This window comes from Heterodontus francisci, chromosome 49, assembly GCF_036365525.1.
Source record: "Heterodontus francisci isolate sHetFra1 chromosome 49, sHetFra1.hap1, whole genome shotgun sequence".
Lineage (NCBI taxonomy): Eukaryota > Metazoa > Chordata > Chondrichthyes > Heterodontiformes > Heterodontidae > Heterodontus > Heterodontus francisci.
The window spans coordinates 13,781,146-13,925,324 of record NC_090419.1 but is presented as its reverse complement, the minus strand read 5'-3'; the positions used below and the strand labels follow the sequence as shown (position 1 = coordinate 13,925,324).

Sequence of the window (144,179 nt, the reverse complement as noted above, 5' to 3'; positions counted from 1 at the left end):
GTTACACAGCTTTTCAAGAAAGGAGGGAGAGAAAAAACAGGAAACTACAAGCCGGTCAGCCTAACATCAGTTGTTGGAAAAACGCTGGAATCTATTATCGAGGAAGTCTCAACATTGCAGTTATAAAAGCACAGCATTATTAGAACAGGTCAACATGGTTTTTACTAAAGGGAAATCCTGTTTGACAAATTTAGTAGTGTTTTTCGAGGATGTAACCAGTTGGGCAGATAAAGGGGAACCAGTAGATGTAATGTACCTAGATTTTCGAAAGGCATTCAATAAGGTGCCACACAAAAGGTTAATAGGCAAGATGAGGGCTCCGGGTGCTGGGGGGTAATGTATTAGCGTGGATAGAGGATTGGTTAACGGACAGGAAGCAAAGTGTGGGGATAAACAGGGCATTTTCAAGTCGGCAGGCAGTGAATAGTGGAGTGTCACCACATCTGGAATATTGTGTGCAGTTTTGATCACCACATTTAAGAAAGGATATACTTGCACTGGAGGCAGTGCAGCGAAGGATTAGTAAATTGGTCCCTGGGATGAGGGGTTTGTCCTATGATGAGAGGCTGAGTAAATTGGGCCGATATTCTCTGGAGTTTAGAAGAATGAGAGGTGATCTCATTGAGACATAAAAGATTCTGAAAGGGCTGGACAGGGTAGAAGCCGAGAGGTTGTTCCCACTGGTCGGGGAGTCTAGGACACGGGGGCACAGTCTCGGGATAAGGGGCCGATCATTCAGGACTGAGATGAGGAGAAGTTACTTCACTCGGAGGGTTCTGAATCTTTGGAAGTCTCGACCCCAGAGGGTTGTGGATGCCCCATCACTGAATACATTTAAGGCCGGGATAGATAGATTGCTGGTCTCGGGGAAATCAAAGGGATATGGGGCGCAGGCGGGAAAGTGGAGTTGAATCCTAAGACCAGCCATGACTGGACTTAATGGCGGGGCAGGCTTGCTGGGCCACATGGTCTACTCCTGCTCCTATTTCTTGGATTCATGGCCCTTGGTTTTGGACTCCCTACAAGTGGAAACATCCTCTCTACGTCTACCCTGGGAAACTCCTTCATAGGTTTAAAAGACCCTTGATAAGGTCACACCTCAGCCTTCCCTAGAAAAAACAGCCCCAGCCTGTTTAGCCTTTTCTGATCAGTTCTGACATCATCCTTGTAATCATTCCTCAGGGATAGGGGATTATTTATTTATTTGCGACGTGTAATATCTGTAGTTACCCGAGTCATTTTTGGTCTCCTCTTTCTCTTGCGGTTGAGGCACTCGCAGGCCAGGAGGCTGAGTTGCACTGGGATATGCCCCTTGCAGCCACCTGCTTCCCTGTCCAGGTGTTTCTGGCAGATCCTGGCGGCAACATGCTGCTGGCTTTGCCGCCCGATGGACGCCGTCCGCCCCGTGATCTCCTCATCGGCGTCGCCATCTTCCTCCTTGACGATATCTTTCTGTTTGCAACGACAAAGAACCGCAGCGTGGGCTTATGGCACTAACGCACATGGCCAGAGACGGAATACCGAGCTTGGCAGGGGCGCAGTCGTCCTTCCCACGAAACGGGGTAGCTCGAAAGCTCCCCGGGGAGAGGGGGGGGGGGGGGGCGCCCCGCCTGTATACGCACAAATCTGGCCGCAACGTTGTAGGCGGTCCGCGCTGAGCGCGACCTCCTAGTCCCGCATCATACCCTGCCCCAGAGCCCACTCAACCGCATCCAATCGAAGCTAAGCTGAAATTCACCACTTAATATGAAACATCAAAGGGATATGGGGAGCAGGCGGGGAAGTGGAGCTGAATCCGAAGATCAGCCATGACTGGACTGAATGGCGGAGCAGGCTCGATGGGCCGAATGGTCTACTCCCGCTCCCTACTTTTTGTGATCTCAGGAATGGGAAAACTCCGCATGTCCGACCTCAAGCGCACCCCAGGTAAGGTCACTCAAGCCAGAGGTGTCTTTCTCCTCCTCTGCCCCAACATGATGCTTTAACCCATCAGCCCGCGCGTTGCTCTTCCCCACCCCACCCTACCCCTGCCTTAGGCCTGTTCTGAGTGGCACTGCCATAGACCTCTCCAACACTCTATCGAGTTGCAGCAGGAGAGAAGGACCGGATGGCAAAGCGAGCGGACAGCATCGCATGCCAAACGGTGCCGCCCATTCGGCTGTTCCCAACTCCAGATGGGAAGGAGACCGGGAGAAACTGCAGACGTCGGAAAGGAAGCTCACCAGGTATTTAGACTGTGCTGATCCTTTGGTTTCCAGGGCTTTCCGTCCGGTCAGAAGCTCCAACAAAACCTGGGGAGGGAGACAGAGAGACAGACAGACAAAGGGAGAGAGCGAGAGCGCGACAGACAAGAGGGAGAGCGCGAGAGAGGCAGACAAGAGGGAGAGCGCGAGAGAGGCAGACAAGAGGGAGAGCGCGAGAGAGGCAGACAAGAGGGAGAGCGCGAGAGAGGCAGACAAGAGGGAGAGCGCGAGAGAGGCAGACAAGAGGGAGAGCGCGAGAGAGGCAGACAAGAGGGAGAGCGCGAGAGAGGCAGACAAGAGGGAGAGCGCGAGAGAGGCAGACAAGAGGGAGAGCGCGAGAGAGGCAGACAAGAGGGAGAGCGCGAGAGAGGCAGACAAGAGGGAGAGCGCGAGAGAGGCAGACAAGAGGGAGAGCGCGAGAGAGGCAGACAAGAGGGAGAGCGCGAGAGAGGCAGACAAGAGGGAGAGCGCGAGAGAGGCAGACAAGAGGGAGAGCGCGAGAGAGGCAGACAAGAGGGAGAGCGCGAGAGAGGCAGACAAGAGGGAGAGCGCGAGAGAGGCAGACAAGAGGGAGAGCGCGAGAGAGGCAGACAAGAGGGAGAGCGCGAGAGAGACAGACAAGAGGGAGAGAGCGAGAGAGACAGACAAGAGGGAGAGAGCGAGAGAGACAGACAAGAGGGAGAGAGCGAGAGAGACAGACAAGAGGGAGAGAGCGAGAGAGACAGACAAGAGGGAGAGAGCGAGAGACAGACAGACACAGGGAGAGAGCGAGAGACAGACAGACACAGGGAGAGAGCGAGAGACAGACACAGGGAGAGAGCGAGAGACAGACACAGGGAGAGAGCGAGAGAGAGAGAAAGAAAAAAAAAAGTCCATTGAAAGGAATCGCTTAGTAAAGCAAAAACTTGCATTTCTGCAGCGCCTATCACAACCTCAGGAGGTTTCCACAGCGTTTTACAGCCGAGGGAGCACTTTTGAGGTGTCGTCACTGGCGCAGTGCAGGAAATGCAGCAGCCCGGTGTGCGCACAGCAAGCTCCCACAAACAGCAATGATATAAATCACTAGACAATCTGCCTTAGTGACAGGGACTGAGGGACGAACGCTTCCGCGGGACTTGGGAGGAAGGAGAGAAGTCCCCTCGCACTCGCCATCCCCCGGCTCTCCTTTGAAATGGTGACCGTGGGATCTTCCTCGTCCACCCGAGGGGGCGGGCATCACCTTGGGAGTGAGACCGCACCTCGCCCACCCACCCACACAACCCTGATGCCTGTCACCATATTGTGTGTGTAAAGCTCTGCATTACTCCCAGCCATCACCTCAACCCTTTTTGCCTCCCCTCTTTATCGATATTGGGGTGGTCGCTGCTCCTTGGAATATTCCAGTTCCAGCTATGGAATACTCCATATCAAATACTATCAAATACTCCACCCAACACAGTCCCCGTCCTCCTTCTACCCTCACAGTATTAAAGCCAAAACTGCAACACATCTCCAGTCGACATCTGCAGCATTTAAACCTTTCACCTTCAGGGGCTGCTCAAATTAAGCCTCGCTGGTCACACACAAAGTTTATATCAATGTTCACGCCAATTTGAAAACATCACAAGCCACCAACATCAAACACTCCCAGGACAGGTACAGCACAGGGTTAGATAGAGTAAAGCTCCCTCTACACTGTCCCCATCAAACACTCCCAGGACAGGTACAGCACAGGGTTAGATACAGAGTAAAGCTCTCTCTACACTGTCTCCATCAAACACTCCCAGGACAGGTACAGTACGGGGGTTAGATACAGAGTAAAGCTCTCCCTACACTGTCCCATCAAACACTCCCAGGACAGGTACAGTACGGGGGTTAGATACAGAGTAAAGCTCTCCCTACACTGTCCCCATCAAACACTCCCCAGGACGGGTACAGCACGGGGGTTAGATACAGAGTAAAGCTCTCCCTACACTGTCCCCATCAAACACTCCCCAGGACGGGTACAGTACGGGGGTTAGATACAGAGTAAAGCTCTCCCTACACTGTCCCCATCAAACACTCCCCAGGACGGGTACAGCACGGGGTTAGATACAGAGTAAAGCTCCCTCTACACTGTCCCATCAAACACTCCCAGGACAGATACAGCACGGGGGGGTTAGATACAGAGTAAAGCTCTCTCTACACTGTCCCCATCAAACACTCCCAGGACAGGTACAGCACGGGGGTTAGATACAGAGTAAAGCTCCCTCTACACTGACCCATCAAACACTCCCCAGGACAGGTACAGCACGGGGGTTAGATACAGAGTAAAGCTCTCTCTACACTGTCCCCCATCAAACACTCCCAGGACAGGTACAGCACAGGGATTGGCTCCTCTCTGATTGGGAATACTGAGTGCTGAGTGCCTCAACAAGGTGCAGCTGACAGTGCTGCAGTCAGTTGCTGGAGGTGCTGCTGAGGAGGGAACTGCAAAAACTTTTCAACAACTTTTGCTGCAGAGGAGGAAAGACTTTGAAAAAGGCTGTATTTCGAGGTGGGTGTCGAGCACCAAGCTTTCATTTCATTTGGACTGTTGTGGGAGGTGAAAGAGGCCAGAAGAACAAGGGGTGGGGGCTATACAATTCTGTAGGGAGCTGTGCAGTTGCATTAAAGTTGCAGGGAAGCTCCCTCCCCACCCCAGTTGCCCAGCCTGAGTCAGCTGAAGCTGCCTGGCTAATAGAGACATCAGGATCGAACGAGAGCCTGGGCAGCTTTCGGCTGACCCAGGTGAAGACCCCTCCCACAACCAGAAGACCGGAAGACCAGAAGTGTTTACAGTGCTCTGAGTACCACCCTTTAAGGGGAAAAAAAAGCAAAGTCATCGCTTGCAGCCTGTCTTTCCCATTTCCTGTATACCCTCAGCCTCTCCCCAAACCTCCTAGTTAGTTTCTTTGTTTGTTTGCTTACCTGCAATTTGGGGGTGGGTTTGGCTCTTGAGCCATGGCAAGCCCATCATCACCGGTGGCGGGGCCTTCTCATACCTATGCGGCTGTAGCCTCTGTGGCCACCCGTGTGACCCCGTCACCTTTTAAATTAATTACTTCAAGCCATGGGGTAAAGAGCTATCCCCACCCCAATATGTCTATAGAGGCCTGTGTAAAGGCAATGGCCGAGGTTGTCGGCCCCTCGGCCATTGTGGCAGCCTCAAAAATGTACGGGAAGGCTGTGTTCTTCCTGAAGACCGAGCGGGCCGTGTCCCTGGCCCTGAGTAAAGGGCTCACTGTGGGTGGGACTTTCCTGCCGGTGGACCCTCTAGGGGCCACTGCTCAGCGGATAATGTTATCAAACGTCCCGCCCTTTATTCCCAGTGAGCTCCTCCTCCCCCACCTGCACCATCTGGGGGAGGTGAGGTCGGGGATCACCCCAGTCCGGCTTGGTCTTCGGGAGCACAGCCTCCAACATGTCTACTCCTTCAGCCGCCAGTTATTTATGCAGCTGGCGCGGGAGGAGGACACGGAGGGCCAATTTAATGTGGAGTTCCAGGGGACGGCCTACCGCGTCTTTTGGACCTCGGACGGGGCGCGGTGCCACGTCTGCAAGGGGGTGGGGCATGTTCGTAAGAACTGCCCCAACCTCCCGGCCGCCAGCTCCACCTCGGCGGCCCAGAGTGGTTCCACAGCACCTCCTCCCACTCCCCCAACACATCCAATAGACACCGCTCAGTCGGTTCCGGAGGCTGTGGTTTTCACAGCCTCCGGCGGGGAGGGGAGCGTCCGTCCGAGTGGAAGGAAGACGCGGGGAAAAAAGAAACATCATGAGGCGCGTCCCCTGGACACTTTGACTCAACCCGAGCCTGAGCTCAGCCCAAAGCCCATTCCCATGGAATCCACCTGTCCCAGGGCTGGGCTCAGGCCGAGGGTGACAAGAAAGGGAAAAAAGGGTGTGGAGGCGGAGGCCTCTGATGACATGGAGGTCTCTGAGTCTCCGCGCCCAAGTGCGAAAAAGAGGAGAAGGCACCCCTCCACAGAAATAACACAGGGCACTGAGGTGCAGGACCCATCTGTTGGAGGGGAGCTGCCTCCTGTTTCTGGTCCTCAGGTTCCCCCTGCCGCCACCACCAAGGCTACAAAGTCCGGGCAGGTGCTCCCTATTCCTCAGGATGGAGGGGAGGGGATGGCCCCGCACATGAGGCCCCTCCTGAAGGAGTAAGTGGGGCCCTGCTTGTGGTGGGGGAGCCTGGGGACGCCACCCATTCTGCCACTGCTACTGGGTCGGGTGCCCTGAATGAAGGGGAGGGCGAGGCCCCAGAGGGTCGGGCCTCCCAACCGGAGTCCACCACCAACCAGGAGACACCCGACCCAGTTATAACTGAGAATGCTGCCCCATCTGCTGGGCCTATGGGTGCTGGCGGAGCGGGAGATAGCCTCCTCCCTCCGCCTCCAGTCTCGGCTCCGGCTGGTTTCCCGGAGTCGGGAACTTCTGTCTCCCCTGGACCACTCATTGCCCTGGGGACGGAGGTGGAGGGGGGTCCCGAACCGCTGGTGCCTACAGGCTCCAGTTTCACAATAGAACCCAGAGAGGACTCCTCCGCCATCAATCCTGGGGGTGGGATCGTGACGGAGGCGGGACCAGCTGGCGCGGCCGGGACGTCCGCCCCACAGTGTGTGGTAGATGTGTCGGCCGCTGGCGGTGACGACCCGGAGGAGGATGGGGATTCGGTGCGGGGCACGGAGGATGATCTTGATTCCATCGCCAGTGAGGTGGTGGAGTCCCTCGTGCCTCCCACCGAATCTCCTCTCATCCCCACGGCGGAACTCCGGGATTTCCTTGCGGCTTGCAGGGGTTGCCGCAATAAAGTTCAGCTGGCCCTCGACCGTTGGTCGAATCTGGCGCTGATCATACAGTCCGTCCGTGCCGCCCTTTTAATGTGTTCCTCAATGGGTTGCTGGGGGAGTGGAGGGCCAGGTGCACTTCCACTCCCTCCTCACAGTGAGGTGTTGGTGACGGGTTTTAATTACCTTTGACATGAAGATAACCATAGCCAGCCTCAACATCAACGGCAGCAGAGGGGCTCACCGCAGATTTCACAATCTCTCAGTCCTCAGGGAAGGGAGATACGCGGTGAGCTTTCAGCAGGAAACCCACACCGTTCCGGGAGACGAAGCCACCTGGCTCCTGGAGTGGCAGGGTGGGGTCTACATGAGTCACCTCACCCCTATTTCTAGTGGGGTGGCTATCTTGTTGGCCCCGACTTTTCAGCCGGAGATCTTGGGGGTCAAGGAGCTAGTGCCGGGCCGCTTGCTCCACCTCGCCGTTCGCCTGGGTAGCGTGCCGCTCCACTTTGTGAACGTGTACGCGCCCAGGCCCGGCGCGTTGCAAGCGCGCTTCTTTGAAGTGTCCGCTCTCCTGAGCTCCATCAATAGCGGCGAGTGCATCATCCTCGGGGGGGATTTTAACTGCACCCTCGAGGTGGGGGATCGCTCCGGTCCCCAGCGCGGCCAAGCATCAGTGGAGAAGTTGAGGGGACTGATCAGCTCCCTTAACTTGGTGGACGTCTGGCGGAATCTCCATCCCGACTCCAGCGCCTTCACGTGGAGGTCTGGAGGAGGGGGGTCGCGATCTCCGCCTGCTTAAAAACTGGCGTCCGGTCTCCCTCCTCAGCACGGATTATAAGATCTTTGCCCGGGCTATGTCTACCCGCCTGTGCTCCGTGCTGGCCCACATGATCCACCCCGACCAGTCCTACACGGTCCCGGGCCGGTCCATCCAGGACAACATCCACCTGGTCCGGGACCTGATCCATCTTTCCCGGAGGACTGGTCAGTCGGTCGCCTTTCTCTCCCTCGATCAGGAGAAGGCGTTCGACAGGGTGGATCACGATTACCTTTTCGGGACTCTGCGCGCTTTCGGACTCGGGCCGCATTTTGTGGCCCGGGTCCGACTTTTATACACCGCCGCAGAGTGTCTAGTCAAAGTTAACGGGTCCTTGATGGCGCCCCTTCGATTTGGGAGAGGAGTGCGTCAGGGGTGCCCCATGTCCGGCCAATTGTATACCATCTGCGTGGAGCCCTTCCTGTGCCTGCTTCGCAGGAGGTTGACGGGATTGGCTCTGCGCGAGCCGGCCATGCGGGTCGTCCTCTCGGCTTACGCCAACGACGTGCTCCTCGCAATCACAGATCCCGTTGACTTGCGGAGGATGCGCGACTGCCAGCAGACCTTTTCTGCCGCGTCCTCCGCGAGGATCAATTGGGAGAAATGTTCCGGACTCCTGGTTGGTCAGTGGCGGGTGGACTCCCTGCCGGAGGAGATGACACCTTTTGCGTGGAGCACCACGCACCTCCTCTATCTGGGAGTCCACCTTAGCCCCGCTGAGGAAGCCTGGCCGGCAAACTGGCAGGAGTTGGAGGCGAAAGTCACCGCTCGGCTGGGGCGCTGGACAGGACTGCTCCGAGTGCTTTCCTACAGGGGCCGAGCGTTGGTCATAAACCAACTGGTGGCCTCCATGCTGTGGTACCGGTTGGTCACTTTGGCCCCGCCCCCTGTATTTGCCACCAAGATCCAGAAGAAACTCGTCGATTTCTTCTGGGGCAAGAGGAAACACTGGGTCTCTGCCGCGGTCCTGGGTCTCCCGATCGAGGAGGGCGGTCAGTCGCTGGTGTGCGTCCGCACCCAGGCTGCAACTCTCCGCCTTCGGACCCTGCAGAGATACCTGTACGTCGAGCGTCCTCCCAGATGGTGTGCGCTGGCGACGTATTTTTTCCGCCAGCGTCACTGCCTTCAAGACGACACGCAGCTCCCTGTGGAGTCCGTTAGCCGCGCCTCTCTGAGGGAGTTGCCTGTCTTTTACCGGGATCTTTTCAGAGTCTGGAACATGGTCGCCTCCAGTCAGGGCGCTCCCCCGCCGGCGGAGGAGAGCGCCTCAGCTGTCCGGGCGGCCGACTCCGGGGACGGTCCGGCGGGCGGAGGAGTAGCCGAAACCCCCGGGACGTCCCTCACTGCGGGTGGCGAGGGGACTCGGGAGTGCGGAGCGATCCCGGCCGAGCTGACCTCCGCTCGGCCGGAACTGCTCATCGGACCCAGGCCCCGAAACCCTCCTCGGGAGCCGGTCCCGCACAACCCGAGCCGCCTCTCGGAAATGCCCTCCGTGCCATTCCAATCGGCGCGGAGGGGCTTCCTGTACGGGCTGCTCCTGCACACTCTCCACTTCCTCGCCCTCGTCAGCCGGCCGGACACGCCCTGGCGGTCCGCGTTGCCATCTGGCGGTGAGGGGAAAACCCGATGGAGGTCTCTCCACGCGGGAGTCTTCCCCCTTTACATCGGGGACCTGGGGTGGAGGGTGCTGCACAGAGCAGTCCCGTGCAATAGACTTTTAAGTAGGTTCACGGACTCCCAGGCCAGCTGTACTTTCTGCGGCCTGGACGAGTCCGTGTTCCACATTTATACGGAGTGTGCGAGGTTGCAGCCCCTATTTGAGTATCTGAAGGGGCTGCTCCTCAAATTCTGGCTGCACTTCAGTCCCACGCTCCTGATCTTTGGGCACCCGGTGCGGAGGGGCTTGGGCCGGGAGGAGGATCTCCTCGTCGGTCTGCTCCTGGGCCTGGCCAAGGTGGCAATTCACAGGTCCAGGTTGCGGGCCGTCGGGGGGTCCGTCCTCCCCGATTGCCTGCCCCTCTTCCGCGGTTACGTTCGCGCCCGGGTGTCCCTGGAAAAGGAGCATGCGGTGTCCGCCGGTACGCTTGAGGCCTTCCGCGACCGGTGGGCACCGCAGGGACTGGAGTGCATCGTCGACGCCGAGAATGGCATTTTAATTTGAGTTTTTTGTTTATTTATCTGGTTTTAATAAAGTTATTTTTTTAAAAAATGGGGGGGTTAGATACAGAGTAAAGCTCCCTCTACACTGTCCCCCATCAAACACTACCAGGACAGGTACAGCACGGGGGTTAGATACAGAGTAAAGCTCCCTCTACACTGTCCCCCGTCAAACACTCCCAGGACAGGCACTGCGCTAGTAAGTCTGCACTTACCACCCCAAAGCTGTAGGTGTCCAGTTCCACAGTCAGCTGCCCACTCTGGATGTACTCATCGGGAAGGTACGCCAGCGTTCCCCGCAGCGTCTGTGTCCGAGCCACCGTGCAGCTTTTACCGGAGTTGCTGGAGTATCGGCTGAACTGCGCCAGTCCAAAGTCTCCCAGCTTCGGCACAAAATTCTCATCCAGGAGAATGTTGGAACTAGAATTTAGAGGCACATTGAGAATGACTCACGAGAGCCAGTAACGAAGCAGGTCGAACTCGCCCAGCGATAGTTGTAACACACATTACTGAGTACAAGTGGAAGCCCTCATCATTTTGACACATGCATTAACCTGTTTATTTGAACAAAGGGATTAGGATAGCGCACAGTGAGATTTTATCCAAACTCAACATTATGGTCAGTATATCCATCACTAAGAGTAATTTCAATCAGAGTAAGTCTAATTTAAAAAAAAAAAAATCACTCGGGATATGCGCTTTGCAGGCGAGTCTGACATTTGTGGCGTGTCCTTAGTTACCCCTCGAGAAGGTGGTGGGTGAGCTGCCTTCTTGAACCGCTGCAGTCCATGTGGGGTAGGTACACCCACATCGCTGTTAGGAAGGGAGTTCCAGGATTTTGACCCAGTGACAGTGAAGGAACGGCCGATCTAGTTCCAAGTCAGGACAGTGTGTGACTTGGAGGTGGTAGTGTTCCCACGCGCCTGCTGCCCTTGTCCTTCGAGGTGGTAGAGGGCGCGGGTTTGGGCGGCGCTGTCTAAGGAGCCTTGGTGCGTTGCTGCAGTGCATCTTGTAGATGGTACGCACTGCTGCCACTGTGCGTCGGTGGTGGAGGGAGTGAACGTTTGTAGATGGGGTGCCAATCAAGCGGGCTGCTTTGTCCCGGATGGTGTCGAGCTTCTCGAGTGTTGTTGGAGCTGCACCCATCCAGGCAAGTGGAGAGTATTCCATCACACTCCTGACTTGTACATGGTGGAAAGGCCTCTGGAATTATGGAAACCGAAACAGCTAATATTCTTGAGATGTTCTGAGTGACACCGACCGGTGTTAAGAATGGCTGGAGATTAGCGTCGATTTAGAAATATATTTGAAAATTTAGTACCAACGTCTCCAATTTTGACCTAAAGTTTCCTTCCACTGTGATGCGGTGCTACCAGTTTCTTCTGAGTTATGTCCTCACCACCCAACATTGCTGACTAGTTCAGCCTACGTTACAGGGACGTACGGTACCTCAGCCCAACCCAGCAGATGATCTTTCAGAGGTCAGCCTGAAGAAAAATTCTCACTCTTCCATTAAAAAAATAATCTTAATATCACCCTCCTCTCCCCTGACTGACATTTTCATATTACAAAGTATCTACAAACCAAAAACAAGTCATTCGGCCCAGCAAGTCCGTACTGTTTTTTTCTGCTCCACCGCCCCCCCTTCTTCATCCCACCCCTTCACTCTATCCTTCTATTCTTTTCTCCCTCGTGTGTTTATCCAGCTTCCCCCTTAAATGCATCGATACTATTCACCTCAGTGATACACCTCACTGGATACTATCCGACAGCGCGGCCCTCCCTCAGTCCTGACCCTCCGACAGCGCGGCGCTCCCTCAGTACTGACCCTCCGACAGCGCAGGCATCCCTCAGTCCTAACCCTCCGACAGCGCGGCCCTCCCTCATTAAAAGGGGAATGGCAGATTAACGCACTGGGATTCAGAACTTGCCTCTTCACATCTCCATGTATTACGCTGGGGTTGTTGGAGTGCAGGAACTGTATCGCACAAGCAGCTCCTAACGCGACATCGAGACGTCTCGGCCACGAAAGCGGAGAGGTGTTATTCTGCAGGATGGAGGGAGAGAGAAACGTACATTAAAAATGCAGCGAGGAAACGTCTTCAATTACTGACCTGCTTACTGTAGTAAAGCTGTCCCAATGTGCTTCACAATGGAGATGGGGAGAGAACAACACAGGAACAGGGGAGGAGAGATGGGATGGTGAGACTGAAGGGATGGTTGGTACTGTCGGTTTCGAAGGTGTGGCGGGGAAGGAGCAAGGCAAAGGAGTTTAGTGACCCCAATAAAAATAGCCTCTGGCTCTGAGCCACACAGACCAGCAGAAGCCTTGGCGGCTTTTCCTCTCTCCAATCCAGGAGTGCTGGTCCCGACTACAGTGCTGACACATCCACCCATTCTCTGAAAAATTGGATGACAGATCAGTGACACAGGGCTCCGCTGGACTGCTCTGTTAACTTTCAGCAGTTCACAGGGAGGCGTCTCCGGACCTGAACCCAATCTGCATGAACTAGGTTGCCTTTCCCTCGCCAACTTGCCCGATAGGGAGATCCCCAGGTCGCTCCACTGCAGCGGGCACTGCAGCCAAGACCCGATGCCGACGTCCACCCCACTAACCCAGGTGGCAGGGAGGGAGAAAGTCAAACTGTTGCAAGCCTGTTCACTGTATAGTAACTGTGTTTAATTGTAGGCAGGCGGTGGCATTGTGGCAATGTCACTAGGCTAGTAATTCAGAACCCAGATTACTGGGTTCGAATCCCACCACGGAAGACGGTGAAATTTGAATTCAATTAATAAATCTGGAATTAAAAGCTAGTCTAACAGCGACCATGAAAGCATTGTCGATTGTTGTAAAAACCCATCTGGTTCACTAATGGCCTTTAGGGAAGGAAATCGGCCGTCCTTACCTGGTCTGGCCTACATGGAGTTGACTCTTCAATGTCCTCTGAAATGGCCGAGCAAGCCACTCAGTTCAAGTGAAATTAGGAATGGGCAACAAATGCTGGCCTAGCCAGTGACACCCACATCCAACAAACAAATACAAGAAAAGGTGGTGGGCATTAACCAGAGATTCACATGAGCCCCGATGAAGAGGCAGACTGAAACTGTGGTTGTTGGGTCAGGAGGTGTATGCTTGTAATGTATAACTCTGTAAATAAATATAAAAAAGTGTAAAGGTTGGCTCCAGTTCTATCCCTCGCCAACTGGCTTTTAGTTTAGTTTAGTTTAGAGATACAGCACTGTAACAGGCCCTTCGGCCCACCGAGTCTGTGCTGACCATCAACCACCCATTTATACTAATCCTACACTAATTCAATATTCCTACCACATCCCCACCTGTCCCCTATATTTCCCTACCACCTACCTATACTAGGGGCAATTTATAATGGCCAATTTACCTATCAACCTGCAAGTCTTTGGCATGTGGGAGAAAACCGGAGCACCCGGGAGGAAACCCACGCAGACACAGTGAGAACTTGCAAACTCCACACAGGCAGTACCCAGAATTGAACCCGGGTCGCTGGAGCTGTGAGGCTGGAATAGAACAAAGCCTACCCTGCTGCGGCAACAGCTAGCTCGGCTTACACTAGGGATGCTAAACCTCCATTACCTCATCTGCTTTCTACCCACTCTTCCACACGCTGTACTGACTCAGTACTAGGGCAACAATGCACGGTTTGGGGGGGGGGGGGGGGGGGTGCCAAGGAAGCTCTCTGGCACCAGTCCCGCCCCTCTCCCGAGTGGCCATTCTTCACCAATGAGCCCAGGCAGCGAGTGCTGGCGATGCTATTCGACGTAGGGAAGCATCGCAACCAAATCCAATCCCCGTCGTCACCACCACCTGCCACCCACACGCGCACTTTTCCAGCATGGGATCTTGGCAGTGGTCAGCAGCGGAGACCCTGCGTTACGCCTTCTGCTGATCCAGGGGTGCCGAAACATATAGGCAGTGCCCTGACCAGGATCGGCCAACTCTGCACAGACCAGGCTGTGGCCTTGAGCGTTACTGGCCTCGATATTCACCGGATAAACTCACTGAGGTAATACTTTTAATACAAGATGCATCTAAAACAGGAAGCAGCAACATTAGGAAGGCAGTGAAGAAAACGTAAGGACTGGATAGGAAGGGTGGGGGGGGGCGGAATCATTCCACCAAAAGTGCCTATGCATGGAATGAAGGTGGCCACTTGGCCCAGCGTACCTACGCCAGCTCTTTGAATTAGCCCCGAACTTCTCCAGTCCCTCCTCCCCAGCACCATTCTATGAAACCTCCTCTGCCCCCTCGCCAACTCAAGTGCAGTACCCAGAACTGACCAAAAGACGCCAGCTGGGGCCCAACCAGCGTTTCATAAGAAGTCTAGCATTAATCTCTTTAACACTCGGCAAGTTTCCACTTGCAAAATCATTTGCACACAATACCTGACACTGAAGCCGGTCTTGCAGGGAACCATTTGGCATGTACATGTACACCAGGCAGTACACACCATCCTCCACGCAGCAACCAGCCAAGCCCACGATGTTCGGGTGTCGGTACCTCAACAATAGAGAAAAAGCAAGAAGGTCCAGGTCTAAACATCACTGAGAGCAAAGACGGTAAGTGGAAAAATCGCAGACTAGCCCTCGTACAAATTGCACACTCACTGATAAAGCTTCTCCAGCTCGGTTTGAAAACTCCTTCGCACAGTTTTCCAGTCCAAATCAGAATCCTACAGAGAGAGAGAGAGAAGAGAGAGGAAAAGATAAAAATTAGCCTGCACTGGACGTCCCCCGATGCACAGAACATGGGTCCACGTCGGCCCACTTTACACAGCAACCGACTGCCTCACCGTTAGAATCACAGAATGGCCACAGCACAAAAAGAAGCCGTCGTGTCTGCACCGGCCGACAAGGAGTCACCCAACCTCATCCCATTTCCCGCCTCTTGGCCCTCGTAGGTTGCGGCACACCGCAAAGTGCACACCCAAGCGAGTTCCAGACCCCCCACTGCTCTCTGGGTGAAAAGAAATACCGTCTAAACCCTCTACCCCCTACCCTCAATCCACAAATCGTTTGCTGCACAGAAAAGCTTTTCCCCGCGCGCCACCTTTGGCTCCTTTGCCTCCTCTGGATCTCGACCCTTCCACCCCACGTGGCCGAGGCCCCTCGTGACTTTGAACCAGCACGACCAACTCCCTCAACTTTCTCTTCTCTGGGGAGAACAACCTCAGCCTCTCCCGGCTTTTAGGGAGGGTCTCGGCTTTTCCACTCGGGGCCCATCTAACGCTAACAAACGCGGGGGGGGGGCTTCCCCTCTCCCTGGCGAGGGTGCAATAAGCATTACTGCGACAAGAAAGCTCCTTAGTTTCAGGCTGCTCGATCACAAGGGGCCATACACAGAAGAAGAGTGGGACCCAGGACGTGCCCAGGCGTTTCAGAGCCAATGGGGTACTTTCGAAGCGCAGTTCAACTTTGATCGAGTGATAAGTAGTGACCAGGACACCGGGGGTCTTGTAGAATCTTACAGCGCAGGAGGCCGCCATTCGTCCCATCGTGCCTGGGCTGGCTCTTTGAAAAAGGAGATATCCAAATTGGTCCCGCACCCCAGCTTTCTCTCCATAATCCTGCAAAAATAGTCCAATTGCCTTTTCAGAGTTCCGACGGAAATCTGATTCACAACCCCCACCCCCCCTCGCCACTTCCAGATTGGGAGGAAATTCTTCCTCCTTGCCCCTCCAGCTCTTTTGCCAATTAATTTAAATCTACGACCTCTGGTTATTCTTCCGCCACGTTGCACAAGTAGCTCGGAGATAACGGCGGAGAGTACAAAGGCCCTCTCCGCATTAGCAACAGCCTACAACTGCAGCGTGACCAAAACTGGCTTACATAGGAAATTCCCCACTATGATTGATAACTAGCCAGAAAAAAAACATCTGTGGTCAGATTGCTGCAACGGTACTTCTTCAAATACACGACTGCCGGTTAATTTTTTTTTTCCACCAAAGGCTTGAGCAGAATCAAAACTTCTCACTTCGGGAAAAGCGAGAGAGAAAGCTGCCCAGGTGTAAAAACAGGCCTCGGAATATAGATGCAAATTTGGGCAGCGGCCTGGCCTTCTGACTCATTTATAGCTAACGGGATATGGAAGTCTACTTGGGAATGGTTTGCTCCCGCGTTGTAAAGGCAGGCTTACAACTGACCGGCTCAGTATTATTCGAGGAATCAACATGCCATTTCCCTTGAAATTTGCCTGCTATAATTTCAGCAACCTTTGTCGCTGTTACAGGCATAAGGGTTTTTCAACATCGACTGAAAACGCAACCCACCACAAACGCCCACAATCAAAGACACCCGCAAGAGTGAAACTGGAAAAACACGCTTGCCTCTTTCAACCTTTTCACAGCAAACTTGGTGTGGCGCATCAGCGCACGGTAAACACAGCCGAAGCCCCCTTCGCCAATCTTCTGCCTCTCTGCGAAATTGTTTGTGCCCTTTTTGAGCTCGTGTAGTGGCCAATATAACAGGTACTTCTCCATCGACGGTGAGGACACTGGATGTGGTGAAGCAGGGGGCTGGGAGAGAGGGGATAAACCAAATTAAAAGGAGGAAATGTACACAGTGTACACAAATGCACAGTGAAAGTTTAGTTTATGATAGAAGACAAAATATTTGTTTTGCAAAGGTAGATCATCCTCCAGGAGACTTTCTGTTCTCCCCCTTTCAATTAAAAAGTTCTCGTTACCTTCCTTAAACTGTCCATGCTACTGAAGCTCATGTTGCAGAGATCTGTAATCCTGCTGTCAGGAGGAGTGGGCGGACGTGGTAACACAGGCTTCGGCACTGAAATCAAGGGGATGATGAAAAAAGATGCAAGAGGTCAGTTGTGCGGCATTTCCATCTCCCTATAGTTTAATCCTCCATGGCTCATTCTGAGACGGACAAGTACCACTCCCCAGGTTAAAAAGTAGGCAGCGGCTCTATTCTTGGGGGGCGCGAGGCGGGACGCCAGCATCGGCGGGTTACTCGGGTGGCGAGGGCACCTTAAAAGGATCACTGGACATCGATCAGAAGCGGGGCAGCCGGGATCAGTTTCCCCTCCGAGTCCAACTTGCGCTGCCTCCACCCGCGTCCCCCCACAACCTCCATCGCCTCCGCCCGCCACCACCCTCACCGAGATCGGGGATATCAACCTGGGACCTTCCTGATCGGTGTGGCATAGAAGCACGCCGTGCGGTCAATTCTAACCGGCGGAGGCTTCGGGGAGCGTACCCAAATTTAAAAATAAAAACCCACAACCACCGCGCCCGTCCTCCTTCACGTTCTGTACTTACGAGGAGAGTCGAAGGTCACCGTTGCCTGCTCACTCGGCTTGCCGTTACGGCTTTTCCCAGGGCTCGACCAGGCGGACGATGGGTTCGGCCCCGGCAGGGGCGCCGGAGGTGGCACGTAGACCGGCACCATGTTGGGGGGCGGCGCATGAACTGCAGGCCTCCCTGGAGCACACAGAACAAAAAAAAGGAGAGCCCGTCACGATAGCAAGGTGGTCGGAGGGGAGAGCGTGTTCTGGTTTCCGCTACCCTTTGTGTGAAGTGGCATCAGTCACTGAATGCTTTTCATAATGGAGGAACGAAGTCCCTTTTTTTATAAATACAAATACAGGTTCTGCAAAAAAAACAGGCGGCTACTTGTGTAAACCTGCGTGACAGGATCTCGGGAACTTCAGCAGCAACTCTCTCCGTGCTGTTTCACCCAGCACGATGCCTACAAAAAAACAGGAGTGCGGACACGGAAGGTCATTTGACCCACGCTAGCTCACTCCCGCTCCGTCTATCCCGCGCCACTAACACAGATGACCTAGATACTGGCATTACTGCTCTTTATAGCTCATTGCTATGCACAAACTGGCTGCCGCATTTTCCTGCGTAACAGCGATTCCATCCACAGTGAAACAATTGGGCCAGCCCCAGGAAGTGAAAAGCACATTCTAAATGCAATAGGCAGGAACACAGGACGGGATTTTAAAAAGAGCCGTAAAGCTGTCATCTCTCTCTCTCTGTGTGCTCCAAGCTGAAACTGCTGCGGTCGAGAGCGAGAGAGAGAGAAAGAGAGAGAGAGAGAGAGCGATTTAAAACTTGCAACACCGTCAGTGACCTGCGAGTGGCAACAGGGACGTGAGAGCACATCCACAGGGGCAAGTGTACAGCTGCTATGGAAGGGAAAGAAACTGTATTTGACGCAGTTTGACCAGGAGAAAAAAGGCTGCTCGTCACAATGGCTGCTGTTACAGCCACAAAGTACAAATGGGAGGCAGGAACGTTAATGCAGCTCTTGGCCCTGACCGGTTGACCAGGAAATCTACTCAACGTTGAAACGTTAACCTATATGTTATAATGCTCGAGCCTGTGCTCTGTACTATTGTAGAGGTCAAGTGTAGAGTGTAGAGCACTCTGACTATCCTGGACCCTTTCACCTGACTATGTCACCCCTCCCCCACCCACCACCCCCACTCCCACTCCCCCTCCCCTGCCCAAACCAGAGATGAACGCCAGCGGTGGCCTCGATTGCCCGTTCAAGCTTTGCGCACCCCTCCCACCTCCAAGCTGCATATTCCCCAATGCAACCTGGCCCAGAGTCACAGTGGGGGGGGGGGGGGGGGCGGGGGAGCTACTGGCGAGGGGGACTGCTGCTCAAGGTGGCCGTAGACAGTTCACATTGGGAGGGTCCTGATTCAGTAACAGCAGCTGCCAAAAAAGGTTAAACACGCCCCTCACAAGACTGGCGAACTGCGCTCGCGACAGAAAGCCAGGTTCCGCGAGCGGACCGAGGCGTAAAGATTTTCAACCTACTGCCCCAGCGTAAACCCAGCAGTGTGGGTCCGCTGCTCGTTATGGAAACTGCCAGACTTTCATTCCAACGGAACAGAAATGGGCCGAATTCTACAGCGTGCGCTGATCTGCAACACGGACGGCAAATTACACTGAGCGTTAAGTGGAACGCCTACCGCATTCGTTCCGAGAAAGGTGGTAAATACTGCATGATTAGACCATGACATCCAGGCTAAAATTAACTAGCTCTACTTATTTACGAATAGGATGATTACACAGAAGCAGAAATGCACAGCAAGTCGCTGAAACTGCACAAGATAGTTGTCGTGTGTTATTTCTTACACAGCCCAATAACCCACGAGACATGTGAAGGAATCCACCTTTATATACTGCTGCTGGCATGGTATCTCCCAATAAAACACGCAACACGGGCAAGGAGGAGAGAGTAACTGGGGTGCACACCAGTGGCTCAGTTGGAAACGGACGACCCAGCATGGCATGAGCCACTTGAAACGAGACAGGCACGGGGTTCAACCCCTGATCTTGGTTGGGTTAACTTACCAAAACGTCAGTTGAGGCACCGTCCAACCCCAAGTCAGTCCACAACAATGACTCCATGCTGCAGCATACTTCCACAGAACCGTAGACGCTTCCAGGATGGGAGGAGGCCACTCGGCCCACTCTGTGCTGGCTTTTTGCTAGAGCAATCCAAAACTAACTGCACTGCCCCACCCCTCACTCCATAGCACTGCATCTCCCCCCTCCTCGAAACGTTTATTCACTTTTCCCTTCAAGTATGCCACAGGCCCTGCCTCATCCGCTCTACGGAAAACCATTCTGCGCTCCAATAACTCTGCAAAAAAAAATAATAAAATTCTCTTCACCTCTCTCCTCACTCTCAGTTGTTAAACTGATCATTCCCCCATCTTTGACTCCCTAACCAGAGGGGCTAGTTTTTCCCCCCAACTCATTCCTTCACGAATTTTAAACCCTCAATTACATTTTCTCTCTTCCTTCTCTGCTCCAGTGGGAATAGTCCTTGTATTCATAGTTTCCTGTCACTGGCATCACCCTGGCGAATCCGTGCTGTGATCAGTCTTTGGGTTTTTACCTCCTTTCTGTAGGCGGCAGGGCCCAAAACTGTATTTTAATAGTGGTCTCAAAGTGTTGCATAAACTTATTAATTTTGTATTCTTTGCTCCCATTTATAATGCCCAAAAACTGCTCCAGGAGGATGGTGAATTTTCCAAAATGACAATTCGTTACGTGAGCCAGGCGTCAGTGTGGAGGACACTCTCCTCCTCACCTGACACACTCACATTTCGAGCAGGGGCTCACCAGATGGGGGAAACGGGAACAGAAACAGGAACTCCATCAGAGTTCCTCTACGCCAACCCAAATACCGTGCCCCTGCTGCTGCCCAGGCAAGCCGGGCCTCTCACTCCTGATCCGCAATACGCAGCAGCTGGGGAGCGGACCCGGCCGGGAACGGGGACCAACTGTGCCCCTTCGACCTGCCGCCCGCGGACGGGGATCAGCCTCAGCTGCAAACGCTGCCGCAGTCGATGAGCCTTTCTACGTTCAGCAGCAGGGTCTCGAAGAAGCAGACTAGGTGCCAGCAGTTTGGCGACAGGCGAGTTCGCCTGGTGACGCGAGGACGCCGAGCAAGTTAAAATTAGATAATCGCTGAAGCAGCCTGAGGTCCCAGGATGACTGTGCTGCCACTGCTGGTAACTTCCCTTCAGCTCTGCAGAACTGCAGGAAGTTAGTAACCCAACTGGCAATTCTGTCAATTCAACTCTTGTACAAATTCACGTGCGCAAATCGGGAACAGCTGTTAATTCCCCACCGTCACCAGTCAGTTCTACCCCCCACCCCCCCCATCATTATACCGTCAAAGCTTGCTGGTCTGTTCCTCATACCAGCTTTTACTTCCCGGCTCCTCCGAAGATGCCGACTCATGCGGATGTACGTCTTCACCACTAATGGGCCCCTTCCAAGAAAGGGAGGCAAACGTGCCCTCACGCAGCACTTCCGCATGCTAAAAGGACATCGCAAAGCGTTCCACGCCCAGCGAAGAGCAGCCACCCATGCGGCGGCCAACCTGTGCATACTGCAAGTGGCCGTTTACCAGGCGCGGCCTCTGGCGGCGAGCTAGCTGACCACGGGAGGCATCACAGCAGAGTGCAGTCCCGTCCCTGGGCACGCTTTTCCAGCAGGACGCAGCGGATATCGATCAGGAGCCGGGAATTCCAGCTGCCGTCCCTTCTCTGAGCCACAAAAGGTGGCATCAGGTCAAAAGCTTGGTCAGATAGGGAAGGGTGAGGCCATGGAGGGATTTGAAAACGAGGATGAGAATTTTAAACTCAAGACATTGCTTGACTGGAAGCCAATGTAGGTCAGCGAGCACAGGGGGTGTTAGGGGCAAGGGGAAGATGAGGTTTGGATGACCTGAAGTTTACGGACAGTAGAATGCGGGAGACCGGCCTGGAGTGTGTTGGAATAGTCAAGTCTAGAAGTAACAAAGGCATGAATGAGGGCTTCAGCAGCAGATGAGCTGAGACAGAGGCGAAGTCGGGCGACGTTCTGGAGGTGGAAATAGGCGGACTTAGTGATGGTGCGGATATGGGGTCCGGAGTTCATCTCGGGGTCAAATGTGACACCACATTTGCCAACAGACTGGCTTAATCTCAGACTGTTGCCAGGGAGAGGAATGGAGTCAGTAGCTAGGGAACGGAGTTTGTAGCAGGGACCAAAAACAATGGCTTCAGTCTTCCCGATATTTAATTGGGGGAAATTTCTGCTCATCCAGTACTGGATGTTGGATAAGCAGTCTGAGAATTCAGCGACAGTGGAGGTGTCGAAAGAGGTGGAGGTGCAGCTGGATGTTATCAGGGTACATGTGAAAACTAACATTGTGCTCTCGGATGATGTTGCCGAGGGGCAGCATGTAGATGAGAAATAGGAGGGGGCCCCCAAGGAGAGATCCTCGGGGGACACCAGAGGTAACGGTGCGGGAGCAGGAAGAGAAGCCATTGCAGGTGATTCTCCGGCTACGATTAGATAGATAAGAGTGGAACCAGGTGAGTGCAGTCGCACCCGGCTGGATGACAGCGGAGAGGCGGTGGAGGAGGAATGGTGTGGTCAGCCGTGTCAAAGGGTGCAGACAGGTTCGAGAAGGGAAAGTTTATCTTTATCAGAGTCACACAGGATGTCATTTGTGACTTTGATAAGAGCTGTCTCGGTACTGTGGCAGGAAACCTGATTGGAGGATCAACGTGGCATTCCGGGAAAGACGAGAACGGATTCGGGAGGCGACAACACAATCAAGGACTTGGGAGAGGAAAGGGAGGTTGGAGATGGGACAGTTATTTACAAGGGCGGTGGGGACAAGGATTTTTTTTTTTGAGAGGGTTGACGACGGCCAATTTAAAAAGAAGATGGGGGCAACACCTGAAGAAAGAGAACAGTTTACAATAACAGCTCACATGGGGACCAGGAGGGGAAGGTGGTGATCAGCAGTTTGATGAGAATAGGATCAAGGAACCAAAATTATAAATCACTATTCCAACGTATGTTGGCTCCCTCTTTCACCGGCAAAGAACGGAATAGATGTAGATTCATCAAATGATCACTAGAATCACTGCCCGTCTGATCGACAATCCACTCGACCTCGTCAAACATTTTTTTTTTTATAAAGAGATACAGCACTGAAACAAGCCCTTCGGCCCACCGAGTCTGTGCCGACCATCAACCACCCCTTTATACTAATCCTACACTAATTCCATATTCCTACCACATCCCCACCTGTCCCTATATTTCCCTACCACCTACCTATCCTAGGGGCAATTTATAATGGCCAATTTACCTATCAACCTACAAGTCTTTGGCATGTGGGAGGAAACCGGAGCACCCGGAGGAAACCCACGCAGACACAGGGGGAACTTGCAAACTCCACACAGGCAGTACCTGGAATTGAACCCAGGTCGCTGGAGCTGTGTGGCTGCAGTGCTAACCACTGCGCCGCCCCAAACATTGTTCATGACCACTGTTTGGCACAACTTTCTGACCAACCAGCACTCTTGAAAGGAGAAATATCTGATTAAGCTGCCCGTCAGTCAGTCAGAATTGGTTCACACCCAGTTCATGCGCTGAAAGCCAGCAAATGCAGGACAACCCAACTTTTAAAATCCCCACACTCTTCACTGAAGCAGATGTCTTTCTAACAATTCTGCAGGGAGTCCAAAATGCAAATGTGGACCAGAATAAGCTCAGCACCAAAGCTGTGTCACTGAGCAAGCAGCAACAGTGAGCGGGAGGCGGCCGTGTGAAACACATAGCCAATTGACAGGAAGAGGGTGACAACGGGCGAGGCCACATTTACTGCCCTCTCCTAGCTGGCCCGGGAAGGCAATTATGGGCCTTCTCCTCGTGGTGACAGCACTCCCACAATGGTCTTGGGTCAGGGAGGTTGTGGGTTCAATCCCCACCCCAGAGACTCCAGCACGTAGTACAGGCTGACACCCCAGTGCAGTACTGAGGCACAGTTCAGAGGGGCTACCTTTGAGATGAGAGGCTAAACCTAGGCCCTGTTTGCCCAAGGAGCTGTAAAAGATCCCATGGCACTGGCATCCTGGCCAAAAGTTCCTCCCTCAACCAGCTAAATGGTGATTCATTGAATTCCTAGATGTGGGATCTTGCTGTCTACAAAATGGCTGCTATTTTGACGAAGAACAGTAGAATTACGCCTGGTGTCGTGAAAAATATTTATCCCCAATCACGAAAATAAAATTCTGGTCATTATAAGGTTGCTGTGCGTGGGAGCTTGCAGTGCAACAATTGGCTGTCGCATTTCCTACATTACAACAATTCAATTGGCTCTCTTGCGACTTCTTAGCTTGGGTCCACAGCTGAAAGGCAGTTCTCACAACCCATCTCTCGCTCGCTCACTCCAATAAACTTGAAGCACGTTTTTTTTTTAAGGCATAATATGGATAAAATATCGCAGGACTAATAACCAGCCTTTTACCTCGGTGGCACGGACCAAAGACTCACTTTGCCCACTCCGAAAGGCGCAAAGTACCTCACCCCGACCGTAACGTTCAGGCTAAAACTGAAGGTCGAATTTATCCGCACGCAACACCATTACACAGAAGCGCAAGAATAGGGCAAGCAAGTAGCAATACCGGGCAGGGCCTGCACAATATATGACACTTTTCAGAACAGCTCAGAGTCTAAAATCTTTTCTTGATGGTAGGTCAGATAGCAGAAGGCAGAAGCCCTACCACCCCACCCCCCCCCCCCCCACCACCACCTCAATGTGAAACTAGAGAACATGAGTTAAAGGGAAATCCCCTACCCATTACCACCCCGCAGCACCCCCCCTCCCCCACCGCCGACCTATTTTACTCGTCTTCTGGCCCTTCAAAGGCCACCTTCGACACCAGATTAAAAGAGGTTATCGCTCAAGAGATTTATGTATTCTAACACCAAACGGGATAAGGTTTAAACAGCACCCCATGGACTGTCTGATGACTCAACAGTTGATGACACTTCAACATGACCTAAAAACATTGAGTTTTTCAACTTGCGAAACTCCCTCGATGTCTTATGAAAGAGGAGGTGGTGGTTCATTTTCTCCAGTTGGCAACCTTGCAGGTTAACACATCAAGGGCATGAGGTAATTTCCAATGCTATCATGTGACTACAGATAGCAACGTCCGTCCGAGGAGATACAGACATGTCCAGACACGACGGCGTGTTTGGCTTTCTCGTCACAAAAGACAGGAGGGCAAGAATGCAGCTAACCAGAGTCAACTTTAAAACGCATATCATCTAAACAAAAAAAAAATCTACAAATATTACCAAGCACAAATGAGGAACAGTGCCCCCAGTGCCTCCCCCCCACCCATCCCCTCGCCCTGCAATTTGTTATTCTGTATTGCAGTGGTTTATACACAACTACGGTTGGGGAGGCGGTCACTGGACTTAGTAGTCCAGAGGCCCCGGTTAATTCTCTGGGGACATGGGTTCGATTCCCACTATGGCAGATGGCGAAATCCAAATTCAATTAATAAATCTGGAATTAAAAGCTAGTCTAACGGTGACCATGAAACCAATGTCGATTGTTGTAAAAAAAAAAACCCATCTGGTTCACTAATGTCCTTCAGGGAAGGAAATCTGCCGCCCTTACCTGGTCTGGCCTACATGTAACTCCAGACCCACAGCAATGTGATCCACTCACAAATACCCTCCAAAACGGACTAGCAAGCCGCTCAGTTGAATCAAACTGCTACGATGTCTAAGGAATGAAACCGGACGGAGCACCTGGCTTTGACCTAGGCACTGGAAACAACAATGGCAAACCCAGCCCTGTCCACCCTGCACAGGACTCCTTACTAACATCTGGGGGCTGCTGTCAAAATTGGGAGAGCAACAGCCTGTCATAGTCATAGTCACTGAATCATACCTTACAGGCAATGTCCCAGACACCACCATCAGCATACCTGGCTATGTCCTGTCCCACCAGCGAGCCAGACCCACCAGCGGCACAGTGGTATACAGTCGGGAGTGAGTTGCCCCGACGCACAGTGGCAGCAGTGTGTACCATCTACAAGATGCACTGCAGCAACTCACCAAGGCTCCTTCGACAGCACCTTCCAAACCCGCGACCTCTACCACCTAGAAGGACAAGGGCAGCAAGACACATGGGAACACCACCGCCTGCAGGTTCCCCTCCAAGCCACACACCATCCTGACTATATCGCCGTTCCTTCACTGTCGCTGGGCCAAAGTCCTGGAGCTCCCTTCCTAACAGCATTGTTGGTGCACTTACACCACACGGACTGCAGCGGTTCAAGAAGGCAACTCACCACCACCTTCTCAAGGGGCAATTAGGGATGGGCAATAACTGCTGGCCTAGCCAGCTTAGCAAGCACCTGCTATGTAGAACTAAAGTGTCTAGCACACTGCCCACATGCTCCTGGCCTGCGACTTCCTTCGCAGTTGTGCCCAACGACAACTTCTGCTTTTACACAGACTTAACTCGAAGCTTCCTGGCCCTGCTGGATCAGAAAAGAGTACTTCGTAAGCGGTGGGTTTAGAGCAAGAAGGGCCAGGAAGCTTTGTAAAAAGAAAAGAGACAAAGGCTAGTGTTTCCAATCATTCAAGTGTCATTGGGAGGTGGGGGGTGCTCTGGCAGGAGAGGAAAAGTGAGCAACAGGCAAGAGCTTATGATGATAGACCCTCCCAAGTCAAGCAGTTGAAAAACGCAGATCAGGTCAGGCAGTTAAAGACAGCAGGGGCGGGGGGAGGGGGAGCAAGCAAGATTAGGTCTTGAAGTGAAGAGAAGTGTAAAGTGGCACACAGACAGAGAGCCAATTTATTGCAGGGTAGTCGCAGGTTTTCCTACATTAAAGGGAGGGGGGTTATGCTGGGGAAAGAGAGTGTTTACTTTTGCAAATCTATGGGCTCTTGCATTCTGCCTCGCTCCACAGCGTTTGGACCCATGGACCTGGCTCCACCGCCATAGGAGTGGGATTTGCACTGGCATGGCTACGCAACCACCATTGTTAGGCAAGTTACCATGTAATTCACGGAATGATGGTGCCAAGCCTTTGCCACGTGGAAAATGAAACACATCCTCCACGTGGGCTAGCAATCGAACGCTTCTCCTTCCTGCTGCTTTTCTTTGAGCTCGGTAACCCAAGCCTCCGTGAACCGAAACTTCTCTCAGCAATCAGACTCCGATTGACCTTAGGCAGTGTCTGTTCAGACCACATTCCCTCACGTACCTAGCAATTATTAGAAAAACTCACCAACGGCTCCCCTTACATGAGGGGAGCGGGAGAATAAAGTCAGCCAGCACTCTTGCTCCGGTTCGAGGACCCTCTGTCCAGCAAGAGGCGGTAACTCCATAAAATACTGGTTCGGCCTCAACTGGAGTGTTGCGTCCAATTCTGGGCACCGCCTTTTAGGAAGGGTCTGAAGGCCTTAAAGAGGGTGCGGATGAGATTTACTGGAATGGTTCCAGGGATGAGGGATTACAGCTATGTGGAGAGACTGGAGAGGCTGGGATTGTTATCCTTCCAAGAAGGAAAGGTTAAGAGGAGATTCGACCGAGACGTTCAAAGTTATGAGGAGTCTAGACAGAGTAGATGGGGAGAAACTGTTCCCGTTAACAGAAGGGTCGAGAGCCAAAGGACATAGATTTAAAAGGTGACTGGCATGAGAACCAAAGATGACACGAGGAAAAACCTGGTTACCCAGCGAGTGGTTCGGATCTGGAGTGCACGCGGTGGAGGCAGATTCGATCGGGGCTTTCTAAAGGGAATTGGATAAGCACGTGAAGGAAAAAGAATTGCAGGGCTATGGGGAAAAGGCAGAGGCCAAATGGCCTCCTCCTGTGCTGTAACGATTCTACGATTCCAAGAAGGTGGTTATAGCAACTTCAGGTTGGAAGATATGGAAATCTAACAGCGAGGAGGATGCCTGGGAGAAATTTATACTGGGAACTGGCGGAGCACTACTCCTCACCGAACCTCCTCCAGGCCTACACCCCTGCTTATTCCTTCAGCCCTCCCTAGATTCCGTCCTATTTGGCAACGGTGGGAGCACCACATTACACCTTTCCTTTCTTAAGGACTGTGCAGAAGTCATTTTTAAACCACGTTATTGCGGTTACTCCCTCACGTTGGCTCTATCACGACCTGGAGCAGGCCCAGTCTGACTGGGGTTGTCCTTCAGGGCTCAGTCGGTCGTGGTATGACCGAGTTGCTCATGGCGACGGAGATTAACATTCTGTGCCTTTGCTCCCCGGCAAAGCTTCCTCCTCTTTCCACCCCACTCCCCTAGCCTCTTGGCAGAGTCATAGAGTCATACAGCACAGAAACAGGCCCTTCGGCCCATCGCGTCTGTGCCAGCCATCAAGCAACTAACTATTCTAACCCCATTTTCCAGCACTTGGCCCGTAGCCTTGTATGTTATGGTGTTTCAAGTGCTCATCTAAATACTTCTTAAATGCTGTGAGGGTTCCTGTCTCTACCACCTCTTCAGGCAGTGCGTTCCAGATTCCAACCACCCTCTGGGTGAAAAAACCTTTCCTCAAATCCCCTCTAAATCTCCTGCCCCTTACCTTAAATCTATGCCCTCTGGTTATTGACTCTAATGCTGGGAATTTCCTGAGGGGACAGCTTTCTCCTGTTCAGGCAGCATAACTTCTTGCCCCAGCTCACGGTTTTTTGCCAAACTTCTGCTGACATCACACCAGCCGACGGGAGAACACCCCCCCCACCCACCCACTCCACCGAGGAAATTCCCGGTGTTTCTTCATCCAGCTAGGCTGGACTCAGTCGCCATTCTTGTGATTTCACGGTTCCGGTGGCGGACCGATCCCAAAGGAAGGTCTGTCGCTGGCCAGCGGGGGTCAGGAATTCCATCGTGGGCCTGCGCCCGCCAGGCCGAGAGCTTCAACCCACAGCCAGAATACGACAGCAGCTCCTCCAGCAGCAAGCAACACTGGTGAAAGATGTCTCGCAGCCACGACCTGGGTCCCCAGAGGAAGGAAGCGATGCCACCTCGTGAGCAGGAGTCCCCTAATCCCAGTATGAAGTCGGCCATCTCATCTGTAGAGTGCTCGCGAGTGAAACAGGGAAATTTGTGGCCAACCACAAGGTTATGAAGGGGTATTCCTGGTTCCCCCACCACACTCACAGCAGCATTTTGAGAACGGCCCACCAGTACCAGCCTCCTGTTGTGCCCGCTCATTTTTGCCAGGTTTAATTCCATCATTCTAAACACAGCTGAAAAATCTCCAGGGCATCACTCCTTGCTCTCACTTTGATTCAACGGTTGCGGAGACTCGTGCAAGTGCTCGGGGAGAGCGCAGAGAACAGCGGCAGGACCGACGTTAAGAGTCAAGCTTGTGAGCTTGAGCCGCACAATCCCGAGCAGGAGTGCCCAAGCTTATTGGCGTCATGGGCTGCGGAGCTGCGGCACTGAGGGCGGCAAATAAAACTTCAAAGCCAAGCTCTCAATAGCTCTCACAGGTTGTGGATTCTGTACACTGAAGAGGGGCGATAACCCAGCTACGAGAACAGGACAGAGGCGGTGTACTCTGGGCGGAGTGGCACACCCCCTGACCCCTCAAACCCTCTGCACCGTCTAAGAGGGCTCGAGAGAGGGCTCGAGAGAGAGAGATCGAGAGAGGGCTCGAGAGAGACAGAGAGAGACAGAGAGAGAGAGAGAGAGAGAGAGAGAGAGAGAGAGAGAGAGAGAACACCCAATGGATGGCTGTAGATGCTCAGCACCAATCCAGGAAAGGGCAGTTTGCTCGATTGGCGCCCCTGCAACTGGACTAGGTGCCCCAACCACCAGCGAGACTCTGACCGCCACCGTATTCAAGGTCTACTGGATGCATGGGAGCAACTCATCAAGGTGACTTCAACAGCACCGAACCTGCCCTCTGAGGACAGGGTCAGCAATGCTGTGCGAACCCCACCACCTCCAAGTTCCCCTCCAAAAAACATGCACTGGGACACAAACTGTCGCTCCGCCATTGTCGATGGGTCTATGTCCTGCAATCCGCTACCCAATGCCACCAGCTCAAGAACTGCAGCTGTTGAGGAAGGCCCACCTCCACGTTCCCAGGTCAACTGAGGATAGGAATTAAATGTGGGCCTCGCCAGCCTCCATTCCACCCCTTGATAAAGAATCTCTTGCTGAATATTCACTAATTGAGGATTCGAGCTTCAGTGAGGCAATATCTCCAATAAGGATCCCTTCCAAACCAGCCATTCAAATAGGACAGGTGGAACAACGGAGAGCGAGAGTGCACAAGAGCAAGAGCGCTTAGCTTCCCCCCTCCCACAAACAGGCATATCTGATACAATCACCTCCACAAAGATGTCACATCTCTGTTAGACCAGAAAGTACAGACTTCAAGAAAGCATTCCCTCCCTCGTCAGCAGACAAATTTTTTTAATTTATTTATTAATTTTTTTTTTAAACGGCGGGATTGTAACACCACCTTCCCCTGCCAAATCATGTGAGCCATAATCAGATGAGGAGGAGAAGCTCAGCAAGCACACAACAGCTACAAGGAGCCGGTGCCTGCAATTACTGCCCCAAACTAATGCCATTGCTGCCGGTACCTCACTCCCATGTTCACTGCTGGGAGCTTCAGTACAGCCATAGCTGGTCAGTAAATAATAATGAGAAATTCTGTTCCGCCCGGGAGTGAGGTGAGGTCGGGGGGGGCGGGGAATAAACAGCGAAGGAGGGTTCTGCCTGTACACCTCCCAGCAGCTATATGCACAGTGACTATTGTGCACGGTTCGGGTCACGGTGGCATTAAAAGGGATGTCTTTGCGCGAGAGGCGAGTGCAGCGAAGAGCAACAGGAATGATTCCAAAATGTGAGGGGGAAAGGTGAACACTGAGCATAAGTGAAGGAATTTGGGGCCGCAGCTTTACCAGCAGGTCCCGTGCTATACCAGTCCTCAACTGTGTACACTGACCCTCGCCCACCTGAATGAACAGGGACAGTGTACACTGACCTTCACCCAGCTGAATGAACAGGGACAGTGTACACTGACCCTCACCCAGCTGAATAAACAGGGACAGTGTACACTGACCCTCACCCAGCTGAATGAACAGGGACAGTGTACACTGACCCTCACCCAGCTGAATAAACAGGGACAGTGTACACTGACCCTCGCCCACCTGAATGAACAGGGACAGTGTACACTGACCTTCACCCAGCTGAATGAACAGGGACAGTGTACACTGACCTTCACCCAGCTGAATGAACAGGGACAGTGTACACTGACCCTCACCCAGCTGAATGAACAGGAACAGTGTACACTGACCTTCACCCAGCTGAATGAACAGGAACAGTGTACACTGACCCTCACCCAGCTGAATGAACAGGGACAGTGTACACTGACCTTCACCCAGCTGAATGAACAGGGACAGTGTACACTGACCTTCACCCAGCTGAATGAACAGGAACAGTGTACACTGACCTTCACCCAGCTGAATGAACAGGAACAGTGTACACTGACCCTCACCCAGCTGAATGAACAGGAACAGTGTACACTGACCGTCACCCAGCCAAACAGCTCCTGACCTCATTACAGCCTCGGTTCAAACATGGACTAAAGAGCTGAACTCAAGAGGTGAGGTGAGAGTGACTGCCCTCGACATCAAGGCAGCATTTGACCGAGTATGGCATCAAGGAGCCCTAGCAAAACTGGAGTCAATGGGAATCAGGGGGAAAACTCGCTGCTGGTTAGAGTCATACCTAGCGCAAAGGAAGATGGCTGTGGTTGTTGGAGGTCAATCATCTCAGCTCCAGGACATCACTGCAGGAGTTCCTCAGGGTAGTGTCCTAGGCCCAACCATCTTCAGCTGCTTCATCAATGACCTTCCTTCAATCATAAGGTCAGAAGTGGGGATGTTCGCTGATGATTGTACAATGTTCAGCACCATTCACGACTCCTCAAATACTGAAGCAGTCTGTGTAGAAATGCAGCAACACCTGGACAATATCCAGGCTTGGGCTGATAAGTGACAAGTAACATTTGCGCCACACAAGTGCCAGGCAATGACTGTGGAAGTGAGCAGAAAGGCATGGCACTATGCTTAATGGGAAATATAGCCAAGTTAGGAATAGTAGCTTTGCTGAGCTTTGATTTTAAGTGGCAGAAACCACAATGAAATAGTTAAAAGTAAAGGCAGAGCGTGAGACTGTAAAGACTAGCCGACACTGGTAATTGCAAGGACATCTGTTCTTTATGGCCTGAGTATATGACTCCCTCTGGTTTGGAACAAATGGACTCCTGTGAATCAAATGATGTCCATCCCTGTGTGAGTGATAAGGAGTGCTAGGCCCCTCTTATCTTCGTGAACTGCCACTACTTGATGTTGCTGCAGACTGCAAGAAACACTCAGGAATGTAAACTTAATAGAGATAGTAGGATGCGCCGCAATTACTTGTCACAAGGTAGAGACAGACTCATGATCCATGTAGGGAGTGAGACCAGCATGGTTATTGATGATTCCTATGCTCTTGCTAATTAGCTTGCTTATCCGCTTTGTTTTATCTTGCTGGTACAAAACAATATTTTATTAGTAGCAAGTATGTATTGAGAATGGAGTGTATTGTAACCTCAGTAACAGATGTACTGCATGTCACCACGTGGGTGAAGTCGAATTGTACCGCACTGATTGGTTAAACAAGGAGGTGTAGCATGAATCTTAATGTAGTACCTGTATCACAAACTTCACTTACTCTGGGGGGGGGACCCGACAGACTCTGGTGGAGTCAGTGTTGTTGCAATAGAGTAAGTCAGCCGGCTAAATGCGCAAATAAAGTAATTGATTTTACCTACACATCCGACTCGGTATATTTACTGAACCAGGCTGAAGGCAAAAAGAACTCAGATTCACATGACCATCTCCAACAAGAGAGAATCTAACCATCTCCCCTTGACATTCAATGGCATTACCATCGCTGAATCCCCCACAATCAATATCTTAAGGGCTACCATTGACCAAAAACTGAATTGGAGTAGCCATATAAATACCGCGGCTACAAGAGCAGGTCAGAGGTTAGGAATCCTGCAGCGAGTAACTCACCTCCTGACTCCCCAAAGCCTGTCCACCATCTATAAGGCACAAGTCAGGAGTGTGATGGAATACTCTCCACTTGCCTGGTTGGGTGCAGTTCCAACAACATTCAAGAAGCTTGACACCATCCAGGACAAAGCAGCCCGCTTGATTGGCACCCCATCCACAAACATTCACTCCCTCCACCACTGACACACATTGGCAGCAGTGTGTACCATCTACAAGATGCACTGCAGCAATGCACCGAGGCTCCTTAGACAGCACCTTCCAAACCCGCGACCTCTACCAACTAGAAGGACCAGGGCAGCAGATGCATGGGATCACCACCTGCAAGTTCCCCTCCATGTCACACACCATCCTAAATTGGAACTACATCACCGTTCCTTCACTGCCGCTGGGTCAAAATCCTGGAACGCCCTGCCTAACAGCACTGTGGGTGTACCTACCCCAAATGGACTGCAGCGGTTCGAGAAGGCGGCTGAACACCACCTTCTCAAGGGCAATTAGGGATGGGCAATAAATGCTGGCCTAGCCAGCGATGCCCACATCCATGAATGAATAAAAAAAAGCTGAACAAATGGGGACCGTGTACAGCGACCCTCACCCTGAATAAACAGGGACCGTGTACAGTAACCTCTACCCTGCTGAATAATCAGGGACTACATGCCACGAACAGTGGGATTGAAATGTCAATTCTCACTCACCCTGCTAAATGACCACTATAACAATGAGCAATTGTGAATAATGGCTGGATGGGGGGGTAATGAGAGTTGGATGGAATGTAACTCACATGACAGAATGATGTCCCTGGCTCTCCACAGGTTGAGCCTGTTGAGGATGTGTAGCAGCTGTCCCACAGTCCCATTGCGCTGCATCCAGTACCACATAACGTTCTTTGTCCGACCGGGATCCCTCGGTTCTCCAGCAATTGAAGTTCAGTCATGTCGCTGACAATGGACGAAGCTGAAAAATCATTTATTAAAAAAAGTAAACCCCCTTTTAGACCTTAACTGCATACCGCACGGTTCCCCTCTCAGAGTCCAAACGATCAATCCCTGTCCCCTCATCCTGCTCTGTAGCCAGATGCACTGAGAAGGAGTCATTCATCCATATGACTGGCACCTTTAATTGGTGGGCGGGAAAATACATTTCAAATACATTTTTCTTTTTAAAAGACAGAGCCTATAAGGGAAATCACTAAGCGGGTAACTCTTTGAGAGAGAGTCAGCAGTGGCAGGATGGGCTGACACAAGGCGTGTTCCCCACGCTGTTTTAACGACCTGGGGGAAAAGCCGAGAGAGAGAGGGGGGGGGAAGAAAGCCGAGAGAGAGAGGGGGGGGGGGGGAGAAAGCCGAGAGAGAGAGGGGGGGGGGGAGAAAGCCGAGAGAGGGGGGGGGGGGGGGGGGAGAAAGCCGAGAGAGGGGGGGGGGAGAAAGCGAGAGAGAGAGAGGGGGGGGAAACCGAGAGAGAGAGAGGGGGGGGGAAACCGAGAGAGAGAGAGGGGGGGGGAAACCGAGAGAGAGAGAGGGGGGGGGAACCGAGAGAGAGAGAGGGGGGGGGAAACCGAGAGAGAGAGAGGGGGGGGAAACCGAGAGAGAGAGAGGGGGGGGAAACCGAGAGAGAGAGAGGGGGGGGAAACCGAGAGAGAGAGAGGGGGGGGAAACCGAGAGAGAGAGAGGGGGGGGAAACCGAGAGAGAGAGAGGGGGGGGAAACCGAGAGAGAGAGAGGGGGGGGGAAACCGAGAGAGAGAGAGGGGGGGGGAAACCGAGAGAGAGAGAGGGGGGGAAAACCGAGAGAGAGAGAGGGGGGGGAAACCGAGAGAGAGAGAGGGGGGGGAAACCGAGAGAGAGAGAGGGGGGGGAAACCGAGAGAGAGAGAGGGGGGGGAAACCGAGAGAGGGGGGGGGGGGGGGGGGAAACCGAGAGAGAGGGAAAGAGAGAGAAAGAAACAGAGAGCGAGGATGAAACTGAATGATACAAAAGTCGGTCTCCTGTGGCAGTGCTCAAGATGTGGAAACACAGATCATCTGTCAATTTATCTCATCACAGTTTGAGGGAGCTTGCTTTGGGCTAATTGACTGCCACTTTACAACGGTGACTACACTTCACACAATACTTCAATGGCATGTTGCGAAAGGCCCAACATAAATGCAAGCTTGTTTGCTTGATTTATATTCCATTTTCAGCCACTCGCTGCAGTGTTAACAGATTGACACAGCATTCTCAATAGGAAGTCCAGGTATTTTACCAGCTCTGCTGCAGGACCAGATCAACGTCGCGATACTACAGATTTGTCAGCAGGCACCGATAAACTACTGAAAGAAACCAGCACGCTGACGCCAACAGGCTTCAGTGGCGCGCATCGTGCTTCTCCTGCAACTGGGCTCGAAGCTGCATTTACACAGTGAGAGAGTCAACCAAGTGAACCATTGCGCTGCATTTACTTTCGCCAAGGTGTATCCTGTCCTCTGGTGAAAGCTGCTGCTTGTCGGGGCTCCCCCCCACTCCCCCCACCGAGAGCCAGCCATTGTTCTGAGACACTCTGGCCAGCGTGGTGCAGCGCTGCTGTTATCGCGATGCCACCACGTCCAGCGGGCAGCGGAGTACGCTATTACATCACCACCAAAGCTCTGGAGAATGAGGAGGCCCCAGCCTCAAGAAATTAACTGCGGATATTCCGTGAGAGCGCGCCGGGCGGCCAAAGACCCACATAAAAAGCAGCTCCGATTCAGCCCCCCCCCCCCCTCCCCCTCCAACTCTGCAATAACGAGCCCAGGTACCTGGCGATCGCCATCACCGCCCTGCAAGGTGCTTTCTCACAGTGGGGGGAAAAAAGCACCACCTCCTAATTTAATTTCTTGATGGCGAAGCTGGTTCACACACTTCAAGAGGCAGCAGTTAAGTCATGGGAGAAAGCGGTAGCTTCTCAGTGATTTTCGAAACGAAAAAGCCTTCTGGGCAGAACACACCCACACACAACAGAACAAAGCTGTTACTCAAATATAACACTACAATCAGCCAGCAAGAACAACATCAACCGCGTCAGCACAGGCAAGCCACTGACTCACTTTATCAATGGGCCAATGCCGTTTGTTTCTGGTTTACCCCGAATTTTGACACAGCACATTTAATCGCACTTCACATTGCTTCACAGTTTGCTGGGTGAGTCACTGGCGACGTCTTGTCATCTGATCCGTTGGGGGCATGTCGTCGGGCAATAAAACGTGGCCCAACATTTTCGCCCCCTTCGTGCCCTGGAAGGGTATGCCAACGCGAATGAGGTGCTAACGTTAAAACGTCTGAAGGCAGGGGGAACAAAAAGGAGAGAGAGAATTGGTGTTGCCAATTGCACCCTTGGTGCTCCGTGCAACCCATGGCCCAGGGCGGGCCCGCCTCCAAGACTGCCCAATTCCATCCACACCCTACTCCAACAGAGTTGAATGCTTCTCGGCCTTCTAGATATATTTCTTCAACTATACAACGGGCCCACACGCGTTCTTTCCGCTCTCTAGTACCCATTTCAAGCAGCGCTCTGGTACATGAATTACGTTAGAGACGCAGTACGCAGGTGCAAGGTGTCACTGGCCTGGAACATTTGCACCAGCCTGCCCGTCGTGTTATTTTATTCATTCGTGGGATGTGGGCATCACTGGCAAGGGCAGCGGTTATTGCCCGTTCCTCGTGATGGCGGTGCCAACCGTTGCAGTCCGCCGTGACGGCTTCGGATGCAACGGAGTGGCTTGCTGGGCCATTTCGGAGGCAAGTTGAGGATCAGCCACGCTCCTGTGGGTCTGGAGTCACATGTAGGCCAGACTGGGCAAGGGCATTAGTGGGCCAGCTGGGTTCTTACGGCAATCCGGTGGTTTCACGGTCACCATTACTGCTTTTTATTCCGGATTTATTTAGTTAGCTGCTGTGGTGGGATTTGAACGCCGAGCCTCTGGACCATTCGTGCAGGCCTCCAGTCCAGTAACATAACCATTCTGCTGCCGTAGCCCTGCAGCTCATTTCCTCAAATCTTGGGATAAGTGTACCTCAGCAGAGATATCCCAGGGACATTAGTGTAAATCACAGTACCAATGTTCTGCCCGACCAGTATAAACCCGGGTGTTGGTCATCTGCTTGAAACAAGATACGAAACCCACTCAAGGCCCAAACTGGGAGCTGAGAAAGAAAAGGGGTGGAGGCCAGAGTAGAGTTTTCATATAATCCAAGGTGTATTTTTCTTTCCCCTCGAAGTGTGTATATTCATAACCTGCTCTTCGAACAAGTGGAAGGGAGCCAACAGCAGAAAAATTCAACCCCTGACGTGAAACAACCAATCTGGGGTGGGGGTTTTGGGGGAAAGAGAGGAGAACTGAAGAGCAGCTTTCACAGAACCGGCTCCCTCCCAGAATGTTCCCGTTGCTCATTGCTTCCTTTAGCCCTGCCACACTCCAAGTCGGCAAAAGGCTGAAAAAGGGGAAGGCAATCACGTTTAGGGCTTTGATGATTTTATTGTGAATCCCAGCTAACGCAAACACTGTAAATGATTCTGCTTTGAATTCTCCTAAATATTTGACATCTTTACTAAAAATCCATGCATACTTCCAGTCTACAACACCTTCCTTCCGGGTGTTATGCTTTTGGGCCAGCTTTTTCCATTCAAAATTCTTATGTATAGATTTATAATGGAAACTTTCTATGTAAACATGTCACACTGTAGTTGCACCCTCCCTCCAGTGGTCACTACCATGCCACAGTTTTGTCCCTTCCCCAGCAACTGAGGCTTGTACTGCAGAGAAATATCCGACTGAGAATCTCCATCTGCTCGTCCTGCTCCAGTTATGGCAGTCCTCGAGCCCTATTTCGAGCAAAGACTGCACACGGGGACAACAGTTTGTGTAAAACACCACAGGAGAACAGGAAGGGTACGTGCGCCTTGCTCAGCAAACAGCAGAAAGTCTGCACCTCAAAGTTGCACGTTGTGAAGCCGATCAAACTCCAGCGCTACAGCGTGCGGAAACACCAGGAGTCCCCAAGGCCTGGCTCTTGCCAACTTACGCAAGTGCGTGCGCGCTCTGTGACTCAGGCAGAAGGGACTGCAGGTGTCGAATCCTAGTTAGTGTAGCACAGAGACCCTTAGAAACCCATTGTCACGTTTGATCAGAAACCCAAGGTGCTGGAGCAGGAGTAGGCGATGCAGTCTCTCGAGCCTGCTCTGCCACTCAATAGGGATCGCGGCTGATCTTTTACCTCAACTATCCGGCACTATCCCCATATCAGTTAGTCCCAAGTCCAAAAATCTTGAATATACTCAACAAATGAGCATCCACAGCCTAGCGGAGTGGAGATTTAACGGAGGTACATAAAGTTAGGAGGGGCCTTAGACCGAGTGGATATGAAGGAACTATTTCCTTTCGCAGTGAGGTCTATAACCAGGGGCGTGAGTTAAAGTCATTAGTAGAAGGATTAGGGGGGGAAGTGGAGAAGAATTTCTTTCACCCAGAGGGTGGTGGGGATCTGGAACTCACTGCTTCAAAGCATGGTAGAGGCAGAAACCCTCATCGCATTTAAAAAGAATACTTGGATTTGCACTCCGAGTGTTGTAACCTAGCAGGCTACGGACCAAGAGCTGGAAGGTGGGATTAGGTCAGATTGCTTGGTCGGTCGGCGCAGACACGATGGGCCGAACAGCCTCCGTCTGTGCTGTAAATTTTACACAATTCTACGTTACCTGTTGGCTAACCAGCTGACTAAAGAAAGACAAAGCTGCGCTTGCAGTACAATTACGACCCAATTTCTCAGGCGGTAATCTTAACGTTTTGCCCTAGATTGCTCCCACGATCAGACCCAAACTCGCTCCATCATCAGACACCTCCCAAAGGGGATTTTCTTTAATACTAGGTCACGCATGAAGCCATCTTGATGAGTTCCATGGGAATAAAAAAAAAAGCAGAGTCAGTAAACACGGCTATGTGAAAATTAGGTGTCCCCCGCAAGTAGAGTAATGTGACCCAGATTAAGTCATTTATGAGTGCAGTTGATGGGTCAGGGAACCACATCTCTGCCGTTAACTGACAGACTGGCTGCCCAGTCTCAAAGATGATCTTGCTCTCCAAGGTAGCATTCAGAGCATTTTATGTTAAACTGCCTCCCCCCTTCTCCCACCTGTATCGCTCAACTGTTTCAATAGAGGGGAACGGAACATAGAAGAAAATAATACTGAATTTGTACGATTAGCATGTCGATTGTCATTTTAGACTGCCCTATTATAACAGCACTGGAAAGTTACAAAGAGAGGCTCCAAAAAAATGGCAGCAGCAAATTGCTGTGGCTACTGGAAATCAGAAGTAGAAAACAGAAAGTGTCGGAAACACTCAGCAGGTCCGGCAGCGTCTGGGGCGGGAGAAACAGAGTTCAACAAATTCAGATCATACCCTCTGCCCCCATGTTTTTTTTCCTGGATGGGAGGTGGAAATAGACAGCCTTAGTGATGACGTGGGCGTGTTGCCGATGTCCCTGCGACTCCCATTTGCACGCCCTCTAGAACCATCCTTTTGTCCCATTATCGTCGTCTTCGCCCCTGCACCATCGTCCCTTTGGTCATTTAATCTCTCCTGCCTGCACCTCCACCCTATCACAGACCTTCCCCCTCACCCCACCGCCCCTTTCCCTGCCTCTGTACTTGTTTAAAACCTGTCACATCTTTAACCTTGTCCTGCTCGATAAATTGCAGCCTTTTTTTTTTCCCCCAAGGAAACAGAGACAGTTAAGGAGCGTCTCATGGATGTTTCGAGCGGGTACACAGTGATAGATTGCTGTCACTGGTTGGGCACAGACTGAGGAACATTAGAAAAACAAGAGGGGGAAGTTGGAAGTTATGTTTTACATACAGGGTCTATTAAACAGAATGCTTTACAATAGAGGGGGGGGGCGGGGGAGGCTACTGAGGCAGAGAGCAGAGCATCAGTTAAAAAGGAAATGGGGAATATATTTGAAAAAGGAACAACGTAAAAAGATATGTGGAAAGAGCAGAGAAATAGGTTTACTCTGCACTCTTGCGCACACCCCATCCCTGTTGGCTCCCCGACTGACAGCCGTGCCTTCAGCCGTCTGGGCCTTGAGCTCAGGAATCCCGTCCTTAGACCTCCCCACCTGAAAAGCTACGCCACTAACCACCACCCCCCCACCCCCCAGATCTCCAGGCACATAAAACTCAAACAGCACAGACCAGCAAGTAAGCATTACAAACGCAAGTAAAACGGAGTTGTCAGGGTCGGGCTGCACTGGACTAGCAGGGATCAGCAATGGGAGTTTGGATGCAATCGTCTTGAGGCTGAACCAGGCTCCGCGCAACCTTGGTGCCGTAACTGACCCCCGATACGAGCTTCCGCACACACACCCATGTCGTCACTAAGATCGCCCGTTTCCACCTCTGTATCACCGTGAGAGACCACCATGCCTTAACTCATCTGCTGCTGAACCACCCCCATCCCCATCCAGGCCTTTGTTACCTCTAGACTTGACTATTCCAATGCACTCCTAGCCGGTCTCCCACGTTCTACCTCTTGTAAACTTAAAGTCATCCAAAACTCCTAACTCACACCTATCACTAGTTTCTTTCACCCATCACCCTGTGCTCACAGACCTACAGTGGCTCCTGGTTAGGCAACATCTCAATTTTAAAATTCTCATCCCAGTTTTCAAACCCCTCCGAGGCCTCGCCTCTCCCTATCTTGGTCACCTCCTCCAGCCCCTACAACCCTCAGAGATCTCTGCGCTCCTCCAATTCTCACCGCTTGAACATCCCCCGATTCCCATCGCTCCCAGCTGCCTGGGGCCCCAAGCCCTGGAATTCCCTCCCTAAACCTCTCCGCCTCTCTACTGTTCCTTCCTCCTCAAAACCTCTCTCTTTGGCCAAGCTTTTGGACATCTGTCCTAATAACTCCTCACATGGCTTGGTGCCAAATTTTGATTGATAGTGCACCACATTAAAAGGTGCTATCTAAATACAAGTTGTTGTCACATCGCATCCAGCTGGATCCTGAACACAGCCTACTAGCTAACTTCGCCATCAGATTGTTCCAAAACGCATGTCATCCTTTTCCAATAAAGAAATACGAGCACACCTCCCACGATGTTGCACAAGATAAGCTTGAGGACGTACAATTCATCAAGAACAGATGCATCGTACCACGACATTCACCATGCGTTAGACTGCGGCTGAGGTGCCATTATACGCAACACGCCAGGTCCCTTTAAGGCTGCTGCAGTTGCTGCAACATATACAGCTCAATTAGCAGCTGATTGCTTTTGGCACACAAAGTGTCACGTCTGATATGCAATAGAGTGAGAGAACCGCAGAGACAGAATAATATCTGTGCTAAATTTACTTTTCATTCACTTAAACTCCTTGATCCTGACAGCCAGACAAATGCTGTTGTCATATTTAGGTTAATCTTACGTGCACCATTTAATATTTTATACCCCTTGCTGAGGATTCCCCATTTCCAACCTCCTCCTCTCTTGAACGGTTGAGCTTTAGTTTCTGGGTTTTTTTTCCCCCCCCACAGTTAATCGGTTTCACACTGGGAATCAGTCTCACTGCTCTCCGCCCACTCTATGTATGCAAGCCATTGTCTTCATCCCCCACAAATTCTGTTCCCTAACCACTGACTCCATCCCTCTCCCTGGCAAGTCACTGAGGCTGAACCAGACTGTTTGCTGTTAGGATCCAATAACCTCTGTTTACAGATGTTAAATACCTTGTAGTTGAAGGCAATAGGGCGAACAGGTACTGGTTAGTTAATTATACTCAAATGTATATATAAAGAGCCAGCCAGCCAGCACTGGCTGGGTGTTGTTTGGAGTGGAGATGTAAACTCTGTGGCAAGCAATAAACAGTCTCCACCAAAGCCTCCTAGTCTCAGTATCTTCGTCACAAACAGGCTTGGAAGTTTCTCCAACATTTGCAACTTTGGTGCCATATTTCACCCCAACATGAGCTTCTGACCACATAGCAACACCATCACTCGGGCCTCCTATTTCCACCTCGGTAACACCGCTCGATTCTGGACCAAGGGACTGATTAATAAGGGGGAAAATAGAGTACGAGAGCACGCTTGCGGGGAACATAAAAACTGACTGTAAAAGTTTCTAAAGGTATGTGAAGAGAAAAAGATTGGGGAAGACAAATGTAGGTCCCTTACAGTCAGAAACAGGGGAATTTATTATGGGGAATAAAGAAATGGCTGACCAACTAAATGCATATTTTGGTTCTGTCTTCACAAAGGAGGACACAAATATCATACCAGAAATGTTGGGGAACACAGGGCTTAGTGAGAGAGAGGAACTGAAAGAAATCAGTATTGGTAGAGAAATGGTGTTGGGGAAATTGATGGGATTGAAGGCCAATAAATCCCTAGGGCCTGATGGTCTGCATCCCAGAGTACCTAGGGAAGTGGCCCTAGAAATAGTGGATGCATTGGTGGTCATCTTCTAAGATTCTAACAGGACTCGACAGGGTAGATGCAGGAAAGATGTTCCCGATGGTGGGGGAGTCCAGAACCAGGGGTCACAGTCTAAGGATGCGGGGTAAACCTTTCAGGACTGAGATGAGGAGAAATTTCTTCACCCAGAGAGTGGTGAGTCTGGGGAATTTGCTACCACAGAAAGCAGTTGAGACCAAAGCATTGTATGTTTTCAAGAAGGAGTTAGATATAGCTCTTGGGTCTAAAGGGATCAAAGGGTATGGGGCGAAAGCAGGAACAGGTTACTGAGTTGGATGATCAGGCATGATCATAATGAATGGCGGAGCAGGCTCGAAGGGCCGAATGGCCTCCTCCTGCTCCTATTTTCTATGTTTCTATGGCCCTGCCTCAGCTCATCTGTGCCTTTATTACCTCTAGACTTGACTATTTTAATGCACTCCTGGCCAGCCTCCCACATTCTACCCTCCATAAACATAAGGCCATCCCAATGTCTGCTGCCCGTGTCCTTACTCGCACCAAGTCTCGTTCGCTGTGCTCTCTGACCTATACCGGCTCCCGGTCCAGCAAAAGCCTCGATTTTTAAATTCACATCCTCGTTTTCAAATCCCTCCACCTATCTCCTCCAGACCCTACAACCCGCTGAGATCTCTGCCCTCCTCCAATTCCGGCCTCGAGCATCCCCCGATTTCCCATCGCTCCACCATTGGCGGCCGTGCCTTCAGCCGCCTGGGGGCCCTAAGCTCTGGAATTCCCTCCCTAAACCTCTCCACCTCTCTCTCTCTCTCCCCTCAAGACGCTCCTGAAACCCAACCTCTTTGACTGAGCTTTCGGCCATCTGTCAAATCTTGCGTTAAAGCGTGTTTATGAAGTGCCTGGAGACATTTTATTACATTAAAAGCATTGTATAAACATGTTACTGTTGTTCTCTTTGTAAATGTGGTGCCCAAAATGGAGATGAGGTCTAACCTGTGCATATCCTCTGCTAGTTTTTCACGACTCTCCTGGCTTTATATCTTAATGGTTTTTTGTTTTAATTACTTCACCAGACGAATTGAAAGCCCAGTGTTTGTTCTGGCCCTTTGGTTAATCACCTCCACGCTATTTCAACGCCATTACAGTCATCGAATATGTACATTGCATCTCTGTTCCCCCGCCGGGCTTCGCAAACGGAAACACGGCCTCAGTGTCAAGTTGTGTCCTGTTCTTGCTCAATATACACACAAGCACACTTTCTCCAGCAGAAACCCCTGGAAGATGATCACTTGAGCGGAATTCCTGTCTGCCTGTCCCACTCCCTGACCCCGGGGTGATGGGAGGAGGCACTGATGCCGAAGGCAGCAGACTGGAAAATCTCGACTCAGCTACTCCCTGGGTAAACTTGTCAAGCTATCAGGTTTGGGACAGCTGCTGTTAGTTGTGCCAGTTTTCAATGAATGGCTCTTTGTGAAAACTCGACCAGACAGCGTCAGCAGTCAAACGAGGGCTACTCCATGCTGGTGATGAAAATTTCACCGGCATCAAACTTTGCCACGCCTCCCCTGAACGCACCGAGTCAGTGGGGCGAGATTCTCCAGGCTCAACAGCCTCAGGCGATTGCCAGTTCTTCATCCGAGAGCTGGACAGTGACTGCCGGTGGGCTGTTCGACCGCAGGGACTTCACAGCTCAGCTGAATCCTCTTGTCAACCTAATGCCCCCCCCCCCCCCCCAAACAAGTGCACAAGTTTCTAACTCGGGTCACTGAAGAGAGATCAACAGCCCCGATTTCCACCACTTCTAACCCACCCCCTGCCCCCAACCCAGAGATTCTGAAGCCAATTCTGCTCATTGCCAGGTAACAGTGTAGATTAGAGACTGAAGCAGGGGGCCTCCTGCTTAGCGTAACGCAGTGCAGTCTGCTTACTAAATGAGTCACCGGGGAAATCTAAGAGATAACAGATCGACAGATAAGATCCCTATCACCACCGTGGCAGCTCTGCCAAACTCTCATTACAAAACAACCACGAGGTTTACCAGCTTCGCCTCGAGGCCTCCAGCACTGAACAACCTTACCACATACCCAACCACCCGAGTCAGTCACTCACTGAACCCCCCCCCCCACCCCGCCACACATTCAAAAAGTGAGTCACTGCTTCAAATTGTCAACGACGCAGTGTAATTCTGCCCTGGGAATAGATCCATCCGACTCTGGAGCTGCAGCCTCCGCTGCTCCCCCCCCCCCACCGCTGTCGGCACCCTCCTGGAAGGTTGGCTCAACAGCGTCACGGGGTATTTCCACCACGTCTGCTGTAGGGCGGGTGAAACTCGAGATGTCCAGATCGCGGTCTGGTTCCCGAGTCTCCGGCACCTCATCCACGTGAGCATTCAGCGCAATTTTTTAAACAAATCGGGCCAACAAACAGAGCATAATGCCGGCTTCGGGACTACACGGCCTGTTTTTTGAAAACTCGGATCCAGACTTCATCCACCACGCTGGTGAATGCCGAGACATCTCACCGGTGGAAGAAATCATTTGAGGGAATGAATTGAGACATCCACAGGCAGCGCCACGCGCTATGTTGAAGCTTCTAACGGCTTGTAAATAAACCTGGCGATGAGACGCACTTTTTCATCCCTTACAAGCTAACCTAGCACTGAAAACCAAGTAACTACACTGCACTGTACAAGACACCCTTCCCTCTCCTGCACCAAAACCCGAACCAATGGCTTTAAGGCCACATATGGCTCAATTCTGACTCATACAAAGTGCTCGTCACAGTCCACTGCCTCCCCATAGACCAGTGAACTGACATCAAGGGCCTTGCCTGGGCTTTCAGGCCCCTCCCTGGCCTCACTCCACCCGACCTGAAACAAAGTCCCCACAACGTGCGCCCCTCTGCCTTCAGAAGCCAAATGAAAAGCCCAGCCTCCTAACCGTGCTATCACTTCCACGCCAGCCTTGTCCTCTTCCTGCTTTGCCCCCTCCTTCCTGTGCTGTGAAGTAACTTCTTATATGCGAGGAGCACTGCAGAAATGCAGTCTAAAGTTGCTGACTTTTTCCCAGTAATTTCGGTGTTTGAAATAATCTGATGTGCTGTACTTTCACAGACTGAATTGCAATCAGGAGTGGGAACCTCAAACCAAGGCCTCCTCCCTAGCTTTGTTACAGTCCCCACCTCAGCCAGATTCCTTTGAAACAAAAGGAGGCTGAGAGGAGAATTTATTGTCATAGAGTTATACAGCACAGAAACAGGCCCTTCGGCCCATCGAGTCCGTGCCAGCCATCAAGCACCTAACTATGCGAATCCCATTTTCCAGAACTTGGCCCGTAGCCTTGTATGCTACGGCGTTTCAAGTGCTCATCTAAATACTTCTTAAATGTTGTGAGGGTTCCTGCCTCGACCACCTCTTCAGGCAGTGCGTTCCAGATTCCAACCACCCTCTGGGTGAAAATAATTTTTCCTCAAATCCCCGCTAAACCTCCTGCCCTTTACCTTAAATCTATGCCCCCGGGTTATTGACCCCTCCGCTAAGGGAAAAAGTTTCTGCCTATCTAACCTATCTATGCCCCTCATAATTTTGTACACTTCAACCATGTCTCCCCTCAGCCTTCTCTGCTCTAAGGAAAACAACCCTAGCCTGTCCAGTCTCTCTTCATAGCTGAAATGCTCCAGCCCAGGCAACATCCTGGTGAATCTCCTCTGCATCCTATAGTGTGGTGCCCAGAACTGTACACAGTACTCCAGCTAGCATTTTATACAGCTCCATCATCACCTCCCTGCTCTTATATTCTAAGACCCGGCTAATAAAGGCAAGTATCCCATATGCCTTCCTAACCATCTTATCTACCTGTGCTACTGCCTTCAGTGATCTATGGACAAGTACACCAAGGTCCCTCTGTACTTCCCAGGGTCCCACGATCCATTGTATATTCCCTTGCTTTGTTAGTCCTCCCTTGTTGAAGTGCATAAAACTATGAGGGAGCCTTAGACAGAGTGGCTAGGAAGGACCTACTTCCTTCGGCAGTGCGTTCAATAACCAGGGGGCCATCAATTTAAAGTAACTGGCAGAAGGATTAGAGGGGAGTTGAGGGGAAATTTTTTCACCCAAAGGGTGATGGGGATCTGGAACTCACTGCCTGAAAGGGTGGCAGAGGCAGAAACCCTCAGCGTATTTTAAAAAAAGACTTTGATATGTACTCGAAGGGCCGTAACCTACAGGGCTACGGGACCAAGAGCTGGAAAGTGGGATCAGGCTGGATAGCTTTTACGGTCGGCACAGACGCGATGGGCGAGTGCCCTCCTCCCATGCCGTATGTTTTCCACGCTTCTACGATCAACAAACTCAACACGCATCCAGGGAATCGAATGTAATGCATGCCAAAGTGAAATGGAGTAGGAACAAAGCACAAATGGAACACTGGAGTACTTTAGCAGCTCAGTGGGGTGCAAACTGAAAGAATGACACGCTGAAAGTGCACAGTGCTGGGTCAGGGGACAACCTGCGGGATTAAGCTCAGCTTTGTTTAGCCAAACAACATGCCGGCGCACGGGAGGGAGGCGTCGATGAGGCTCACGAGACAGGTCCGTCAGAGAGGAAGAGTTATGAGAAAAGGCTGAAGAAGCTACTCGAAGGTTTGGCCAAAAGAGCAGAATAGGGGGACAGTGTTCAGCTGTAAAGTGGGGCAGACGGTTAGATTACAGGAGATGAAGAGCAGGCAGCCAGGAGGCTACCTGACAGGACTCAGGTAAGTCATGGGGGTGGGGGGGGGGGGGGGAAAGAGGATTGGGGGGGGGGAAGGGGGGTGGGTTTGGCAGTGTCTCACAGGCGAGAAAGGGAGGGGGAAGCCTGGGGCGGCAGAGCCTCAGACGTTCATTGTGGGGTTCGGGAGCCATCCTGTGCCCCTTCACCTCGACTTCTTCCAGACCAGGTTACATCAAAGGACCCCGATTTTCCCGGTTAAGATGGCTGGAGGGTGGGGAATTGAGAAGGAGTGGGACAATATATTTTTGGAGGCAATGTCGTCTGTCCGCCCATCCCTGTTCCCACCCAGGCTGCGTGGGTTAAAATCAACACACCACCCACCCCCCTAATCTACCTTTTCTCCCACTAATTTCAGAGGGATGCAAAGCGATCGACAGGTGGAATGAGCTTCAAACAGAATAGTGAAAGCAAATACCCACCAATATTCAGTTCACTGGTGTGACAGGGCTCTCAACCTGCAGCGAAGTGGCAGAGAGACATGGTAAGAAACTGATCAGTAGTTTTTAAAATGTGCGAAAAGACAGACAATCTCATCATTCACTCGTTGTGGGACCTTGTTGGCCGTTATTTTCGTTCATCGATTTATAAAAGGACAAGCCCCCAGGGCGCGATAAGGCACTATTCAAATGCGGCTCCACTGGGGCCAGCCAGATGGACTGTAATGGCCCCCACCCCCCGCACATTCCTATGTCTCGAGTTTTTTTTTTAACTCCCTAACTTTTTCACACTTCTGCTGGGCTGGGCAGTTACAAAACTTTCAATACACAGCTTATACTGCAAAATGGAATCAACGGTTTTACATCACCATTTATTGGGGTTACGCTGTCAGCAGGTGAGATGTTAAACCTGAGGCCCTGTCTGTTCCCTCTCGGGCTGGAGTGAAAGATCCCATAGCACTATTTCAAAGCAGAGCAGGGGAGTTGTCCCCGGTGTCCTGGGCCGCTGCTTATCCCTCGACCGACATGGTTAAAACATTTACCACATTGCTGTTTTTGGGAGCTTGCCGTGCGCAAGTTGGCTGCCGTGTTTTCTACATTGCAACAGTGAGTGCATTTCAAAAGCCCTGGGCTGTGAAGCACTTTGGGACAGTGTGCACAATGCTTTCAGAAAGTCTTGTCCCCGACAAAACTAGGAATTTGTCTGTAAAGCGTGCGCAGGTTTGTAATTCAGATGTTTTAACGTTTTTTTCCCTCTTACTCCCGCTCACTGGAATACCCTCCCCAGACCCCTCCACCTCTCCCGCTGACCACTCTTTAAGGCCGTCCAGCTAACACATCTCTGACCAAACTCTCAGTCACTTCTCCTTTGACTCAGCATTCCTTTAAGCTCTCGAGTTGGGGAACACCATGAGAGGTCTCTTTAAAAGCAGTACAGAGTAGGCATACAAGCTGTCACACTAAAATACCTGATATTAAACGACAAATTTATCAAAACAATTTTTTAAATAAAAAAAAACTTACTTTGTCAGATGCTAAATACCAGCAAAACTTAAGCATCTTTTAACGACACATGTATTTTATATTAGATGACATCAGGATCAAACATATACTTAAAGAAATCTTGAGAGATTTTTTTTACATGCTCATTATGTACATATTTCAACTTATTATTAATAAAAGTCTGAATCATGTAGTAAAAATATTCAAACTAATCAGGCAGCCTGCTTTATTGAGGACATATAAGATCAATGGTTACTTTTCAACAACTGCAAGACACAAGATGATTATTTTTGGCATATAAATTGCAATGTATAATTTGAGATCATTTCACGCACAAACTGCGATGCACAATTTTAAAAGAATTGTACAGAACTGCAAGGGCGAAGGCAACTCTGCACATCAGTTCAGACTGCAATATAAATTGCAGGGTTATAATTTTAGATCATTTGGCGCACAAAGTGCAATGCATAATTTTTTTTTTTTTTAAAAAAAAGGTTTTTTGCACAGAATTGCAATGGCAAAGGTTATTCTGCACATCAGCTTGGATTGCAAGTGGCAATCTGTGGCAATGTTAAAAGATTATTTTGGCACACAACTGCAGTATATAAAAGGAGCACTTTGACAATTGCAATATATATATATCATTTTACTTGACTTGCATGGAAATTGCTATATATATATATATATATATATATAAATTTGCATGGATTTCTATTATCAAAAATGCAATAAGTGAAAAATACTTGACTTTTGTTTTTATTAAACTGAAGCAAGTTAAGTTGAAGAACTTTGTAATGTGTTGGGTTTATATGAATTTCTTTATTACCACTGGGACGTGGGTGATTATTATATTATATATTAAGGCTATATGAGTAAAGGATGCGCTCACCGAAGCGGCCCCAGTCGGCGTTGCCCAGTGAGTCCATCACCTTGTAGAATTCGCACATGATGCTGGCGGGCAGATTGTAGATAAATTCGGCGCCCTGGCTCCACTCGGACATTTTCCGTCCGCCGATTCACATTGACCTCAGGCCCGGCCGACCTAGGCCCAGCCGACCGCAGTTCCTATGGCAACCGACCTCCTCGCCAACCGGCGACCGCGCTCACTCTGGCGTCGCCGGGGCCCGGCGGCCCGAAGCCGTCCGCCTTCTCCGCTCCCATTGGCCGGCCGCGCCGTCGGTCACCGCCTCCCCCTCGCTTTCATTGGTCGGCCGCAGCCGGAGCGTGCGTACTCGCCCTTCTGCCCGCCTTCGGTCCCACCACCCCCCCTACGCTCAACCACCAGCCGCCGCCTTCTGATTGGTCGAGCGCGCTGTCGCCACGTCATCCCGCCGATTTCCCCCCCCTTCCCCCCCCATTGGCCAATCCCTTCAACCCACGCCGCGCTCTGATGGGCCGGATTGTGAGGGGGCGGGGGGGCGGGAGGAACCGTCAATCCAAACCTCGTGGTTCAGCCTCCCGGTGGAACCCGCCCCCTCATTGGTCCCGCCCACTGCCCTTGTGAGCGAGGGACTGGACCTATTTCGTGATTGGACAGGCGGCTTATCAATCAAATTCGGTTGACACCCAGGAGTTGGTAGCCCAGATGAACTGGCTCTTGGACTTGCTACTTGCTGTTCCCCTTTCTGTAAAGTGAAAGTCAACAAAATTATAGGAACTTATTTTCACTGTGTTAATATTAGATTGAGACATGCACCCAAACTAATTTCACATTGCATTCTATTCTTAAAGCCACATTGCAATCCCATTTTAAAGACTCTTGGTCATAACCCTATTTGGACCCTTGGATGTTCTGGGCACCAAACTTCAGGAAGGATATATTAGCCTTGGAGTGAGGGGGGAAACATTTACCAGCGTTTAAAGACAAGAATGAAAAGGTTTGCATTTATAGAAAGCAACTTGGAAAGCATTGTGAACTGCGAGGAGGAATAGTGCGGAGCTTCAAAAGGACGTAGACAAGTTGGCGGAATGGGCAGACCGGCAGCAGATGCAGTTCAATGGGGAGAACCACCCTCTGGATGAATTTTTTTTCCCCTCAATTCCCCTCTAAACCTCCTGCCCTTTACCTTAAATCTATGTCCCCTGGTTATTGACCCCTCCACTAAGGGAAAAAGTTTCTTCCTATCTAACCTATCAATTCCCCTCATAATTTTGTATACCTCAATCAGGTCCCCCCTCAGCCTTCTCTGCTCTAAGGAAAACAACCCTAGCCCATCCAGTCTCTCTTCACAGCTGAAATGCTCCAGCCCAGGCGACATCCTGGTGAATCTCCTCTGCACCCCCTCCAGTGCAATCACATCCTTCCTATAGTGTGGCGACCAGAACTGTACACAGTACTCCAGCTGTGGCCTAACTAGTGTTCTATATGGAGTACAAGAGCAAGGAGGTTATGCTGAATTTGTATAAGACACTAGTTTGGCCTCAGCGTCCAGTTCTGGGCGCAGCACTTTAGGAAAGTTGTGAAGGCATTGGAGAGAGTGCAGAAAAGATTCACGAGAATGGGTTCCGGGGGTGAGGAATTTCAGTTATGAAGATAGATTGGAGAAGTTAGGACTGTTTTCCTTAGAGGAGGCTGAGAGGTGATTTGATAGAGGTATTCAAAATCAAGTGGTCTGGACAGAGTGGATAGGGAGAAACTGTTCCCATTCGTGAAAGGATCGGGAACGAGAGGGCACGGATTTAAAGTCGTTGGGAAAAGACCTGAGGAAAAACCTTTCCACGCAGTGAGTGGTTAAGGTCTGAAATGTGCTGCCTGAGAGTGTGGTGGAGGCAGGTTCGATTGAGGCCTTCAAGAGGGAATTAGACTGTTATATGGACAGGAAGAAAGCGCAGGGCTGTGGGGAGAAGGCGGGGGAGCGGCACAAGGCGAATCGCTCATTCGGCGAGCCGGTGCAGACACGATGGGCCGAATGGCCTCCTTCTGTGCTGTCAGGACGTCACAGAGCACTTTACAGCGTGTCCAAGCACTCCCTCCAGTACTGCACTGGAGTGTCAGCCGAGATTGTGGCGTTCGAGTCTGTGGAGCGGGACTGGAACGGACAACTTTCTGACTTAGCAGCTCCAGGTCGATAGCTATTTGCTAGGTAAGGGTATTGAGGGATTTGCAGCGGAGGGATATGCTTCATCAATGACCTTCCCTCCATCACACGATCAGAAGTGGGGATGTTCGCTGCTGATTGCACAATGCTCAGTTCCATTCACGACTCCTCAGACACTGAAGCAGCCCGTGCCCACATGCAGCAAGACCTGGACAACATCCAGGCTTGGGCTGATAAGTGGAAGGTAACGTACACACCACACAAGTGCCAGGCGAAGAAAACCTCCAACAAGAGAGGATGCAACCACCTCCCCTTGACATTCAATGACATTGCTGAATTCCCCCACTCCCAACATCCTGAGTGTCACCATTGACCCGGAGTTCAACTGCACCAGCCACATAAATAAATGCTGTGGTGTCAAGAGCAGCACAGAGGCTATGTATTCTGTGGTGAGTGACTCACCTCTTGACTCTGCAAAGTCTTTCCCCCACCCACAAGGCACAGCTCAAGAGGTGAGCCACTCATTGCAGGATGCCCCACCTCCCAGCATGTGGAGAGCACTCCCATTGCTTCAGGCAGCTGAAAGGCACAGCCGCCAATGGTTCAGCGATGGAAATCAGGGATGCGGAAGAGGAGCGCAGAGTTCTCACGAGAACACAAGAAATAGGAGCAGGAGTAGACCCATCGAGCCTGCACCACCATTCAATACGATCATGGCTGATCTTGGGCTTCAATTCCACTTTCCTGCCCGCTCCCCATACCCCTTGATTCCCTGAGAGACCAAAAATCCATCAATCATAGGACAACCCCCTCATCCCAGGGACCAATTTAGTAAATCTTCACTGCACTGCCTCCAGTGCAAGTATATCCTTTCTTAAATGTGGAGACCAAAACTGCACACAGTATTCCAGGTGCGGTCGCACCAAAGCCCTGAACAATTTCAGTAAGACTTCTTTATTCCTGTACTCCAATCCCCTTGCAGTCAATTTGGGCACAGCAAGCTCCCACACACATCAATGTGATATTTTGTTTTTTTGTGATGTTGATAGAGGGTTAAATATTGGCCAGGATAGCAGGGGGGCACTGCCCTGTTGTCTTTCGAAGTTGTGCCATGGGGTCTTTCACATCCACCTCAGAGGGCGGGTCTCGCCGCTTGACGTCTTGATCTGAAAGACAGCGCGCCTGGCAGTGCAGCACTCCCTCGGTACTGCACTGGGAGCGTCGGCCCCAGACTGCTGTACTCACGTCCTGGAGCGGAGCTTCAGGCCAGAATCCAGTCCAGAGGTAGCAAAGGCGTGGACGAGGTGGCGGGTTCGAGCCCCACTCCACCCACTTAGGCACAGAGATCTTAGGCAGACGCTCCAGTTCAGTACAGAGGAATCAGAAAATAAACTGTTAAGAGCTGAGGAGGGGGCTGCGGGAAGTCTGATTTCGCAGACTGGCAAAAGGCAGGCGGTCGACTTAATTGTGGAATCACACAGCGCCGAGGGCCATTTGGCCCCTTTGTGCCTGTGATGCCCCTTTTGAAGAGTTAACCCATCAGTCCCACTCCCCTGCTCTTGCCCCCGCCGCCCTGCCAGTCTGTCTCAAGAAACTAGGTGAGAGCACGAGAGAAAAGGCAATTGAAAAATACGCTGAAAGGCTGAGATAAGTTACTAATGAATTTGCTTTCAGGCAGTGCATTCCAGAGCGCAACTACTGGCTGTGCAGAGAACATTTCTCGACTGGCTCTTCAGCCAATTAATTACTCCGGACAGTTAACAGCTTCTCCTGACCGACTCTATCAAAACCCCGTGTAATTCTGAGCACCTCTATTAAATTCCCCTTTTAACATTTTCTGCTCTATGGAGATCGAGGCACTCTTTCGAGTGGCCGTGCAGCGATTGTTGGTGTGGATCTGCCTCGGTAAATTACACAGACGGAGAAAGCTACAGACGGGACGTTGCTCTTCTCCTGGCCCCTCATTCAGGCTCTGCTCACTGCCGACCCGTGAATCAGGCTGAATGAATGCTGGCCGCCTGCCAGCCAAAACAGATTGTTTACTCCTGAAGCCCTCATGGGAGCCCCCAAACGTATCCCCCCCCCCTCCCCCTCACCATCTGCTGACTCATTTGCAGGAGCAGGGAACAGAACCTTCCGGCATCGCAAGCTTACTTAAAGGGGCGGCGTAACCTTCTCCACAACGCATCTGGGGGTGGCGGTGGGGGGGGGGGGTGCCCTTCTCCTGAAGCGGCTAGCTCGGGCTGGACCGCAGGATGATCCCCGCTTCAGTCAGCTGCTCTTCAAGCGTCACGCTCGGCCGTGCAAGCAGGCAGCGTATTCGACTATGGGAGGCTTCGCAGTTGCGCCCCATGATCCTCGCGTTGCCACTCTCCGTTCACCAAATGGCAACCTGGCTCAGGAATCCGGGGCTGATTATCATTCGCCAGGGGCAGCCGGGTCAGGTGTAGTGCCCCTAATGCTTTGCCAGTAGGAGCCCAGGAATGGAAGCTGGGCCACTCTGCTCTGCAGGAGGCTCAGTGCCACTGCGGGTGAGACCATCCGACTCAGCAAACCTCTCTTGCTAACGTCTCCCAATTGACGTCAGGATCCATATTTACACTGAGCAGATTTCCTACCAGTGCCTCAGTTCACCTGCTTCTGAAACCCTCGTCCGTGCCTGCGTTACCTCTAGACTTGGCTATTCCACCAGTCTCCTGGCCGGCCTCCAACCTTGGACCCTCCGCAGACCCCAAACGCTGCTAACCCCGCGCCAAGTTGGCTTCGTCCACTGGCCCTGTGCTCGCTGTCCCACGCTGGCAAAAAATTCTCATCCTTTCAAGACCCTCCACGGCCTCACCCTCCCTCCCTATCTCTGTCGCCTCCTCCAGCCCCTACAACCCTCTGAGATCTCTGCGCTCCTCCAATTCCGGCCTCTGGCGCATCTCCCTCCGATTCCCATCGCTCCGCCATTGGCGGCCGTGCCTTCAGCAGCCTGGGGCCCCTAAGCTCTGGAATTCCCTCCCTAAACCTATGGGCAGCGCAGTGGTTAACACCGCAGCCTCACAGCTCCAGGGACCTGGGTTTGATTCTGGGTACTGCCTGTGCGGAGTTTGCAAGTTCTCCCTGTGTCTGCGTGGGTTTTTGCCGGGCGCTCCCGTTTCCTCCCACATGCCAAAGACTTGCAGGTGATAGGTAAATTGGCCGTTGTAAATTGCCCCTAGTGTGGGGAGGTGATCGGGAATATGGGATTACTGTAGGGTTAGTATAAAATGGATGGTTGTTGGTCGGCACAGACTCAGTGGGCCGAAGGGCCTGTTTCAGTGCTGTATCTCTAAATAAAAATAAATAAAAAACCTCTCTGCCCCTCATTCCAGATGCTCCTTAAGATCTACACCTTTGACCAAGTTTTTGGTCGTCTGTCATTAATATCTCTTTAGGTGGTTCGGGTTTTGTAATGCTCCTGCGAAGCGTTCTGGGGCATTACGTTAAAGGCGCTATACAAATGCAAGCTGTTGTCGTGACCTTTTACAGGGCGAGGTCAGGTTTAACACGGATCCACCCAGGCAGCAGCAGGATATCACGCCGAGCACCACGCGGTGTTAACGCTCCGGGGTCTTTGCGGCCACCGATGTCCCAGGGGGTTCTGCTGCCGGTGAACTGAAACGCGAGCTCCCGCCATGGGAAGTGCAGGATGAAGCGTCAGCCTGCGATAACGCTGAGACGGAGTTTATTCCGTGTACCGCGCTCGCAGTTGTTCCTCACACCTATTCTGTGAAATCACTACCACAGTTCATTAAAGCCTCAATTGTTTCCTGCAATTACAGTCACACTTAATTAAGGCAGGCCACAAGGGACCTGTAATGTTATGCACACGTGTGTGTGTGTGTGTATGCGTATTATCTGAAAAGGTTGCTAAACCCCATTTCATAAGGTAGTAGAGAATGAGGCCATTTGGCCCATCAACTCCGCACCAGCTCTTTTGAAAAGCAATCCAGTTAGTCCCCCTCCCTTGCCTCCTTCCTCATTATCCTTACTTCAGTTTAGCTGAAACCAAATTTTCTAATCTCCCACCTTTATCCCCTCCTGCTCCATTGCGTACCAGCACCCCTCGGTATCTGGCCTTGGTAGCCACTCTTTCTTGGCCGCAGCCGGGACTGTAAATGGAAGCAGGCTGCTCCACCTTGAGGGGCATTACCTTGTCACCGGGCGTTCTCGCTTTCCCGCGTTTGATTCCCCGTGGCCGAGGTCACCCAAGCTAGGATCAGCTCCTTCAGGCGCGGCCGCCCGTGCAAGGGAAAGCCGAAATGGCAGCTGCGAGCTTGCCGCGGACGGTGTCAATCTCGCCTCGGAGTCAGAAAGTCGCGAGTCCCGCTCCCGAGAACTCGAGCACAAAAAAAAAAATCCACGCGGACACTCACAATGCAATGCTGAGGTAGCGCCGCACTGTCGGAGGGGCAGTACCGAGGGAGTGCTGCACTGCCAGGAAAAGACGTACTGTGGGAGGATAAAGTTGCATTTATATTGCGTCTCTTTAGCAGTAAAACGTCCCAAGTCACTTCACAAGGTCATCCAAACAAAATCTGACACGGAGCCACATCAGGGGCTATTAGGGCAGCTGACCAGAAGCTTGGTCAAAGAGGTGGGTTTTGAGGAGCGTCTTAAAGGAGGAAAGAGAGGCAGAGAGGTTTAGGGATGGGAATTCGATAGCTTAGGGCCCAGGCGTTTTAAGATTCAGGCGTCGTTTAACCGGAGGTCAGTGAGCACAGGGGATGGTGGGCGAACAGGACTTGACACAAGACAGGGGAAGCAGAGTTTCGGATGACGTCAAGTTTATGGAGGTAAATGAGATAATGACCCAGATCATCTGTTTTGCTAACGTTGGCAGAGCAATAATCATTGGCCACGACACTGGGGAGAAGTCCCTGCTCTTCTTTGACGGCCTTTACCTCCAGCTGAGGGAGCAGACAGCAGGCAATGTCTCATTCGAAAGACGGCAGCTGTGACAGTGCAGGGCTCCTTCAGTGTTGCACCGGTCAGCTCAGCGCTATGTGCTCGAGTCTCTGGCCTCAGGGGCGACAGTGTGGCCACTGTGCCAAGGCTGACAGTTAAAGGCAATTTATCTTTCTGGTTGGGAAGACACCAGTGGTACACTGGCTGGGGCCATCAGGGGGAGCTCTGCTTAAACTAATCAGAATCCAAAAAAAAAAGTATAGCTGGCGCAACTCAATAAGTGTCAAGCCTAGTGCAAGCACAGCACGACTGGGATAAAGCGTGATTGCCAACTTTGGTTGGATGGATTTCAGAAGGCTTCATCGAATGGCCTCCCACTGCCAAACACCTCAACCCACTGGTCACCCGACATGCCCGTCCTCAAGGCAACCGTTCCCATGCCAATTGGAAAACAAACAGGCTATTCATCACCCAAAGAAAGACTTGCATTTATCTAGCGCCTTTCGTGACTATCGGAGCGCTTTACAGCCAACGAAGTACTTAAAAAAAAAGTTGTCATTGTTGTAATGCAGGAAACGCGGCAGCCAGCATGCGCGTAGAAAACCCCCCCAAACAGCAACGCAATAATAACCAGACAATCCGTTTCTTTGTGACGTTGAGTGGGGGATAAATATTGGCCAGGACACTGGGGATAACTTCCCCTGCTCTTATAAATAGTGCCAGGGGATCTTTGACATCACCCTGCGCAGGCAGACGGGGCATCAGTTTAGCGCCTCATCCGAAAGACTATAAAACTGGTGTATTCTCCATGGCAACACCAACCAATCAGCCCTCTCTTCTCATACAGTATAAATTTGTTGCTTCCCTTACACTGGCATTCTTGCGAATTGTCCTGATGAGTGCAAGACGAAAAGCTTCGACAAAATGCCTCCATTTTCAGCAACTGCTAAAGTGTTCCAACGGGGATTAATAATGTAGCTACTGTTATGTGTTACAAAGATGTGAGTATTGTGTGGGACACTTTTTAAATACGTCTGCATCCCACAAAATTCATCGTTCTTTTTTGACTCAGAACTTCCTGGAAACAAACACCCCAATGCTTCAATGTCCGTGAGCCCATCTCGTGAAATTGTTTTCAATTCCCAGTTGGCCTTGCCACCTCCAATCTCTCCCTCCCCCTCTGTGCAAGACGGGTGGATTGCCCAAAGCACTGCCCCTCCACAGTCAGAGAACAAGCCCTGTTCCATAACAAGCACTGGAGCCTGTAACCCACCGAGTGTTATTCTGCTACTAAGGCACTACCAAGATCCCAAGAGCAATCAGAGGCCAGGCAGAAACCAGCAGAAAGTAACACAACGTAAAAAAAAATTAAAGAACATAACTTAAGAATTTTCATCTCTGACAACACATGCATTTTTAAAAAATCCTCTGGCTTTGCACTTGATTGGTCAGCAATTATTGTACATTTTTAAAATAAGGATACAAGATGTAATGAACAGTAATGGTTTCTTTTTGTTATTTTGCTGATATTTCTCTCTATATATTTAGGCACCTTAGTGATTTACCACGTAAAAATCTACTCTCAATTCCGCCATCTGACGTTTAGTTTTGTTTGAAGAACATAAATAGGAGGAGGCCATTCGGCCCTTCGAGCCTGCTCTGCCATCCAATAAGCTCATGGCCGATGATCTACCTCAACTCCGTTTTCCCACGCTATCCCCATATCCCTCAATTCCCTCACAGCCCAAAAAATCTATCGAGCTCAGTCTTCAATCTACTCGATGGCTGAGCATCCACAGCTCTCTGGGGTAGAGAATTCCAAAGGTTCGAAACCCTTTGAGTGAAGAAATGTTCTCCTTATTTCAGTCCTGAATAGACAACGCTTCATTCTGAGATTGCTGAATTCTAGACTCTCTAGCCAAAGGGAAACATCCTCCAGCCTTTACCCCGACAACCTCTCGGTCTTCTAAACTCCAGGGAACTATGGGCCCATTCTACTCATTCCTCTTAGGACAGCTCCCTCGCCCCAGGAATTCGTTTTAGCACTAAATTCCCACTTTATGTTGCATACTTCAAATCCTTTGCAGCACAAGAACTTTGAATTCACAGCATGCTGCAAAAAGACATTAGCCCTGCGGCCAAATCGTAGGCGCGTCGGAAGGCTACAGACTCTTAACTCTCGCCAGATAAGCACTGCTTAAGGTGTTACAAGGCTCAATTAAGAGCCTGCGGACTGTACAGCCTGGTATTTGCTGCTGCTGCTGGAGAGCTCTTCCACAGTTGCAAATGTCTACTATTTTCCCCTTTGTTTTAATACTTGACACAGAGGTCAACTGCATGGCCTCCGAAACGTGACAGTTTGCACATTATTTTTTTGTTTATTGTTGAACAACTTGCATTTACATAACCCCCTTATAAATGTCCCAAAGTGCTTCACAGAGCTTTATGGAACGGAATTGGACACCGAGCCACATGGTGCAGAGATCTAGCGGGGAGTTGTAAGGCTTGTGTGGCTGAAGGCGATTCCAGAGATGAGGAGAGGCGAGGTCATGGACGGATTTGAAAAACCAGGTTGAGAATTTTAAAATTGAGACGTTGCCAGACGTCTGCAGATCAGCGAGCACGGGGGGGGGGGTGACGGGCGAACAGGTCTTGGTGCGAGTTAGGACACAAGCAGCAGAATTTAGAATGACCTCAGGCTTGTGGAGGACGGAAGGTGGGCGGTCGGCCAGGAGCGCGTTAGAATATTCAAGTCTCGAGGTAACAAAGGCAGGGATCAGGGATGAGGGTTTCAGCAGCAGATGAGCAGAGACAGGGGCTAAGCGGGGCAATGTTATGGAGGTGGAAATAGGCGGTCTTGGTGACGGCAGGGATATGTGGTGGACAGGTCATCTCATGGGTCAAATATGACACAGAGGTTTCGAAGAGGACCAGGTACACCAAACCATGCGAGACAACGTAGTGTTCTTCTGCGAAAAGTATAGGCGGACTCTGCTTCTCAGATCCAAATTCTGATTGATGTTAAGTAAGCACAGGGTGAGTTGGTTGAAAGAATAACTGCTTTATTGAAAGGAGGCTCTGCTGGAGAAGAGCTGGATGTCAGGGCTCGCAGACAATGCAACTTCATATGCAGTTCCTGGAGTCTTTCTGTGCATAGTGTTCATTATTTGATCTTTGTCCCTCTTTTGTTTTTTTTTAAAAAAACACACAACATAAAACAATTGCATTACACAGCAAGTTACATCGGACAGGCAGTTTGTTTTCGCATGATAAATATTTCACTGGATGTGTCCCTATAAAGTCCAGTTGTTAAGTAAACTCTGAATGAGGTGAGAGTTTAATTGCTCTTGAGGATGTTGGTCTTTTTTTTTTAAATAGCAAATTCAATCAGGGGATTAAAGATTTTCTGCCTCCTGTAGGAACCAGGGTAACTTTCAATTGCAGAGAACTCCGTACATCACGAGTGACTTTTAAATTCTCTCAAGGGATGTGGGCGTCGTTGGCAAGGCCAGCATTTGTTGCCCATCTCTAATTGCCCTGTGCAGCAGTGGTGGAGGGGGTGAATGGTGAAGGTGATGGATAGGGTGCCAATCAAGCGGACTGCTTTGTCGTGGATGGTGTCAAGCTTCCTGAGTGTTGTTGGAGCTGCACCCATCCAGGCAAGCGGAGAGTATTCCATCACCCTCCTGACTGGTGCCTTGGGGACAGGCTTTGTGGAGTCAGGAGGTGGGTTACTCACTGCAGAATTCCCAGCCTCTGACCTGCTCCTGTAGCCGCAGTATTTATGTGGTTGGTCCAGTTCAGTTTCTGGTCAATGGTAACCTCCAGGATGTTGATGTTGGGGGAATTCAGCGATGGTAATGCCATTGAACGTCAAGAAAAAAAGGTTAAATTCTCTCTTATTGGAGATGGTTATTGCCTGGCACTTGTGTGGCACAAATGTAACTTGCCACTTATCAGCCTAAGCTTGGATGTTGGCCAGGTCTTGCTGCATACAGACACGGACTGTTTCAGTATCTGAGTTGCGAATGGTACTTAACATTGTACAGTGAACATCCCCACCTCTGACCTAAATGTCATTGACGAAGCAGCTGAAGAAAGCAGGGCCTAAGACATTATCCTGAGGAACTCCTGCAAAGATGCCCTGGGCCCCATTCAATGAAGCTATCGAATTAGTCTCTACTTCCCCTGCCCTTTTCCCATAACCCTGCAATTTTCTCCCCTTCCAAGTATTTATCCAATTCCCTTTTGGAATCTTTCTATTGAATGGATTTCAGGCAAGATGAGGCGGCCCAATGCGTTTCACATATTCCACTGGGCACTGTTTGTCCTTTCAGGTGCACACGAAAGATTCGATGGCACTACTTCTGAGAAGAGTGTGGGAGGTGCCATGCATCCACCCCCCCTCCCTCACCCCCCCACTACCGTAATCTCTCGTCAAAGTTTATCTCCCAGCCAACATCACCGAAACGGATAATCCAGACATCGTCACAGCACTGTTTGCGAGATCCTGCTGGCTGCTGCATTTCCTACATTACAACAGTGACGTCTGTGGAATTCTCCTCCCCAGAGAGCAGTGGAGGCTGGGTCATTGAATTTATTCAAGGCTGAGTTGGATAGATTTTTGATCGACGAGGGAGTCAAGGTTTATGGGGAGGGTGGGGGGGGAGAAGATACAAGACAGGAAAGTGGAGTTGAGACCACAACCAGATGAGCCATGATCTTATCGAATGGCACAGCAGGCTCATGGGGCCGAATGGTCTACTCAGAAGTCCTATATTCCTCCTTCGGAAAGTACCTCGTTGGCTGTGAAGCTCTTCTGGGATGCGCCGAGGTCATGAAAGGCGCTATGAAAATGCAAGTCTCTCTTTCGATTTGGGAGCAGAGAAGATGATCATTGCTGATTTCCTGCACGGGTACAACTAGAGGAATAAATGAGAAGAGAAGAAAGAGGCACCTCAAAAGTAACAAAGCGGCCAAATTTTCTTTTGGGTTTTGTTTGTTTTTTTTTTAATAAATATGTCGCAGAGATTCCATGTCACTTATACGGATACACATTCAAACAAGTCAGTAACTGAAATGATACAAATTTCCTTTTTTTTTTAAACAAATCGCTTGGTTTTCTGCCAGCTCAGTGCTTTTCCATTGTTCTTCAGTTTATACAAAGAACCCAGTACTTCATTTAGAAAATAGAACCCTTTTTTTTTTAATTTATTGATCTTATTTTAAATAAATCAAAGCCTTTCCTGCACTAACCCTTCCGACACTAGAATGACCTCAGAAACATATGCAAAATAAGATTTAAAAAAACCTTTTAATCTACCTGTCTAATAAAAAAAAATGTTTCTCTAACTTAAAACAGGGAAAAAAATACACGTTAATGTAGCTTGGGGAAAACACCACAGTGAAGGGACGAGCTAACAGCGTAATATTAAAAATAAATGATAATGTTAGAGTTAGAGAGAGAGAGTTAGAGAGTGCGAGAGAACAAGAGAGCAGATTAAATATGTTTCCTAAAAGCGAACAGGTACTTTACTGAGAAGCGCGCTTGTACGTTTTGAGTAACAGTCCTGGTGCAAGTAACACTTACTAAAATAAACTTGTATACATACACACATAATTTCATTTAAAGTAAAATGCATGAATTTTGCTTAGTGAAGGAAAACTTGCTTTTTTAAAAAAAAAAGTGATACACCAGCACATTTATAGATATATAAAGTGGGAAAGCTCCATCGCAAGAACATGCAATTTAATGAGACTTGCTGCTGTTGTATGTGGATTCGAAAGCAGAAGGGGTGAATGCACTTACATTGCACGGAACAAGCACCCAAAAACATTCATCTGGCTCACAAGACAGAAAACCCTCGGCAAGAGAAGATTTAAGAGCCTGGGAAGATTAACTTGTCGCGCAGCTGGGCAATGGCAGTTTGTGGGAGGGTGAGTGAAGTGAGCCGAAACCGGGAGCGGCAGGACTCGAGTGCAATGCAGTGTAAAGGTAGGGGAGGCATTTGTAAACAAAAGGATAAGAAACATTGGAAGTGTTTTTGTCAGCTACAGGCGCCCACCCCATCCGCACCCAAGGGCTGCCACCCTGCCCCCCACAAATGCCAAGATGATAATTACAGTGCAGATGCAGACAATTGGCTGGACAAGTGAGACATGCTGCCTGAGACTGCTGGCACAAGGACCTGAAACCTCCATCTTGGGGTTGGGGCGTTCGGTAGTGAAGGGGAGAAGTGGAAGACAGATGGTCCTGTCAATAAGGAGTAAAGGCAAGGGCAGGCAGAGAGGAGGAGGAGGACGGGGGAGCGGGCGGGGGGAGGAGGGGGGGAGGAGGGGGGGAGGAGGGGGGTAGCGGAGGGAGGAGGGGGGTAGCGGGCGGAGGGACGAGCAGGGGGGAGCGGGGGGGAGGGAGGGGGAGGGACGAGCAGGGGGGAGCGGGGGGGAGGGAGGGGGAGGGACGAGCGGGGGGGAGGGGGGGAGGGACGAGCGGGGGGGAGGGGGGGAGGGACGAGCGGGGGGGAGGGGGGGGGAGAGACGAGCGGGGGGGGAGGGGGGGAGGGACGAGCGGGGGGGGAGGGGGGGAGGGACGAGCGGGGGGGGAGGGGGGGAGGGACGAGCGGGGGGGGAGGGGGGGAGGGACGAGCGGGGGGGGAGGGGGGGAGGGACGAGCGGGGGGGGAGGGGGGGAGGGACGAGCGGGGGGGAGGGGGGGAGGGACGAGCGGGGGGGAGGGGGGGAGGGACGAGCGGGGGGGAGGGGGGGAGGGACGAGCGGGGGGGAGGGGGGGAGGGACGAGCGGGGGGGAGGGGGGGAGGGACGAGCGGGGGGGAGGGGGGGAGGGACGAGCGGGGGGGAGGGGGGGAGGGACGAGCGGGGGGGAGGGGGGGAGGGACGAGCGGGGGGGAGGGGGGGAGGGACGAGCGGGGGGGAGGGGGGGAGGGACGAGCGGAGGGGGAGGGGGGGAGGGACGAGCGGGGGGGAGGGGGGGAGGGACGAGCGGGGGGGAGGGGGGGAGGGACGAGCGGGGGGGAGGGACGAGCGGGGGGGAGGGGGGGAGGGACGAGCGGGGGGGAGGGGGGGAGGGACGAGCGGGGGGGAGGGGGGGAGGGACGAGCGGGGGGGAGGGGGGGGAGGGACGAGCGGGGGGGAGGGGGGGAGGGGGGGGAGGGACGAGCGGGGGGGAGGGGGGGGGGAGGGGGGGGGGAGGGACGAGCGGGGGGGAGGGGGGGGGAGGGACGAGCGGGGGGGAGGGGGGGAGGGACGAGCGGGGGGGAGGGGGGGGGAGGGACGAGCGGGGGGGAGGGGGGGGAGGGACGAGCGGGGGGGAGGGACGAGCGGGGGGGAGGGGGGGGGAGGGACGAGCGGGGGGGAGGGGGGGGGAGGGACGAGCGGGGGGGAGGGGGGGGGGAGGGACGAGCGGGGGGGAGGGGGGGGGAGGGACGAGCGGGGGGGAGGGGGGGGGAGGGACGAGCGGGGGGGAGGGGGGGGGAGGGACGAGCGGGGGGGAGGGGGGGGGGGGAGGGACGAGCGGGGGGAGGGGGGGGAGGGACGAGCGGGGGGGAGGGGGGGGAGGGACGAGCGGGGGGGAGGGGGGGGGAGGGACGAGCGGGGGGGAGGGGGGGGGAGGGACGAGCGGGGGGGAGGGGGGGGGAGGGACGAGCGGGGGGGGAGGGGGGGGAGGGACGAGCGGGGGGGAGGGGGGGGAGGGACGAGCGGGGGGGAGGGGGGGGAGGGACGAGCGGGGGGGAGGGACGAGCGGGGGGGGAGGGACGAGCGGGGGGGGAGGGACGAGCGGGGGGGGAGGGACGAGCGGGGGGGGAGGGACGAGCGGGGGGGGAGGGACGAGCGGGGGGGAGGGGGGGGGGAGGGACGAGCGGGGGGGGAGGGGGGGGGAGGGACGAGCGGGGGGGGAGGGGGGGGGAGGGACGAGCGGGGGGGGAGGGGGGGGAGGGACGAGCGGGGGGGGAGGGGGGGGAGGGAGGGGGGAGGGACGAGCAGGGGGGAGGGGGGGGAGGGACGAGCGGGGGGGAGGGACGAGCGGGGGGGAGGGGGGGAGGGACGAGCGGGGGGGAGGGGGGGGAGGGACGAGCGACGCGCGGGGACGAGCGACGCGCGGGGACGAGCGACGCGCGGGGACGAGCGACGCGCGGGGACGAGCGACGCGCGGGGACGAGCGGGGGGGAGGGACGAGCGGGGGGGGGGGACGAGCGGGGGGGGGGGACGAGCGGGGGGGAGGGACGAGCGGGGGGGAGGGACGAGCGGGGGGGAGGGACGAGCGACGAGCGGGGGGAGCGGGGGGGAGGGACGAGCGGGGGGGAGGGACGAGCGGGGGGGGAGGGACGAGCGGGGGGAGCGGGGGGGGAGGGACGAGCGGGGGGAGCGGGGGGGGAGGGACGAGCGGGGGGAGCGGGGGGGAGGGACGAGCGGGGGGGAGGGACGAGCGGGGGGGAGCGGGGGGGAGGGACGAGCGGGGGGAGCGGGGGGGAGGGACGAGCGGGGGGGAGGGACGAGCGGGGGGGAGGGACGAGCGGGGGGGGGGGGACGAGCGGGGGGACGAGCGACGCGCGGGGACGAGCGACGCGCGGGGACGAGCGACGCGCGGGGACGAGCGACGCGCGGCGCGCGGGGACGAGCGAGGCGCGGGGACGAGCGAGGCGCGGGGACGAGCGAGGCGCGGGGACGAGCGAGGCGCGGGGACGAGCGACGCGCGGGGACGAGCGACGCGCGGGGACGAGCGACGCGCGGGGACGAGCGACGCGCGGGGACGAGCGACGCGCGGGGACGAGCGACGCGCGGGGACGAGCGACGCGCGGGGACGAGCGAGGCGCGGGGACGAGCGAGGCGCGGGGACGAGCGAGGCGCGGGGACGAGCGACGCGCGGGGACGAGCGACGCGCGGGGACGAGCGACGCGCGGGGACGAGCGACGCGCGGGGACGAGCGGGGGGGAGGGACGAGCGACGAGCGGGGGGAGCGGGGGGAGCGGGGGGGAGGGACGAGCGGGGGGGAGGGACGAGCGGGGGGGAGGGACGAGCGGGGGGGAGGGACGAGCGGGGGGAGCGGGGGGGAGGGACGAGCGGGGGGAGCGGGGGGGAGGGACGAGCGGGGGGAGCGGGGGGGAGGGACGAGCGGGGGGGAGGGACGAGCGGGGGGAGGGACGAGCGGGGGGGAGGGACGAGCGGGGGGAGGGACGAGCGGGGGGGAGGGACGAGCGGGGGGGAGGGACGAGCGGGGGGGAGGGACGAGCGGGGGGGAGGGACGAGCGGGGGGGAGCGGGGGGGAGGGACGAGCGGGGGGGAGCGACGAGCGGGGGGGAGCGGGGGGGAGGGACGAGCGGGGGGGAGGGACGAGCGGGGGGGAGGGACGAGCGGGGGGGAGGGACGAGCGGGGGGGAGCGGGGGGGAGGGACGAGCGGGGGGAGCGGGGGGGAGGGACGAGCGGGGGGAGCGGGGGGGAGGGACGAGCGGGGGGAGCGGGGGGGAGGGACGAGCGGGGGGAGCGGGGGGGAGGGACGAGCGGGGGGAGCGGGGGGGAGGGACGAGCGGGGGGAGCGGGGGGGAGGGACGAGCGGGGGGAGCGGGGGGGAGGGACGAGCGGGGGGAGCGGGGGGGAGGGACGAGCGGGGGGAGCGGGGGGGAGGGACGAGCGGGGGGAGCGGGGGGGAGGGACGAGCGGGGGGAGGGACGAGCGGGGGGAGCGGGGGGGAGGGACGAGCGGGGGGAGCGGGGGGGAGGGACGAGCGGGGGGAGCGGGGGGGAGGGACGAGCGGGGGGAGCGGGGGGGAGGGACGAGCGGGGGGAGCGGGGGGGAGGGACGAGCGGGGGGAGCGGGGGGGAGGGACGAGCGGGGGGAGCGGGGGGGAGGGACGAGCGGGGGGAGCGGGGGGGAGGGACGAGCGGGGGGAGCGGGGGGGAGGGACGAGCGGGGGGAGCGGGGGGGAGGGACGAGCGGGGGGAGGGACGAGCGGGGGGAGGGACGAGCGGGGGGGAGGGACGAGCGGGGGGGAGGGACGAGCGGGGGGGAGGGACGAGCGGGGGGGAGGGACGAGCGGGGGGGAGGGACGAGCGGGGGGGAGGGACGAGCGGGGGGGAGGGACGAGCGGGGGGAGCGGGGGGGGAGGGACGAGCGGGGGGAGCGGGGGAGGGGGGGGGCGGTGGGAAGTGGGGGGGAGCGGCCGGAGGGAAGAGGGGGGGAGCGGCCGGAGGGAAGGGGGGGGGGAGGGAGGAGGAGACACGCAAAGGGGAAGGGGGAAGGGGAAATAAAAGGGGAGACTGCGCGCAGAGGTAGGGTGGGGAGAGCGTGCAGAGAAATGGGGAAGAGGGAATAAAGGGGGAGACAGCACTCAGAGGAAGGGCGGGGGGGCGGGGTCAGAAAGAGTTCCCAGAGGTCGGGGCGGTGGGGGCAGTAGTGGGGGGTGGGGGTGGAGAAAAGAGGAGGAGGGAATGGACTAACAGGGAGAGAGAATGCTCAGTTGGAGTTGCGGGCACCAGTTGCGGAAGTGGTGTTCGAGCAGGTTGCCAGCCTGGCCCTTTTTGCCAGTATTGAATGTGACTACACAAGGAGAAACTATTGATCCAATAAGATGTTCTGAAGTGGTGGCAAACATGGGTGTACCAGCAACGCCCACAGCCAACTTTCCATCCGGCTGCTTTTCGCTGGCTTTTTCCTTTCTCTCTGTAACTGGTGGGAGCTTTCACTTCCAACCCTTCATTAGAGAAATCAGGAAGCAAAACTGTGTGGGCTTGAGCTGAGCCCCTACCCAACATGGGCAGTGAAGGATACTGCGAGTCATTTCAAACCCTTGCCGAACCCAATTCTCCAAATTTGTGGTCTGAATGAAGCCAGCAAGGCTATTCATGTCAATGGGGGGAAACCCCTCCCCACCCTGAGCAGCGGGCAAGTGCCTCTGCACCTGTGAAATATTTCACTGTTTTCTTGGCACAGGCCTGTACCACCTCCACTTCACATTCTCAGATTTCAGTAATCGTGCTACGGATGTCTCCCACCATCCTGCACAAGCGCAAATTGCTGGAAGTGGTATATGGGGGGTGGGGCGGTGGAAGAAAGCATCCCAGTTTCATCTGGTGCGGGGAGGGAGATTGGGACCTTTATCAGTTCATAGAAAAGGAGGGATACACTAAATAGGTCATTCTGGTATCACAGAACAGTGGACTCTACATTTAGCAGCAGCAAACCCAAGCACTCCACAATGGAACAAAGCAGTTTCTTCACCAATAAAGGAACATTTTAAAGCAGGGCTATACTGGTCACGTCTCGAAATTTGAACAATACCAGTTCACTTCTGACTACGTTAACCACATGCTTGTGACTGGTGCCCGTTGGGACAGATGCTTTTGAGAACTTCTCTGGCCGAAAAATTGGAAACTCAACTTTCAAATGCAGCTGCACTTGAGGTGGGCTGGCAAGATGGGTGGGTCAGCTGAAAACTGGAGATCCATGCATCAGTAATGGGAGTGGATTGGAGCTTCCACACCCTGCTAAGAGAAAGTGCTTACACCATCCAATCTGCCAGGAAGTTGTACTTCTTTCCTCCTCTCAGGAGTTTTAATGGGCTTTGTAGGAGAGCTCACAACGCACACAGACATCCTCATCCTGATGTTAGACTTCCCACTGCAGCTGAGATGCCCAGGTGGGTGGCATAATTACCCCAGTGGAGATATCCTGTTTAATTCACCTTTCGAGGAGAGGACGTCCAAATTCTCTCCAGCACGTCTCTCAACAGAAAGACAGAATGCAGCAGGGTTATTGGTCCTGTGCTCTCTCAGCTACGGCACTGAGCCAACATGCATCCCACTTCCTACTGTCAGCTTGTCCATGTGGTGTGAGAGCCTGGCTTCCAATAGGGATAGGGTTTTAACCAAAACACACACAAACGCAGGCAACAACTGAAACTCAGCCACTCCTCAGGACATGGACCATTTGACACATAGACTGAGCACTAAACTTTAGCAGGGCCACGAGCACGACACTGTTCAAAAGTATGAAAAGACTTAGAAAAAAGGGAGGAAGAAAAACAACTAGTCCACTAGCTCTAAAGCACACTTGGCAACTTTATTCACTGGGCCTAGGGTCAGTTTCCAGGTAGCGCCAAACATCACACAGCACAAGGCTGCTTTATTATTAGGTTTAAGGTGCTTTGAATGCTGCTATTGCCAAAGGTTACTTTTAGAAAGGCAAAGGTTCGTCTAGTGCACGTGCGTTTAGAGCGTGAGAACTGGAATGGGATGATTATCCCATCGGCTCACATACTTCAAAACCAAGCAGTGATCTGATGTTTATAGGGAGTTCTGCTCCATTTCAAATTGGCCACTTTGCATTTTCGCAAATGGAACCTACTACACATCCTTTCCTCCCTCCCCTGCATTACCCATTCAGTTATCCATGGACTGATCATATTCCCCTCCCCATCTCCACACAATCAACCAGTTTCCATTTGGGTCACTGCAGAGAAGAGAGACACACACATGCAGACAGTTTTTTTTTTTGGGAGGGGGAGGGGGCTGGGGAAATCTTTCCACTGAACACAATGTTTAGAGCAAATACTGCCTCCAATTAATAGTGCATCATGGCAAGAGGAGCAACTGGGACACACCAGCAAGCGTGCAAGATCTCTCCTGATATTAACAATGGAACATTTCAGCGGACACTCGCCTTCTGAGGGCTGGGGACACAGCTCGGGAGAGGATAACATGTGCAATGGCCACGACTGTGCTCAATGCCTGCGGCGCTGGGGTCAAAACACCAAGGGTGAGAGACATTCCAAGCCCACCGCCCATTCTTGTACCTTGCCTGCTTTGCCACAAATCAAGAGCAATGCAGAGTTGTTTCTTTGTGATAAATTTGGACTGCCTGACAAAGATTTCACTAATACCTTCACTAAATAGCCGGCACCTTAGGAAGTTGATTGCCCAGGAGTAGCCCGCCTGCACGCCAGCTCAAGGATTGGTGTCTGATATTAAAAAGTGAAACAGAGGGCAAGGAGGGGAAAACAGCAACAGATAAAAATTGAATTCAAACTGGTTAACATCTGACTTCCATAGATCATGTTTTCAAAATTTTCTGTGGCGACCCATCGCACCTGGCTCGTGGGAGTCCATTTTGGGTCAGTGTCAGTCACCCAGTCTCTCACCTGACCGCCAAAGGTACGACCTCTCTCCACCACCCAAAAATAATGTGGCGCCAGCATTCTTTTAAAACGTATGGGCAATAACACATTACAACACCAAGCACTCCCAACTATCTGCAGGCCACTTCACTCCCGTTAAAAATACCAGAAGCAAATTGGGCATGTCTTTATAATTAACGTGGGCCTATAAATTATACACTTACCAGTGTACTGTCTATTTACAGGGAGAACTGACAATGGGACAGGTGGGAATGTACCTTGCAGTCGGGCAAGGGGGGGTGGGGAGATGTTGGTAGGAAGAGGGAACTGAAGTAGGTGATGCTGTACGCTGGGGAACCATCGAACTGCACTATTCCCAACAAATGGCAGGTTCACGGTGTCGGCATTCCAACTTGGTTTGGGGGTGGTGGTGGTGGTGGTAGGGAAGTTCAGCAGAGAGCATCTGCTTCTTGCTCGAGAAGGAGCAAGAGGCACTATTCAACTCTGGGATGCTTTCAGTTGTATCCATAGAGGGGTGGTGTGAGGGGTCAGATCGCTTGCTCTCTCAAAGATAGCACAGGGTGCGGAAAGGGAAACAGACTGGGAAGTGACACCCAGAGGCAGCATCACATAACTTCCCACCACAGGCCGGGTCACCCTCCATTCACATTTGTCTGATATCTTTTCCACTCCTCCTCTTTCGATTCCCACATTCACCATTCTTTAGAGGTTTACCTGCAGCCACCCCCAGTGCAAGTAGCCTTTACTCAGGATTTTGAGGCCTTTGGGTAGCTTCGCGGCCTCCGCCAGATCCAATTCTGTGGTCAGCCTCCATCAGCTGCTTGGAGACAAGCACAAGACACAGTGTCAGCATTTTGTTCTGTACTGGTGTTTAAAAGCGTCACGTTTACATGTTAGGGCTGGGTCTTGGATCTTTGACCTTGTGGGCTGGAAGTTTGACGACAGCCTGTGGCCAACAAGATTCTTAAAAAAGACATAACTTTATTTCACTGCCAAGTAAAACTCTTACAAATAATTAAAATTGAGGACTTGGAAGTTTTTATTTGCGTTTCGACAGTGACGGGAGACCACATCAGTTCATCATACGTGCTGAGAGTCAAGGAAGCCACATTTAAGAGTCACTTGGAAGGTTAAATGAGAGAAGACCAATTAGTCTGCAGAGGCATCTTAATCCTTACCCTGAACAACAAAACAAACCCCATACAGTTACACAGTGAGTGCCCCTTACCCTGCTGAATAAACAAGAATTCCATACCGTTACACAGTAAGTAACCCTTACCCTGCTGAATAAAACAAACCCCGCAGTTACAGTGAGTAACCCTTACCCTGCTGAACAAACAAAAACTCCATACCGTTACACAGCGATTGGCGGCTTCACCCCGCAATGAACAGAAACTACATAATCACACAGGAGTAACCCTTACCCTGCTGAGCAAGAATTCGACATGGTTACACAGTGAGCATAAAAGCTTTACCTCACTGAACAAACAGGAACTCCATAATTACATACAGAAGTCCTTACCCTGCTGAATAAACAGGAACTCCACACAGTTAGCACAACAAATGCTCCAGCACTGTAGTGTAATTAAAGGAGGGGGGAGCTTTAAGGATGCTCGAGCCAACCACACAAACTACAGGCCCGGTTTTATAGTCACGGTAATTGGACAAGTACAAGAGAAAAAGGAAGCACTGAGCTATAATCTATTAAGTAACTATACATATATATTCTATAGGAAACTATATGTTTATATTCTATAGGAAGCTTTATATATTCTATATATTACTAAAATGTAAAAAATATAAACCAGGTGGTCCCCCAACCGGTCAATCCTTACTGGACAAATGATTATCTATTTAAAATAAAAAATCAGCACACACATTAACGGCTAGGAATTGGCCGTGGTCACTGAAATATGGAAACGCTTTGCCAAACTGCATGGCTGCTAAGTATGCACCCAAGTATGACATGCAAGTCCTTTCTCGGCCCCTTACTTCCTCCCTGTGCCCCCATCCCACCGCCATTACCTTTTCTCTTCCTCCTTCCATTTGTTAAAGTCACACTTATTTTTTTCCCCATTTAATTAAAAAAAAAAAAACAGGTTTGAGGGTGAGAACGGAGGAAGCTGGATTAAAGTCACAAATCTCAATTTGCTACCGGGCAACTGTTGACCGCAGAAGCACCGGAACGCTGATTTAACATTTTTCTTTTTAAACTTTGTCTCACTAAAAAAAAAAAACACCAGCACACCAACTGAGTTACCTATGTGATGATAAGTGTGAACAATGTAAAAGCAACAATTATATATAATATATATAATTTATATATTTTTTTTTACTGAAACATTTCGGTGGAGTCACAAGCAGAACAGTTTTACAATTATGATTTTTTTAAAACTTTTTTTTTTAAAAAAAAAATATAAACTTGTTTTCTTTATTTCCGTGCAAAAACAAAAGCGTTATTCTACAGAATAAAAGATCCACGGGTTAAACCTAGGTATTTTCGGCTATTGGTTTACAGGAAGAATCTCGTCACTGACAACACACACAAGAACAACGTGTTAGGAGTGCAGACAGAAAAGATTTCTGGCGGATCCTTACCACTGCTTTGGCCGTTCGAGTACTTTGCAGATGTTTGTCCAGCTGTTGGGAAGGGCTGTTAACAAAAACCACTGCAAGCAGTGCAAGGCTCTCCATGTGGGGATATACAAAAACAGAGCAGGAATGTAGCTTTGTAAAAGACAGGGAGGAAGAGGGGAGGAGGGGAAAAGAGATAAATGCTGCTGCTCCAAGGTGCTGCACCCTGAAATGAGAGTGTGCTGGCTTCAGCCCACACAGCAAGTCACCAACCTCAGCCATGTTTATAAGGCCAGGCCAATATGAGGGAGTGGCACTAGGAACCAGCTCACCTGCTGTCTTCAGCAGGGACCAAGTGCTGCCAGGGAACGAGAGAGAGAAGGGGAGAGATTATCTCCAGAGTCTGGGATGAAACATGTCTCCCCTTCCCTCCCAAAGGGTTGGAGTGTAACCGGGCACGTGGATGAAAAAGACACCAGGACAATCTGACATCCTTCCCCTCTCCTCTTTCCCCTTTAAGCAACTGATTTCATTTTTCCTGCTGAAAGTCATCTGGTTTGAAGCATTCGTCTTCAATTAGAAGCCCGGCTTCCAATACAGATTGCACACGCATTGGAACTTTTTAACTACATTAAGGGCGCTATATAAATACAAGCTATTGTTCTTGCAAAGGAACCTCCCTAAACTAGCACTATAATGGGACTGACCAACCATTACAAGATCACCTCCATAGCATACTCTGTGCCATACTGCCCGAGTGCAACTATAATATTCTGAACAAAAAAATGCCCACACACACACACACACACACACACACACACACACACACACACACACACACACACACACACATATATATATATATGCACACAACAGGAGGCTGAAATAACTATTGTTTCTGGATCTCAGACGAGACCAGCAATGTGACACAGTAACAATGGCCATCTGGGCACAGGGCAGCAAGTGTGCAGTTATCTTGCTTTATTCATAATAATAAAAGAAACAGAAGGGCTATTCAGAAAGTAAAAATAATATTTTTTTTTCAATTGGCTGGGACGTGACTCAGTAGAAATACCACTTGTAAAGGCTATAGTGTGTTTTCCGCAGACAAGTGAGGCCAGGTCCCCAATACTGTGGCCAGATAGTCACATCATGCTGCAACCAGCCCAAAGAGTTGTTTGTTTTTGTCAAATAGAAATTTGCTGCCACTATGAGAGTAGTCCAATGGCATGGCATATTTCCAGCAGTTTCCAAAGGGAGGTGAGCTAACATGCACTTTACAAGTGAAATTTCCCAGGCAATGGGAGCCTAACCGTCAATGGCTTTGGGCACCTTTTATCTGCAACAGGAGGGAAAAATTTGTCCGCAGCGTCTCCAAGGTGCAAAAAACATTCTGGCTGTTTGGTTCCATATTCCCAAACGTTACTCTGACAGCTACCTGTAAACCCATCTGCAGTCAGTCAGTGGTTGCCTGGTTACCAAGTTTCACAATTTAAAATTCCTGGTCTCGGGACATGCATTGGGTGCAACTGGTTTTGTGTACAGCTCCATCCCCTCTTAGCAGCAGCCCGCAGCTCCATCCCTTCGATATGTGGACGGCAAGTAACAGCCACAGCCCCACTGATCCTATTCACGTGGTCACTGGAATTGATCAGAGACCAGCACCGAATGAGCATAAGGAAGTCACTGCCGGGCCACAGATTTACACTGACCTAAGTCAACTTACAGTCCAGGATTTCTACTGGTGTTTTGGAGGATTAGTGTTCATTTCCTCCCACCTGGCAGTGTCTTTGATGACGGGTATATAGATACCTCTAACATTAAGAATTAACAGTGGGGATTCAGTCCTATAGACGCACGTACAGAGGTTCTCTACTTGGACCCGCCAAAACGGAGGGACTTTGATCTTAATCAGCAATCCTGCAAAGTTTTAACAAGTTAACACAGCCCCTTGCAGCTGAGACACGGCAGTGTGCGCAGAAGTGGGTTGATGGAAGATGGATCAGGTCACAACTGCATCACATAATGCAGGACTTCTCTTTCCCCCTCCCCCCCCCACCCCCTTCCACACTACTCCCTTCTATTCCAGTGAATTGCACATATTAAAACACAATTCAAAAAACAAAACAAAATGATAAATACTGGCAAGACTGAAAACCACCAGCATTCCTAAACATGGCTTGAAACTGGCACGTAACAATTAGTTCACATTCCCCCCCCCACAATTGCCTGTGTGCCTCCATTTCATAAGGGCGGGGATGGGAAGGAAAAAAGGGAATTAACATTTAGGTTATTCATGAAATGGGGCAAAGAACTGGATTCTCCCTTAACTTGAAATACTGGCCACAAGTTTGATCTGATCGTTTCCCCACCCTCCCTCAACGAAGCTCTCTGCCTCACAACAAACTGAAACTGCAGGAGCTCTCCTTTCTCTGAAGACCCTCTTAGCTTTATCACCTTTATCAGAGGAATACAAACATTGCTCTGGTTTTCTCCCTCTTTCATTAAAAGACAGGCCAGATTATAGACTGGCGTGCTCTTTGTACTAGTAATGGTCAACAGTGGGAATTAAATCGTTGAGGGTCCACACAGTTAAATCTCAGCACTGTAATCTTAAAAGACAATCAGCAAACCAGTGCCTGCCTTTTCCCATAACTGCACCACTGTACTTATAGGAAACACTGCAAGACAGTGACACAGCTGATCAGTCTGGGCACTGCAGCATTCTTTATAAACTCAGCTCCTGAAAACAGCAGTTCCCACTTTTGATCTTGCCTTCACACTCGTTTTTAAACTCAGCCTGGGCGCATACAATCGAGATCTGAATTCTTTTTGTTAGGGCTGTTCCTTCGCCTCCCAGCACACAACCTTGCTGGGTAAATCATGCTACGACGACAAGAATTTAACAGGATGGTAGTTTTGCACCCCTTCTAAAATGGCAGAGAATGGAATCCAGGAGCTGCTGAGATCGAACGAAATAGGAGGAGCTGGCTGGGCCATGCGGGCCACCCAGTTTCTATAATCCCACGTTCCTTTATTTAGTGGAACCTGCCAGTCGGTGCTGCCAGGATAAAGAGGGCAGTCAACCAGCATCTGAAATTTATCTGACTCAACGCTGTGCTTTTTCTGCAGTCTCCCGAGTGACCTGCAGCGTTGCTGCCGAGTGCAACAGCACACAAGTACAGGGTGCCTTTCGGAAAGCTGCGCTAAGATCAAGAATGGCTGCTCATCAAGAAAAATCAGCAAATGATGGAAACACCCACTGTGCCACTTCCCTCCGGTAAAGAGCAGGGCTTCCCCCCACCTCCTTAAACACAACTGCAATGAAGGTTTCAAACCACACAAAGTAAAACTGTGAGAAGTATCCCCTGGCTGGTCTTTTTTTTTAAAAAAAAGATAGCAGGCTTCGACCTTCTGAGCTCAGTGGATTAAATTGCAAGTGCAAGCTGCTAGTTCTGTAACATGGGCAGCCACATGACGTTGAGGAAAATAAAACCAAACGCCAGCATGCAGCAGACTGCAGAACGCATTAATAGTGAACAACCATTCGGTAATTATGAGTCTTGATGTCACAAGGCAGGTTTAAGTAGTCTCTCATGCAGAACGCAAGCTTTTACAGTGGAATTGCTCAGAGCTGTTTCAGTCCCGGATAACAGAGAAAAGAGAGTGCGAGGTAAGTAAAATAAAACTACTGGCAGATAAAAGCCTGCCCGAAACCATTGGCTGTGGTACAACATCCAAATTAAAGCAGCAGAGTCATCTGAATTGCCCCATTGTTCTAAAGGGTTACAAAGGGAAATAGTCAGTATACCCCAGCCAGCACCTGCTTTCCTTTCTTCCTATGTTTGATGTTAGATCAAAGCAGTCCTGGATGAACAATGAACCGGGATCCCTAATCCCAAATTCTGCATCCGCACCAGCACAAAAGGTGCGCATTCCCAAAGGTTGCCTTAGACCTTTTGGGATTGTCCGTCAACCTCAATAGGCACAAGTTCACCCATCCTCCCCCACATCTCGCCATCCCACCCAAAGTTACAACATGAATAAAATCACACCTCCTGAAGCAGCAAAGGTCATCAAACCGTCCTACTCAAGCCTCCGATTTCAAACCTACTTACTAATTCACAATAAAGTGAGCCGTAAGAAAAAGAGAGGTGCAGTATTTCTTTTACTGGCCTGTGATTGAAGATGTGGAAGAATTGGAAAATCCAAAGTGCTCAAGTTTGTACTCGTCTCTGCCTTTCACTCGGATCGGTGACACATTCTGATCCTGTCAGTCCTGGCACAAGAGCGAATTTTGAGCTGTGCAACTTTAGGGTTCAGGGATATGGATGGTTACAGGCTTGTCACTAGTGATGGGGAGTCGTCTGAAGGAATCACACAGGAGTGTGTTGACTTAGGTGTGATTTCCTCCCCCCACAGCATACTGGTACCAACAAACAACAGAAGTGACAATATGATGTTGATAGTCTTGCAAAATGAATTTAGGTTAATACTTTACAGAAAATTAATTGTTAAATATTGAATAAAACTGCAGAAGGAAATTTTCAATAAACATTACATGGATTGAGAAAAGTCAGTCATAAAAAAAGTTGTCACCTAAATTCACCTGTCAAGGCACTACGTTGCTTTAGTCCCCATGATGAAAGCGTACATCGAGTAGGTCCACAGTGTGCAAGACAATGCAGCTTGGCCTGCTCATTTCAATAAGCACACAGGACAGTAAAAAAAAAAACACCTCTTTAAATTTCAGAAATTCCTATGCTCAATGTTTCAAAAAAAAAATCAGTTGGATTCTTTCTCTCTCTTCCACCCCTCTCGTCGATGCTGATGATGTAACACTTTGCTATTAATGCAAGCCGAGTGCTTTCCTCTGGCAGTAAAATCCTTAGTCCAAGGACTTTACCGACGACTGCAGTTAAAGACTCGCGAAATTATGGTAAACTGGAGGAAGTCGAATTTGATTAAGCTGGGCAAAGCGAGAAACCAGCTGCTCCCAGATCCCACCCTGCCCTATGTACTGCAAGTGAACTGGTAGTGCCAAGAAGTAGGAAATAAAATCTCATCAGGCCGATGTCGATTGCAGTGCAGGTGCCTAGAGGGGCCGCTGGCTAGAGCTTTCAGGGATGGGAGGGTAGTTGGGAAGGGAGACCCAGATGAAACACAAAGCAAAATTTTTTCAGATGTTTGCAGAATGCACACTCAAAGCAGTAGAATTTTATGCCAAGAAAAGCCACCAGTGCTTTGCAGCAAAGACGGAACTAACACACTTGCGTTATCACACAAGCATGTCGGAAAGACGGCACCCACACAGAAAAGCAGATGTATATGCAGGAGCACCACAATTTGGAGGCTTTCCTCATTTGAAAAATATATCTATGGCCACTGCTTAGTGGAGAAATGTCAGTTTTGTTACTGAGACCAACTAAATAGCTAATGAATCTGTAATGGAGTAGATGACAATAAGGGACTGAATGGTTGTACATAGAGGAGTACACTCACAGATACGATAAATATAAACTTCCTTTAAAAAAGGTGCAATTTAGTGCATGTTAAGGCGTTCAAAAAAAAAAGTGCTTAATTGTACCTGGAGGAGGGGTGAGAAATTCAAGTGACACATTAAACCAAGTCCCTGTCTGCCTGCTTAGGTTGCTGCAAAAGATCCAATGGTATTATTTGGAAGAGCAGGGGGAATTGCTCCCCCACCCTCCCCCCTCAAGATCCGGATAGGGGGAGTGGGGCGCAGCAGGAGGGAGAGGAAGATACAAATTCCAACCTCGCTGTAGGCACCTGCAATCTAGTTTACACAGCCCTGTAGAATCCTCACCTCTTACGTACCAGCACACCCTTTTGCAAACTTGAATTACAGCAAGTCAGGACTCAAACAGTGCTTTGCTCAACATTTGCACGCTACTGATGGGAAAAAAAAATATAGAAAATACACAAGCTCAAATGCACGCCACAATTTGACTTTCTATCTCAGAACACAGGTTTGCAGGAACACTACTACCTCTTTAGCACAGAGGACATCTGTATACATGAGCTGTGCACTTGCCTCATAGCACAACTCCGCAGAAGGGCGCAATTGAAACAAAATACTCCCTCCCGCAAAGTATAGCTTCAATCCACAGCACGTCAACAGTGCCAACCAGGTTAATCCAGAATAAGTCATCTTAGCCCCGTGTTACAGCGTTTGAAGCTCTGACACTAAGAAGCTGTCTGCATTCAGTCACTGCCTTCTGTTACATCTATCTAGTCAGAGAGTCTGGCCCTGATTGGGTGCTGGTGGTGGCTGGGCCAGGGGTGGTGGTTACACATTCAGCAGTTCCACCGTAATCCACTTTAGCTGGCTGGAGAGGGGAGGAAAAGAAAGGGAAGAGTCCCCCACAATAATACATTAACACAAATGATTGGGTCAATGGCCTTTATACTGAGCACATCAATAACATGGCCAGTATTTAAAAAGAGTATAGGATTTCTGATCATGATTGTTGCAATCAATTGAGGAGATAGCTGGGAGAAATACGTGAAGAAAGAACATGCTGCCATTATCAATGCAACATACACAATCTTGCGGGTACCATTCTTTCAAAATACCAGTCATATACCATTCCCTTTCCCCTGAACTCTCCAGTCTCCTTTCGTGGCACCCTTGGCAACAATTTCTACTTTCTGCAGCATGTTCTAAGCTGTGGTCATCTGCCCACAGTGATACTCTGTGACTAGATGACAGGACTGTCCTAAACAGCCACTGGGTCCAATGCTCTTCCCTTAACGTCGAAGATGGCAAGCAAAAACAAAAACGGAGAGAACAACTGGACCCAGGCTTTATTTTTTTTTTTAAAAACAGTTAGAGCTGCTGGTGCCATTTTAAAAGGTCAGTCAAATGTTTGGAAGTGTAGGGTGTCAGCACATTGCAGGCAGCCTGACAGGAATATACCTTTTGTTTTTAAAAAAACACAATCAAAACTCTTAAGATATAAATAATATGATATAAAGGACAGGCTACAGTACTGTAAAATCCTCTAGTCGACAGTGCAAGCAGGAAGAATAAGATTCAAGGCTAGCAGACAGCCCATGGCTGCTCAGCAGAAAGATGGGACTAGAAAACCAGGTCGGTTTTACCGATGGCAGAATACAGCAACTGTTTCAAAGTGTTTGCAACCTTCAACGTAGTACAGCGGAAGCACGGAGTTTGCTCTCTCTCGGACACAATATCGAATCAACAGTCTAATGTGGGACATAGACAGAACACTATCTTGGGACAACTATACTCCACTGATCTATTTGTCTTATATAAAAAAAGTTGGTCATTTTTGGATACTTTTTTTTTTAACCCCATCCCCCGCCACACCCCCCCCCCCCACTACCCCACCCCCCACCATTTAGTTCTTCCTCTCACCACCCACAAATCAGAGGCAGCGACTTTCCCACGAGACAGAACTGCAGCAAGATTGAATTTCTAAAACCAAGGCTGAAGGCGGTTTATTCATGGAGTGCTCCACACACAGTTTAGTCACGAGCTTGCTCGATAACAAGGCCATCCATGGATTCTCAGATTTATGAAAAGGTGTAGGCTACAATTTAGGGGTAAGGAGAGTTCATCTGTGAGCGTCACCCGACAGCAGACGGGTTTAAAAAAATATACACGGTTGGAGCAAGTCACAAGACCTGCTGCATTCGGGAAATCGGTGAGCAGTGCATAACCATCTAAAGAGGCTTCTGTGGCTTTGAAAACTTGCTACATAATTCTGTCCCCCTCGTCACTACCATCCTTTAAAAAAAGGAAGGGAAAAGCCCAACTGTTGAAATATAGAAGGCTGCCCCTCTCCCCAAAACTCCTCGTGAAGTACTTGGGGCTTTGACAAACACAAAATGTATCCCAGCCCATTTAGAGAGAAAAACATACTGTTCACAGTAAGAGGTAAGGGCTCCCCTCCACATAAAGGAGATCACCTTTATAAAATCACACCCTCTTCCTCCCCCCCTCTCCTACACTGCCCTCCCCACCACCAGCCCAGTTCTGTACCAACAATCAGCACCTGATCAAAATTGACAACCTTCATTCTGGTTTGAAGAGGGCTCAGAATAGTTTTGGTGTCAGCCATTCCCTATCCCAGGCTGCTTCAACATTGCCTCACTATGTCATACACTTCACCTCAGGAATCCAGGCCATTATGCGCACCCTCACTAATTTCACAAGTCAAGCCAGTGCATGAGCATCCGTCTCAGTTTATGGAAATTCAGGGCAGGAGGGTGGGCACGCAAGTTGGCGTCTTTTGCTTAAGTATACATAGTTCAAGCTGTACTCACAGGTGCAATAAAACGCCTTGCTCATCCACCTTCACCACAGCTCACTTGGACATGCTCTGTGCCATCATTTGTTACGATGTGGAAAAGTGTCCCTTTTACAGCACAGCTGAGGGTGCAGGATTCCTTACATCAAAGGTGGGCTTATTTAACAAGATGTGCGCTCCATTTTCAGGCCCAACATAACTAGCAAAAGTCTCTCTGCTGAGGCAATGGTTGCGAGCGGCAATGAGCCTCGCACTCGAGCCATTCACCAAACGGACTACCCGCTACTCAGCCATCTACCCAGTGGCAGACCTTGCCAAGTGCCCTTGCACACAATGGACGGTCGACTCTCCAATAAGGACATCGTAGAAAAGAATCCAAGGTCCCCCAAACTGGGCAAGCCGTCAGCGTAATTTTAAAACAGAAAGTTGGTGCATTATTGGTCTCCTGCCTCCAGATGTCAGTTGCACATCTAGTAAGCACTACATTGAGACAATTGCAAAGCTGGCTACAGACATTTAAGGGGCATATCACCATCACTGCACCAACTTTCGCCCTACCCCACCCCCACAACGTGGACTCTGAGTTCAACACTAGACTCTGTAAAATTGGACATGGGGCTGGAAAAGTTTCGATATCCATTGATCTAAGGCCTTAGCAACTTGGGAGGGGGTGAGGGGGAGGGCGGGGGACATCCCTAACATCCTATTGACTGACGGTGGGCTCTGCAGTCGCATCACAGAAGACACGGTGAGCTTTTGGCTTTTGCCTTTTTGTTTTTTTCTGAGCGGAAGAGGAGGAGGGCGAGGGGGTAGTGGGGAAGGAACATCCTCTCACTTGCTATCTTTTCAAGGGCCAAACAAAACACAAAGACAGACTGAACACTTGACCACCTAACAGATGCAAACAATTCAAGGAAGAAATTAGAAATTAAATCTTGCCCCATATAAGCTTCGAGGTTCAGCATCACTGCTCTGGAAAGCCTTCGTTAGAGCCCTACTCACAAGGAGAAAAAGACACAACAGCTGCCTCGTTCATTTTTTTTTCCTTCTTCCTATCAAAGTCAGCTAACTCTCTCCGAAACGGTTGCCCGAGTATCTGCAGACTCTTCTCTGCTCGGCCTCGGCACAGTCGAGATGACGCCCCTCTGATCACCCTCGCCTCTCAATTTGCCCTTCTCTGCAAGCTCAGTCTTTGAGGGCTCCTTTGGAAGCAGGTCAGCCTCGGGTCTGCTTCGCGGAGGCTTCTCCTCGACGCACGCTCTAGTGCTCAAGTCTTTGGGTTCTGAGGGGCTCCTCCTGTCCTTGGAGCTCTCCGCCTCTTGAGCAGTCACCTCCTTCGGTCCCGACTCCTTGGGGTCGGCAGGGTGATGGGACTCCTTCTTGAAACTCCTGCCTTTTGGGCTCCCCTCTCTCGCCTTGTGAATCACACTTTTAATGCTTTTCTGTCCTTTCCACTTTTCTCCCCAGCGTCCGCTGACTGTTCGGGTTGGATGCTCTCTTTTACTACAGAGCTTCCCACCACTGCACACTGGTGTCCTCTTCGAAGATGCGCGTGCTTTTTCTCTTTTCAGGGAGAGCTCTCCTCCCCCAGGTTCCTCTTTTTGATTGGCAAAACAGTCACTTCTTCAGGCTTGATGGAAGATTCCTTGACAATTTTCTTCTTCACTGCTGGCACCACGCTGCCCCCACCGGGCTTTCTGCCCCTCTTCTTCGGGACAGCCTGGGGCTCAACGTCAGACTTCCTCTTCCTTCCAGGCCACCTTTCCGCACCTTCGGAAGCTGCTGTGTGGAAGACGTGGCTCCTTCGGCTTTCTGCAACAGGGGAGCCGAGAAAGGCATTTTAACCAAGAGCTTTGCTGCGCTTTTGTCTGACAACCTTTTCGACGGGCCGCCTTTCTGTACCCTCTTGTCCTTGCCGCTCCCTTTTGGCCTGCCCCGCCTCTCCCTGTGCCAGTTGATTTGGGCTCTTCGTCTTTTTGGGCGGTTTCTTCTCTCTCCTCGAGGGACTCCTCGACCTGTGACCGTGAAGTCAAAGTCACTGGGGTCGAGGGTGGTATCTCCAACCTTCTCGAAGTGTGCTAGGAGCTCCACTTTGGAACGAAACGCCTTGCCTTGTGGGCTGCAGGACAAAAGAAATGTAAGCGTAAAAATGGAGATGTGACAAACATGCTCAATAAATGCACTTTAAAGTTGCAAGCTGTTGCTGGTTACTGTACCACCACTCCTAGTGACAGCCCTAGCTTTTGTTTTGGTCAGCCAGTTAACGGACACGAGTGGGAACCCTTCATTGCACTTTAACATTCTCCAAGCTAGTCACACAGGATAGAATTTCTGCTTGACCAAAACAGAGTACACAACTCTTCCTCCATAGAAACACACTTCATTTACCTACAACTGGGGATTTCAGCTGGGGGCTGGTATGAGCTGAGGCATTTGGACACCCCAGTACTGCTGGAGTTTAACCAGCTAAAACCATGCAGCCTTCCATCACAGTACACGGATACGGTTCCCACTACCTGCCCAAGATCATCTTAACCACAAGGAAACTGGCTTGCAGGATTAGCTGGAGCCAAATGAGAAGAGCCTCAGTTATCAGCTCGGCTACCTAACCTCCTTGAAGCATTGGGTGGGTGGGGGGGGAAAGAGGGAGGGACAGACAACGAGCGACAGAGGGAGGGAGGGGGAAGAGAGGAGAGTGGGGGGGGGAAGAGAGGAGAGTGGGGGGGGGGGAAGAGAGGAGAGTGGGGGGGGGAGAGAGAGAGGAGAGTGGGGGGGGGAGAGAGAGAGGAGAGTGGGGGGGGAGAGAGAGAGGAGAGTGGGGGGGGGGGAGAGAGAGAGGAGAGTGCGGGGGGGGAGAGAGAGAGGAGAGTGCGGGGGGGGGAGAGAGAGAGGAGAGTGCGGGGGGGGAGAGAGAGAGGAGAGTGCGGGGGGGGGAGAGAGAGGAGAGTGGGGGGGGGAGAGAGAGGAGAGTGGGGGGGGGAGAGAGAGGAGAGTGGGGGGGGGAGAGAGAGGAGAGTGGGGGGGGGGAGAGAGAGGAGAGTGGGGGGGGGAGAGAGAGGAGAGTGGGGGGGGGAGAGAGAGGAGAGTGGGGGGGGAGAGAGAGGAGAGTGGGGGGGGGAGAGAGAGGAGAGTGGGGGGGGGGGGAGAGAGGAGAGTGGGGGGGGGGAGAGAGGAGAGTGGGGGGGGGGGAGAGAGGAGAGTGGGGGGGGGGGAGAGATGAGAGTGGGGGGGGGGGAGAGAGGATAAGTGGGGGGGGGGGAAGAGAGGAGAGTGGGGGGGGGGAAGAGAGGAGAGTGGGGGGGGGGGAAGAGAGGAGAGTGGGGGGGGGGAAGAGAGGAGAGTGGGGGGGGGAAGAGAGGAGAGTGGGGGGGGGGGAAGAGAGGAGAGTGGGGGGGGGAAGAGAGGAGAGTGGGGGGGGGAAGAGAGGAGAGTGGGGGGGGGGGAAGAGAGGAGAGTGGGGGGGGGGGAAGAGAGGAGAGTGGGGGGGGGGAAGAGAGGAGAGTGGGGGGGGGGAAGAGGGGAGAGTGGGGGGGGGGGAAGAGAGGAGAGTGGGGGGGGGGAAGAGAGGAGAGTGGGGGGGGGGGAAGAGAGGAGAGTGGGGGGGGGGAAGAGAGGAGAGTGGGGGGGGGGAAGAGAGGAGAGTGGGGGGGGGGGAAGAGAGGAGAGTGGGGGGGGGGAAGAGAGGAGAGTGGGGGGGGGAAGAGAGGAGAGTGGGGGGGGGGAGAGAGAGGAGAGTGGGGGGGGGAGAGAGAGGAGAGTGGGGGGGGGAGAGAGAGGAGAGTGGGGGGGGGAGAGAGAGGAGAGTGGGGGGGGGGAGAGAGAGGAGAGTGGGGGGGGGGAGAGAGAGGAGAGTGGGGGGGGGGAGAGAGAGGAGAGTGGGGGGGGGGGAGAGAGAGGAGAGTGGGGGGGGGGAGAGAGAGGAGAGTGGGGGGGGGGAGAGAGAGGAGAGTGGGGGGGGGGGGAGAGAGGAGAGTGGGGGGGGGGGGAGAGAGGAGAGTGGGGGGGGGGAGAGAGGAGAGTGGGGGGGGGGGGGAGAGAGGAGAGTGGGGGGGTGGGGGGGAGGGGGAGAGAGGAGAGTGGGGGGGGGGGAGAGAGGAGAGTGGGGGGGGGAGAGAGATGAGAGTGGGGGGGGGGGGGGAGAGATGAGAGTGGGGGGGGGGGAGAGAGGATAAGTGGGGGGGGGAGAGAGGATAAGTGGGGGGGGGGGGGAGAGATGAGAGTGGGGGGGGGGGGGAGAGATGAGAGTGGGGGGGGGGGAGAGATGAGAGTGGGGGGGGGGGGAGAGATGAGAGTGGGGGGGGGGGAGAGGATAAGTGGGGGGGGGGGGAAGAGAGGAGAGTGGGGGGGGGGAAGAGAGGAGTGTGGGGGGGGGGAAGAGAGGAGAGTGGGGGGGGGAAGAGAGGAGAGTGGGGGGGGGAGAGAGGAGAGTGGGGGGGGGGGAAGAGAGGAGAGTGGGGGGGGGGAAGAGAGGAGAGTGGGGGGGGGGAAGGGGGAGAGACGAGGGGGGGAAGAGAGGGAGTGGGGGGGGGAAGAGAGGAGAGTGGGGGGGGGAAGAGAGGAGAGGTGGGGGGGGGAGAGAGGAGAGTGGGGGGGGGGAAGAGAGGAGAGTGGGGGGGGGGAAGAGAGGAGAGTGGGGGGGGGGGAAGAGAGGAGAGTGGGGGGGGGAAGAGAGGAGAGTGGGGGGGGGAAGAGAGGAGAGTGGGGGGGGGAAGAGAGGAGAGTGGGGGGGGGGAAGAGAGGAGAGTGGGGGGGGGAAGAGAGGAGAGTGGGGGGGGGAAGAGAGGAGAGTGGGGGGGGGAAGAGAGGAGAGTGGGGGGGGGAAGAGAGGAGAGTGGGGGGGGGGGAGAGAGAGGAGAGTGGGGGGGGGAGAGAGAGGAGAGTGGGGGGGGGAGAGAGAGGAGAGTGGGGGGGGAGAGAGAGGAGAGTGGGGGGGGGGGGAGAGAGGAGAGTGGGGGGGGGGGAGAGAGGAGAGTGGGGGGGGGGGGGAGAGAGGAGAGTGGGGGGGGGGGGAGAGAGGAGAGTGGGGGGGGGGGGGAGAGGAGAGTGGGGGGGGGGGGAGAGAGGAGAGTGGGGGGGGGGGAGAGATGAGAGTGGGGGGGGGGGGAGAGATGAGAGTGGGGGGGGGGAGAGAGGATAAGTGGGGGGGGGGGAGAGAGGAGAGGGGGGGGGGGAAGAGAGGAGAGTGGGGGGGGGAAGAGAGGAGAGTGGGGGGGGGGAAGAGAGGAGAGTGGGGGGGGGAAGAGAGGAGTGGGGGGGGGAAGAGAGGAGAGTGGGGGGGGGTGAGAGGAGAGTGGGGGGGGGAGAGAGGAGAGTGGGGGGGGGGGGAGAGAGGAGAGTGGGGGGGGGGGGAGAGAGGAGAGTGGGGGGGGGGGAGAGAGAGGAGAGTGGGGGGGGGGAGAGAGGGAGTGGGGGGGGGGAGGAGAGTGGGGGGGGGGGGGAGAGAGGAGAGTGGGGGGGGGGGGGAGAGAGGAGAGTGGGGGGGGGGGGGAGAGAGGAAGTGGGGGGGGGGGGAGAGAGGAGTGGGGGGGGGGAGAGGAGAGTGGGGGGGGAGAGGAGAGTGGGGGGGGGGAGAGAGGAGAGTGGGGGGGGGTGAGGAGAGTGGGGGGGGGGGGGTGGAGTGTGGGGGGGGGGGGGAGTAGAGTGGGGGGGGGGGGAGAGAGGTGAGTGGGGGGGGGAGGAGAGGGAGTGGGGGGGGGGAAGAGGAGAGTGGGGGGGGAGAGTGGAGAGTGGGGGGGGGGGAAGTGAGAGAGAGAGATGAGAGAGAGAGAGAAGAGAGAGAGAGAGAGATGAGAGAGAGAGAGAGAGAGAGAGAGAGAAGAGAGAGAGAGAGAGAGAGAGAGAGAGAGAGAGAGAGAGAGAGCGAGCGAGAGCGAGAGCGAGAGCGAGTCAGGAACATAGCAAGTGGAGGGGTGAAATCAAAAAGGAATTTAGGAAAACAGTGGCGCAGTGGTTAGCACCGCAGCCTCACAGCTCCAGGGACCCGGGTTCGATTCCGGGTACTGCCTGTGTGGAGTTTGCAAGTTCTCCCTGTGTCTGCGTGGGTTTTCTCCAGGTGCTCCGGTTTCCTCCCACAAGCCAAAAGACTTGCAGGTTGATAGGTATATTGGCCATTATAAATTGTCACTAGTATAGGTAGGTGGTAGGGAAATATAGGGACAGGTGGGGATGTTTGTTGGGAATATGGGATTAGTGTAGGATTAGTATAAAAAATGGGTGGTTGATGTTCGGCACAGACTCGGTGGGCCGAAGGGCCTGTTTCAGTGCTGTATCTCTAATCTAATCTAATCTAAAGCAAAGAGAGGTCATGAAAGAATATTGGCAAGCAAGATCAAGGTGAACCCAAAGATGTTTTATCAATACATTAAGAGTAAGAGGATAACTTAGGAGAGAGCAGGGCTCATAAAAGACCAAAAAATGCAACCTATGTGTAGGGGCGGAAGATATTGGTATGGTTCTTGATGAATACCTTGCGTCTGTCTTCACAAAAGAGGAGAACGATGCAGATATTGTAGTTAAGGATGAGTGTGACGTATTGGATGTGATAAACATAGGGAAGGAGGAAGTATTAATGGGATTAGCATCCTTGAAAGTTGAGAAATCACCAGGGCCAGATGAAATGTACCCTAGGCTGTTAAAAGAAGCAAGAGAGGCAATAGCAGACGGTCTGACCATCATTTTCCAGTCCTCACTGGATACAGGTGTGGTGCCAGAGGATTGGAGAATTGCGAACGTTGTACCTCTGTTTAAAAAGGAAGCGAAGGATTGACCGAATAATGACAGGCCAGTCAGTCTCTCAGTAGTGGACAAATTATTGGAATCTATTCTGAGCGACTGGATAAACTGTCACTTAGAAAGGCACAGGTTAATCAAGGATAGTCAGCGTGGATTTGTTAAGGGAAGATCTTGTTTGACCAACTTGTCGAATGTTTTGAAGTAGCAACAAGGAAGATCGATGAGGGTCGTGCAGTTGATGTGGTCTACATGGATTTTAGCAAGGCTTTTGACAAGATCTCACGTGGCAGACTGGTTAAAAATCCCATGAGATCCACGGAAATGCAGCAAGGTGGATACAAAATTGGCTCAGTGGCAAGAAACAAAGGGTAATTGTTGACGGGTGTTTTAGCAACTGGAGGGCTGTTTCCAGTAGCGTTCCACAGGGCTCAGTACTGGGTCCCTTGCTGTTTCTGGTAACATAGTAACAATTTGGATGTAAATGTAGGGGGGGGCATGATCAAGAAGTTTGTCAATGACACAAAGACTGGCCACATGGTCAATAGCGAGGAGGATAGCTGCAGGAAGATATTGATGGTCTGGTCAAATGGAATTCAACTTGGAGAAATGTGAGGTGATGCATTTGGGGAGGTCAAACAAAGGAATACATGATTAATGGGAGAATACTGAGAAGTGTAGAGTAAGTGAGGAACCTTGGAATGAATGTCCACAGATCCCAGAAGGTAGCAGGACAGGTCGATAAGTTGGTTAAGAAGACATGTGGAATCCTTTCCTTTATTAGCCGAGGTACAGAATATAAGAGCAGGGAGGTTATACTGGAACTGTATAACTCATTGGTTAGGCCACAACTTGAGCACTGTGTGCAGTTCTGGTCACCTCATTACAGAATGGATGTAGTTGCACTAGAGAGGGTACAGAGGAGATTTACGAGGATGCTGCCAGGACTGGAGAAATGCAGCTATGAGGAAAGATTGGATAGGCTGAGGTTGTTCTCCTTGGAACAGAGAAGGCTGAGGGAAGATCTGATTGAAATGTACAAAATTTTAAGGGGCCTGGATAGAGTGGAGGTGAAGGGTCTATTCACCTTAGCAGAGAGGTTGGTGATGAGGGGGCATAGATTTAAAGTGATTGGTAGAAGGATTAGAGGGGAGATGAGGAAAAGGATTTCCACTAAGAGGGTGTTGGGGGTCTGGAACTCACTGCCTGAAAGGGTAGTTGAGGCAGAGACCCTCAACTCATTCAAAAGGAGTCTGGATATGCACAAGTGCTGTAATCTGCAGGGCTCCAGACCAAATGCTGGAAGGTGGGATTAGAATAGGTGGATCGTTTTTCAGCCGGCACAGACACGATGGGCCAAGTGGCCTCTTTCTGCGCCTTAAACTTTCTATGATTCTATGAGAGACAGAGTGATGCGGCCTGACCTGAGTGTTTCCAGCATTTTGTTTTTATTTCCATTCTTAATAGCACTCATATAGCTGAGCCTGATAAATTACCAGTCTTTTATCAAGTTCTTCCTTATATCTCCCCAGTTAGACACACGAGAAGCTCACTCCAGGCAGCTGAGCTGAGAAGTTTAGTGAGCAGAATTGTATAGACAACGAAGGTATCAGATTTGATCCTTGCTCCGAGTCACTTGATCTCAGCTGAGGCAGCAATTACCATCAGTTTCAGAACTTCTGGGTAAGGGAGCGGAAACAGGCCAGAGTTACCACTGCTGATCGCTCTGCGCGCACCAGGTCAAATAAGATTTGGCTCTGATGCTGCCTGCAGACTGACTGGGTCACAGAGAATTGCCATTTGGGTCAGGTACCTGGAGGCGGTCAAAGGAGGACACAACTCTATCCTTTAACATAGAAAAACACAGGTCAGGAAGTATCGGGGTGAAGGGTGAACAGGACTTGGGTGCGAGTTAGGATAGAGTTCTGGTTGAGCTCAAATTTAGGGAGGGTGTAATTTGGGAGGCTGGCCAGGAGAGCCAGTCCGGAGGTAACAAAGGCATGGATGAGGGTTTTAGCAGAGGCACATCAAACTGAACCCTACATGAGACAGCATGACAGATGGAGAGACAAGAGAAAAAACTCCTATAAATGCATTTTAAAAAATTGAAGTACCATTTTAGTGGTTACCTACTTGATAATGTACACATCGTACTTCCCCGCCGATCGCCCTGACTTCCTCTGTTTCAGCTTCCGTGTCCAGCCCTCGGGAAGCGTGGGGTCGTCATACAGTGGGCCCCGGTCTCGAATCAGGGAGCGTCTTGGCTTTGGAGTGGAAGGGGTGGCCGCAACAGCTCCCTCTTGCTCTGCTGTCTCAGCTTTATTCCCGTCGGCTGGCTCTGGGACCAGTGCTTCCGCTGGCTGGGCTTCTCGATGCTTCTCGTCATCTCGCTCCTCCTTTTTCTTGTGTTTCTTCACTTTCAGCAGCTTCTCCCTTTGCCCGCCCTGCTCGTGGTCTTCTGATTTCTCTTCGCTGCAACAAAAAAAAAAGAGACCATAATTTAAAAAAAAAGATATGTTGTAGCTCAGAGAAAACAAGAACAAATTTAAGATCCTTTCAGAATTTCCCCATAAAGTTACTAATGGGACAAAACACCCGAGACAGTACACACTGCTCAAGCACGCCTCATACTTGCGTGTCAGACTCAGTAACTTCTCCAAGCCCTCAATATCCTGTATCCCAACCCAGCAAACCCCCCTTAATCTCTTGCCTTAATTTGCTGTGCAACTGAGAATCACAGATTCTGAAAATCCTTTGTGAGCCGAAAATAAAAACAGAAAATGTTGGAAATGTAGATTTTTTTTTTAGATTTAGATATACAGCACTGAAACAGGCCCTTCGGCCCACCGAGTCTGTGCCGACCATTAACCACCCATTTATACTAATCCTACACTAATCCCATATTCCTACCACATCCTCACCTGTCCCTATATCCCCCTCCTACCTACACTAGTGGCAATTTATAATGGCCAATTTACCTATCAACCTGCAAGTCTTTTGGCTTGTGGGAGGAAACCGGAGCACCCGGAGGAAACCCACGCAGACACAGGGAGAACTTGCAAACTCCACACAGGCAGTACCCAGAATTGAACCCGGGTCGCTGGAGCTGTGAGGCTGCGGTGCTAACCACTGCGCCGCCCTTGTACTGCAACAACATGCATTGCTAAAGGTAGGAAAATGTCCCAGGCATGTAATCAGACAAAACCTGAGCCCACTACGGAGTTACTACCAGCTTTGTCAAACAGCTAGGTTTTAAGGGTGGTATTAAAGGAGGAGCGAGGGGCGGGACATTTTATTACGTTAAAGGTGCTATATAAATGCAAGTTGACGGACCTGTATATTTTCAGGTTATGCAATATAATCTGTGAAGTACCGTAACCAAAAAAAAAAGGACAAATTTAAAACCGTAGTAAAGATCAGGTAAACAGACAGGCTGCTGTAACGACTTTCAAAAAAAATGCAACCTTTACACATAACAGCTGTTAACTTCAGCAACACGTTTTAAAAGAACTTCAGAGACCGTGAAGCCCATTTGCATGAAAATCCCATTTTCACAACCATTCTGAATTTCCAATGCCATTTTGCCTGCTTGCGCACAAGAAAATGATTTGTGCTCCATGCCTCTGCTCTGTTCCATAGGCTGCCCAGCTGCCAGTGTGGGGAGTCAGCTCCAAATCCCTTTCCCCTTCTGCAGAAGAAAGCAAGTAGAGGCGGTGCTGTAGTTCAGGTAGAACAGGGCCCTATCATCGTTAATAGGGCTGCTTTATGCTTGCGAGCAGTGCCAGGTTAGTTACAGGAATAGTGTTAGTTTCAGTCTGGTCTCATTTTATTTATAGTCTTTGGAAGAAACTTGATCCCAGTTTTAGTTTAGCGTTTCTAAACCTGAGTCATATTTCAGTTTTATTCTTGGATTTTTTTTAAAGTTTGTGCTTTTGTTCCAGTCTTCTTAGAAATGTTTTGAAGAATGCCTCAGAAAATGCCCCAATTGTCATTTCACAACTCACCGAGACACAACAAAAAGTGGGAAATAATAACACAAAGGCGGATGCCAGAAATCTGAAATAAAAACAGAAAAAAATAGAAATTCTCAGCAGGCCAGGTGGCAGCTGTGGAGACAGGAACAATGTTCATGCTTCAGGTCAATGACCTGAAATGCCAACATCGCTATAACACATTATCTGGTCATTAGACACTTGGTTACTTGTGGGAGCTTGCTGTTTACAAATTGGCTGCTACATTTCTGACATTACAACAGTGACTGTACTTCAAAAAGCACTTAATTGACTGAAGTGCTTTGGGACGTAACAAGGTGGTGAAAGATGCTACAGAAATGCAAGGCTTTCTTTATCATTTTGTATTCTTTTCTTAAACGTTAACTCTGCTTCTCTTTCCACAGATGCTGCCAGACCTGCTGAGTGATTCCAGCATTTCTTGTTTTTATTTCAGATTTCCAGCATCCGCAGTATTTTGCTTTTAAATTAATTGTCCATCCCTGGTTATCATTGAGAAAATGGAAGTGGGCCATCTTGTTTCAAGCAAAGAGTTCCATCTACATCTGGTTTCCTGGCTGGAAGCGACAGCAACTGGGTTCAGATGGGGTAAAGCAATTAGGCACACACGACAATTCTGCAATTTGCATTTTAATTCCGTTCCCCCACAGCGTTTGAGTTTAACTCCTCCTACAAGCCATCTCTCTGCACCAGTGCCAAAAACCAATGTTTAAAGAAATCAAAGTGCTGTCACATTTGACCAGAATTCTTCAGACCTACTCCTTTGAAAGGTACAACAAGCAATTAGGAAGGCAAATGGTATGTTGGCCGTCATCGCAAGGGGTTTTGAGTTCAGGAGTAAAGAGGTCTTGCTGCAATTGTACAGAGTCTTGATGAGACCGCACCTGGAGTATTGTGAACAGTTTTGGTATCCTTATCTAAGGTAGGATATACTTGCCATAGAGGGAGTGCAACGCAAGTTCACCAGACTAATCCCTGGAATGGCAGGATTGTCTTATGAGGAGTGATGGAGGAAACTGGGCCTGTATTATAAGAGCGTACAAACTAGGAGCAGGAGTAGGCCACTCGGTCCCTTGAGCCTGCTCTGGCATTCAACAAGATCATGGCTGATTTGATTGTAACCTGGACTCCTCATTCCCGCCTACCCCCGAAAGCCTTCCACCCCCTTGCTCATCAAGAATGTATCTACCTCTGCCTTAAAAATATTCAAAGACTCTGCTTCCACCGCCTTTTGAGGAAGAGAGAGTTCCAAAGACTCACTACCCTCAGAAAAAAATTCTCCTCATCTCTGTCTCAAAGGGGCGACCCCTTATTTTTAGACAGTGACCCCTAGTTCGAGATTCTCCCACAAGCGGAAACATCCTTTCCACATTCACCCTGTCAAGACCCCTCAGAATCTTGTGTGTTTCAATCAAGTCACCTCTTACTGTTCTAAACTCTGGCGGATACAAGCCAAGCCTGTCCAACCTTTCCCTGCAAGACAACCCGCCCATTTCAGGTATTAGTCTAGTAAACCTTCTCTAAACTGCTTCCAATGCATTTACATCCTTCCTTAAACAAGGAGACCAAAATTGTACACAATACACAAGATGTGGTCTCACCAATGCCCTGAATAACTGAAGCTTTTGTATTTAATTCCCCTCGCAATAAATGATAACATTCTATGAGATTTCCTAATTACTTGCTGTACCTCCATATTAGCCTTTTGCGATTCATGCACTAGGACACCCAGATCCCTCTGCATCTCAAAGCTCTGCAATCTCTCACCATTTAGATAACATGCTTCTTTTTTATTCTTCCTGCCAAGATGGACAATTTCACATTTGCCCACATTATACTCCATTTGCCAGAGCTTTGTCCACTCACTTAATCTATCTATATCCCTTTGTAGCCTCCTTTCCTACCTATCTTTGTGTTAGCAGCAAATTTAGCAACCATACCTTCAGTCCCTTCATCCAAGTCATTTATATAAATTGTAAAAAGTTGATTCCCCAGCACTGATCCCTGTGGCACACCACTCGTTACATCTGGTCAACCAGAGTATTCTCTAGTTTCGAAGAATGAGAGGTGATCTCACTGAAACTTACAAAATTCTTACAGGGCGGATGTGGATGGGATGTTTCCTCTGGCTGGTGAGTCTAGAACAAGGAGACACAGTCTCAGAACAAAGGGTAGGCCGTTAAGACTGAGATGAGGAGGAATTACTTCACTCAGAGGGTTGTGAATCAGTGGAATTCTCTACCCCAGAGGGCTGCGGAAGCTCAATCATTGAGCATGTTCGAGACGGAAATCAACAGATGATATCTGGATACTAATGACATCAAGGGATACGGGGATAGTGTGGGAAAGTGGCGTAGAGGTAGATGATCAGCCATGATCTAATTGAATGGCGGAGCAGGCTCGACAGGCTGAATGGCCTACTCCTGCTCCTATGTTCCTCAATGGTCAGACCACCTCGAAAATCAGGAATTCCCCAAACAGATTAGTGGGCTTAAAATTGCACTTTGCAATGCTAGTGACCCAGTGAGGCCAGATGTTCATGGATTTAACTGCAGCCTCAGATGAGTTAGCTTATTTTAGGCTAAGTGACAGCAGGGATGCTACAGCTGGCCTCAGCACTCCTAAAGTTTTGGGCAGAAAGGAGGGAAGAAATTAAAACAATCTAGCAACACGCACACACGAGGACAGCATCATGCTGGGCTGCGAGTCCATACACGGTTGAGTGGCATTCCAAAACTTACTGCCTAAGCCAACACACGATGAAACGGGCAGTAGGGTGAGGAACCACAGGGCTGTTTGAACCACATCACAGCAAAAGTGACTGCATACGGGATTAAAAAGGGCAAAAGTGCACGTGTTACAATGTTAATGGTATGGTGGCAACATCAGAATGTACCCAAATGTTGCACTAATTCCCACACCCTCCAACTTTACAATTTTTTTAAAAAAAAACAAAACACAATAAAGCTCGTGACTCTGCACATTGGGCTTCCAAATCTGGCCGTATCAAGCAGACGTTAGCGCTTCCCCACAAAGGAGCGGGGACAAAAAGACAAACCTAACAAAGCACTCTTTCAGTTATTGTAATTCATTTTACAGCATAAAGTACCTTTCAAGGAGTGGAACTTTGCTTAAACAGGCTACTTATCTCCAGGTATTGATCTAAAGACCACAGTAATTGGAAATCCAGTACTTTCTGGATTATGCACACATTCAGACACTGACCATCTTCAACAAGCCACAGAATGAATGGGAACAAAGGCACTGCTTGGTCTGTGCAACTGCTGAGTAATTCAAACCTCACTCCTGTATTGAAGATCAATATTGCTCTTGTTGTTCTGCTTCCCATTTTACTGAGGCACAGCCTCATTCTGCCACCTTATTCAGAGTTTAAGAGAGTTATCCTTATACTGTACCAACACTAGTCAGTTAGCTGTTTTTGGGGTGGGGGGAGTGAGTGTGTGGCATCAAGGGTTATGGGGAACACACAGGAAAGTAGAGGTGAGGCCAAGATCAGATCAGCCATGATCTTACTGAATGGCGGAGTGGGCTTAAGGGGCCATATGGACTACCCCTGCTCCTATTTCTTATGCTCTTATATTCAAACCCTCTGAGTCCTGGGAAAGTGCTGCCACAATAAAATTAGTTTTGTTCCCAAAAATGCAAGAATTGAGATAAATAACTTAAGAAACCAAAACATTCAATATAGACATGCTACTGTAATCCACAAAATGGTTAACATGGGGTGGGGTCAGGCTTTAGTCCCTGGATCTAAATGTGAATACTCCAGAAAGAAATTAAAACTCGTACATTCTCTTAAAAAAACACAACACAGGAGCACAATAAAACTGCTTTTTATTAAGGTTCAAGGTACTGAAGAGGAAATGAAAAGTGTAGTTTGATGACGGAAATAAAATGAGTCATACGAGTCCACTCAGTGCTGATTGCGAAGTGTTGCTTATTAAGCACGAGAATTATTCTGCACTGTAGCAGACAGTTTTAGTTTTCTCACAAACAGCTCTCATTCCCTCCAATCTCTCCTGCTCCTGCGGAAGGAGCCAACTCCACAGTACTATGGTTTGCTAATCCCTGGGAGGAATCTCACTCAAGTAGTGACGTTTCATGCTGGAATGCAGAGATCAAGTATCAATCTAGAGACACTACAGGAAAGGTAAACTTTCCCCCACAAGGTGCCTACATACACTCATTCTACAACAGCAGTCACTGGATGACAATCAGGGACCTTAGCAATATTTCCCCTTTCTAGCACAGTTCTGATGTGGAAGGCTCAACCTCCACTGTGCTCTGGCTGAGACCATAGCATACAAGGCTACATGCTAAGTGCTGGAAAATGGGATTAGAATAGCTTGGTGCTTGATGGCCGGCACAAACACGATGGGCCGAAGGGCCTATTTCTGTGTTGTATGAGCTATGTCTCTAGTAATGAACTCCATGAAAACCCCAGATCAATCCTTGGACCGTCCTGGTTTGTATGGTGCAGTTTCATACTTTATTTATAGGAGGCCGGCATTTATTGCCCATTCCAAATTGCCCTCAAGAACGTGGTGGTGGTGAGCTGCCTCTGCAGTCCATGTGGTTACCACATACTGCCTTTTTACCTCTGGGCTGCAGTCTCCTCTCTCTGATAAAATGGTCCTAAGTCATGCCAATTTTAACAGTTTCTCAAGAACATGGGCGTAAAACGCAAAAATGACCAGCATCCAGCACCAGATCGGAAATCTTGGTCGACGTGATGGAAAACGGTATAAGCACGGGAGGCTCGGAGGTTAGGGCTGAGGCACATTGTTGGTTGAGGAAGTGCAGAGGGAGCGTTATTCTGCAAATGGAGCTGCTGTATCTGACCTGGAAGCATATGATGCTGGCACTGAGAATGACAGAGAGGACAAGGCAACTAATGTCTTTCTTTCATCAATATCTTCAACATTGATCAGGAAAAAAAAACACTCCAATTAGGATTCTTCAGTCTGGTAATAACCCTCAACTCCCTCACCCAAAAACCCTAAGGTACATGATCACTCACTCACTGCATTCCCCAATTCAGGACTGCTACCAGGGGAAATAGCAGGGCAAAGGTCAGGGATGGGGGATGAGAAAACAAAGAGCAATGAGTTTCAAAGTAGCATTGAGACAGGCTGACAGGCAGGCTTACTAGCCAGTCAGGAAACACACCCATCCTAAGAAAATTGGCTTAACAGGAGAAACAGTGACATCACCAAGCACTTGCTATTTACCTGGCCTGATATACTAGTGAAGATATTAGGTGGCCTTGCATGTTTTTTTTTAAATGCAAAAAACACAATTTCACTCCGTACAAATTAACAATCCATTAACAAAATGTCAGACATCCTCCCTTTTGCAAGTAAAAAGGTTATAAAGATTAGATAAAGGAAAAATTAACAAAATGATCAAACACAACATGCTTGCACAAACCCCAATGCATCCCGTCTTTTAGCAGAGGCCTTACCTTATGTATTTTAATAGATCAACCACTCCTATAAGGTAGCAAGAGGGGAATGTGGCACAAGCACAGTAAGCAAGAACGCGGCCAATACCCATTTCCACCCAAACATAATTAAACCATCAAATGACATTAGAAATTATCAAGCCACTGCCGAAGCAGGCAGTATTTGTTTTCTTAAAAGAAGCATTTGAAAGGAAAGATGCGCAAACCTCCATTTTAGGCAAACACAGGAACAGGAGTAGGCCATTTGGCCCCTTGAGGTGAGGAGGAATGAAAAAAATGCTTTATTTTATATCCCATTTATGAAAAATATGCACGAAATGCTGGGCCACGATGCGCGGCCCAAACAGCATATCAACATGCTGTAGTGAAATTGAAATACCCACAGACATTCCCTCAAGGATAAACCGTGCAGATAATTTCACAAGTTATTGGATGCTATCTGAACACGGTCAGTGGTTTAAGGTATTAACGATTTTAGAAAAAAAAAGAGTTTGAGAAACTGTTCTTCCTAACCACTTGTCCCTAATTTGCCTATGGGAGTGGGAGGGCTGGCATCACTGTACAGGTGCAAAACGTACTGTGTGGGGAATTCCCCTGTAAACCAACTGCAGTGTGTAGTTACGGTAAACCTACAGTAACAAGGTCACAAAATATCCCAGCACTTGAAGTGCAACAGCTAGGCGACAGATTTTTAAATACTCCAATCATTTTTGAAGCGCTTGCAACCATTTTAAACAGAACAGGGCATTTTGGTGAGCCAAAACCGAAGTTAAAAAAAAACTGCTGAAATAAGGGAGCTTGAAATGGCATCGTGACAGCATTGCCCAAGCACTGAGTGCTGACAGTGAGCATTTAAATGCATGCCATCAGCTGCTGGGCCCGACGCTCTAGATTTCCCTCCCTAAACCTCACTGTCCCTATCTCATCCTTAAAGATGCTCCTGAAAACTGACCTCTTTGACCAAGCTTTTGGTCACCTGACCTAAGACCTCATGTGAACTCGGTGTCAAATTTTGGTTGATAACACTTGTGCAAAGCACCTTGGGACATTTTACTGTTAAAAGGTTCTACATAAATACAAGTAGTTGTTCTCCACATAAACCATCTGAACCTCCGCAGTAGATACCAACCAGCAATCCACTCCCGGCTACTTGTTATTCTATATAAACCTCTCTCTTATTCTACACATAAACCATTTGAAACCTTCAATTAGATTGCTGCCTTGTTAATGCATTGAGCTGTCTGCAGTGAACCCTTTCGTTTTAAATTGCTGCCTTGTTGTGCGTTGAGCTGTCTGTAACTCCCTGCTGAATAACCGTCATCATCTGCGTATCTCTGTGGAGCACTGCAGCAGTATTTCTGTGTTGTCTCTGACAATACTACAAGATTGGGACTCTCTATTTTTCTATCCTCTGCACTATAAATAGCACTCTTTTCTAGCTGTCTACTCTGATTTATTTTACATTCTTCAGGTACCAGTCTAGGCAGGGGGTGAGACAGACCCATCAGTGCTTTTGTTTTTTTAAAGCCAAGTATCAGTGCTGGAAGTGAAAATTTTGAGAAGGAAACTAGAGAGTAATTTAGAGCCAAAAAAAAAGAGACAGCATAGTACAGAGCAGGGGTATATGTGCTTGAGCCAAGTGTTTTTTTTAATGCAGAAATTAGATTTTCTGAAAAGTGGGAGCGTGAATCTGCCCACTGTGCTGCCCCTGTGGTTAAATAGCTTGCCATCACTTGCTATGTTGGCTCACACGTGAGGAATGGTGCCCTGGCGAGAAGATGACAGGCATCTGTGTAACCTGTACCCAAGCATGAGTCGGCATCCTCAGGCGAGGAAGGAGCCCTGGCTAATGTTTCCCCTTCAGCACCGGTGGAGTGCTGGGGTCAATCCCTGAGATCCAACCACAAAGATCTTTTAACTCAGTGCCAAAGAGAGATTGAACTGTGGATCTATCCAATGTGGCAGTGTCTCGTCAACCCCCCTGCCCCCAAAACCCTCAAGGCCTTTTTCTTTTTCAGACACCGACAGGAATGTAGTGCATCGCCTGTGTCTTTGGTTTTAATTTTAGATTTCTTTTTTTTTTTAAATGAACTTTTCATCTTCCTGGCATAGTTTACTACCACTGAGGGTGACAGTACACTGACCCAGTGAGCAGTTGGGAAGCTCCACATGCTCATGTCAACAACCACAGATAGTAGAATTCTGAATTGCGAGACACCAATTCCAACCGTGAGCAGTTATGTGCGGGCTGGGCAGAGCAGGGACCGGAGCGCTCGGCCAGAGCAGGGACCGGAGCGCTCGGCCAGAGTGGGGGACAGAATCAAAGTGCCATGCCATTCTGGGTGAAAGGAATTGTCGCATCTGACAGGAAGGGACCTTAATTAACTTCAGTGGTGATAGTCATTAAGGTAGAGGTGATTCAACTGCATTCACAGGATGCATCACGAAGATATAATTTATGTACCATGGGCAGCTTGGCCTGTTAACTCGCAAGCAACAAAGCTGCCACAAATCGGTTTATACAGCACCATAGGCAAGTAATTTAAATAATTAGACACAAATGTTAATTCTAAATGTCAATTGATCAGGTGGTTTTACAATTCCTCTCCTGCCCACATCCAGTGCTGTGATGAAAACCATATGAGATACATTTTAAAAAGTTAACGGAGATTGTGACAGCACACAACATGAATGGTAACTACACTCAGTCAGGTGCCATCCTTTGGACCAGACAGTAACCAAGGTTCCTTCAGCCTGTTTCAGTGCTTCAAATGGATTTTAAAGCTCTCACAACATTGTTAGAAGACGTCAACCAACCACCAAAAAACAATTTAACAGATCACTCATCTCATAATTGCTGGTAGATTTCTCAGCGCACAAAATGGCTGTCATGTTTGCCTGTATAAGTGTTAACTGCATTTCAAAACAATCTGTTTTACATGAAGCTTCTCGAGATGCGATAGACATGAAAAGTCACTATATAAACAAACTAACTTGCACTTATATTGTGCCTTCAATGTAGTAAAATGCCCCAAGGTGCATCACAGGAGCGCTGACACCAAGCACATAATGAGACACTGGTCAAAGAGATTGATTTTAAGGAGCGTCTTAAAGGAGGACAGAGACTGACAGGTTTAGGGAGGGAATTCCAGAGCTTAGGGCCCAAGCAGCTGAAGGCTTAGCTGCCAATGGTGGTAAAATTGGGGATGCTCTAAAGGCCAGAATTAGAGTGTAAAGATCTCAGAGGGTTGTAGGGGTGTAGGGTGGGACACAGATTCTGACGATTCCCCCTTAAACATAATGCATCTAACTGCCTCAAGAGATTCTGAAATCACAAATAACCATTCCATCTCACTCCTAAATCACCAAGGAGGCAGATGAATTACTGAATAATCTGAAAGATTAATAAAACTGACCACAGTTTTACAAGGAATACTTTTAACCTGTAACGATCAGCTGTTCTCTTTATTCATTATCAATGCTGATGGCAAGAAATAGACATACAGGAAACGAACGCCTCTCTACCTCACTGGAATTATGCTGAAAGTTCCCGAGAAATGCAAAAAAACGACTTAACACCAGTGGAAATCAGCCCAAACAATCAGAGCCTGAGGAGAATGCCAAGCGGATGGCATAGCCCATCTTTTAAGCCCCTTTTTATGCATGAAAATTAAAGTCTGAAGCCACCAAACCATTGGTTACACACATTTTAAGCTGTGACAGCTTTTCCATTCTTAATGCCAATCATTCAGTTGCCATAAAGCAGCATGCAATGGTTCAGAAAACACAGTGTAGGTCTCTGTGAGGAGAATTTTCTTTTCGTAAATCGACATAGAACTACTTTAGGCCCCGTTGTGCCTAAAAAATTTGGATTAAATCAGCCCATTGAGAACTGGTGTAAAATTCAGGAAATTTAGCATTGAACAAAAACTGTTGTGGGGGTGGGGTGGAGGGGTTTATGTTAATGAGCAGCACTGGGTTTCAGTGGAATTGAAGTCAAATCTCCTCAAAAGCGCACGAGACGCTTACGTCCAAATTTCCTTGGCACTGGAAATCAACATTCCGCTATTAGGCCTTTTAATGGCACTAATTTACAGCAAATTCTGAGCCGCGTGTGCTCGCTTAGATGCAATTTTCCTTGGAACGTAACACATTGGTCTAAGTATATTAGGTAAGCCCAATGTCAACGCTATAATGAATTAATGATTTCAGCCACGCCACCATGACATGTTGGCAAACTGAATTCAACAAATCTGGGCTGCATCAGACAAAAAAAAACCCTTGAAAGTTACCAGACTGTCGTGAAAAAAAAACTAACCAATCTACTACAGTCCTTCAGGAAAGGGATCTGCTAGCCCCAACTCCTGGTCTGGCCGACACGCAACCCCAGTCCCACATTACTTGACTGCTAAGAACGGGCAATACTTCCTTTTGTGTTATTCATATCCCAAAAACAAATGTTTTAAAATAAAAAACTCCAGCAGTGTTTTTTTTAATTTTCAAAATATACTTTATTCATAAAAATCTGTAAAAATTACATCCCCAGTTTAAAACAGCATCAAGTCAAAAAATACAAACAGTGCAAAGGTGATCAGTTTCCTTTATACAATTATGAGTTGCCTCACAACCCTTCCATTTCATTGTCATGCCATATACATTTTTACATTTACAGCACACAAAATTTCTCAGATACAGTTCGAGGGGTTACCCATGGATCCAGCCCCTCAGTTCAGCTTGGTGGGGGGGGACCTTACACTGTGGTCTTTCCCCATTGAGCCTTGGCTGCGGCTGCCCCAAGCTTTAGTGCGTCCCTCAGCACGTAGTCCTGGACCTTGGAATGTGCCAGTCTGCAACATTCGGTGGTGGACAACTCTTTGCGCTGGAAGACCAGCAAGTTTCGGGCAGACCAAAGGGCATCTATCATCGAATTGATAGTCCTCCAGCAGCAGTTGATGTTTGTCTCGGTGTGTGTCCCTGGGAACAGCCCGTAGAGCAGAGACTCCTGTGTTAGAGCTGCTTGGGATGAACCTTGACAAAAACCACTGCATCTCTTTCCACACCTGCTTTGCAAAGACACATTCCAGGAGGAGGTGGGCAACCGTCTCTTCCCCACCACAGCCACCGTGGGGGCATTGTGCAGAGGGGGCAAGACTTCGGGCGTGCATGAAGGATCTGACGGGGAGGGCCCTTCTCACCACCAGCCAAGCTACATCTTGGTGCTTGTTTGAAAGTTCTGGTGATGAGGCATTCCGCCAAATGACTTTGGCGGTCTGCTCGGGGAACCATCCGACAGGATCCCCCGTCTCCTTTTCCCATAGGGCCTGGAGGACATTCCGTGCAGACCACTGCCTGATGGACCGGTGGTCAAAGGTGTTTTCCCGCAGAAACTGCTCCACGAAGGATAGGTGGTATGGCACGGTCCAACTGCATGGAGCGTTCCACGGCAATGTGACCAGGCCCATCCTTCGCAACACCGGGGACAGATAGAACCTCAGCACGTAGTGACACTTGGAGTTTGCGTACTGGAGATCTACACACAGCTTGATGCAGCCGCACACGAAGGTGGTCATCAGGATGAGGGCCACGTTGGGTACACTTTTCCCGCCCTTGTCCAGAGATTTGAACATCGTGTCCCTCTGGACCCGGTCCATTTTAGATCCCCAGATGAAGCGGAAAATGGCTCAGGTGACTGCCACATTGCAGGAGTGGGGTATGGGCCAGACCTGCGCCACGTACAGCAACAAGGTGAGCGCCTCGCACCTGATGACCAGGTTCTTACCTGCAATGGAGAGAGATCGCTGCCCCCACATGCCCAACTTTTACCGTACCTTGGCTACTCGCTCCTCCCAGGTTTTGGTGCACGCCCCGGCCCTTCCGAACCATATCCCCAGCACCTTCAGGTAATCTGACCTGACGGTGAAGGGAACAAAGGATCGGTCAGCCCAGTTCCCAAAGAACATAGCCTCGCTCTTGCCGTGGTTAACTTTGGCTCCTGAGGCCAGTTCGAACTGGTCGCAGATGCTCATCAGTCTGCGCACGAACAGCGGATCCGAGCAGAAGATGGCGACGTCATCCATGTACAGGGAGCTTTTAACCCGAGTGCCTCCGCTGCCTGGGATTGTCACCCCTCTTATGCTCGCATCCTTCCTAATAGACTCAGCAAAGGGTTCAATACAGCAAACAAACAAGACCGGGGAGAGAGGACAGCCCTGTCGGACTCCAGATTTGATCGGGAAACTTTCCGATTCCCACCCGTTGATTGAGACTGCGCGACTGATGTTTGCGTAGAGCAGTTGGATCCAATTGCAGATTCCCTCCCCAAACCCCATTTTGGAAAGCACGTCCATCATGTAAGTGTGCGGTATCCTGTCAAAAGCCTTCTCCTGGTCCAGGCTGATGAGGCAGGTGTCCACCCTCCTGTCCCGTACATAGGCGATCATATCCCTGAGTAGCGCGAGACTATCAGAGATCTTCCTGCCGGGTACAGTGCAGGTCTGATCGGGGTGAATCATCAACTCCAGAGCAAATTTGACTCGACTGACTATGACTTTGGACAGAATCTTGTAGTCAACATTAAGCAGTGAGATGGGCCGCCAATTTCTGCCCTCTCCCCCTTCTGCTTGTAAATTAGGGTGATGATGCCTTTCCTCATGGATTCTGACATGCTTCCGGCCAGCAGCATACTCTCGTATACTTCCAGCAGGTCCGGGCCGACCAAGTCCCACAGGGCCGAATACAACTCGACCGGTAAGCCGTCGCATCCGGGAGTTTTACTCGTCTCAAAGGACTCGACGGCCTTTGTCAGCTCGTCCAGAGTTAGCGGCTTGTCCAGTCTCTCCCTCCTGCTGTCATCTAAGACCTCTGTGATAGATGACAGGAAGGACTGGGGGGCTCTGCTGTCTGTGGGCTTCGTGTCATACAGCCCAGCATAAAAGGATTTGCTGATCCTTAGTATGTCGGACTGCGAAGACGTTACCGAGCCATCTTCTTCCTTCAGGCTGCTGATAACAGAGCTCTCTCTGTGTACCTTTTGGAAGAAGTAACGCGAGCACGTCTCATCCTGCTCGATGGAGCGGACTCTGGACCGGAAGATGATCTTGGAGGCCTCCTTGGCAAAGAACGAGGCCTGCTGGCTCTTCACCTCTTGGAGGTCCTCCTTGACTGCAACCGGAGCAGATTTTGCAAACTTTTCTGGAGTCGGGACATTTCCCTCTGTCTCTCTCTCGCCCTCTGACCACCTTTGTGGATGAAGAACCTCTTGATGTTCTCCTTAATTACTTCCCACCAGTGAACTGGAGACTCAAAGAGGGGTTTCACGGTCCTCCAACCTTTGTAATCCTTTTTGAGTTCCTCAACGTTCTCTGGGGTCAGCAGTGTAGAATTGAGCTTCCACGTCCCTCTGCCAACCCGCTGGTCGTCCTGTAAGTGACAGTCGGCCAGTAAGAGGCAGTGGTCGGAGAAGAACACCAGCTTGATGTCGGTGGATCCGACCGTGACAGCACGAGACACAAACAGGAAGTCAATCCTGGAACGGGCAGACCCGCCCGATCTTGACCATGTGTATCTGCGCTGCGCTCCGTCTGCAGGTTAGCTGAAGACGTCGTGCAGTTTGGCATCTTTAACTGTTTCTATTAGGAATCTGGACGTAGCGTCCAGTTTGCTGGCGTCACTGCCGGATCGTCCAGCCGCATCGATGATGCAGTTGAAATCACCGCCTAGGATGAACGGCCGGGACGTCGCCAGCAGCAATGGGAGCTGCTGGAAGACGGTCAGCCGCTCGCTGCGTTGTACAGGGGCGTACACGTTGATCAACCGGAGCGCAGCGTTGTTGTACATCACGTCTGCTACGAGGAGGCGACCGCCCACCACCTCCTTAACTTCGGAGATGGTGAAGTTACCTCCCCGCAGCAGAATACCCAGGCCGGAGGAACGGCAATCATTACCCCCCGACCAGATCGATGGCCCGTGGAAACACCATCGCGACCACTGCCTGTAGGTGCTGAGGTGTGGTATTCCACACTCCTGCAGAAACAGTAGGTCAGCTTTGACCTTGGCAAGGTAATCCAAGGTTGAAACACATCGCGTAGTAGATTTAATGCTACGCACATTAATGGAAGCAATTCTTACACCCATTTTTTAAAGTTAGTTGTTGCTTCCCAATACCATTTGTCCTTGCTAGTCCCAGTCCTTCGGGATGTTCCTGCATACCCATTGTGTGCGCAAGCAGTTTCACGTTGGTTGGGCTCAGAAACCCCTCCTGGTTTTTCATGCAGTTTTTGTTCCGCTGGGGTGACATCGGGGGGTCTTGTAGGCAGAGAGGATTGGGTTGTCCTCAGCTGGTTCCATCTGTTCCTCCTCGAAAACATCACTGCTCCTGGCTTCCTGGAGCTGAGATGCATTGTTAACGTGTGGCGCTTTGGGGTTGGGGCACGCCGGGCCCATCACAGCTTCCAGTGCCCGGGGGCTGGGGGGCCTCTTTTGAAGGGGCTGTCGTTCCAGCATTCCCCCGTCCAGTGAAGAGGAGTTGTTGCAGTCTGATTCAGAAGATAGCCTCCTCTTGCCACTGGTTTGGGTGGTGGCCTGTTCCGCTTTAGGATGTTTTTTCTTTGTGGTTTTCCTCTGGACCATTTGCCACTGACCTGTTTGTCCATCTGCTTCCTCCTCCTCCATTGATTCTGTCTGTGGAGGAAGGGTTTCCAAGCGCAGGGTAGGTGCTGGGTCGCTGGTTTCAGCTGCCTCCCCTTCCTTCTCCTTCTCAGGTTGAAGTCCCTCACTGCGGAGAAGGTCGCTGGTTTCCTTTCGAACACCGGACGCCTTCGTCGAACCTTCCCCCGGCCTTTCCTTGGACCTTGCCGCCTGAGCATAACTGAGGCAGCGTTTGGGGCAGGTTTTGTAGAGATGGCCTGCCGCACCGCACAAGTTGCAACACTTAGTCTGCTTACAGTCCTTGGTCTGATGGCCTTCCTCCTTGCAGTTCTTGCAAACAACCGTGATGCAGTTGGCTGCCACGTGACCAGATTTGCCACAGGTGCGGCAAACTCTGGGCTGCCCAGCCAAGAAGCCTCGACTTCCCCCGATAGCGAAGCTGGAGGGAGGGTGGATGATGGCTCCACTGGGATCGACCTTCAAGGTCACCTTGACCTGCCGCTTGCTGGTCCAAATCCCAAAGGGGTCCTTGACATCAGTGCTGCTGCCGGCCACCTCAACGTACCTGGCGAGAAAGGTGAGTATATCCACCACCGGAACATGGGGGTTGTAGAGGTGAATCGTCACCACCCGGTCCCGTTGTGATGGAAGCGTGAAGAGCGGCTCCGCTGTGAGGATCGACAGTGGCGCCCGGTCCCCTTTCTCCTTGAACTAAAAACTCCAGCAGTTTTTTTTTATTTCCAAAATATACTTTATTCATAAAAATCTGTAAAAATTACATTGCCAAACAGTTTCCAAACAGCACGAAAAAATACAAACATTGCAAAAGAGATCAGTTTCTTTCAATAATGTCATGAGTTTCTTCCCAACCCTTCCATTTCACAATTGTCATGTCAATTACAGTTTTACATTTACAGCAATTGAGAATATTAACGATACAGTTCGAGGGGTTTCCCATGGTTCCAGCCCCTCAGTCCAGCTTGGTGGGGGAACCTTACACTGTGGTCTTTCCCCATTCAGCCTTTGCTGCGGCTGCCCCAAGCTTTAGTGCGTCCCTCAGCACGTAGTCCTGGACCTTGGAATGTGCCAGTCTGCAACATTCGGTGGTGGACAACTCTTTGCGCTGGAAGACCAGCAAGTTTCGGGCAGACCAAAGGGCGTCTTTCACCGAATTGATAGTCCTCCAGCAGCAGTTGATGTTTGTCTCGGTGTGCGTCCCTGGGAACAGCCCGTAGAGCACAGACTCCTGTGTTACAGAGCTGCTTGGGATGAACCTTGACAAAAACCACTGCATCTCTTTCCACACCTGCTTTGCAAAGGCACATTCCAGGAGGAGGTGGGCGACCGTCTCTTCCCCACCACAGCCAACGCAGGGGCACTGTGCGGAGGGGGCGAGACTTCGGGTGTGCATGAAGGATCTGACGGGGAGGGCCCTTCTCACCACCAGCCAAGCTACGTCTTGGTGCTTGTTTGAAAGTTCTGGTGATGAGGCATTCCGCCAAATGACTTTGACGGTCTGCTCGGGGAACCATCCGACAGGATCCACCGTTTCCTTTTCCCGTAGGGCCTTGAGGACATTCCGTGCAGACCACTGCCTGATGGACCGGTGGTCAAAGGTGTTTTTCCGCAGAAACTGCTCCACGAAGGACAGGTGGTACGGCGCCGCCCAACTGCACGGAGCGTTCCGCGGCAATGTGACCAGGCCCATCCTTCGCAACACCGGGGACAGATAGAACCTCAGCACGTAGTGACACTTGGAGTTTGCGTACTGGGGATCTACACATAGCTTGATGCAGCCGCACACGAAGGTGGTCATCAGGATGAGGGCCACGTTGGGTACATTTTTCCCGCCCATGTCCAGAGATTTGAACATCGTGTCCCTCCGGACCCGGTCCATTTTAGATCCCCAGACGAAGCGGAAAATGGCTCGGGTGACTGCCACGGCGCAGGAGTGGGGTATGGGCCAGACCTGCGCCACGTAGAGCAACAACGTGAGCGCCTCGCACCTGATGACCAGGTTCTTACCCACAATGGAGAGAGATCGCTGCCCCCACATGCCCAACTTTTGTCGTACCTTGGCTACTCGCTCCTCCCATGTTTTGGTGCACGCCCCGGCCCTTCCGAACCATATCCCCAGCACCTTCAGGTAATCTGACCTGACGGTGAAGGGGACAAAGGATCGGTCAGCCCAGTTCCCAAAGAACATGGCCTCGCTCTTGCCGTGGTTAACTTTGGCTCCCGAGGCCAGTTCGAACTGGTCGCAGATGCTCATCAGTCTGCGCACGGACAGCGGATCCGAGCAGAAGACGGCGACGTCATCCATGTACAGGGAGGTTTTGACCTGAGTGCCTCCACTGCCTGGGATTGTCACCCCTCTTATGCTCGCATCCTTCCTAATAGACTCAGCAAAGGGTTCAATACAGCAAACAAACAAGACCGGGGACACAGGACAGCCCTGTCTGACTCCAGATTTGATCGGGAAACTTTCAGATTCCCACCCGTTGATTGACACTGCGCTACTGATATTTCCACTGCTCTAAAAACTCCAGCAGTGTGACAAAACACTGGTCAATGAGCTAGCCAGGCCATGATTACCTAATAATGAATGCAGCACACCTATACCAGGACAGTTACCTTAAGGTGAGACCGACTGCTAAAATAAGTGATGAGTTTTTTTTTAAATATGGCCCTATGATATTGCCATTTATTTTTGTGGCTCGACATTGTGTTTTACCCCTTATTTAGCAAATCGACCATAACTTAAAATTACAAGTAATCGCATTAGCAGTGGGAAGAGTAGGCGCAGAGAACTGAATGAGTAAACTGGGAGTTTTAGGCCAATGACAGAACAAGCAATTGTTTGAAAGCTAATCTAATTCGTTGCACAGCCATGACATTGCATGCCACATTCACTAAATAAAAATGTTTATTACTGCAGCACGAGTAAAGTAATATCACAGCACTGCAGTTTGAGTCAGCTAGTGTGTTTATAGACACACGCCATCTGGGAAATTGTTATTGAATGCACGTCACAGATAGTGGAGTGCGGCTTTGATTATCATGATGGCGCAGTTTAATTCTTCCCCACAGAGGGAATCTCTTCTCGTGCTCTCACACTGCCAACTGGCCAGCTGACAACAGCACTGGAAGGCTGGGAGAAGATTTCTGATGATCTCGGCATGGTTGATATGTGAGAATGCCACGAAAGGAAAGAACAAACATGCATAGGGGACTGGAAAGGTGTTATGCTCAGCACGTTAAAAATCCACATTCATTCCAACAACTCAATGGGTAGATCATCAGAGGCCAGAAAGATCCCAGGGCGATGCCCCGTCAGTGAGGAATTAGCTGTGGGATATCAAAAATGGTATCAAGGCTGGTAAGGGGAAGTTAAATCAGAATGATGAGTCAGTTACGGCACAGAAGGCCATTCGGCCCATCAATCCATGCCAGCTCTCCAATGTGCTATCCAGTCAGTCCCATTCCCCCACTTGATCCCTGTAGCCCTGCAAGTCTATTTTCTTCAAGTGGCGATCCAATTTCTTTTTGAAGTCAATGATCATTTCCAATTCCACCACCCTCAAAGGCAGCAAGTTACAGGTCATTACCAGCTGCTGCATAAAAAAAGAGCTTCTTCATATCCCACTGCATTTCTTGCCCAAAACCTTCAATCTGTGTCCCCTGGTCCTTGCACCATTAGTTAATGGGAACAGTTTTAATTTGTCTAATGTATCTAAGCCTGTCATAATCGTGTACACTTCTATTTAATCTCCCCTCAATCGCCTTTGTTCTAAGGAGAACAACCCCAGCTTTTGCAACCTAACCTTGTAACTAAAATCCTCTATCCCTGGAACCATTCTGGTAAATCTCCTCTGCAACCCCTCAAGGACCCTCACATCCTTCCTAAAACGTGGTGACCAGAACTGGACACAATACTCTGACTGGGGCCTAACCAGAGCTTTTATAAAGGTTCAGCAAAACTTCCCTGCTTTTGTACTCAATGCCTCTATTTATGAAGCCCAAGATCCCATATGCTTTACTCTCTCAATATGTCCCGCCACCTTCAACAATTGATGCACATGCACCCCCAGGTCCCTCTGTCCCTGTACACGCTTTAGAACTGTGCCATTAAGTATATATTGTCTCTCCCTATCCCTTCTGCCAAAATGAAAAGACTCTAATTGGAGAAGAGGAACAAAGGGATCTGGGAATACAAATACACAAATCACAAGAAGTAGAGATGCAGTTTGAAAACACTATTTATAAAAGAAAACCAGGCACCAGGCTTTACTTAGAATTGAAAAGTAGGGCGGTTACTCCAAACATGTATCGAACCTCGGTTAGACAACATTTTGGATTAAGTTGTACAGTTCTTGTTGCCATATACAGTAGAAAGGGCTAAGCAATTCCACAACCAACGGATCAGATCGAAGCTCTGCAGTCCTGCCACATCCAGTCGTGAACGGTGGTAGACAACAGGAGGAGGCGGTTCCATAAATATACCCATCCTCAACAATGGGGGTGCCCAGCAAATCAGTGTAAAAAACAAGCCCGAAGCATTTGCATCCATCTTCAGCCAGAAGTGCCGAGTGGATGATCCATCTCTGTCTCCTTCTGAGGTCCCCAGCATCACAGATGCCAGACTTCAGCCAATCTGATTCACTCCACATGATATCAAGAAACAACTGAAGCCACTGGATACTGCAAAGGCTAGGGGTCCTGACAACATTCCAGCAATAGTACTTGTGCTCCAGAACTAGCCATGCCCCTAGCCATGCTGTTCCAGTACAGCTACAACACTGGCATCTACCCGGCAATGTGGAAAATTGCCCAGGTATGTCCTGTGCACAAAAAGGACAAATCCAACCCAGCCAATTATCGCCCTATCAGTCTACTCCCAATCATCAGCAAAGTGATGAAAGGGGTCATTGACAGTGCTATCAAGCAGCACTTGCTCAGCAGGGATAAACCAGGTAATTACAGGCCGGTGAATCTAACATCAGTGGTAGGGAAACTATTGGAAAAAATTCTGAGAGACAGGATTAATCTCCATTTGGACAGGCAGGGATTAATCAGGGATAGTCAGCATGGCTTTGTCAGGGGTAGATCGTGTCTAACTAACTTGATTGAATTTTTCGAGGTAGTAACTAGATGTGTAGATGAGAGTAAAGCAGTTGATGTAGTCTACATGGACCAGGAAGGGCTTTTGACAAGGTCCCACATGGGAGATTGATTAAAAAGGTAAAAGCCCATGGGATCCAGGGCAATTTGGCAAATTGGATCCAAAATTGGCTTCGTGGCAGGAGGCAGAGGGTGATGGTCGAGGGTTGTTTTGTGATTGGAAGCCTGTGACCAGTGGTGTACCGCAGGGATCGATGCTGGGACCCTTGCTGTTTGTAGTGTACATTAATGATTTAGATGTGAATATAGGAGGTATGCTCAGTAAGTTCGCAGATGACACGAAAATTGGTGGTGTCGTAAATAGTGAGGAGAAAAGCCTTAGATTACAGGACAATATAGATGGGCTGGTAAGATGGGCAGAGCAGTGGCAAATGGAATTTAATCCTGAGAAATTTGAGGTGATACATTTTGGGAGGACTAACAAGGCAAGGGAATATTCAATGGATGGTAGGACCCTAGGAAGTAGAGAGTGTCAGAGGGACCTTGGTGTACTTGTCCATAGATCACTGAAGGCAGCAGCACAGGTAGATAAGATGGTTAGGAAGGCATATGGGATACTTGCCTTTATTAGCCAAGGCATAGAATATAAGAGCAGGGAGGTGATGATGGAGCTGTATAAAATGCTAGTTAGGCCACAGCTGGAGTACTGTGTACAGTTCTGGGCACCACACTATAGGAAGGATGTGATTGCACTGGAGAGATTCACCAGGATGTTGCCTGGGCTGGAGCATTTCAGTTATGAAGAGAGATTGAAAAGGCTAGGGTTGTTTTCCTTAGAGCAGAGAAGGCTGAGGGGGAACCTGATTGAGGTAGACAAAATTATGAGGGGCATCGATCGGTTAGATGGGAAGAAATTTTTTTCTTTAGTGGAGGGGGTCAAAAACTAAGGGACGTAGATTTAAGGGGAGGTTTAGAGGGGATTTGAGGAAAAAAAATTTCACCCAGAGGGTGGTTGGAATCTGGAACACACTGCCTGAAGAGGTGGTAGAGGCAGGAACCCTCACAACATTTAAGAAGTATTTAGCTGAGCACTTGAAACGCCATAGCATACAAGGCTACGGGCCAAATGCTGGAAAATGGGATTAAAATAGTTAGGTGCTTGATGGCCAGCATGGAAACGATGGGCCGAATGGCCTGTTTATAGAGCGAGCACTGAAACAGGCCCTTTGGCCCACCAAGTCTGTGCCGACCAACAACCACTCATTTATACTAATCCTACATTAATCCCATATTCCCTACCACATCCCCACCTTCCCTCAATTCTCCTACCACCTACCTACACTAGGGGCAATTTACAATGGCCAATTTACCTATCAACCTGCAAGTCTGTGGGAGGAAATCGGAGTACCCGGCGGAAACCCACACAGTCACAGGCAGAACTTGCAAACTCCACACAGGCAGTACCCAGAACTGAACCCGGGTCACTGGAGCTGTGAGGCTGCGGTGCTAACCCCACTGCGCCACCTATTTCTGTGCTGTATAACTCTATGACTCTAATAACCTGCTCAGTAACGCGCAGTTTGGGTTCCGCCAGGGCCACTCAACTCCTGAACTCATTACAGCCTTGATCCAAACATGGACAAACAAGCTGAACACCAAACGCAAAGTGAAAGTGACTGCCCTTGACCGAGTAGGGCATCAAGGAGCCCTAGAAAACTGGCGTCAATGGGAATCGGGGGAAACTCTCTGTTAGATGGAGTCATACCTAGCACAAAGGAAGATGGTTGTGGTCGCTGGCGGTCAATCATCTCAGTCCCAGGACATCACTGCAGGAGTTCCTCAGGGTAGTGTCCTAGGCCCAACCACCTTCAGCAGCTTCAATGACCTGCCCTCCATCATAAGGTCAGAAATGAAGATGTTTGCACAATGCTCAGCACCATTCGTGACTCCTCAGATGCTGAAGCAGTCAGTGTCCATATGCAGCAAGACCTGGACAACATTCAAGCTTGGCCTCACGCCAGACAAGTGCCAGGCAATGCCCACCTCAAATGAGAGAGAATTTAACCATCTCTCCTTGATGTTCAATGGCATTACCATCACTGAATCCCCCACCAACATCCTGGGGGTTACCACTGACCAGAACCTGAACTGGACCAGCCACATAAATGCTGTGGTTACAAGAGCACGTCAGAGGCTGGGAATTCTGTGAGTAACTCACCTCCTGGCTCCCCAAAGCCTGTCCACCATCTACAAGGCACAAATCAGGAGTGTGAAGGAATACTCTCCGCTTGCCTGGATGAGTGCAGCTCCAACAACACTCAAGATGCTCGACACCATCCAGGACAAAGCAGCCCCCTGATCGGCACCCCATCCACCACCTTAAACATGCACTCCCTCCACTACCGATGCACAGTGGCAACAGTGTGAACCATATGCAAGATGCACTGCAGCAACTCACCAAGGCTCCTTTGACAGCACCTTCCAAACCCATGACCTCTACCACCTAAAAGAACAAGGGGAGCAGTCACAAGGGAACACCACCACCCTCCAAGTCACACACCATCCTGACTTGGAACTATATCACTGTTCCTTCACTATCACTGGATTAAAATCCTGGAATTCCCTTCCTCACAGCACTGTTGGTGTACCTTTACCCCAAGGACTTCAGCGGTTAAAGAAGGCAGCTCATCATCACCATCTCAAGGACAATTAGGTTTGTGCAATAAATGCTTGCCTGGCCAGCAATGCCCACATCCGCCAAACGAATAAAAAAATTATAGAAAGGATATAGTGACAGTTGAGAGGAAGCAAAAGGATTTGCTCGGATGATAGCAGAACTGCAAAATCAAGATAAGCAGGCTGCATCTCTTCCCTTAAAAAGAGAAGGCTAAGAGGTGATCTAACCGAGGTCTTTAAAATTATAGAAGTTTTTGATACAGTAGACGGAGAATGTTTCTGCCGGTGGAGAAGAGCTCAACTAGAGGCCATCAGTATAAGATAGTCACCAAAAACAAAAAATAAGGAATTCAGGGAAACTTCTTTACCTGGAGTGTTGCGAGAATGTGGAACCAGCCACCATAGGCACTAGCTGAGACCGACAGTATGAATACATTTAAAGGTGAAACTAGATATGCATACGAGAAGGGAAGAAGTGGTTATGCTGCTAAAGCTAGATGAGAAAGGATGGGTGGAGACTCGTGTGGAGTGGAAACACCAGCAAAGTCTGGTTGGGTTGAATGGTCTGTTTCTGTGCTGTATATTCTATAATTTTACGTAATAATCATTAGCCAGAGCTCCCAACACTGATGGCTCGAGAATATACACGTGTGCACTGTGTTGAGGTGGAGGGGGCTCTCATGAAAATTGAGATCTAAAGCCAAAGATGAATCGGAAGCCATCACTGCTGTTGCTTTGTGTCCCATGTATAGGCAATACCGAATATGCTTCAAAGTAATTCATTGTATCTGAAGTGTTATCAGGAGTTATCTAAATGCAAGTTCTTCTTTTCTCATTCCACCGGGATGCACTGGGAAAGATTTTTAATATCTCTGTTTTGGGGAGCCAGGCCTGATCTGAGAGCATGGGCAGAGGCTGTAGCTTCTCCACACACAAAGATAACGATTTGGATGCCCTAATTTGGCAACATCACACACTGCCAAGCCTGCCAAAGGCAGAGATCTGGAGTAAACAGACCTCATTTGTCAGCAAAGATGCAGCAAGACCACAGCCATAACTCTCAGTTTAAACACAAGTTGAAGGCAAGGTACTCTGTCCACCCAGCCAGAAAAAGTAGCAGCCCGCCATACCTCTCCTCTCCCTGCCCAGTCCATCACAGCATCTCACTATTTCAAACAATTCCAAGATTTCACCCCCACTATCTTATCTACCTGCCAGTCCATTCTGCGTCTTCCAGAGCTTACAGCACAGAAACAGCCAAGTGGCCCAACTGGTCTGTGTTGGTGTTTACTGACCACACTTAGATTGATGATTTTCTCAATACGAATCTTAAAAATTGTCCTTCGCCCGTTTGAATCTCGGCCCCATTGCACTACACTCACCCTTGAGTTGGAAGTAGTGAAGATTTACCTTTTCCTAGACTGATTCTAATCTTGTGTGTGCAGATCTATACACAGGCCCCGCTTAGTAACTTCACGCTGCTGTCTCTAATCAGTGCATTATGTCATGTAGTCGCACACATAGGTCCACAGGCAAAGTGTTTTCCCCACAAGGAGAGAATTCAAACCGTCTTTCTCAACCAGTTAACAAATGAATGGTAGAATCCTAACCACCTAACGCTGTAGATGGGAACACCTCACAAAAACAGTGGGAGGAAGGAGAGAAAGATCGTTTTTTCAATGCTAAAGCACAATGCGTCGGTCTTTCATTTATCACGTGTATAGCTGCTATTATCCACTGACTGAAGCTGCAGTCTGAATGAGATAGGTTTGATCACGTGTGAGATTGATACAATGCTGGAGCACACACTACATTCATATTTAAATCCCTCCAGGGGTCAAATTTAAATTTAAAAAAATCCCAGAGAATGAATATCAATGACTTACTGTGGATCGTTTCTGCATTCCAAATCACAAAGCCTATGATGCACATGCATATCCAATGACAACATCTTTTCAAACTGTCCTTTCTACCATTAACGGTGAACTCTCAGTATCTGTCACAACAGCACATGCAGGCTCTTCTCAGGTTCCATCTTTCAATTCTTGGGTCGAAACTCACTACACAGCAAAAGACAACTGCGTTCAATCTTACACTTCTCCACAAAATGGACGCAAACCACCCTGCCTCCACAATAAACTAACCCACTGCCTGCCTTTGTGGAAGTCCCCACAGAATAAAAAGAATTCTGTGCTCAGCTTTTCAAAATCTAAAACCACTGGTTATTCAACTCATGGTACATATACGTTCCAGAGGATATAGTCTCAAAATAAGGGGGAGGCCATTTAGGACTGAGTTGAGGAGGAATTTCTTCACTCAGAAGGTGGTGAATCTTTGGAATTCACAACCCCAGAGGGCGGTGGAGGCTCAGTCATCGAGTATGTTCAAGACAGAGAGCAACAGATTTCTAGATATTAATGGCATCAAGGGATATGGGGACAGTGCGGGAAAATGGCGTTGAGGTAGATCTAGTTGAATGGCAGAGCAGGCTCAAGAGGCCATATGGCCTACCTACTCCTGCTCCTATTTCCTATGTTCCTATTCCAGTGCTCATGCAAAAGGTCAATCAGGCTTGTGGCGCCTCCTTGTCTGCTTGTCACTTGATGACCTATAATACAACAAACAACTGAAAAAGAAAACATTTCTGTAGCAACTTTCATCACCTCAGCATGTCCCAAAGCGCTTTACAGCCATTGAGGTTCTTTTTGCACAGCAGTCACTTTTGTAATGTAGGAAACATGGCAGCCAATTTACACACAGCAAGCTCCCACATACAATGTGGTAATGACCAGATAATCAGTTTCAATGCTGTTGATTGAAGGATAAAGATTGACCACACACTGGGGAAAACTCCCCTGCCCTTTGATACAGTGCCATGGGATCTTTTATATTCACCACGGAGAGCAGATGGGACCTTGGCTTAACATCTCACGTGCAAGAAGATACCTCCGACAATGCGGCACTCCCTCAGCACACTGCAGTGTATGCCTAGAGTTTTGTTTTGGAGTGGGAATTCTACATCAATGAACAATGCCCAGTGAATAAAAGTATTGCTTGTTACAGAAATGAGCTTCAGTGTCAGGAAGATCTCAAGTTTTGATATCCCACTCTGCACAGCAATAATGATGCTACAATAGAACTCAGTATTTCTATGCCCAGAGGAGAAAAGGAATCCTGATCACCGTGCAATGAATCTTCCTGGTTCAGATGTCGGATGAAGACAGGACCAGGCAAACAAAAAGTCCAAATTTTCAGAACAGCCCTTCCATGGCTTTTTATTTGTCTTATTCTACAATGTACTTGCAGCAGGGCTGAAATTGGGGTGGTAAGTTCTAGTTAACAATTAGTGGAGTTTGCAAGTTCTCCCTGTGTCTGCGTGGGTTTTCTCCGGGTGCTCCGGTTTCCTCCCACAAGCCAAAAGACTTGCAGGTTGATAGGTTGTGGTGGACAGTCTTCACACCAAGTTTTTGGTCAACTCTCAAATCAAATGTCTGTTTGGCTGACAAGGACTATATAAACACAGACTCCCATAGAAACGTGCCACTTATCGAAATCCAGAGAATTTAAGCACAGGTCGGCAGGCCCTGCCCCTCCCCTCTACTGTATGTTCTACTGGAGTTTTAACTAGCAAAAACCACAGAAAGTCCTGCTAAGTTTCTCAATGCTTGTGCAGCTAGGAACCCCATACTCCCTACTAAGCAGAAAGAACTCCACTGCCAGGGATAGGTCTGCTGCTCAGGCTCCATTAGTGCGTCAGGACCGCTCGACAGTGAGTGGAAATTACTGGAGACTTGCATCGATTAGGTAACAGATTGAGGTCTGCCAGAGGGTTAACTTCATTCTGAAATTCCAAGATGCTGCAGCCACTTTCACTTCAAAAGAGACCTGTTTGCCTCCCCACAAGGCACTAATCAGTGGGCAAGTGCATGTCCAAGTCCCCAACAGACAGGCAGCTATCAGGAGCTCCTCGCAAGTGGCATTGTGAGCAACAGGACCATGCAAAAAGACCTATGTGCATAAAAATATTTGAAATAAGCTACCATAAAAATCAAAAGCAGGAAACCAATTGCTGCTGGATTGGTAGAAAAATTTGAAGAGACAAAAAGAAAAGTGAAAATTAGGGAAAAAATCAAAGTTTGCCAAGACAGTGTCACTTGGCAACAATTACAACTGGCCTCGGTGCCACTGGGTTAAGGGAGGCAAAACTGGCCAGGGTTCTGGCGCCTGGAGACGATCCAGTGACTACTGCTAGAAGTAGGGACACAATCAGGATCAGATGCAATGGCCTCTCACAGTTCCCGAAAGCATACCCAACCTGGATAATTCATACTCGGGCAAAATAGGAACCTGTGCTGCAAGCATTAGAGAGCAGGACAAAAATCTGAGCCCTCTTCAACTTTTCACCTGATCACAGAGAGGGATGGCACCCAGTTCTCTCCAGGGAGACCCAGAAAGGACCTGCAACTGTATGCATGAAGATGGTGGTGGGAGCAGGTGGGGAGAGCAGGTCAAGAGGCACTAAAGGGAAGGAAACAAACTGTCCCTTTTGAAGTAGGCGCTGTTGTGCACTCCCAGCAGAAACTTCAGCCAAAACCGAAGAGAAAATAACCAAGGAAAATAGATAATCGGATTCATTCTCCCTCACCCTGCCCAGGTACAAATACAGCTAGTTAAATCCATGAAAAGACTGCACCCAAGAATAGTGACAGGAGAAAACACAACTGGACAGAAGTGCACAGCAATTAATAAAATAAAAAGCAGCATTCAGAGATTCTACAGAAGCATAAAATTAACCTCGGCACCAGATTACATCATGGATGTATGATGGTGCATGCATCGAGCCTCAGAATAGCCACAACAAGAGTACAAGAAAGTAAGAGATTCAGCAACCATGACAACAATGTTTCACTTAACATGTCAGCTTGACTAACAGGATCCCTTTATACGTGTCTTACAAAAAAAAGAGATAAAACAATTACTAAGGATCATTAACTTCAAGATTTTCTCATCCCTCCCCATTCCCATCAACTTCTATGTTGCATGTTTAAACAGCAATCACTGATGACATTATCAAAGGAAAATGGCTGAGACAAGTCACCAAGTCCAATGGCGTGAGAAAACAAACAGCAGCAGCAGAAGCCGAGTCATTAACCCCAGGAGAAGAGGGAATCCTTCAGCTTAGTTGTGCAGCATTAATTGAATTCCTTCATGCTGTCAAGGCTCAGTTAACTCCTGCCAGCCACCACCACCCCCCCGATGAGGTCATCAGGTCTCGCCACTTAAAACAGAAACATTTTCTTCTGTTAGATTAAATCGCAACTGTGTATAGAATGCATACATGGCTTGGTTGATCTCCGAGGCTAGGCTGACGTAGGATTTGATAAATAGCAAGCTCTGCTCCACATCATTCCCCATCATCTCAACAATAAATAAATTAAAAAGGGAGAAAAAACAAACTGAGGGGACTCTGCCACATTCCAACATAGAACCTCGTGACTCAAGTTTTCAAATAAGGGCCCGCAAAACCGTCACGCTTCTGTCTGTCTGAAGCTAGACAATCATTCTGCTATTCATCTATTTAATTACACATCATTTTTGTTGCTGTTGACTGAAGTTTCCATTGTGTAACTGAAAATGTCTTTCTGAAGTCACAACTGGGGCCCTCAGGAGTGTGTCAACAGGCGAAAAACAAAGTTCAGGTTTCTGCACACTCTGGGTCGCTGGCATCGGTCTCAACCCAGTTTAACAGGAAGGGGAGAATAAAAAAAACAGACGGTGAATGGCCACTGATGAAGGTGACAGCACTTTTTATTGGCAGTGGCCTCTCCTACTTCTCAGCCACAAGAGGTGCATGGCAAGGAATGGAGGTGCTGGCTCTGGGCATCTGTGGTTTAAGAAAGGTTTTGCTCTCTAACAGAAATCGAAAAACAAGAGAGTGTGTTGGTCAGGGAATCTTGCCAGATATCACCATTCATCTCAAGGAACTGTTTCTCTTGATTTACTCTTTAAATACGGAGCACTGACGCGTCAAGGCAAATTGGCAGGAGTTTGGGCAAAAGTGTGCAGGAGTTAAATTAGTACGCAGACAACGTAACGTGCCACAAATACTGGAGCAGCCCTGGATTAATAAATATCGTCAATGTTAATTAACTCAGTGGCAATGTCAGTCTTGGTAACAACCCCTACCAATAACAAAACAAAATCAGGTCATTAGCACATGGTACTTCAATATTTACACACTTCAAAAATAACACACACACAAAGTAGAAGCAAAAATAACATTAAGTGAATCCCAATTTTTGATAATCTCTCAACAAAAAGAAAATCACTCTGTATCCAGCTCATTTTTGGTCTCACTAATTTTCTGCCTATCCCTGCTCCCAACTCTGTTGACTATTTAACTACAGCTCCACGGGTTATTTCTGTACCCTGCCCAACCAGCTCCAGGCAGTATGTGCCGATGGGCTATTTCACCATGGGGTGGCTGGCTGGCTAGCACTACCCAGCCCAATTCTATCCCCACCAGACATTCATACATCCACACCCATCCAATTGGAGTCACAGGGCAAGAATTAGAAGGGAGGAACTTCGTTTCCCCTCCATATCTTAAGGAGACTGACTGAAGTAACCTGTCACCTTGGCTAAGATCAGCTAACTCACTACAAGACAGGAATTGGCCTAGGTCTGTATGCTTCAGGAGCTCACTGCCAGGCAGTGACTGAGACAGCCAGAAAGGCATTTCTAGCGAGCTGGCTGATCCCAGCCAGGGCAGCAACTGGGGGAAAACAGCAAAGATTACAACGATCTCAGCACCCATAGCAGGACATTTAGAAAAACATAATGCAACCAAACAGTCAGCATGGTTTTACGAAAGGGAAATTATGTGACAAATTTGTTAGAGTTCTTTGAGGATATAACAAGCAGAGTGGATAAAGGGGAACCGGTAGATGTAGTGTCTTTGGATTTTCAGAAGGCTTTCGATAAGGTGCCACATAAAAGGTTATTGCACAAAACAAGAGCTCAGGGTATTGGGGGTAATGTGTTGGCATGGATTGAAGATTAGCTAACACACAGAAGGCAGAGAGTCGGGATCAATGGATCTTTTTCAGGTTGGAAAGCCGTAACTAGTGGGGTGCCACAAGGATCGGTCCTAGGACCTCAACTATTTACTATCTATATTAATGACTTGGAGGAAGGGACAGACAGAGTGTAGTGTATCCAAATTTGCTGACGATACAAAAATAGGTGAAAAGGCATTTTGTGATGAGGACACAAAATCGGCAAAGGGATATAGAAACGTTAAGTGAGTGGGTAAAAACTTGGCAGATGGAGTTCAATGTGGGGAAGTGTGAGGTCATCCACTTTGAACATAAGAACTAGGAGCAGGAGTAGGCAATTCAGCCCCTCGAGCCTGCTCCACCATTCAATACAATCGTGGTTGATCTCATCTCGGCCTCAACTCCACTTTCCTGCCCGTTCTCCATAACCCTTCAACCCTTTACTTGGTAGGAAGAATAAAAAGGCAGATTATTATTTAGATGGAGAAAGATACAAAATACTGCAGTACAGAGGGATCTGGGTGTTCTTGTACATGAAACACAAGAAGTTAGAATGCAGGTACAGCAAGTGGAATTTTGGCTTTTATTGCTAGAGAGGTTAGAGTTTAAAAATAGGGAAATCCTGTTACAACTGTACAGGGTGTTGGTGAGGCCACACCTGGAGTACTACGTACAGTTTTGGTTCCCATATTTAAGGAAGGATATACTAGCATTGGCGGCAGTTCAGAAAAGGTGCACTAGGCTGATCCCTGGGGTGAAGGGGTTGTCTTATCAAGAACGGCTAAACAGGTTAGGCCTTTATTCAGTGGAGTTTAGAAGAATGAGAGGTGATCTTATTGAAACATATAAGATTCTAAGAGGGCTTGACAGGGCAGATGTTGAGAATATGTTTCCACTGGTGGGGGAATCTCGAACGAGGGGACATAGTTACAGAATAAGGGGTCACTCATTTAAAACTGAGATGCGAAGGAATTTCTTCTTTCAGAGGGTGGTGAATCTCTGGCATTCTCTACCTCAGAGAGCTGTGGAAGCTAGGTCACTGAATGTATTTAATGAGGTGGTAGATAGATTTTTGAAATCTCAGAGTCGAGGGTTATGCAGAGCAGGCCCGAAAGAGGAGTTGAGGCCTGGGACAGGTCAGCCATGGTCTTATTAATTGGCGGGGCAGGCTTGAAGGGCTGAATGGTCTACTCCTGCACCTATTTCGTATGTTATGAGAACAGAATTGAACTTGATATCTGAACAGCCTGTTGGCACACACTATCCAAGCTGAATAGTCACTTGGGTGAGGTACTGGAGGGCTGTCAACACAGGGAGTACAGTGTGCCAGGAAGAGTCAGCCTTGAGGTGGAGAACAAAAAAAGAGTTTTCTCTTGCATAGAGTAAGCAGAGCACCAGATGTGGAAACTCCAACATCACAAAGAGGTATGTTAACTAATCGCAGTATCAGACTGCATTGCAGCACCAAAGCACAACTCAAGAGGGGCTGAATACAGACCCATACCACAGCACTGACCGCTGCCATGTCGCTGTGGGAAGGTTGTAAACAGAGATGACTTACTTTCCTGTAAGAAGGGAATGTCATCATTTGTTATTATGTGCTTTGCAGCAGTCACACTGGCAGACCTGTGGCGTGACGTTATCCGTGCAGCTTAGATAGCTAGCTTAGCCCAGTTGGTAGCATTCTTAGCTCTGAGCCAGAAGCTGTGGATTCAAGCCCCATATCAGGGACACATTACATGGGCAGATACTTTAGTGCTGTACTGAGGGAGGGCTATATTATTGGAGGCATCATTTTTCGGAAGAGATGTTCATCTGAAACACTATTTGCCTGTTCAGGTAGATTTTGAACATCCTGTGGCACTATCAGACGAGCAACAAGTTCTCCATGCCCTGGCCAACATTTCTCCCTCAACATATTACTGCCACTAAACTAATTAATTGGTCGTTCATTTCGTCGTTGTTTGTGGGAACTTACTCTGTGTAAAATGGCTGCTGAATGTGCCAGTCAGTGCACTTCAAAATAGCTCAGGTGTATGTGTCGCACCTTGAAATATTGGACAATCATGATTAGGCACTATGTAAATACGAAAACCTCAAGCCGGCCATCTAATTTTAGTAAAATCCAGGCACAGATTCCAGTGTATAGACCGCACTGGTACACAGCTACTTATGACTTGCAACTGTAAGGGTCTCACTCATGTATCTGATTCAGAGACTTTTAAACATGCCAGGCAGACACTTAAAAAGTGACTTTTATACATCATTTTACAGCAAGTAACCATTCCAAAGAGCACAGTGAGCAGGAGCTTCCATCAGTAATAAAACAGAAAACGCTGGCAACACGCAGTTCAGTTAGTACCTTAAAAGATTAACATCTTGATTAGGGCACTTCATCAGACCTCAACAGGGACTACGCCTGAAACATGAACCTAACTTTCCTTTTCAGACATTGACCTGCTGCACTTTTCCTGCACTGACCATTCCTCTCTTTACTTCACTAGAATCCTTACCTCTATTCCATCCAACCAGTCAGTCACCTCCACAGAGAGTTGCGAAAATACACGGTTTTGGATAAGAGGACTGGGGATTTTAATTTCCAGCCCTGATCTTATTTGCATACATAATGTGCATCAAACTCATTTCCACTGTACATTAGAATTATAAAATAAAAAATTAGATACTCTGTATGCAGTCAAACTAGAAAAAACGAATCACTTTTTTTTGCTAAAGGGAACTTTATATCCTCAGTGGAAGCAACTCTATTTTTTTTAAAGGAGTGGTGGGATAAGGTAACAAATTTACTTTCTTTCAATATTGGATCACTATGTACCAGCCAATCGGTCTGAAACTTCAGCATGTATAACTCTTGGGAGGTAAGAACTCTCCCTCTCATTTCTTTCCTTCTTCAAGGCTTCCAGTTGGCACAGTATAGTTTCTCTTTCCAATATTACCTGCTGAGGTTTACGGTCAGATTTCCATGGTGTAGAACTGAAACAATCAGAATAAGCAGAGTCTGGCTTAGAAAAAGCAGCCAGCAAGTGACTTCAACATGCCTGCGTGGTAGAGGGAGGGAGAAATCAGCTATGGCGCCCGTTCATAACGTAAGAAATAGGAGCAGAAGTAGGCCATACAGCCTCTCGAACCTGCTCCACCTTTCTGTAAGATCATGGCTGATCAACCTCAACTCCTCTTTCCTGCCCACCTCCATATCCTCTATTCCTTTAGTGTCCAAAAATCGCTCTCTCAATCTTAAATAGACTCGATGACCAAGATCCACAGCTCTCTGGTAGAGAATTCCAAAAAGATTCACAACCTTCTGAGTGAAGAAATTTCTCTTACTCTCAGTCCTAAAGGGCCGAGACACCGACCCCTAGTTTTAGCCTCACCAGCCAGAGGAAACAGTCTGTCAGCATCCACCCAGCCAAGCGTCTCAGAATTTTCTATGTTTCAATGAGATTACCTCTCATTCTTCTAAACTTCAGCAATAGTCACTACAAAACATTCAAAGAAGTTGTCAATTCACTTCTAGCCTCTCTCACTTAGCTGAGCTATTGAGTTGGGGGGGGAAAGCACCCAGCATCACTCAGTGCATACAGGACATAATTGGAGAAACTCAAGAGAGGGACAAGAAATAACTGCAGCTTGCAAATTTAACAACTGAAATGTTTTCACAGAAGCCAAATTAAAACATGCAAACAGTGGTTTAAAAGGAATCACAACAGGAACCCTGCCCATCTTTACTGGAAATTATACCTGCCCTTCAGCTAATCCAAAAAAACTCAAATTTTGTTTTCAAGTGAACTATTGAAACATATTTTCTACTCAGGTTTCTCATCCTATTACATAGAGGAATGCATTTCCATGCCTCCCTCACCAAACCCCCTGGTCAAATTATACACCAATTTCTATCCAAGGAAGGCAGGCAGACAGATCCTTTCCACCACTCACACTCAGTAAACTCATACTGTGAACATGTATTTAACAATTCCACCGCGTAACACGGGCACGACAAATTTTAAATCCCACCCCACACCCCCCCCAAAAAAAATCTTCAGCTGCCCTTTCGAAGAAGTTTGGTGAAGGATAAGACATAATGTTATAAAGAGTACATTGGGAATATGGTGTCTACAGGAAGCTTCCTTGCTCTCCACACAACCACCACCCGCACCACCACTGCTCCCCCCCACCCCCACAACCCCCCGCTAATTCATGGCCCTTGCAACATTTATGTAAATAGTACATGGATATGTTTCTTTAAATCTTCAAATATCTTCTTTAAGGCGCTGGCCTTTGGAGAGAAACACCTTGGGCAAATTTCCGTAACAACAAAGAGAAAGATAGTAAACAAAGGAACTGCAGATTTAGTCACTGAAAGCTGAAATTTTTTCTCATTATAAATAATTTGCTCGGGGCTCACGATGGTTCAGTGAGTGAGTCATACAGAGCAGGAAATTCCAGATTCAACAGCCTGTGTTAAAATACCTCATCGCAGACAACGCTGTGGTAAAAACTCGACAGTGTGCCTCATACCCCTTTTGGGTCAGGGAGGGGGAAAGACAGTCCACAGTTCTCACTGCTATTTGCTAGCCAGCATCCGTTGCTGAAACATACGTGGGTGAGGACCGCATCCGGCTTGGCTGCAAAACCCTCTTGCGATCTAATAGTGCGTTGATACGCCTATTCTGGGTTCACACGCAAAAATGGTTACTTAGGTGAGGACAGGAGGATGTCCAACACCTATACAACTGATCCCCAGTAAGACGTCAGGTGATTAGGAAACATTGAAGAAAGATATTTTGGTTGAACTTCTGATCTTAGCTGCAACATCAGGCACATCCACTACTCCACTCTCTCCATTACCCCATGAAAAAACTGCCTAGCAGTGCAGTATAGGCAACAACTTGCATTTATTTAAAATAGAAGAAACATCCCAAGGTGTTCCACAAAAGGGTAATCAGCCAAAAACTGACACCCAGCCAAAAGAGTTAATAGGAAGGGATGACTTAAAGTTTGGTCAAAGAGGTGGGTTTTTAGGAGGGTCCTTAAGCAGGAGAGGGAGATGAAGGGATGGAGAGGTTTAAGGAGGGAATTCCAGAACCAGATTTGGGAGTACACTTCCTTTTTTTCCCTCCCGCCCTCTCCCGAAGGAGCAGACTCCAACCAAGGTACAAAAGACCATTCTTCACATGTGACTTTGGTCACAAGCTGGCTTGACTGCAAAAGGTATTGCACCCAATCATATCTACGCATGCATATCTTTGAGCAAAGGTCACCAGCTAGCGACCAGGAGCAGAAATAGTAAATGTTTCCCCACCCCTAGCCTTGAGTTGCTGAGACCAACTGCAATAAGCTTATTGCTGCCTGCCAGAGAATATCAGCTAACACAACACAAACTAGGTAGTTGTACCTGGGACTGACTTTCTATATGGGGCAATACCGTACCGTGCCATATTTATCCCCAGCAGGCCACTGGGCGAGTTCAAATGCTTGCTGTGTTGGGCGATATATATTGACCAGACGTACAACTTCCTAGTATTCAGTCGCAAGTTATTTCTCTGTATGCAGCAGAAAATGTCACAAACCGCCTTTAAACAAAAGTCACATTTCCCTGCTATCATTAAACATCTCACCTCAGATACCCACACAGTCCAAATGAGCAAACCTCAAGTGAGTCTGCAGATTCTGGCAACTTTTAGAAAGAATACTGAACAGGAATATTTTAATACTCCCCAAGGTACTTACATGTGTTTTTTTTTTAAAAAGAGGTGTAGGGTTTAAAGTTATCTCATATCCTTTCTGAAATCTCTTCACATCTTCACTTGGCAACAAGCCTCAAGTATTACTGGTTTATTAATATCATGCTCGGAATGTCACTAGGTCCACACCTGCTCAGTATTAATTTAGAGGATCTCAGTCATGGTGGGCCCTACAATTGGCACCTGTATCAGGGAGAGAAAATTATGCTGGAGTTTCGGCTTCAACTAGAAAACGTTTATATGGGAATGTTGAGTGAAGTCAGCACTGCATTTGGCTGCATGGCTCCCTATAATCAATCAGCTTGCCGACACTTCTCCCCTGGTCATTTGGGTGAAGTACAGGAGGGTACCTGTGGAACAACCCCTCAGGAGTGGCGGAAAGGGGCAAGAGAAATTGCTAAGACAAGAGAAAATAAATTCACTCCACTGGGAACAAAAGATAACCTTTGTAAGTAAAGGCACCACTTGGTGCTGCACTGAGCCAATCAGACAAAGGTTTCTGAGCCTTTGAGGAATTACAGGGTTACGGTAGTGTCGTGGCTGCATTGCTGAACTGGTCATCCACAGGCTTTAACTAACAATCCTGAGAACATCAGTTCAAATCCCACTATATTTGGGAATTTGAAGGCAGTTTGAAAATTTGAATTCAATTAAAATTCTGGAAATGTAAAAGCCGGAATCAGTAAGAGTGACCGTGAAACTGTGAGGTTGTCGTAAAAAACTCAACTGTTCCAATACCCTTCAGGGAAGGCACCATGCTGCCCTTATCCAGAGTGACCTGTATGTGACTCCTGACGCATGTCAATGAGGACGGCTCTTAATTACCTTCCAAAGTGTCTGAGAAAACCACTGTTCTACCACCACCTTTCCAGGGAAACTAGGAATGGGCAATAAATTACAGTATCGCCAGTGACACCCACATCCAAAGAATGTTTTTTTTTTTAAAAATCTCAGAGGTGGTGGTAAAATTAATCTGAACACCACTGGGTGAGGGACGGAAAATTCAGAGTTCTTGATTAATATCCAATTCTCCTACTGCAAACAATGCACCAGTGTACAGTCAGGGAAGGCAGGATCAGGCACAGCTAAAATCATCTTTAGCTAAATATTAATTCAATATTTTACAGAAGATGAGACCTTGGAAAACTGCACACATTTCGACCAATGACATTATTTACAGAAACAGTGAATACAGCACATTTGCATGTCCCATGTACTACACACAAGAGTCAGAACGATGGGTCACACTCTTGATTCATCAAACAGAAACACTGCAATCTACGCTAGGCTACCAGATTTAAAAAGAGTCACCTTGGAATCCCCCACACCAAAAAGCAGCAATTTACAAAGGTTTTTTTTAAAATCAGACAATGGTACATGACCTTACAAACATGAAGAAAGGAGGAATATTGCTTCAAATTACAGACATTTAATGCATGCAGAAACACAAATAACCTGTAGATAAGACGCATGCGATGAGATAGAGTGCAATGGCACAGCATGCCAGAGACCCACTGAGCCACATCACAAACTGGCAGGACGTGGGTATACATCCACAATCGTCTGCATGACATGTTTTCAATTTCAAAGCTAACTCTGTGGGGAGGCAGTAAATGGATGCTTCCATCAAGAGTGTTAAAAGCAAAGGAATGGAGGGAAACAATTTATAGAAGAATCCCACCCATGAAAAAAGAATTACAGGCAATCAAATCTGGGTATTAACACACAGCCAAACCACAAATTCTGCCGCCATTAATGGGGCCACTGCTACACACCTACAATTTATCTTGAAAACCTGGAGGCTTTCATGGTGTAAAAGTAAACCTCTTGTTTATCAAGGAACTCAGCAACATCCTGCCCATTAACCAACACTCTGCCCCGACTTCAACACAACAGTCGTCTCAGAATATGGTAATCATTGCTCCATTCCAAATCATAATGATACTAAGTGCGGCTGCACCCATAGGATTAATTTGCAAAAATGTCTGTGTATAAACCAAAACGAAATGAATAGGCTTGAGCAATGTCACACTGCACGGAGTGTCTGTACAACACTGCAAGAGGAACTTATATAGACTCCGCACACATTCAGCCACACACAAAATTATGCTGATTCAAACGCTGCTGGAATATTTAATGTCTCCCCTGCACCACCACCACCACTCACTTTCCGTTCCTCCAGAAGGCACGACAACCCGTTGGGGCTACACTGCTTTGTATGTTGCCAAATTCTAGGGCCCCGCCCAAGAGCTGCTCTTCATATTTGAGTCTTGAAGTTTAGGTGTTGGTGGGTTACTGGACTATGGGAGCGATCCAGGTTGGGCCTAATCTGGTCCTCAACTGACATCCACACACGTTCCATTGGCTGGTCAGAAGCAGGAAACCCAGAATGAATTGCCCTCCCTCCTTACTGCAGGGTGACTGAGGACAGCTGCCATTCCCGTTGTTCGGAAATTTTCTTTGCCTGCAAAAATTTCCAACATCTGATCCATTAATGCAGAAAGATACTGCAGCTATCAACCTCAGATAAAATCAGAGTGACAGAAACACCCAGCCAAGCCACTTTCATAACAAAAGCTTTATTTCCAGAGCTGTTTTTGATAAAAGGAGCTCAGACAGTTTGGCACAGTTATCCCATGAACTGTTGATTCAGAGAGACCAGGAAAGACTTGCTTTGAGACCTCCAGTTTGTGCCACTTGCTCATCTCAGCCAGATTAGCATTTAGGATACTACAATTGGCTTTAGTGTCCCTGAGTTTGGGGTGGGGGAGAGAAGGATGTCAGCCCAGGCTCTTGGCTTTGATCAGTTACCCTTGCTGGAAACTGCATGCGCACAAGGGCTGGATTGGAAATCGTTCCGTAACCAACTAGCCTGCAGTCACTCTCCATCGAAGCTCATGTATAGAGAACAGCTTACTTGGGTAAGAGACCAAAGGGTGAACAATGACCAAAGAACCACGTCCCAAAAGCAAGAAGCCGCCACTTTCATGACAGAACAGGAGAAGAAACAAAGGTGGAAGTCTTTAGCCACCTATGCATTTCAGAAAGCAGGAAATTTAAAATATAAACCATTCGTACTTCCCTTCCCCACACATCCAGGTGCTTAATTACACATCTTACTGATCAGGTTGCTTGGTGTTGGAGATACCATGTAAAGAATTGTACAGGAAGAATTCTATAGATTGTGACAAGACTTACTGAATCTGAGTGGTACTCAGACAGCCTCTCACTCAATTAGCACAAAACTGACAATTCCATTATTTCAGAATCCCAATCATTTTTGCAGGAAATGCAGCATCCTTACCACATAAGGACAGAACAGCATATGTGACAAAGTCTGTTACTCCACTACACACAAAAATAATCAAATTGATTACTGACAATTTTGCTTTAGCAATTATTAAAAAGTCAGATTCTGCTCCTTTTATTCTAAGAATTTGTTGACAAAAGTTGCCTCCCACCTTGTCTTCCAAGGTGGCGATTTATTTAACGACGGATCCACAGAAATCAAGAGCTCTCCAGACCCAAGTGGCCATTCTTCATGGCAAAACCATAGGTTCAGGCATTGATAGTTTACTGGACCATTGAGGGAATTGGTCACGTCCAACTGACATTATGTACAAACGCGCATACACAGAGCTTCCAGCAAGAACTACATCCTTGCCACTGTTGTATTGAGTCAGAATGCCTCACCCTCTCCACACTTCCCAATTTAAATATGTTGAGTCCAACTGGAGCTCACTAAGTTTCGAAATCAGCCACTGTAATGCAGACTGGAGGTGGGGGGGGGGGGGGGGGGGGGTGGTGGGGGGAAGGAAGGAACTGACCTTGGGGTTTACTTGTCCATACAGGTAGAGGCCTCCAAGTACTACAGAATGTTACAAGAGCTGCCAGCTCCAAAGAAAACGTTTGGTTAAATGTGTGTAAGGGAACTCGTTTCTCCCTCTCACCACACCCATACACACTCAATGAGATACTGTTTTGCCTAGAATCGCAGCGAGTGCCAGGGAGATGCAAAAGGCACAGCACTGACTCATCCCTCAGATGTTCCTTCCTCCTGGAAGTCTCTCCTCCTACCACAGGAGTAGAAAACAGGAATCTATCTTAAGAGGATAGATATAGCAGCCTTAAACAGCATCCAAGCATTTCTGTGCTGCGATATCGGTGCAGCAACGAGATAATGCAAGCCATGCTATACATACGTTTGGATGGCGAATGAAACAAGATTAGGCTCAGCTGTGAATAGTCTGCTTATGAAATTGGACTACAGTACCATTTAGAGCAAAACTGGAGGCCCAACTATTTGTGCTCTCCCACCACTCGCCTTTAAGTAAAGCAGGTAATATGGTCTTGGGCTCCTACCAACCCTCAGCGTTGATTAGAGAATGAGTTCAATGGGGTGGACCTACATTTTATTCCCTTCCCCCAAGCTCGGCAGAGTTCCACAACCTCTCCACATTTACTTCGACAGACCAGAGTCAACCATTTTTGGCATAACGGATGTTTTGCAAACGGGGCCATCAAGCTCTTTCATTTCTATTCGTTTCATATCATTTCACATCCTTCACTAAGACCACCTATTTCTACCTCTAATATTGCCTGACACCTCCCCTGCTGAAACTCTCAACCGTACCTTTGTTACATCTAGACTTGACTATTCCAACGCACTCCTGGCTGGCCTACCATGTTCAATCCTCTGTAAATTTGAGGTCATCCAAACTCTGCTGCCCGAGTCCTAACTTGCATCGAGTTCCATTCACCCCTCATCCCTATGTGCACTGACCTAAATTGGCTCCTGGTCAAGCAACGCCTTGATTTTATAATTTTCCTCCTTGTTTTCAAGTCCCTCCACGGCCTTGCGCCTCTCTCGCTCTGTAATCTTTTCCAGCCCCGCAATCCTCCGAGATCTCTGCACTCCTCCTATTCTGGCCTCTTGCGCATCCTCCGATTTCCATCACTCCACCATTGGCGGCCGTGCCTTCAGCTGCCTGGGTCCCTAAGCTCTTGAATTCTCTCCCTCGACCTCTCATCCCTTAACACGCTCCTTAAAACCAACCTCCCTGACTTTTCCTAAACCCCTTTTGTGGCTTGGCATCAAATTTTGGTTTATAATGCTCCTGTGTGGAGTACCTTGGAACTTTTTACATGAAAGGATCTTTATAAAAGTACAAGTAGTTGTTACTATACTTCAACTATGGTTTAAAACCAAAAAGTCTGACTTTTCCCAACTAACCGTGGCTTCACCTTAAAATTTCCCCCTGCCCTCCAAATGGCAGGCACGATTCAAAGAATATTGTTCTCATGGTTCACGGGATAGTGAGCGACACTGACCACCTGCCTGCCATGCAACTTGTGATGGAAATGCCTATCATGTCAAGTTCCTGTCGGGAGAATGAACTTACAGCATCACAACTACATCTACCGATCATGGTTGGTCCATTAAAAAATGCCACGCGGTCAACGTTTCTGGTCCACCTGTACCCATCCGAGCTTTTCCTTTCCACGAGGCTTGCGACTTTTAACAAACCAGGCCAAAAACATGCGCAACTTTCTCCAACAGCACCAACATGGAACAGAGTAAATAAGGCAAAGGAGAGAATTTGTTTTAAAAAAAAAACCTAAACACGATGCGCTGGGGGGGGGAAAACAGTGACGAAAGAAATTTTAAAAAAACACAGCCTGCACATCTTTATTGATGGTATAAAGTCTATCGAGTAATGTCATGATGCAGACAGACAAACACAGTTTTCCTACATACTCGAGAGATACAAAACAGCATTTTATAAAATATATATACACACGCACAAAAACAAACAAAATTCACTATGGGACAGGCAAATGTATAAAACAAACTGCTGTTTTCTGTGATGCTACCACATCAATCCAGAAGTTAAAAATATAACATACATAGAGACATGCAGCAGAAGGAGGGGCCATTTGGCCCATCGTCCCTGTGCCGACTCTTTGAAAGAGCTAAATTAGCCCTACTCCCAAGTTCTTCGACAACAGCTTGGCACATTTTCCCTTTTCATGCGTTTATCCGATTCCCTGTTGAAAATTACCGATTCCGTTCCCTCCGCCCTTTCGGGCAGCGGCTCCCACATCGTCAAAACGCGCCGCACGAAGAAACATCTCACCCCACTTTCGCAATTATCTTAAACCCGTATCCCCTAGTCACTGACGCACACGAGCGAGAAACAGGAACACTTCGCAAATACATAGATATATAGATTTAAAAAAACAAAGCTTGCCACCGCACCGCCAGAAACGCAGCGCAAACGTGACCGCTATCGGCTCGGAGTTAACCTCGGCCACGCAAGCACTTAGCACGCTTCTGCTACCCCCAACGCACCCCGTCCAAAAGCGAAACAAAAAAAAAAAAAACCCCCCCAGAAAACCCGCGACGCGGGCGCCCGACCTTTCGGAACAGACCGGCCGGCGGAAGCGTGCCAGTTGGGCGCGTCGCACGCTGACGGGCAGGGGATTGCCAATATTTTTAAAGGAGAGGGGTGGGGTATGGAGGGGAGGGGAGGGGAGGGGAGGAATTGTGCAAAGTGACTGATATGCATGGGAATGGCAAGAGCAGGAGGAATCGTGCAAAATGCATTTCACGCATAGGAACTGCGAGAGGAGGAAGCGAGCAAAAAAAAAAATTGCAAGAGAAAGAATTGTGCAAAGTACACGCAACCCAGACGCAAAAATGGCAAGAGGGAAGGAGAGGGAGAAAGGGGGTGGGGAAGTCATGTTTAAATGAATACAGGTTTAATTCGGCCCCGCCCCTCCGGTGTTACCCCCCCCCCCCCTCCCTTCCCTATAAGCGGTGACACGAGAGACATTTGCACTGGCACCTGAGCGCGAGCTTGGCCGGGTGATTGACAGGGGCCGTTGCGAGGGTTCCAAGTGCCCGGGACTGGTTGCTATGGACCCGGCTCGCGCTCAGCGCGACCGTTATATTACCCCCGCCCGCCCTCCCTCTCCATTTGCTCGAGCTCCCTCCAACCGCCGGCAGCGGGCTGCAGCCTCCACCCCCACCCACCCACCAGGACTTCCCTCACCTATTATTTCCCCCTTGGCCCTTGACTTTTTTTTATTACATAAATATTTTTTTTTTAAAAAAAGCGCTGCGATTATTATTCCGCCCAGAGGCCGGGCCTGCTTTCCTTCCCCAGCACCTCCCTCCTCCTCCTCGGCCAAAGCCGGGGGCCTCTCCTCACCGCCCGGGCCGGACTCGGTTTTGCTGGCCATTGACACTCTCCCCACTCCGCTGCTACCACCGCCACCCATCTCCCCGGCCGCCATCGTACTCACAGCCTCTCTCCTCCGCTCGCCGCGGCGGCCATTTTCAAATTATTTCCAGCGCGTCACACCGGCAAAGCGGCCGAAATCTCGCGAGGGCGAACGCGGGGAGGTGGGGTTTGGGGGGGGGGGTGGGGGGGTGGCCGCGGGAGGGGAGGACGACCCAGGTCTCGCGAGATCCGGCCAGCGCGCTCGAACCCGCCCAGGCTAAGCCCCGCCCCCTTCGCCCGACTGCCACGCCCCCTTTGCTCCTCCCGGTGGAGAGGGCACCTCCGACAGGGCGGCGATCCCGCAGTGCTGGCACTCGCAACCTAGCTCTTGTGCTCCCGTCTCTGGAGTGGGACCTGAACCAACCCACACGACCTGCTGGGCTCATGGCTGAGGGTGGTACCCACTAAGCTATGGTACAGCTGCCAAGGGCAACGCAAGTCCCTCCCACCACCCAACCCCCCCTACCCCCCCCAAACACCACCAGAGGAGCCATGAAAGGGACCTCTGCACCCTGGATGCCATCGGGCTGCACATTTCTGTTCAGTGTCTCCCCCCGCCACCCCCCCCCCCCCGCCCACAACCCCTCCAGCCCTCTCACTCATTGTTGGGGCCGGTCCTCAAACCTCTGATTCCACTTCAGTCCCCAGGCTGCACCCCGTGTCGAGGGACTGGAGGGGAAAAGGGGGGGGGGGGCGCAAGTCGGAGGACTGCCTCGTGGGTCTGCTCCCGGGCCTCGGTTGGACGTGGCCCATGGAGATGGTAGCACCGGCTGTCTCTCCTCTACAGTCTTGTCCGCTCTCGGGTGGACCTGGCTTCCACCTGCCTGCTTGAGGTCTTCCGTGACCAGTGAACCCCGCAGGGACTGCAGGACGTAATTGATGAGAGCAATAACGTGGTTGTAGGTCTTTGGTTTTATGGCTTTATCGTGGCCCTTGAAAAGGCAAGGGGGACACTTTTGTTTGTTTTGGGGTTTAAACTTTTAAGCATTTTCTCACTGCTAACTCTACCCTTACCTCGGATGCCCTCTCCAATCTCCCGCGCCGACTCTCCTGCCTCGTAAGGCTCCTCCTCCATTGCCCCAGACATAACCAGGGCCTCTTCAGCATTTCTACATTAAACCACCCCCCACCCGCCCCACCAGCCCCGTGCTTCCCTTGGCAACAATATCCCCAAATTTCCCTGAGTTCAATGATATCAACTGATATCCTTCACCCACTCTTGCTGCCGATTGCATCTGGGACTCGGCCAACCTGCACAACCTTTGCTCCCTGCAGGCTGCGGGACACGTCTGAGTTTCTGGGCAGCTGTGGGTCCCGGCCCTCTGCGTTTGAGGGACACAAGTGTGAGGCTTGGGGAAGGCTAACAAGGCAAGGAAATCCACATTCGATGGTAGGACACTGAAAAGTGGTGGAGAGACCTCGGAGTGCACGTCCACAGATCCCTGGAGGTGGCTGGACAGGGAAGTAAGGTGCTCAAGGAAGCACACGGGATATAAAAACAGAAAGTGCTGGAAATACTCAGCAGGTCTGGCAGCATCTGCGGAGAGAGAAACAGAGTTAACGTTTCAGGGTCGGATTTGACCCTTCTTCAGAACCTACAAGGCTATGGATCAAGATCCGGAAAGTGGGATTGGGCTGGATGGCTGCCTGTCGGCCAGGAGGGACACAATGAGCCAAATGGCCATCTTCCATGCTGTAAATTTCTATGATTCTATGAAGAGACAAGAGCAGGAGTAAACCCCTCGAGCATGCTCTCCAATTCAATAAGATCATGGCTAATCAAACACAGTGACACCACTGACCCGTCTGCTTCTTAATGCTCTTTCGCAGGAATGCAGGGTGTGTTTCTCTCCCACCCACCCGCCGTCAAAAGAACTGTTTCCTGGGTCTCCCCAGTCCACCAGGCCAACCTGAATCTGCGGCAACCTCCCCCAGCCCTGCTCTCCACCCACACTGTTTCCCCAAGAGCCACCAATAGCCTCCCCCAGAAAGTGTTAACTGAGTGTCAGCCTTGGTTCGGTGGTAGCACTCTCGCCTCTGATTCAGAATGACGTGGTTTTAAGACCCACTCCAGCAACTGGTGCCCATAATCCAGGTTAACACATCAGCGCAATACTGAGGGAGCGCCGCGCTGTCAGAGGGTCAGTACTGAGGGAGTGCCGCACTGTCGGAGGGGCAGTACTGAGGGAGCACCGCACTGTCGGAGGGGCAGTACTGAGGGAGCGCCGCACTGTCGGAGGGGCAGTACTGAGGGAGCGCCGCACTGTCGGAGGGTCAGTACTGAGGGAGCGCCGCACTGTCGGAGGGGCAGTACTGAGGGAGCACCGCACTGTCGGAGGGGCAGTACTGAGGGAGCGCCGCACTGTCGGAGCAGCAGTACTGAGGGAGCGCCGCACTGTCGGAGGGTCAGTACTGAGGGAGCGCCGCGCTGTCAGAGGGTCAGTACTGAGGGAGCACCGCACTGTCGGAGGGGCAGTACTGAGGGAGCGCCGCACTGTCGGATTGTCAGTACTAAGGGAGCGCCGAAATGTCGGAGGGTCAGTACTGAGGGAGCGCCGAACTGTCGGAGGGTCAGTACTGAGGGAGTGCCGCGATGTCGGAGGGTCGGTACTGTGGGAACGCTGCACTTTTGGAAGGTCAGTACTGAGGGAGAGCCGCCCTGTCGAGAGGGTCAGTACTGAGGGAGCGTCACACTGTCGGAGGGTCAGTACTGAGGGAGCGCCGCACTGTCGGAGGGTCAGTACTAAGGGAGCGCCGAACTGTCGGAGAGTCAGTACTGAGGGAGTGCCGCACTGTCGGAACGTCAGTACTGAGGGAGCGCCGCACTGTCGGAGGGCCAGTACCGTGGGAGTGCCGCGATGTCGGAGGGTCGGTACTGAGGGAACGCTGCACTTTCGGAAGGTCAGTACTGAGGGAGAGCCGCACTGTCGAGAGGGTCAGTACTGAGGGAGTGCTGGCGCTGTCGGAGGGTCAGTACTGAGGGTGCGCCGCACTGTCGAGAGGGTCAGTACTGAGGCAGCGCCGCACTGACGGAGGGTCAGTACTGAGGGAGAGCCGCACTGTCGAGAGGGTCAGTACTGAGGCAGCGCCGCACTGTCGGAGGGTCAGTATTGAGGGAGAGCCGCACTGTCGAGAGGGTCAGTACTGAGGCAGCGCCGCGCTGTCGGAGGGTCAGTACTGAGGGAGAGCCGCACTGTCGAGAGGGTCAGTACTGAGGGAGTGCCGCGCTGTCGGAGGGTCAGTACTGAGGGAGAGCCGCACTGTCGAGAGGGTCAGTACTGAGGCAGCGCCGCACTGTCGGAGGGTCAGTACTGAGGGAGTGCCGCGCTGTCGGAGGGTCGGTACTGAGGGAACGCTGCACTTTTGGAAGGTCAGTACTGAGGGAGAGCCGCACTGTCGAGAGGGTCAGTACTGAGGGAGCGCCGCCCTGTCGGAGGGTCAGTACTGAGGGTGCGCCGCACTGTCGGAGGGTCAGCACTGAGCGAGCGCCGCACTGTCGGAGGGTCAGTACTGAGGAAGAGCCGCGCTGTCGGAGGGTCGGTACTGAGGGAGAGCCGCACTGTGGGAGCGTCAGTGCTGAGGGAGCGCCGCACAGTCGGAGGGTCAGTACTGAGGGAGGGTCAGTACTGAGGGAGCCCCGCACTGTTGGAGGGTCAGTTTGAATTGTTGTCCTCCGCCTCACCCTCTTCATGGTCATCCTCATCTGCAGAGGACTGGTATTCCTCCTGTTCCTCTGCCTGCAGAAAATAGGCATGTCTACATGCCAGCTTGTGTAATGCACAGCAGACAACAATGGCTCTTGTGATCCTCTCTGGCATGTTGCGGGGAGCTCCTCCAGACCAGTCAAGGCAGCGTACGTGCATTTTTAAAATGCCGGTGGTGTTATTGATGATTGCTGTGGTGGATGTGTGAGCTGCTTTGCATCTATCTGCAGCTGCACTGTTGGAGGGTCAATACGGAAGGAGCACCATGCTGTCGGAGGATCGGTACTGATGTGGCGCCGCACCGTCGGAGGGTCAGTACTGAGCGAGCGCCGCACTGTCGGAGGGTCAGTACTGAGGGAGCGCCGCACTGTCGGAGGGTCAGTACTGAGGGAGCGTCGCGCTGTCGGAGGGTCAGTACTGAGCGAGCGCCGCACCGTCGGAGGGTCAGTACTGAGCGAGCGCCGCACTGTCGGAGGGTCAGTACTGAGGGAGCGTCGCACTGTCGGAGGGTCAGTACTGAGGGAGCGCCGCACTGTCGGAGGGTCAGTACTGAGGGAGCGCCGCACTGTCGGAGGTGCTGTCTTTCAGCCAGGTGCTTTAATGAAGCCCTGTTTATCGCTGCTTGTCATTTTCATATGTGTGTGTGTGTGTTTTTTTATGTGTGTGTGTTTTTTTTTGTGTGTGTTTTGTGTATGTGTTTTTTTTTGTTTGTGCGTGTGTTTTATACATATATAAAGAGCAAGAGGGTAACTAGAGAAAGGGTTGGCCCACTCAAGGACAGAGATGGGAATCTATGTGTGGAGCCAGAGGAAATGGGTGAGGTGCTAAATGAGTACTTTGCATCAGTATTCACCAAAGAGAAGGACTTGGTGGATGATGAGCCTAGGGAAGGGAGTGCAGATAGTCTCAGTCATCTCATTATCAGAAAGGAGGAGGTGTTGGGTGTCTTGCGAAGCATTAAGGTAGATAAGTCACCAGGGCCTGATGGGATCTACCCCAGAATACTGAGGGAGGCAAGAGAAGAAATTGCTGGGGCCTTGACAGAAATCTTTGCATCCTCATTGGCTACAGGTGAGGTCCCAGAGGACTGGAGAATAGCCAATGTTGTTCCTTTGTTTAAGAAGGGTGGCAAGGATAATCCAAGAAATTATAGGCCGGTGAGCCTTACGTCAGTGGTAGGGAAACTATTAGAGATGATTTTTCGGACAGGATTTACTCCCATTTGGAAACAAATGAACTTATTAGCGAGAGACAGCATGGTTTTGTGAAGGGGAGGTCGTGTCTTACTAATTTGATAGAGTTTTTTGAGGAAGTGACAAAGATGATTGATGAAGGAAGGGCAGTGGATGTTATCTATATGGACATTAGTAAAGCCTTTGACAAGGTCCCGCATGGCAGACTGGTACAAAAGGTGAAGTCACACGGGATCAGAGGTGAGCTGGCAAGATGGATACAGAACTGGCTCGGTCATAGAAGACAGAGGGTAGCAGTGGATGGGTGTTTTTCTGAATGGAGGGATGTGACTTTTGGTGTTCCGCAGGGATCAGTGCTGGGACCTTTGCTGTTTGTAGTATATATAAATGATTTGGAGGAAAATGTAGCTGGTCTGATTAGTAAGATTGCGGACGACACAAAGGTTGTGGAGTTGCGGATAATGATGAGGATTGTCAGAGGATACAGCAGGATATAGATCGGTTGGAGACTTGGACGGAGAGATGGCAGATGGAGTTTAATCCGGACAAATGTGAGGTAATGCATTTTGGAAGGTCTAATGCAGGTGGGAGGTATACAGTAAATGGCAGAACCCTTAGGAGTATTGACAGGCAGAGAGATCTGGGCGTACAGGTCCACAGGTCACTGAAAGTGGCAACGCAGGTGGACAAGGTAGTCAAGAAGGCATACGGCATGCTTGCCTTCATCGGTCGGGGCATAGAGTATAAAAATTGGCACGTCATGTTGCAGCTGTACAGAACCTTAGTTAGGCCACACTTAGAATATTGCGTGCAATTCTGGTCGCCACACTACCAGAAGGACGTGGAGGCTTTGGAGAGGGTACAGAGGAGGTTTACCAGGATGTTGCCTGGTCTGGAGGGCATTAGCTATGAGGAGAGGTTGGAAAAACTCGGATTGTTTTCACTGGAACGACGGAGGTGGAGGGGCGATATGATAGAGGTTTACAAAGTTATGAGCGGCATGGACAGAGTGGATAGTCAGAAGCTTTTTCCCGGGGTGGCAGAGTCAGTTACTAGGGGACATAGGTTTAAGGTGCGAGGGGCAAAGTTTAGAGGGGATGTGCGAGGCAAGTTCTTTACACAGAGGGTGGTAAGTGCCTGGAACTTGCTGCCAGGGGAGGTGGTGGAAGCAGATACGATAGCGACGTTTAAGAGACATCGTGACAAATACATGAATAGGAAGGGAATAGAGGGATATGGGCCCCGGAAGTGCAGAAGGCGTTAGTTTAGGCAAGCATCAAGTTCGGCGCAGGCTTGGAGGGCCGAATGGCCTGTTCCTATGCTGTACTGTTCTTTATTCTTTGTTTTTGTGTGTGTGTGTTTTGTGTGTGTGTTTTTTTTTGTTTGTGTGTGTATTTTTTTTGTTTGTGTGTGTGTTTTTTTTGTTTGTGTGTGTGTGTTTTGTGTGTGTTATTTTGTGTGTGTTATTTTGTGTGTTTTTTTTCATGTGTGTTTTTTTTCATGTGTGTCTGTTTTTTGTGTGTATGTGTTTGTTTTGTGTGTATGTGTTTGTTTTGTGTGTGTTTTTTTGTGTGTGTTTGTGTTTTTTTCGTGTGTGTGTGTTTTGTGTTTTTTTCATGTGTGTGTGTTTTTGTGTGTGTGTGTGTTTTGTGTGTGTGTGTGTTTTGTGTGTGTGTGTGTTTTGTGTGTGTGTGTGTTTTGTGTGTGTGTGTTTTGTGTGTGTGTGTTTTGTGTGTGTGTTGTGTGTGTGTGTGTTTTGTGTGTGTGTTTGTTTTGTGTGTGTTTGTTTTGTATGTGTTTTTTTGTGTGTGTGTGTTTTGCGTGTTTTTTGTGCGTGTTTTTTGTGCGTGTTTTTTGTGCGTGTTTTTTGTGCGTGTTTTTTGTGTGTGTTTTTGTGTGTGTTTTGTGTGTGTGTGTGTGTGTTTGTTTTGTGTGTGTGTTTTGTGTGTGTGTGTTTTTCGTGTGTGTGTGTTTTGTGTGTTTTTTTCATGTGTGCGTGTTTTTTTGTGTGTGTTTTTTTGTGTGTGTGTGTGTTTTTTTTGTGTGTGTGTGTGCATTACTTTTCTTTTGGGGAGTTGCATTTAACCCAGTGTGAATCAGCATTCTTGGAGAAGGAGAGGAGTAATTTGGAGGGAGACGAATGAAATGTTAGTTGGGAGTGGCTGTGCACACACTGGTTTCTGAATAACCTCTCATTCACATTGCTGTGTTACCGAGGAGGGTGCTGTGCTGCCCATAACGCCGATGTAATCCCTACACTGGCACCGCAGAGAGTTGCTGGAAAGGGCCTCTAGCATGCAGTCAGCATGTTCACATTTCCCTGACTCCACACCTGCCATCGTCCATGCTCCCTGCCGGAGATTTGATATAGGTGTTCAAATTCCGGAAGGATAAATAAGGAGAAACTGTTTCCAGTGGCAGAAGGGTCGGTAATGGGGCTCGCAGAACAAACAGGCTTAATGGGTGATTTGGCCTTTTCCCCAACCTCAACAGCACTGAGTGTGCTGATAGTAAATAAATCAGTTGATAAAAAGCTACCACTGTTGGAGTTACATGAATCTCAAAGGCAGTGTACCCATTCGCTTTATTCTTGTCCAGATTGACTGCGGCTGTTATTTTGAACGGTGTTTATTATTGCTGTGCCGAGTGACGCAATATAAAAATATTTTTCTATATTTAAAATAACTGGCACTCCTGCCATCTGGTGGTGAGCCAGTCTTACACCCGGTGTTCCTATTGAGCATTGACAGGAAGGGTAGTTTGTTAGGATACCTGAAAGTAAATGGGAAATAGATAGGAGACAGTAGGAGGGAGTCCAGAGGTCCCGTGGTGGGGGATAACGTTGACTTAAGTCGGGTGGAGTCAGCAAGGACGAGGCGTCGTCTGAGCTCGGAGACAGGTGTGGTGAGCAACGTCCAGAAGCTATTTGAGGTTCGAGCATGCGGAGGCTGCACTGATGGAAGTATCTCCGCGGGAATGACGATCCAGGAGGTGTACGGAACGGGCTGCAGGGCGGAGAGATGATGGCGGATGTGGAGGTCACCATAAGATCCAGCAGCAGCGGAGGTTTGTACTGCGGCCCGTGCCAGTGAGCTTCTGGCCAACATCGGTATTGGCGGCCTGCTGCCGGTGCCTTGCCGAGTTGGCCACAGTGATCCTAGGCAGCGATCGTCGGGTGGCATTTTGATCTTGAGGGACGTGACAGGGCAGCCTACTGCCCTCAATGATAGCCAGGGTTCAGTGGTTAGCATTCTCTCCTCTTTCTCAGAAAGTCCTACTCCGGTGTCTCGAGCGCATAATCTAGGCTGACACTCCAGCGCAGTCCTGAGGGATCGCTGCCTTTCGGATGAAGATGTTAAACCAGGGTCCTGTCTGCCCTCTCGGATGGCTGCAAATGATCCGACGACCACTACTTGGGAAAAGACAAGAGAGGAGCCTTATTCCCCCGACCAACACAACCGGAAACAGATTGCTCTGGAATTTGACCAAAGGTTCCCCAAACCGCCTTGGGAGAACTGCCACGGAAATTCCTGCCAATTATCCAGTTGTTTATCTCACTGCGCCCTTGTGGGAGCTTGCTGTTGGCAAATTGGCTGCCGCCTTGCCTTACGACAGTGACTGGACTTGAAAAGCACTTTAATAAAAGCAAAAGGCTGCGGATGCTGGAAATCTGAAATAAAAACAAGAAATGCTGGAAATACTCAGCGGGTCTGGCAGCGTCTGTGGAGAGAGAAGCAGAGTTAATGTTTCAGGTCTGTGACCTTCAGCAGGACTTTGAAAAGTACTTCATTGCCTGTGAAGTGCTTGAGGGCGTCTTGAGAACGTGAAAGGTGCTACAGAGATGCCAGTTATTTATTTCTTCCCTGCTGACACCGAAAGTAAATGATGATAGAATGTAAGGAAATGTGGGGAAGGGCATTTTGATTTGCAGTGTAAATAGACTGCGCTCGGCACTGGCAATCCGCATCCTCCTGCAGCCACCGTAGTAGCGTTTCATGACTCTGCCTTGGCTGTTGAGAGTGGAGCAATTCCACGACAGCAGCCTTATGGCGTCGCAAGGGGGCTATTCCACTACAAGGGGCTGTTCCAGGAGGAGGGCTGTCACCCCATGTGGTGGGTGACGTCGTCAAAAAAATGGTTAGCGCAACCGGGAACTGCCTTGAGCAAAGATGGCCGCCCACAGCCCGCCCGGGAGGGAGAGGGGGGGGGGGGGTGGTTTGCCTTGATCAAAGATGGCCGCCCGCGGCCGGTAAGGGGGGTGTGCCTTGATCAATGATGGTCGCTCACCGTCCGCAACCAGGAAGTGCCTTGATTAAAGATGGCCGCCCCCCTCCCCCTGGGCGCACAAACCACCAGTGATTCCTGATGAATGCAATCCTGTCTTACGTAAAGAGAAACGCGATTACGTCGACCTAAATGACAGCGCCGGATACATTGGGGGGTTGAGAGGTCACAGCGCTCGGATTTCCGGGTGGTAAAATGTGGTCTGTTTCACCCGCTCACCCCGGCGCTGGGGCAGACTGAGTCGGTACTGCAACTGGGCTGAGGACGGTGAATGCAGAATGGGGGAGGACACCAACCCCATTAGTGTCATCCTCGTCAGCTCCGGGAGCCGGGGTAACAAGCTGCTCTTCAGGTACCCCTTCCAGCGCCACCAGGAGCTGCAAGGAGCGCAGACCAGTAAGTGACCCGAGGTCGGCAGCGAAGGGGGAAAAAAAACAAAACAAAACAACTTCTCGTGAACGCAGGAGTTACTTAAAAAGAGCTTGGAGGAAGGGTTTGCAGCCTGTCCGATGAGAGAGAGGTCACAGACCTGAAACGTTAACTCTGCTTTCTCTCTTCACAGATGCTGAGTATTTCCAGCACTTTTCTGTTTTATTTTTTTTTTTAATTTCAGATTTCCAGCATCTGCGGTATTTTTTGCATGTTATTTGCAATCTGTGGCCCCCTTGGTGGCAGAATCGTGTGCAGCCCGGGGCAGGACTGTGTGCTGCTAAGATGGTTGGGTGAGCAGAACTGTTTGCCGGTCACTATTGACCACCCACTCCTGCCCCCCAAAAAAATGGTAGATGCCAGGGTGAACCTGGTCCAGAAATCCGCAGGGACGTCAGTGAAGGTTGTGGTGGGGGGGGGGGGTGGGCGGGGGTGTGGTAAGCAGCAGTGCCCTAAGTCTACCCTGCTGCCGGATACTGTTTTGCCTCATGGTCCTGCAGCTGCCACCACACGAGCATGGGGAATGTGCTGCTAAAGGCTGCCAGGAGGAGGGTGTCGGGGCATTTAAGGCCCACTCCAGTTGAGTGTCACATTGCCCTGCCTGCCATTTGCTGTGACCAGACGGCGACCGCCCGGTGCCGACTCCTGTCGGCCCGTTGCGGAGACCGCCCGGTGCCGACAACTGTTTTGTGAGGGCCATTGGTCTAGTGCCTCATCTGAAAGACGGCCCCCTCCAACGCTGCAGCACTCCCTCCGTGGCAGGAGTGGAACCCGCTGAGCCAAGGCAAGCATCAAGTGTGAGACTGCCTTTACATAAGAACTAGGAGCAGGAGTAGGCAATTCAGCCCCTCGAGCCTGCTCCGCCATTCAATACGATCATGGCTTATCTCATCTCGGCCTCAACTCCACTTTCCTTCCCGTTCTCCATAACCCTTCAACCCAATACTAATTAAAAATCTGTCTATCTCCTCAAATTTACTCAATGTCCCGGCATCCACCGCTCTCTGGGGTAGTGAATTCCACAGACTCAGGAACCTTTGAGAGAAGTAATTTCTCCTCATCTCTGTTTTAAATCTGCTACCCCTTATCCTAAAACTATGACCTCTCGTTCTAGATACCTCAATTAGAGCACCTCTCATTCTTCTAAACTCTAGAGACTAAAGGCCTAAACTGCTCAATCTCTCTTCATAAGGCAAACCCCTCATCTCTGGAATCAATCCAGTGAACCTCCTCTGAACTGCCTCCAATGCAACTACCTCACTCCTCAAGTACGGGGACCAAAACTGTACACAATACTCCAGGTGCGGTCTCACTAATGCCTTGTACAGATGCAGCAACACTTCCCTACTTTTATACTCTATTCCTTTAGCAATAAATGCCAAAATTCCATTTGCCTTCCTTATTACCTGCTGTACCTGCATACTAGCTTTCTGTGATTCATGCACGCGGACACCCAGATCCCTCTGCACCGAAGTTTGAAGTTTCTCTCTGTTTAGATGATAATTGACCTTTCTATTCTGACCAAAGTGGATAACCTCACACTTATCCACGTTAAACTCCACCTGCCAAATTTTGGCCCATTCACCTAACCTATCCATATCCATTTGTAAATTTCTAATTTCTTTATTGCAACTTACTGCAAATAGTACCTTCTATCCCTGCATCCAAGTCATTAATATAGATTGTAAATAGTTGGGGCTCGAGGACCGAACCCTG

General features: G+C 50.2%; 3 protein-coding genes across 3 annotated transcripts in view; 1 reads left to right on the top strand and 2 right to left on the bottom strand.

Moving 5' to 3' along the window:
• Positions 1 to 49,198, bottom strand: part of irak1 (interleukin-1 receptor-associated kinase 1) — a 61,110-nt gene extending 11,912 nt beyond the window's left edge. Inside the window, 12 exon segments of the mRNA XM_068024245.1 lie at positions 1,231 to 1,452; positions 2,223 to 2,291; positions 10,229 to 10,433; positions 11,945 to 12,060; positions 14,433 to 14,547; positions 14,655 to 14,719; positions 16,373 to 16,561; positions 16,732 to 16,829; positions 17,321 to 17,482; positions 33,233 to 33,353; positions 33,356 to 33,405; positions 48,985 to 49,198. Coding sequence (XP_067880346.1) covers positions 1,231 to 1,452; positions 2,223 to 2,291; positions 10,229 to 10,433; positions 11,945 to 12,060; positions 14,433 to 14,547; positions 14,655 to 14,719; positions 16,373 to 16,561; positions 16,732 to 16,829; positions 17,321 to 17,482; positions 33,233 to 33,353; positions 33,356 to 33,405; positions 48,985 to 49,096 — 1,524 coding nt within the window. The 5' untranslated portion in view covers positions 49,097 to 49,198.
• A 29,400-nt stretch (positions 49,199 to 78,598) lies between these two features.
• Positions 78,599 to 132,949, bottom strand: mecp2 (methyl CpG binding protein 2). Its single transcript, XM_068024192.1, is given in 9 exon segments — positions 78,599 to 81,533; positions 81,536 to 81,607; positions 81,610 to 81,653; positions 81,655 to 81,841; positions 81,844 to 82,022; positions 82,024 to 82,090; positions 82,093 to 82,202; positions 88,946 to 89,284; positions 132,876 to 132,949. Coding segments are annotated over 9 exon segments (1,419 nt in total). The 5' UTR covers positions 132,908 to 132,949; the 3' UTR covers positions 78,599 to 81,144.
• A 9,178-nt stretch (positions 132,950 to 142,127) lies between these two features.
• The window catches only part of nprl3 (NPR3-like, GATOR1 complex subunit), a 17,469-nt gene continuing 15,417 nt past the window's right edge, over positions 142,128 to 144,179 (top strand). Inside the window, 1 exon segment of the mRNA XM_068024341.1 lies at positions 142,128 to 142,430. Coding sequence (XP_067880442.1) covers positions 142,313 to 142,430 — 118 coding nt within the window. The 5' untranslated portion in view covers positions 142,128 to 142,312.